The sequence below is a fragment of the Dermacentor variabilis genome, chromosome 6, assembly GCF_050947875.1.
Source record: "Dermacentor variabilis isolate Ectoservices chromosome 6, ASM5094787v1, whole genome shotgun sequence".
Lineage (NCBI taxonomy): Eukaryota > Metazoa > Arthropoda > Arachnida > Ixodida > Ixodidae > Dermacentor > Dermacentor variabilis.
In genome coordinates, this window is record NC_134573.1 from 191,328,167 (window position 1) to 191,472,345 (window position 144,179).

Here is a 144,179-nt window from a genome sequence, read left to right on the forward strand (position 1 = left end):
GGTCGGCCTGGAGAGCTTGTCTCTAGCCTGCTACTCCTCACTGGGGAAAGGGGAAGTGGGAAATACAGGGAAAGGTAGGTGGCGGGTGATTATGTTATGGTACAATGAGATACTATATACACGTTGTCCAATATGCGGATGCGCCCTGTAGACGCAATGCACGTAAGAGTAATCTTGTCCATACAAAAAGTAATCTTGTCACAAAAAGTTATTGCGCAAACACATTTCGCACTGACTGCAGGCCTCACAGCTTCCAGAGGCGATCGTCTAAGCCAGTCTCACTTAAAAAGTTCAAAAGTGATTTTATAGCACGATGGGCACAGTGAACACTCCTCCACGCGCCCAAAAGCTTTTCTTCTGAAAAGGGGCGGGAGTCCAAGCTGTCAACTGTAGATTTAAGTGTTCTTCGTTCAGCCGCATATTGGTTGCGGAGAACCCAGGAAACACTCGATGAATGAGTGTTTCCTGGCTTCTCCGCAACCGAAGTGGAAGCCAGAATTGTAATCGAGCGTCAAGTCTATGGAGGCGCTCTTGTCGATGTTCGGAGGTGTCCCAATGTCGCGTCGTAGAAGTTTTAAGGGAGGTATGGAGCAAGGCGTTAATGTCATACCGGGAAAAATGAATTTTTATAATAGTTCCGTCAGTGTGCGCCTGTTTTGCTTCTGCGGCAGCCTATTCGTTTCCAGCTATTCCACAATGGCCAGGAATCCACTGCAGCACGATGGTATGTCCGGAATGAGACGCCTCAGCAAGCAAAGACATGATGTCATAAACCAGAGAATTATATGCGGTTCTGTCACTCATATAATTGCTGATGAGTTGCAGTGCTAGTTTTGAGTCGCAGAACACTGTCCACTTCTCGAGACTTTGTTGCAGTATGCAGCGAACTGCTTATCGAACTCCGGTCACCTCAGCTGCTGTAGACGACGTCCTATGTCCTATCTTGAACCGTTGTGCGATCCCCATTCCTGGCACCGTGTAGGCCGCCGCGGAAGAGGTCTGTGTCACAGAACCATCTGTAAAAACATGTTCGTAATATCCATACATGTAAGCAATGTATGATAGCACGAAATGCTTGAGGCCAGCAAGCGGCATCTTCGACTTCTTCGTTGTTCCAGGGATTGAGAGCCTCACCGTTGGCTTTGCCATCGTCCAGAGTGGAACTTCGGGTATGTCATACGGTTCGAAGTCCGACGGCAATAAGTCTTGCTGCGACAACACGGCTTCTGAGTAGGCGGACACAGGCCGTACACTTGTGACGTTCGTGAGTGGATGGTTCCTGTGTCTAGTCAGCAGCCTTAGATGCACTCGCAATGGCTCATGTTGCAGACAAACTCGAGCTGGGAACGCACGTGCCTCTGCAATAGTGCCCCAAGTAGACGCACATCGTGGTAGTCCTAGGCAAATTCTCAGTGCGCGAGCCTGAGCACTTTCAAGTGTGCGTACAGCAGTTGTACTAACCCGAGAAAGTACAGGCGCACTGTAGCGGAAGTAGCCAACAAAAAGTGCCTGGTAGAAGAGATGCAGAAGAGCTGCCGAAGAGATGACTTGGATGGCCCCCATGATTTTCCAGACATATGTCGAATGATCTGAGTAAAGCTGTCTAGCTTTTTTCTTAATTCAGAGAGGTGCTTCGACCAAGATAAGTCACGGTCGATGATGACTCCGAGAAACTTGTAGTGGGTTACTGAAGGTATAATCTTCCCATCAATCATAACGGGTAGCAGGCCATTGACTTTCGTGTAAATGCCATGGTTGCACTTTTTTCCGGTGAGAGCTGCAGTCCGCGACTGTTTAGGTATGTCGACGTTATTGACACCGCGCGCTGCAGCTTCGTTTGCACTTGTAAGCGCGTTAAGCTCGTGGTCCATATACAGATGTCGTCTGCATACACAGAGACCGAGACTGTATTGTTGAGTAGCCTTTACGGAATCCTGCCTGGTGCTTTGGTTGACGGACATCTAAGGTGTTCCTGATTCTATTTGCAATTACCTTATTAGTAAATACTTTGTAGGCAACGGACAGTAAACTGATCGGTCTATAATTTTTCAAGTCTTTGGCGTCCCCTTTCTTATGGATTAGGATTATGTTAGCGTTTTTCCAAGATTCTGGTACGCTCGAAGTCATGAGGCATTGCGTATACAGGGTGGCCAGTTTCTCTAGAACAATCTGCCCACCATCCTTCAACAAATCTGCTGTTACCTTATCCTCCCCAGCTGCCTTCCCCCATTGCATAGCTCCCAAGGCTTTCTTTACTTCTTCCGGCGTTACCTGTGGGATTTCGAATTCCTCTAGACTATTATCTCTTCCATTATCGCCGTCGGTGCCACTGGTACTGTATAGATCTCTATAGAAGTCCTCAGCCACTTGAACTATCTCATCCATATTAGTAATGATATTGCCAGCTTTGTCTCTTAATGCATACATCTGATTCTTGCCAATTCCTAATTTCTTCTTCTCTGCTTTTAGGCTTCCTCCGTTCCTGAGAGCATGTTCAATTCTATCCATAATATACTTATGTCAGCTGTCTTACGCTTGTTGATTAACTTCGAAAGTTCTGCCAGTTCTGTTCTAGCTGTAGGGTTAGAGGCTTTCATACATTGGCGTTTCTTGATGAGATCTTTTGTCTCCTGCGATAGCTTACTGGTATCCTGCTGGTACTGGTCACTGGTATTCGCTGCTTGCCTTCTCCCAAATAGTTGGTACACCACTGAATCGACCGAAGGTGCCACGGCGAACGTGCAATCAACGTGTGCCTTCCTTATTCTGGCGCTGCTCAGGCCACTGTGGGGGAGAGCTTGCGTGCAAGGTGCGCGTATGCCGCGGAAGGGCGCAGGGACTGCGAAATGAACGGAGCTCTAGAGGCCCGTCATCCTTGCCTCGTGGGTGCAAAAGAGGGCCGAGCAACCGCACTCGGCACCCTGGCCTCGGGTGCGCGTGGACGCTGGGCGAGATTCGTTCAGCAATGCGCACGGTTGCAGCGGCGCGTGTACGGTCGCGCCTCCACGAGCATCGAGTGAAATCCCCGTCAAGGTTACGTCACAGAGGTTGCGTCTGCTGAAAGAGACCTGACGGTGCTTTGACATAAGAGGAGACGCGGCTCACCGCTCTTCTATATTCAAAGGGGAAAAGTTCGGTCGCTTGCGGACAGTACGTGTGCGTATGTATTCGCGTGTTCAAACCGTAAAGTGCAATCGGCTTTAGTGACGTAACGATGCGGTCGAGACACGCAGCCTTTCTGGCAGAGCTCAGCTACTTGAGTGTGACGTCCAGGAGAAAGAAGAAAAAGAAACGCAGTAGTGTCTTGATAAGGAGAGGTGCGCCGCCGTTCACATAGCGATAACTCGCGCGGTGAAAGTGACGGCAGGGAGCGCGCGTTATCTGACCGAAGAAAACTGCGCTACGATTCGGCGAGATGCGGGAAGCCTCGACGCGTGACAGTGCCGCCGGTGCGAGGCGAGCTTCGTGTGCGCATATAAACAACGGCCGCAGTCGAGCCTCGGCTCCTTCGTGTGCGTACGAAACGCCGACGTCAGCGGCTGGCGCGCCCTTGAGGCGGCGGAGGAGGAGAGATCCCGAGTGGAAAGGAGAGCACGTGCCGTATTCGCGCGAACAGACCTCTCTGCGAGACCAACGCTTGATCAAACGTTAAACATTCCGGTGACAGTTCATTGCGTAAATGCGCGCTGTATGCCAAGTCAGGTTAAGAACGTGACTCGATTCATCTCTCTTCAGCGAGCCTAACTCCCCTTTTAAAAATCTAAACGTTGTAAACAGCAAAAACAGCAGCACACACATACATAATGTAAGAATCGCCAGCAGATGCAGCATACGTACGTTCGAGGGCGTTTTCTACTCGCGATTGCCTTATACCACAAATTTAGGTTCGAGCTTAGTTGATGGGTCATACTTCTGGAAATAAAGGGAGCAAAAATAGACGCGGAGAGAGGACAAGAGGCTGTATGTGCGTCTTCTTTATTGTCCTCCTCTGCTGAGCGCCGTTGATTTTCCGAAGCCTTGTGCACGCGCAGGCACGGTAACCCGGCCTTGAAAACCACGGCTTGCGCGTGGCGCTGTGGCGTTCTTCCTGCTTCGTCCTGTCGCGGCCCGCATACGCGGTGTGCAATCTGCGCCCAACGAGGCTGTTCTTCCGGGACAGTGCCGGTCCGCCGCAGCCACAGCTGGCTCGTCGCCGCTTTGCCGGAGCTCCGCTCGCAGGTAAGTGCGCCGCCCTGCATGCACGCAGTCAGACGAGGCATCGCCGCAGCAGGTCGGCCCGTGGAGCACAGTCTAATATATTATACGAGACCACGTGATATTTTTTTTTTGTCCTGCTCCTTTAAAAAGGTGTATTTTGGCAACAACCATAAGGCGCGATGGATGGCCGTTCGCGTCCCGTGGAGCCGCTTTATTGTCGCCGGAAGTAAAACTACGCGCACGATGACGGCCATCGCTTGCGAAGGTGTTTGTCAATTTTTTTCAGCGAAGCTGTTTACCTCTACCCTCGTATACCCCCCCTCCCCCCCCCCCCCGCATGCGTTCCCACGGGGCCCGCTTAATTTGCTATCACGGCACGTGAACAGGAATGCGTGGACCGATCCCGAAGATCAAGCACTCCGCCAACTTCCCCAATTTGCTCTAATAGCTTGGTTCCAAATAGAGAGAGAGAGAGGGAGGGAACAACTTTATTGAAAAATGCCTGCAGAATCGGTTAGGCTCCCTCCACTCAGGGAGGACAAGCTTTTACCGCGACGCGGCCACTACGTCAGTCTCGTGCGTTGTGCTCCTCGAGGTCTTGGTCCCTCGCTACTTCCGCGGGTCCGAGAGGTCCAAATGAAAAGACTAAATTATGGGGTTCTACGTGCCAAAACACTTTCTCGTTGTGAGGCACGGCGTAGTGGAGGACTCCGGAAATTTTGACTACCTGGGGTTCATTAACGTGCACCTAAATCTAAGCACCACGGGTGTTTTCGCATTTCGCCCCCATCGAAATGCGGCCGCCGTGGCCGGGATTCGATCCCGTGACCTCGTGCTCAGCAGCCCAACACTATAGCCACTGAGCAACCACGGCGGGTATGGGTCCAAATAGAACCACATAATTTCGGCGTTGTAAGAGAAACACTATATACACATAAGAACGTGCACTCAGTGTAGCAGGGTGGCCTTCGTGCGCTTCATATAGTTTAAATGCTGTATGATGAGCCACGGTAAAGAGTGCGGCGACGGCGCGGCTGATGCGCACGGGAGCAGGTGCGGTGATCGCGGCGGCGGCTGTGTCGTCGTAGTGTGCTTCCGTATGAAAAAAGAGACTGTACGATTTCGTAATGTATGCAGCCCATTTATGCAGCCTAAACAGCTTCGCTTGTATGAATGTTGCTGCCCCACGAATTTTTCTTGTTGGTAACGTCAACAAGAGCGCAAATATTTTTTTCTCCCCTCATCTGTACTGGCGTTGTTCGGAAACCAGATAATTCAGTGGTTTTACACGCCGTCCCAACAGGAGCCCGAACCCTCCTCTCCTTCACACCAATATTTTGGAAAGAGCCCCCTGTCTTTCACAGACATAAGGACAGACAAAAAACATTAAAGACTGAGACGTAATTGACGTCTACGAAATGTCGAGCATTGAATAATGTAACTGTTGTGAAGCGAGTGGTTATGTTGAGATTATGTGCTGTAGTGCTTGTATTTATAAGTTATGGATATAATGTTTCTAGTAGAGAGATATTAGGTTGCTATGTAAAGAAATGAGACGGTCTGTTTAGTCCGCCATCTCAATGAACTTCCTTTTCTGTGCCTGCACCCCCAGTCTCGGTCGTCTTCTTCAGGCATTTCACACGCTCCGCGGCTTTGATTGTCTCCTCTCCTGGGGTAACACGGAATGACGTTGCCAATGGCGCTCGATTCAATCTGCTCCCCTGGTGCTTCGTAATAAAAGACCTTCATAACGCCTACTCGTTCCACTCTTATGGTCACTACGTAGGGGCCGATGAATGGCGACTCCAAGACGCGTCAAGTCCTTCGCGTACAAGAACCAAGTGTCCTGGTTCGATGTCTGGAATTTTAGACCGATGTTTGGTATAAAGTTTCTTCATTGATAGCTTGTACTAATGCTCCTGTACTTTTGTCTTGGCACGTTCTTCTAGATTTACCTTGCCTATGATTCCCAGGAGATAATCCGCCGGTAGCCATGCGCTGGTTCCACAGGCAGCAAAATGAGGCGTGCAGCAACCAAGGCCAGCCGTAAGGAGCGGTTGTGATGTCGGACAGCAGCAGCTTCCAGAGCACATTTCCAGCCGCCAGGAAAATTTGGATGTGATGTTATATATCGTTACGGAAAGGCAGAAGCGTGCCTCTATTCTCAGATGGCTTTTAATGGCGGAGCCAATAAGCATAGAGCAGCGATACTACTAAACTCTTCTTCGTCACTTCCAAGGCCACCATCAGCGTCCTCTTCTTCCCACATTACCGACTGTGACATCACCACTGTCGGAAAAAGCACCTTAATGGTGCGGTTCATCGGCCTGAGAAAGGTTCGGTTTGAGACGGCTGACGAGGATGACGTCAGAGAGAGGTGAATGTACGGTGGCATCCAGTGGAGACACTTCATATGTGACAGGGCTCACCTGGCGAAGGATGCGGTAAGGGCCGTAGTATCGCGAGAGGAATTTCTCCGAAGGACCAACACGCCGAGTTGGAGATAAAACTAGCACAAGAGCACTTGGTTCGTACTCGACGTCGTTATGATGCTGGTCGTAACGGCACTTCTGGCGTGTCTGTGAAGCAGAAAGACGAATGCGGGCAATCTGGCGTGCTTGGGTCGCTGTGGCTTTGACATACCGAATATACTCTGTCGGCGAGTCGAGTGTGGTCGAAAAGAGAGTCTCGAAAGGCAAAGTGGGCCCACGGCCGACGAGGATATAGAAGGGTGAGCAGCCAGCTGTGTCGTGGCGCGAGGAATTGTAAGCGAACGTGATAAATGGTAGAGCAGTGTCCCAGTCGCGATGATCGGAGGAAACATACCTTGCTAGCATGTCAGTTAATGTGCGGTTCAGGCGTTCGGTAAGACCGTTAGTTTGACGATGGTAAGCGGTAGTAAGTTTGTGTTTAGTAGCACATGATCGAAGTAAGTCGTCCATGACTTTGGCAAGAAAGTATCTTCCGCGATCGGTGAGAAGTTGACGAGGTGCACCGTAGTGCAAGATAACGTCGTGAAGCAAGAAGTCAGGGACGTCGGTAACGCAACTGGTCAGTAAGGCTCTAGTAACGGCATAGCGAGTTTTATAGTCCGTATCGACGGCAATCCGCCTGTTTCCGTCATTTGATATAGGGAATTGTCCGAGAAGATCAACGCCAACGCGAAAAAGGAAGGTTGGTCGGTATATCCAAAGGCAGCAGCAGACCAGCAGGATGCACAGCTGGTCTTTTCCGGCGTTGACGCGACTCACACACGCCAACATAGCACCGCGCGGAGCGATTGAGACGGGGCCAGAATAAGCGTCGCCGAATTCGGTCATAGATAGGTCCGAGTGACGCCAAGGTGTCCAGCGGTGGGAACGTCGAGCAGTTGCTGGAGTACAATCTGTCGCAGATGAGAGGGAATGACAGTGAGGAGCTCGGGCCCGTCAGGGTGCATGTTGCGGCGATACAGGATGCCATATTGTAGCACGAATATGTGAAGGGATGGGTCAGACGGATCATGGAGCCCATAGAGCATAGAGAATAGTTATGGCCCGTCGAGGGCCGTAACTATTCATCGCGTCGTTGTTCAGCGCCAATGTCTTGCAAGGCGGAGAGCGAAAGAACGCAGATCGGTGCGACATCTACTAAACCGTCCGGTGCATCGACGGGATGACGAGACAGGCAGACGGCGTCCTGATGTAGACGACCCGACTTGTAGATCACAGTGTATGTGTATTCCTGCAGCCGTAGGTCCCAGCGACCGAGGCGTCCCGTGGGATCCTTGAGGGAACAAAGCCAACAAAGGCCATGGTGATCGGTTGTAACTGTAAACGGTCGACCATATATGTAGGATCGGAACTTGCCCACCATCCAAATGAGGGCGAGACACTCGCGCTCGGTAATCGAGTAATTGCGCTCGGCTGTAGAGAGGAGGTGGCTGGCGTCGGCGATAACGTGGTTGCGCCCACATTGGCGTTGAGCTAAAATTGTGCCGATGCCGTAACCACTGGCGTCAGTGCGGATTTCTGTCGGAGCGGAGGCGTCAAAATGGGCGAGAACAGGAGGTGTGGTGAGCAGCGTCATGAGCGAGAAAGCAGACGCTTGTTCAGAGCCCCAGCAGGAAGGAACGTCTTTCTTTAGGAGGTAAGTCAGGGAACGGGCAACATGGGCGAAATTTTCCACAAACCTTTGGAAATAAGAGCAAAAGGCCAATAAAGCTGCGAACATCTTTGGCACAAGCTGGTACCCTAAAATTCTGCACAGCATGAACTTTAGTGGGGTCGGGGCGAACGCCTGACGAATCGACGAGATGTCCGAGCATAGTTATTTGGCGGTGACCGAAGTGGCACTTGGACGAGTTCAGCCGCAAGCCAGCGGTGCGAAAAGCAGAAAGAATAGATGAAAGTCTTTCAAGATGGGTCGCAGAAGTTGAAGAGAATACGATGACGCCGTTCAAGTAGCACAAACACATGGACCGTTTGAAGCCGCACAAGAGCATGTCCATCCTAAAGCCCCTTGATAATTTGAAAGTAGCGACACTCTCCTCCTCACGGCGCTTTCCTCCTCGATTCTCCTCGCCCGCCGGCTGCGCACGGCACGCTATTCCTCCTGGGCTCCCGCGGACGGGCCGCAGGATTCTATGGAGGCGTGTTATATTGGGCCAGTTGCGCGCCCCAGTGGGGTTGAAAATTTTGAGAAATGCTACTAACAGCATCGATAATGCTGGAGGCAACGTTTATGAGGAGGTTGGTTTTTTCTTAAAGCCGTATGAACGGGGTATACTGATTTAAAGGGAGCTTTGAGGCGAGTTCTATACTCCAGACAATTTTTCTGCCACATGATCAGATGCTTTACTTCGTGCGTCTGGTCTAGTATTGCTTGTGACACATCCCTTTGTGTGTGGCTTATTAAGCGAAAGCCTTAGACCTCTGTTTCAAGGTCCCGTTGTGAGCTACAGAAAATATCACGTGACCAAAGGAAGGCGGGAAGTGAACCAAAGCATGTGCAGCCGCGTATAAGAGATGATTAATGATTACCAAAGTAATGATTGATTAGTGATTGGATTGTCGTTCATGCACCCTAATCCACCCAATCGGTCTTAATAGTCTTTCATCAACACTTCACCTTAATGCACCATAATCCGCCTTAATTCTCCTCTACGCACCTAAATCTTTATTCATGCATCTTAATCCTTCGTAATGCACTCTAATCCACCTTAATCTTCTTTAATACACTCTAATCAACCTTAATCCTCCCTAATCCACTTTATGTCAACCACTAATGATTCATTAATTAACTTGGGTAATCATTCTCTCATACAGGGGTGGACATGCTTTGGGTCCCCTCTGGCCAACCTTGGGTCACGTGATATTTCCAGTTTACAACGCGACCTTGAAACAAAGATCTAAAGGCTTTTGCCTTAAAACTTAAAGAAAAGCTCAATTTTGACTTGTTAACGCTCATCACCTACAATACTACGGGTACACTTGCCACTAAATTTTTCAGGGTGCAAAACAAAATCAATAATACTGCACTTTCGACTGAATAACAACAGTTAGCGACGTGCGAAGTGATGGGGCCGCCCCAGAATATTAAGCATACTGAGGACAACCGCAACAAAAAACGCTGGTGAGCAGGCCGGAAGAATGAAAAAAAGAAATGCAGCATTACGGTAAGCTTTGCTACGAGCTATAAGAAAGACTCCTCAGCTCGCAAACAACGTTGTTCTTTGTCGGAACAAAGTTCTTTTGGCCAATGTCATGCAGCCACTGCTTCCTACGCAAGCCGTCACGCTTTCGTTGTGGCATCATTAAAACGGCATAACCATCTTCAATCTTCTTACTGCAGCTATATGCGCAACAGCCTGGCATAGCGCTAGCACATAGACCAGAAACACTGCGCACAACGTTCGCTACGCCGAGCTAAAGCACCGAGCCAGCAGTGCTCAGCAGGAAAATGGCGCGAACGAAAAAGAAAAACACAAGCAAAACTCAAGATACGCGCGTTTCCAAGGGCAACGGCAGGGAGACCAATCGTCGTGCAGAAAAACGGGGGCAAAACTGGTTGCCGCGGGGGGAACACGCAAGGGGCGAGGAGGTCGCGCGGCGGCGGCAGAGTTCAAAGAGTGGCGGTACTTTCAAATTATCAAGGGATTTTAGTCCATCCTCCCTTCAAATGTCGCCGGGGCATTGTACAAGACAAAAGGCATTGCCCGGAACTGATATAGACCGTCTGGTGGGACAAATGCGGTCTTTTCATGGTCCATTTAATTCAACGGCAATTTGTCAATATCCAGAGCGAAGGTCTATCGATGAAAAATAAGTGGCACCGTGGAGCATTGTCAATGCGGGGAAGTGGATATACATCTTTCTTGGTGATCGTGTTTAGATGACGATAGTCAACGCAGAATCGCAAACTGTTGTCCTTTTTGAACCAACTGTTATCCTTCTTTTTGACGAGAACAGGGGAAGTCCACGGGCTGGAAGAGTGTTCAATAATCCCTTTGGCAAGCATTTTGTCAACCTCACTCTAGATAACTTGTCGCTCAGAAGGCGATACCCGGTATGGGCATCGGCGAACAGGTGCTGCATCGCCGGTATTTATACGATGCTTCACGACCGTAGTTTGACCCAAAGGGCGATCGTTCAGGTCGAAGTACGACTCGAGAAGACCACGGAGCTCCGTGGCTTGTTGGGTTGAGAGGTCCGGTGCAATCATTTTTGTAATGTCGTCGGGCGGGGCAGATGCAGAAGGCGCAGAATGGGCACTGGTTGAAGACGGCGCAACAGATATGATGGAATCGCCAAAGCACTCTGTGAGGTCAGTAACGAAGCTGTTCTCGAACTACACTAGCGCAGTGTCTGTGAGGAACAGAACGACATTGTCGAGCTGAGCCGTGGAGTTCCAGCCGTTGTACTTGCTCACACGCTTGTAGTGGGTGAGCCATTCCGCCACGTCCTCGCCGAATTTTCCCGAGAAAGGGCGGGGCTCCATCTGATGCATTCTGGCGCCGGTCGTTCGCACTGGAGCAGCCAGAGAAGGCGCTGTGGGACATCACGTGGAGGCAGCCGAGCGAGGCGTCGGCTCCGGCGTGGCCGCAGCAGCTCCGTCGTCTTGGTCGAAGTGACCCGCCCCTCTACCACGAAACCGTTGCGGTTAATGTTGCACCGGCTTTGTTTAAAGGACGACGTCGTCTTCCTCTTCTCCTCGCCCGGATCATGCCGTAGCAATATGTTTTCCACTCTTCTAATAGGGGATTCGTACATATTTAAGAATGTTTGCATCGTCAGCAACCGGAATCTGCACAATATTGATGGCAAGCTGACTTCTTGACGTAAGACATTATTAGACACGAATTTCAGTAATCCGCAGCACAATCGCAGGGCTTCCCGCCCACTCAGAACAGGGGGGCGTAATTCATAAGCTGGCGCACCAGAGAAGAGCACACATCCAAATTCTGTAATGGGCCACACGTACATTTTATAAATGAACAGTAGTGGGTCTCTCCACATCCCCGACCGACTGTTGCATAGCTTACGTAGCATGCCAACTGCTCTCACTCGTTTTGGTCAATATGACCAAGCCAACTGAAGGAACCGTCACAGACGATACCTAAGTACTTCACCGACTGCACTTGAGGTATAGTCTCGAGACGGTAGGATAGCGATATGTTAACGACATTATTAAGAAGAAAAACCAATATCGAGCACTTTTTAACGTTAAGTGAAAGGCGAATCTTGTTTAACCAGGTTTATATGGCTTAGAGTTAGTTCTGTAGACGATAATCTAGGGATTGAATATCACTGCCTGGTGCAAGGAAAGCGAAATCGTCTGCGTATACATACGTCTGACCAACTTGATGCCCCGAGGAATGAAATTCATCAGATAGTTAAATAATGATGGAGAAATTACAGCTGCTTGAGGAACATGCACCTCGTGATTCACCATGTATGCTCGAAGAAAAGCCTCTTAGAGAGCAGCAGAATTTCCTTCCATTTAAAAATTTACATATCCAGTTTACAAGGTAATTTGTAAACTCTAGATTTCGTAATATATCGAATAAAATTACGTATTCTACAGTATCGTAGGCTTTGGAGATGTCTAGGGTCACAATAACCCCTATCTGTCCTCAACATCGTGCTAATTTTATTCTACTTTCTAGGTCCCCATTAGCATGCGTTAGATTGAAATGATAGTCGTAATCCAATTAGACAGGGACTAAGCAAGACTTTGTTCTTTACAAATTTAAGCATACGGGCATACAGGATTCTTCCAATTATTTCTCCAAATTTGAGGCTAGCGCGATTGGTCTAATGTTACTATTGTATATCCTTCCCATGAGTTTTAACAATTGGAATTATTTTAGGAATTTTCCATGCAGGCGAAATCCTCGAAAATCTAATTGAGTGATTTATAAGAGCTAAAATGTCATCAGAAGCTTCGTTAAAGAAAATTTTGATCATGGCAGAGGTTACCCCATCTGCCCCGGGAGCTTGATCTAGCAGTCGCTCCACGATTTCAGCCAATGTAACATGGTAATTTCTGCAAAACCATTTGATGCACTTCGTAAGCTATCACAATTTGGCAAAACTGAAGAAAATCTAATTTATAATCCCTTCGCGATTTCTACTAGTGATCGGTTCATTTCAATTCTACTTAAGACTATGGAGTCGATATTAATTGGACGCGGAAGAACTTTCCTACTGCGGAGGAAACTGAACAATGTACGCTAATTTTTTTGTTAGATAGTAAATCAAAATGCTTGCAGTCATATTTGTCTTTGGCTTTTGAAACAGTATGTTTAAAGAAGGCTCGAAAAAATGTATAATCGCTCCAATTTTTGGGACTCTGATTACGTATTAGCTTTTCTAAGCGGCTTTTCTTATTCTGTAATCACGAGCGCATTCGTCATTCTACCAAGGCCGTATGAATTTCTGTTATTCAGTCGAATCTCAAATTCAGAGTTTTTGCGAGAACCTTCCAAAGCGTGGTTTTTCGCTCAATGCACGCATCACATAGAGATGAAAGAACATTTACTAAGCATTTTTTAAATATTGTATTTAATGAAAGTTCGCACCTGACTACTCATAAATGGTAGAGGACGTGCTACTTCAAAAATTACTGGAAGGTGATCACGGCTTGTCGCACACTTAACAGTCGACCAAGAAGATACGCAGTCACTCGGGCCACAGAATGTAAGATCTATGGCAGAGTAAGATAAACCCCGCACAAACGTAATAGATCCGGAGTTTACACACGTTAGCCCATTGTCCAATGACCAGTTTCATAATCCGGTGCCCCACAAACGTGTTATTAATCTCCCTGATATACGGTGAGAGTCGAAGTCACCTGACAGTAGGATGTCCTGTCAAAATATGCACTTATAATGGTAAAGGGGCAACATCCAGGGAGATTCAGGTCTCTCGCTAGGATTTCACACTCAGGAGTAGAAAGATGAAATGAAATTTTGGCCTTATGGCAAATCTGAAACGAAATAAATGTACTTAATCCACCACCTCTAGTAAGACGGTCTAGACGAAATCATCTGTAAAATTTCATTGAAAATATATTGTGGAATTTAACCGCGTTTCTTGTAAAATAATTAAATCAGGGTTAAGTTGAATAGTTAGACAAGTTAACTAAATATACTGAAGCAGAATATAGAGAGCGGCAGTTCCACTGAAGCACTTTCAGCGACCCTATGGTTTAGGAAGTGCCGCAGCCGAAATTGCTTTCTGTAGAATGCTTTCTTTCGGTGCAGCACTGGGCTGAATTTTCTTAGCTTTTGAGTGAGGACTGGAGGAAGAATCATTGATTGGCGACATTGTTCTTTTATACGCTCGAGCGTTTTGTTCCACATCTGTCATTTCGAAATCCGTGTTAGCCGGATTACCATAAGCAGGCCTTATGAAACAGGAAGTCGAAGGTTCAACACCGTCATTAGAAGGATGGGTACCTGAACGCCTAACACAATTTTTTGGCTTGGGATCAACTGTTTGGGTCATTTTAGGACTAAGGCAGGTGGCTTGCATCAAATGAGATAAGTTACCAGAGACGGCCTGCGATGTTATACATTCCCCAAGGCTCATTGCCAGCCGTTTCATATCTTTTGTAACTGACTTTTCCACAGCGGCCTCTACAGTTGCTGTTAGTGATACGTCCGAGGTAAGAGTTTGCCTCCCAACACCCGCATAGTTAAGCGCCCTTTCTTTCACGATGCTTACCGCCTCCTTCCTGAAGCAACGTCGCCTGTCAATTATTTCTACCACCTGCAATTACTGAGCCCTAGCAGAGCAGTTAGAATAATTGGCTGCGTGACTTCCACCACAGAGGCAGCATCGCTCATCTTGGGCACTACAACCACTTTGATCGTGCTCTTCCCCGCATTTGTAACAACGCTGACTAGACTTGCATCCTACACTACTATGTCCGCATCACCAGCAATTACGGCATTGTAGCGGGTGCGATGCCAGAGGTTCTAATCTGAACACAAGGGCCCACACCTTTAGTTCTGATAGACAGGAAGTTCCTGCGAATGTTGCAATCACCGATTCTGTTGGGACCCTCTTATTGTCTACCACTCGATTGCAGCGATAAACAGCAATTACTACAGCCCCAGACAATATCTCTAATGTTTCTGATGGAGATAGATCAGCATCGACACCCATGATTATTCCCTTGGTGCATACCAGGTGAGCAGGGATGAATGCACTCGCTGGCAGTGACGCGAATGCTGAACAGTTAAGCGAATTTGCGACACAGGCCTGGTCTGGTGATCTGCACACGGTACTTCCGCGGCCGAACTGCTTCACTTCTGTGATGGTCTGGTATGCAGAGGTAGCAGCACGGAGAGATTTCTGGATAGCCTGGGGTTTGGTCAGCCGCATAGAGCTTCCATTGGAAGGAACCACAGCCACCGGGTCTGTAATCACGCCACTGCGGATAAACGAATTCAGGAGTAATTCGTCTGTCGGAATAGAGACCGTCCAAAGAGAAAAACTCCTACCGGGGGAGTGTTTGGGCATCAGCCTAGGAAGAAGCAGGCGCAAGGATAATCAGGAGATCAGTGAATAAGCCTACAAAAACCTAACACCAACAAAAACCTGGCCAAGCAACAGGAGCCGCAGACAGATCCGAGAAAAGCCGGACAGAGAAGAGCGGAAGGCCAAGTCTCGCTCGTCTTCTTCAGGCTGGTTCCGCGTCGGGCTACTGGAAGCAAATTAAAACTTGGCGCACACCCAGTGACATTGAAACGTGACGAAAGCAGCCAGTGGCCATCTGGGTATGCACTGTAAGCAGTGCGGTTGCCGGTCTGAATACAAAAAAGGTAATGTGCAGACAAAAACAGCAACCTAATGACCAGGGAAATAATCGAGGCCCACAGCCTGCTATCTTGGTTCAGCCCGGTGGGTATAACACACAACCTCTGAGCCTGGTGTCGAAGGTTCGAAACTCACTACTTACCAACGTTTTTCCTTTCGAATTGATTCTGTTTTCTTTATACATTAATTTGTTTACAGCGATTACCCATGAGAACTTAGAAGGCAGGTGTGAGCTCGCGCGGACAAGGAACCCGCGGACAACACAGCCATAATAGAGACTGTTAGTTTAGGGGACGCAAGCGGCTTGCGTGCGCATGAACTAGAGGCGACGGTACTGCGCATGCGCAGACCGCTTCAACGCAGGCTTCCGAGAGCGAGGGTGACATGGCGTCGCTGTGTATGCCCTCACGCGACACCTGGCGCGCGCCCGGTAGGTGTATCCTTTGGCCTGCTCTAGTGTCCCTAGATGCTTTTTTGCTTTTTTTTAAGCAGGGACAAGCCTCGAAGCACCGCCTACGAATCTTGTTGGGCGGCGCTCATTCCGGCGGCCACGTTCTTCTCGACGCAGTCACTGGCACGCTGCTGCGAGCGAACTTCGAGTGAGCTTCTGCGCGCGCTGATCGTTTTGTTTCGTGCGCAGGATCCTCTGCGGCCGGCGCGACCGCAGAGGCGCGGCAGGCGTCGCCGTAAAGCTGAGAACGGACACCATTGGTGATTACGGCGACAAATTTCGCGTTAGGCCTCAACAGTGCGGTGCGCTTCTGGGTTCGTATTTGTTTGTCTGGCCCCACGCCTGAGAGAGAGAGGAGGAAAGGCAGGGAGGTTAACCAGATATCAGTCTCCGGTTTGCTACCCTATACTGGGGTTGGGAGATAGGGGTCAGAAGAGAACAAAGAGAAAAGAGGTAAAAAAAAAAGCCACGCGCCCCATGCCTGAAACTTACGTTTGAACCATGCGGTGCAGCAGCACCCGTTGACGGCCGGATGCCATCTACGCGGATACGCGGCTTGAGGAGGCTAGGTAGAACATGGCGTCCGACGTAGGTAGTTTTCCCTACTGGCGAAAGAGCAGGAAATCTGGGTCTTTAGCCCGCTCTGTTCCGTCAAGGCGCGCAAGCGACGTGGCCACGCCGCAGCCAATGGGAATTTAGGTGCCGTTTTGTTGCTACAGACTCCAGCTTTTACAGCGACGCTGCATATAGCTACCCTCCGGCGGTGGTCGATGTCCGTCCATCTACGCGTCGCGATGACGTGAAAAAATATTGGTCTGCGATTTCTCGCGAATTCGCTGTAGCTCTCAATCTAATGCGGGTACCTTCGAAAAAGATCACACTGAAATTGGCCGCTAGGACGACTCTATCATTACGCCGAAGTTAATTTCCTTTCCCTTTATCATCTGGTAGCTTCAACACTAGTTAAGGAGGGAAGGTGTTTAAGGTCCGAAGTCAGTGCCCCTCGATGATTCGAGTGCACGGTGGCAACGCGAGCCGTTGTCCGATAAAGTGACGCTTTATTCAAACGCCGAGGCGTGTGTGCGAGTCCAAGCCCGAAACTCCGCTTTCTCCACACAACCAAACATGACTTTTTAAGGCCTCAGTTGCAAAAAGGAGTCGCAAACCAGCCAAGCACACATGTGAGTTCCCATCATTGTAACCAATAGCACAACCACCTTCGTGCCGCACAGAGCATTGGTGGAAACAGTGGCACTCTTTACAACATGCTAGGTGATAGGATTTTTGAAAGACACGTGTCATCTCCCCTACGTTAGGCTGCCAGTATCGGCCCTTGATGTCCTCCCCTCTTCACCTGCAAGCGGCCGCCACGCAAGCTGCGAGAATGTTTCCATGAAACCACGGCTTATTGATTGCATGTCTGCCGGACAGTGGGCTGCCCTGCCAGTACTGAGAAAGCACCCGTGCACCTGTGGGCCGGTTCGCTTGAAATCCATGCACCATAATTTGGACCCGATGGCGATCGCACACAAAAGCATCCATCGGTCGTAGCCGGTTACGTGGCGGTAAAGCTACCGTCGTCTTCACGGGCATTCTCAGAAGGCGCACGTGGATTCCAAGCATTCACACTCAATTGAACCGGCTGGGCAGTGTCGCGTCGCCCAATTTTCCGTGACCGAGACGGTCGACGGGACATGTGGGAAGCGCATGGGCACCTCAAGCACCCCCTACCTTTTCACGCCCGTCTCCCCGAACGCTCCCCTTCAGCTCGGACGGTCTACCCTTTTGTTCCGAGCGAGGGTGCAGATCTAGTGCCTCTTCTACGGCGCAGCCACTAATCGGATTTCTTTCCACCTGTGGGTGTTTCTGGTGTTTTCCGCGTCCCCTCGGCGTCCTTCGTTTCCAGTTATTGGCCGATAGAGCAGCGCGTGAACTCGTCCTGCGCTTTGTTGTAGTCGCCTAAACTGGGCCACAAAACAACAGCAAGGCCAACTCCCTAACCTCAAACTGACTGCCGAGTTTAATTTACTTGTCATAATTGGTTAGTTCACAGTGAAGTTGTAAACTTTACAGAATTCCTGTCTGCTGTCAATACACGGCCGTCTACGGAGGGAGTATGGTTACAGAAAACGGCGTAACTCTTCTTTTATTGAAAACAGCCAGGAACAAATTATATGCCAATTAGCTACTTATACCCGTGTCACACGGGCGTTTGGAAGGCCTTCCAACCGATAGTCAGTTGACTCAAAGGTCAAGTTCGAGCTGCTACACGGGCGGTTTCGAACGCCGCCGAGTCAATATAGAGTTTTAGTTAAGGGGAGCAGAAATGGTCTGAGAATTCTAGAGAAACTAGGATACAAAACCAGCAACAAAGTAAGAAACACGGGAGCCATCCCGTCACAAATCAGAGACAGGATATGCATACCACCACTCCCGAAGAATATGCATCCCATTCACCACCAGGACAGGAGGAAAGACAGGGTTAAAGCGTTACAAAAATCACTAGATGGAAAGCAAGGGGTGTTCTACACGGATGCAGCAAAATATGAAAGCAGACCAGGTTTTGTCTCAGTGACGACACAGGCTAACGGTGAGAACTCAAAGAGCTGCAGTACCCCGCAAAACAGAGTGGAGGTTGCAGAGGAGGTGGCCATAGCCCTAGCTTTGACTCAAAAAGGGGTCAAAATCATAGTGTCAGATTCCAAAACAGCTATCAGGAATTATACCGCAGGGAGAATCTCCAAAGAGGCGCTCAACATATTGGAGAAAGGACCAATTCCAGAAGAATTAGTAAACCTTATATGGATTCCTGCCCACGAAGGCTTGCCTGGCAACGAGAAAGCGCACGCATTGGCCCGAGAGCTTATTTACCGGTACACCAATGCAGCCTCTACAGCCAAGAAGCCCCTACAAAAAGAAGAAGGCACAAACACTTACAGCGAAATTCTCGATTATTATAGAATGGGAAGGAAAACACTGCCAGAGGCGCATAAGAAACTAAGTAAGCAAGAAGAGATAACATGGAGGCAACTCCAAGCGGGGGTGATCTGCAACCCCTACATTCTGAAGAGATGGCACGATAGCATTGAGAACATGAATTGCAAACACTGCGGGGCAAAGGCGGACATGATCCACATAATATGGACATGTCCTAGATACAATAAACCAGATAGGGATAGACAATCCTGGGAGACTTTAATCACCAGCTCGAAGGAAGATGACCAAAGAGAAGTCATTCGCATGGCCCTGGACACCGCTGAGCTCCAAGGAGCATCAGCCAGCTGAAAGGGGAGGAGCAAGCCGAAGAGATAGGAAGGCTCTTGATTCCTCGGGGCTCTTTTTGCGGGTGCAAATAAACGTTATTTCTCTCTCTCTCTCTTTAGTTAAGGGGACGCAATGCGTTGGGGCCCCTAACGCTTGGGTGCGTTTGCGTTTGCGTACGCAAGCAGACAGGTTAGCGGCCCCAAACGCAAGCCGCAGTGAGATCGCAAGCGCTCGCAGCGCCATCAACGTCTGATCTTTGCTGCGTTATCATATTTTAAAACATGAAATCAAGCATATGAAGTTAAGCACATAAAACTATTCTTATTAAAAGCAGTTAATAGAGAGGTTTAGCGTGTCCGGTGTTCGGGTAAACGCAGGCGGAGCAGGTTGGGGCGTTGGGGCGGAGCCATAAATGGGAGCGGCCTGCACGGTGCAGCCACCTGTGGCGCAAAGCTCAAATAGACAAAAACAGCTAATATTGCAGTAACCAAGTGTATTTTACTCTGCTGCGGGTGAAAATTTTTGGCAGCAACACGATTACGCCACTGCCGAAAATTTACACCAGTAGCTAAGTAGAATAGACTAGGTTACAGCAATATTTTCCGCCTGCGTTTACCCGAATACCGGACACGGTAAACCTCTCTGATATAATAAAAACGATGTCTGTCGACACTTGGCGAAAGAGTTATCAGATTATCTACCCGCTAGCTACTCTTAAGTTCTCGTACACCGCGAGGGTCACGTAGGGAACGTGACCGCTTAGGGGCAGCGATGTTTTCGTCTACCCCAACAAGCCAAGGACGCAAGCAGACGTATCGGTCTGCGCATGCGCAGTACCGTCGCCCCTAGTTCTTGCGTACGCAAGCCGCTTGCGTTCCCTAAGCTAAATCTGTCTAATAGTCTATCGAGTCGACGGAGCACCCTACAACTCTATCGAAATCTCGATAGCCTTTGAGCAACGGAAGCTGAAACAGCGCGAACATGCCCTCTCGTTCACAGTGCGCTCGTACTCACGGTTATAAAGAACAAATCAAACCAAAATGCTCTAAAATACTATATATGAGTGTTTTTAATTATTCAATGAAGTAGTTTTGCCACTTGATATGTGCGAATCGACAACAGCGACGTGCTTGTATTCATTCCTTCCTCCATGTTGTCCAGTACACTCTCTCTCTACTCCATGTGCTGCCGGCTGTCGTCATACCGCCGCCATAGAGCTTTTAAGTGGCTTTAATGTTGTTTTACTTTTCGTGGCATAAAAACGAAAATAAAGATCCGCAGCGCCACACAATTTTGCGAGAAACGTCTGAACCACTCAACGTCCTTTCAAAAGTGCCGTGTAGGAGCGCTACAACTCCTTAGAGTCGATAGAGTTGTGGCGTTTCGAAGGCCGTCGACTGGAAGGCCTTCCAAATGTACCCGTGTGACACAGGTATAAGACGACTCCAACATTACGCCCAACTTCATCTACTTTTCATTATTACGTAGTTTACAGTGAAGTTGTAAATATTGTGGAATTCCCGTCTACCATGAAGCGGTACTTGCACACGTTGCTATATACTTCATAAAAGAATAAGAATGAATTCCTCCACAGTCAACCGGTGTATTCATTGTCTGTGTCCTTCCATAATAATAATAATAATAATAATAATAATAATAATAATAATAATAATAATAATAATAATAATAATAATAATAATAATAATAATAATAATAATAATTATTATTATTATATCTATATTACACAGACGCGCCGATTGAGGTAAAACACCTCACAGCTTTGTTGCTCGTCCTTCTTCATAGAGTGGAAGGGGTGATGAATTATTTCGTTGAATGGACCATTTGATGCTGTCGGATCAAAAAGGGGTGCCATCGAGGACCCCGCAGTGGTTCAGTTCCTGCGGCCGTCAAAAGTACAAGGATGAGTGTTAAGGAATACTGAACGGTTACACTCCCGCGGTATCAACTGATCAATGAAGACACAAAAATGAAAGGCGAAGCACCAGTGGATCCCACGACGTCATAATTTTGGCAGTTGTTTATCGGTAAAACCCCCAACTGCAAAGCAAGCACCAAACCAGACAACTTTTCCGAACCTTTCTAAACATAAAAGGCCGGCCCATAGCGCTAGAAGAAAGTATGAACTTCCTAGCATAAAAGTGGCCGATAAACCAGGAACTAGTTGACGAAATGCGAGGCCGCACTGACGTCGCAGCAAGTCGTGGTTTGGACGCGAAATACAAGACGGGTCTTCGTTTCCTTCCATTATGTATAGTGAGGCCTCCGCGTGCTAGAGAAACGCGGATAGACTTTTAACAGAGCATAAACTGCCCCTCGAAAGCGATGTTCCCGATGTATCGAGCGAACAGTCCGCCGGCGACACCCCGACAAAGCGCCATTAGTGGTTGCATTTGTTCTGGTGGCGATGCCTACGCCCCCTTCTGGTAGCGAGCACGCGACCGGTCTAGTGGCCCCGGGCCTAATTTTAACGATCTGCCCGAAACGGCCGACCTAACTCGCGAACGTTGCCTAGGATACAGAAGAAGCAATGTCCGTCCCGACAGCAGTGCACGAACGCAGCCCTTTATATATGCGCGCTCATCGGCCTCAGATAAGTCGCGTGATCTCACTCTCAATTGCGCTAACCTGAATGGCAGGGAAGTGTAACATAAATATATATGTTGGGGGAAATAGTTTGCAGGATCCTGGAAAAGAAGAAGGCACGCGCGGCACACGCCCCCCTCCAAGGGGGCTCCATTTGCGGCACGGCAGTTCTTCGCACTCGGTCTCTTCGGGTCGTTTTTCCGAGAACGACCTGAACCGCCCTGTGTCAACGGCGTTGCTCTCGACAGAGCCCGACGCTGCCTGGCTGCAGCCGCGCGCGTAGCTCCACGAATAGCTCTTTCAGGTTCGCCCCTTGCGAGGAGGCGCCATAACGTGTCGCGAAAAGTGAGGGAGTAAAAACTTTATTGAATATAAATAAGGTAAGGCACGATGGTTCGGGCCCCTATTCCAGGGCCCCACTGGCACGAGCGGCTCGCTGGGCTTGGTCCGGAAGAGCTCCCGACCCTTGTCCGCAAGCCTCCCACTGCCTCATTAGTGGATGTCGGTGTAATATGGGGCTGTCTATGTGCGGAGGCCTTCTGGGGCAATCCCATGTGATGTGCTTTAGTGTGGGTGTGTCTGTGCACCACGGGCACTCGTCAGTGAACCTCGTGGGGTGTATTCTGCGTAAGTGGTGCAGGCTGGGGTATGTATTCGTCTGAATACGACGCCAGTCCCTCTCCTATTGGCTGTTTAAATCGGAGTGAGGATGTCCAAAACGTCTCCGTTCCTGTCTTTGCTGTAGGAGGATGTCACGAGAATTCGGTGGAAGGTCTTCGCTAGGCCATGCCGTTGCTCGGACGTTTATTCCCCGAGCAATACTGTCTGCCCTCGCGTTTCCTGACAGTCCCTCCTGTGTCAGACACCATATGATAGTGTGGTGCCCTTCTTGTTGATTGCTTGAAATTTCGAGTATTGATTGGGGTGTCGTTCCATTTAGAAACAGGTGGCAAGCCGCTTGTGAGTCTGATAATATGACAGCCGAATCGGTTTGGCGCTTGGCGTCCTGAATGGCCAAGGCGATGGCTGCAACCTCTGCCACGCATGCCCAGTTGGTTTTGAAGGATGCCGTTATTATGTTGTTCTCACATGTAGAGACTGTGGTGAAGGTGTCCGAGCTGTTTCGACTGGCATCCGTGTAATACTCTGCCGGTCCCATGCCAAAATGTTTGTGAAGAGTCTTTACCCTTGCTCTGGGTCGTCCGGGATAGTACTTGGGGTGCATGTGCAAACACAGGCATCCAGACTACGTGGCGTCACATCCCGTGGCACGGTACGTTCGCTGTTGATGATGATAGTGATGTCATCCCCTTCGAAACGGGATGGTGGCAAATTTTCACCTAGCCTACTACATCCAGGGTCAGCTACATGAAGCACGCAACTGCTATTGGCGGCGAGCTCGACCACTGGAACAGCTAGCGCCACCGCCGGCGTGACGTGGCATGAGGGATCACGTCGACACAGCGCGGCCGCGATGGCTGCTTCGGAAGCGCCGAAGCGAGCTGAAAACGAAAGATTAAAGTCAATGCCTCATGACGTCGAGCGTACCGGAATCTTGGAAAAACGCTAACATAATCCTAATCCATAAGAAGGGGGACGCCAAAGACTTGAAAAATTATAGACCGATCAGCTTACTGTCCGTTGCCTACAAACTATTTACTAAGGTAATCGCAAATAGAATCAGGAACACCTTAGACTTCTGTCAAGCAAAGGACCAGGGAGGATTCCGTAAAGGCTACTCAACAATAGATCATATTCACACTATCAATCAGGTGATAGAGAAATGTGCGGAATATAACCAACCCTTATATATAGCTTTCATTGACTACGAGAAAGCATTTGATTCTGTCGAAACCTCAGCAGTCATGGAGGAATTACGGAATCAGGGTATAGACGAGCCGTATGTAAAAATACTGAAAGATATCTATAGCGGCTCCACAGCCACCGTAGTCCTCCATAAAGAAAGCAACAAAATCCCAATAAAGAAAGGCGTCAGGCAGGGAGATACGATCTCTCCAATGCTATTCACAGCGTGTTTACAGGAGGTATTCAGAGACCTGGATTGGGAAGAAATGGGGATAAAAGTTAATGGAGAATACCTCAGTAACTTGCGATTCGCTGATGATATTGCCTTGCTTAGTAACTCAGGGGACCAATTGCAATGCATGCTCACTGACCTGGAGAGGCAAAGCAGAAGGGTGGGTCTGAAAATTAATCTGCAGAAAACTAAAGTAATGTTTAACAGTCTCGGAAGAGAACAGCAGTTTACGATAGGTAGCGAGGCATTGGAAGTGGTAAGGGTCTACTTAGGGCAGGTAGTGACGGCGGATCCGGATCATGAGACGGAAATAATCAGAAGAATAAGAATGGGCTGGGGTGCGTTTGGCAGGCATTCTCAGATCATGAACAGCAGGTTGCCATTATCCCTCAAGAGAAAAGTGTATAATAGCTGTGTCTTACCAGTACTCACCTACGGGGCAGAAACCTGAAGGCTTACGAGAAGGGTTCTACTCAAATTGAGGACAACGCAACGAGCTATGGAAAGAAGAATGATAGGTGTAACGTTAAGGGATAAGAAAAGAGCAGATTGGGTGAGGGAACAAACGCGAGTTAATGACATCTTAGTTGAAATCAAGAAAAAGAAATGGGCATGGGCAGGACATGTAATGAGGAGGGAAGATAACCGATGGTCATAAAGGGTTACGGACTGGATTCCAAGGGAAGGGAAGCGTAGCAGGGGGCGGCAGAAAGTTAGGTGGGCGGATGAGATTAAGAAGTTTGCAGGGACAGCATGGCCACAATTAGTACATGACCGAGGTTGTTTGAGAAATATGGGAGAGGCCTTTGCTCTGCAGTGGGCGTAACCAGGCTGATGATGAAAGTCCCACCTGCACCGCGGTTCTGATTAAGTGGTGAGGCTTTACCGCCTTGGGTGTCTGCTTGACAACATTTGAAAGTACTATAATAGGTAGTGGCTGCCTTTGGACGTGTGCAGCATGGTAGGCTACTGCTCGGTGCCGTACTGCCGGACGCACGCAACGGAGCCCGGTGTCAGCCTTATTCACATGTAGCCACAGGGCAAAGAGCTCCGTGAAGCTTAATTGGCTGGCGAAACTTAGAACTGGCAGATAGCCATCGGCTACAACTCGGGTATGCAGCAAGCACAAACGCGAGGAGGATTTCTGCTACGGCGCCGGCTCTGCGATGTTCGGAAAACGCGCACTGAGACGCTCGCCCGCGCCCACTGCCCGGCTAATATCATGACGGTTCTGTCTATGAACTTGTTGATGCTAGATACTGGCAAGTTCACTGGAACGGAAAGGGAGCGGCAATACGCACATAAAAAAAAGACACGGCATATGATCATATTTGTGTTATGAATTAATGCACTGGACTACGAAAATCAAGCAGAGGGCAATCGCACGCTGAGAACACCGATAAACACACAGTGCGACGCAACTTGAGAAATAATATTGAAACATCCAAGAATTTAGAAGACAAAAAAGCAAAGATTGAATCATCGCGACGGTACATCAGTCGCCGTAGCAGGCGTCGAAGTCTCTATAACGGAATTATTTTTGAACAGTTCTGATAGCGTCCACGCAACAATGGTTGCTAGTGTACTGTCAGATGCTCATATGCTGCGGCCTAAAGCTCACGGCATGGTGCGAAAACGCGCTCACAGCGAAAGCAAAGCATTGTGCGCGGACATGCATGCAGACGCGCAGTCGGTCGCTGCGAACCCGTGCGATCGCTGGATTGAGGCTCCATTCTGTCATGCCCCATTTGATTATACAGACAGCCCACTATAAGAACCTATTTCACATAGTTTACTCTCAGTGTTTGCCTACCTTTCATGCAAGAAGCCGGTTCGGGAGACTCCATCACGGCGACCGCGCGCAGTGGCGTTCGCGTACTGTGCGTATTCGGTAAAGAGATAGCGTCTGTAAACGATTCTGCGCTTTCAGTTTGCCCAAGATTATTATATTGACAGTGAAAGACTTCCCTCGTTTTGAGAGTACCTGCTTAAATTTCCAGGAGGGCTGCCGCGTGGTGTTTTTATTGAGCGCCGTAAGCGAAACCTATGAGGAGCGCGCCGAGTGATCCCTCATACTACGCAAGTGAGGCGCTTCCGATAGATGGCGACTCCGTAACTCTTCGCCGCCAATATGCAACTGCTACATGTCGGGACACCTTGTGAAATATGACATAACTGCAATGCAATGTTTGTACGTATCGACGCCATGCGGCGCGCATGCCAAGTGGCACAATACTACGGTAATGCACCTTGCGGGTTTCCGCAGAACTACTACGTCAAACTTTTGCCTTTGCTTCGTGTTGTCGACAAATTCGACTTCGCCCTGCCATCTGCTAGCCGCCTGGTTAGCTCAGATGGTAGAGCGGCTGCCCCGGAAAGGCGGTGGTCCCGGGTTCGAGTCCCGGACCAGGACGAATTTTTCTTCAACCTTAAGGCTTTTCTTTCGAGGAACCCGTAAGGGTTTCCTTTGTAGCAATTGCTACGAACGGGTGGATGTCCGATTTTCTCTTTATTCATTACTACGGTAATGACCATGATGCTGATTCAACTGCATTGCTTATGAAACTGGACGGTGAAAAACAGTCGCTTATAGCCTTTTTGAATTAATCAGGCATGTCATACATGTTCTTCGTTACATCAATATTTATACATCTTTGTAATCTTCCTTCCTCAAGACTTCTCTATGCACCTTGTACCGAAACCTATGCAGCTGCTACATGGCGTGCCACCTGGTGCAATAATATGCAACTGAAATCCAAAGGCGCACACATAGATGCTACAAGGCGTGAATCTCACATTGCAAGGGAAGTGGCTAATGATGATGATGATCTGTTGGTACCGTGGAAACGCGGCGGTGACATAGTCACCTAGCCAGCTTGATTTAATCAGGTACACAATGCATATTTTTGTAGCATTCTTGTACACATCTCCTTAAACTTCTTTTTCTTGCTCTAGCTGACTCCCACGCTGTGGGCCCGGATTCAACACCGGCGGGGACTGTGGGTACCCATTCCCAGTCTGCTACCATCGCCAACCGAAAAAACTGTTGGAATGAGCCCATAACGCCGTGAAAGCTCGGCAGCATGTTCACGTGTTACTCCTGTAACACGTGAACGCGAAAGCACACGTGGTGGTAATGCATTAAGTTATACGATCGGAGGTGTCAGACCTCTCTCTCTCTCTTATATATACGCTCTTGGGGCCCAGAGTGAACTTCAGTTGCCGGATTTTCGTTAAACTTTCAAAAATGCGTTTTTGGGGTGCGTAGCTGAAAACTGCTACGTAGTTTTGCTGTCTGATGCGTTGTTTGGACTTAGCACAATGTCCAATATATTGGACATTGCGCCTCTAGGGGGTTTTTTTCCGTCAACAGACAGAATGTTGTACTTGGGATTAATGGCTGAAAGAAAGGATTTTGCAACAAAAATCAAATTTTCTTTGCGGCTGCTACAAATATGCAAGTACAAATCAACAATGTCAAACAAGATCCAAGCTTATGAATCTTTTTGATTAGGAGGAGTGGGCTTTCTCAAAGCATCGTCGCTCCTTTCTGATGCAATATAAAATTGACACTTCGTGCAAAAAAAAAAAACTTGGTTTTTATGCTGCAACCTTCCATTCTGCTGGGGGCAGCATTTGGAGCTGCGGAAAGTCGTGGTAAATGACCGATTGTTGTTGATCGGACTTGAAGAAGAGGTGGTGGAGCCCGCTTTTTGGCTGGCTGCCAGTACGAATCACTGTCGTTGTCTGTGGGAATTTGCAGTGCTTTAGTGACCAGAGTCTCTCCCACAGAGACGCGAGATTCCAAAAACTGGAATGTGTCCCTGGGTCGTTCTTGCTGGTAGCGCATACCTCTTCTGTAGTGTAACCATGAGTGGCTTAAGGTCATGTCCGTCAAGTGCAAAATGAACCTTATGGTCCATTTCTCGGCCATAAGGTGTTGGCCATAAAGCCTTCATTAAGTAATAGCTGATCATGCGATCGGTCATGTTGACAACTCCCATATACTTGTCGTACAAACACACAATACTTGGTCTGGAAAGATTCACATTTTTTCTCCTGGCTAGGCCACGTGCGACACGTGTCATCAGGATGCTTTCCGAGAACATATGACATCAGTGTTACGGCTTTGTCGTTGTACCATCTAACAAGAACTTTTGCCCATCAACTCTCAACACCATCTTTGATGTTCCTCGTCCCTTAACTTTACGCTCACTTTCGCTAGACAGGTTCGCACCGTTTGGAATTCCATTGTTCTTCACTGGTCCGGTACCAGATGTGTCCTTCACTGATAATTTATCAAGTAACGGACCAGCCGTGAAGTATGTTAAAAGAGAGGTGTACTTTCCAGGAGCGAGATTGGTTGCAAGCCTGAGCACGGCCGACTCTCCAATTCCAGAAATTCCTTGGTTGTACTTCGTTCCTTTCGAAATCAAAAATAAGGCCACATGGCGTCGCAAGCACAAAGTATTTTAGGCCATCGGGGTTAGGTTTTTGAGGCACGCACTGTCTCAACACAGTTGAGACAGTTCGTAATTACAGCCGAAATATCTGTTATTTTCTAAGTAGCGCAAACAGACTACAAGTGCATACAATCGTATTTTAGTTGTCACTGAGACCCTATGTCCAATATATTGGACATCGTAAAATGCATCCTGCACTGGCGAAAACTACGGCATTCGTAGCTCAAATAGGCATTTCTCTGTGTTCCTTGAGTTCTTACGAACACAAACCAAGAACTAAATATGCTTTATCGAACGCTGAAATAAATTCACTTATTTCTGAGGCGGCAGCGCCAAAAGGCGCTCGCGCTCACTCAACTGTTCTGGTATTAATCATATCATAAAAAGCCAACAAACAAAGACGCCAAGGACAACATAGGGGAAATTACTGGAACTTACAAATTGAATTGAAAAATGATAAATTAATGGCAACGAAAGTGGGAAAGTGGACGTTCGTTGCCATTAATTTAAAAATTATTTAATTTAATTAGTAAGTACAATTCCCCTATATTGTCTTTGGTGTCTCTGTTTGTTGGCTTCTTCTAACTACATATATATATATATATATATATATATATATATATATATATATATATATATATATATATATATATATATATATATATATACGTTTGTTACAAACTTATATTGTTCCTTTTTTGTAATCATATGCAGCTTTATGTAGCTAATATGTTTCTCTGACTTTTAGGCTGTTCTTAATAGATTGTATGTACTTGATTGTATGCCCCCCTTACTCAATCCCCATGTAGGGGCCTTATAAGGTATCTTACAAATAAAAAAAAACACACACACACACACATATATAATAATAATTATGGGGTTTTACGTGCCAAAACCACTTTCTGATTATGAGGCACGCCGTAGTGGGGGACTCCGGAAATTTCGACCACCTGGGGTTCTTTAACGTGCACCTAAATCTAAGTACACGGGCGTTTTCGCATTTCGCCCCCATCGAAATGCGGCCGCCGTGGCCGGGATTCGATCCCGCGACCTCGTGCTCAGCAGCCTAACACCATAGCCACTGAGCAACCACGGCGGGTACACACACATTATATATATATATATATATATATATATATATATATGTGTGTGTGTGTGTGTGTGTGTGTGTGTGTGTGTGTGTGTGTGTGTGTGTGTGTGTGTGTGTGTGTGTGTGTGCGTGTGTGTGTGCGTGTGCGTGTGCGTGTGTTACGATACGGGAATAGAACACCCTACACAGAACAATAACTCTCTGCTTGAAATTGAAATTAGTTAGCCCGCATCTACCACCCAATTGAAACTATGTACTTAAGGTGGCGTTATGTCCTGTGTGACTCATAGTGGAAAGTTAAATTCATTATAGGAATGAGGAAAACACTTTACGCTTGCTTATTCGGGCATGTATGATGCACTTTTAGATACGCGTATTATGACACAAATGGGCGGCTATAGCTGATACAGATGGAGAAGTAAATCTGTGAAGGACATGGATTAAATAGTTATTTGCTGTTATACGCCTGTCCATTAATAGCTTCGGTTTTCGCGCACCAGACGAATGCGCAACAGGTTCGGGAAAGATGCAGCAGGACGCGACGACAGCTGAAGCTCGACTATACGCACGTGGTGCGTGTGTTTTCTTTCTTTCTTTTTTTTTTTTTCATTCAACGATGCGACAAGATGCATACGCTTGCTTGCAGGAGGCATTCACTGTGGCGACGATTCTGCGACGCCAAGCTATGTATGCTACCTGGCTGCTTTTAACAAAAGCAGGTCCGCAATAACGGCACTGGTCTTCAATATATTTTCGTTTTCTTTCGAAAGAAGCCGTTTTACCCCAGGTTCGAACATTTGCTTCACAACGCATTTTTCGTACGCCTGGGCTTCTCCAAGAGAACTGTGGCTGGTCCCTGGGAAATGAATCCAGCCGATTGCGACGCTGTTTGATCGCCACGTTCCTCAATTGCAGTCCCTTGCTCGTGCCCATCGCTGCCTCGAAGAGTGCGAGCGGCCCACGCGGGTTGTCGGTGGTTCGCAGAGCGGCGCTCGAGCGAGGCTCGCAGGCGTCGTCGAGACCCGAGGCGGCTCCTCTGCACGGCGGCCGATGTTGTGACGGAGCAGCTGCTGAAGCTGCGTGTATCGAGGCAAGAAAGCCGTGAAACTGAGAGACAAATTCTAGCTCCAGTAACGGCGACGACATTAGCGACAATGCTTACGCCTGTCAATGACAGTATGTCGGGGAAATTAATTTCTTTACACGCCAACAAGTGCGTATCAGTTACGGGGTAGAACTGCTTGCACTTGTATTACTTTTTCGCTCGCGAAAATAGGCCGAGAGTTTCATTTCAGGGACACGGTGCTGGCCTTCAAGTATAGCGTGTGTGGGTTGTTGTTGTTGTTGTGGCCTGTGATGCGTGTGGCTCCTACCCACGATGGGGGATTGGCCAAGAGATGGGTGGATTATTCGAAATTATTATGGAGCATAAATTTCCTAATAGTTATTGAAATAGCATTGAATAGCGCAGAATTGCCTGTTAAATAACATCAGGAAGGTAATATTGAATTGGTAATAATTAACTTAAAAGTAAAAACAAAAATAAAGGAATTTAGCAGGGCATTCGTTTAGATTCCATAAGGAATGTTCGGACAGCGAAGCATGCATCCGTGTGGCTGAATCCCAAAGTGGACGCTCCGAACGAAAGAATTTATCGACCAACTGCTTTCACAGTTCACTCGCCACGTGACGCCTGCGGCAGAAAAGGATGTTCCACGTGCACCGCTACACGTCCGTGATTGGTGGCGCCATGGCTAGCACGCTGCCACGGTTAGCACACTCCCTGGCGGGCACCCAGAAAAGGAAAACGGCGCCGCTCTCGGTGGTGTCAGAGCATCGCACACGTCATGCGAACACATGCGTTCCTGCCCCAACTGCGCCCAGTTCTTTTTTTTTTTTCGTCCGTGTTAATTTCGGTTTATTTATCGTTGCTTTAATTCAACTGGGAACTGCAATTAATTTCTCATATGCTGTCCTTGGTGTAATTGTTTGTTGTCCTCTTATCATTTGATTACATGCACAGCTTCGGTAGAGACGAGTTCCTAGTTCAGGCAACGCAGTTCACGCAATGACTGCGGCCAACGTACTAGCGAAATGCGCAGGCTTCGACAAAATCGAAAAGTGTAAGGGATTCAATAGAACGGCTTCAAGAAAGCCGTCACGTGTGGTTGAGTGAAAATGTCTACGTGCAGAAATAACACGGTCGGTGCAGCGCAACGCACGCGTCATTATCAGTTCCGCTCCCACCAATGTTTTTCGATCCGGCCCTTTAGCAATTATAAATCGTACACATTAAAACAACAAATACTTTCCCCTATAATTTCCGCGTCTTCCTTATCTGTTGGCTCCCCCATAATATCAATGCTGTAACAGTACAACTTTCAGTCCGAAACCATATCAAAGGCCTCTCTTTATATCCACGAATATTCTATCAGCCAAGGCACATTTATTTCCCCCTATATTCTAGAATATAATTCGTGACTTTAGTAAGTTATTTATTTATTTATACCTTCATTTATACCTTCATACCTTCTTATTACTTGATGATTACTTATTTAGGCATCTGGAAAATATGAAAGAATGTATCTTTCGACTATTCGGCACGACTTGAGGAACGTTTTGCAGTCTTTGTTTGCCCCTAATGCGATGGGTTTTTGTGTCCACTATAGCGCTCGCTCTCAACGTTTAACTACTTTGCGGGCGAACCATGGCTTACCTCTACTGTACGAGCCACATAATATGATCCACAAAGACCCATAAATGACCACGGAAATTGAAAAAAAAAAAAGTTTTAAAAATGAATCCACAGTTATCGCACGAGAAGAAGGTACAGCACTGGGCGAATGAAACGGGGACCGCACGGCGGCCGGTGCTCCATGAAAGCGTTACCGACGGCGCAGAGCCAGCCACATGCTTTGCGTACGTGCGTGCGCGCTCGCACATATTTCAGCGCTGCGACAAACTGCCGCACGCTATAGATATATTGAGCGGCGATCGCCTACACCAACTACACCGGCTGCTTTGTTTTCAGAAGGCCCAAACATTTTAATAATTGCCTGTGGCACATAACACAGTTGTAGTCCACGGGCTAATCTACTCGAAGAGGCGGACATTACTAAGTACCAAAAGATATAATAATTACGTTTCTAACTGATTACCTCAAATTACTAAATCAGCTTCCAGCTAAATGTTGCAATTTACAGATTCTAGCTGGGGAGTTCGCAAGCCGGATCCACTTGGAACGAGTTCTCATGATGACACCAGTTTCGAGATATTAACTCCCGAACTTTGCGGAGAAATCCATTGGCGTTCCAGTTACTTTTGTGCTGCAATGCATAAAACGAAGGTTTATTAATAAGGAAAGTGGAAGTTTGACGGCATATATCTCGTAAATGGTGTCATCCACATAATTTTTCAGGCGGAAGCATTTAATGGCTCATTGTCAAGGTCATCTGCCGTTAGCAGAAACTGTCACAGCTTTCCGGCATCCTGATTCGTCTCCTCTGTGTCGTGACGTCACTGTCGATAGGCACAGGTGTGCGCCTCCTGAGTGGCTCGCGTGCGTGACGTCACTGTCGTCAAGTACGGGTGTCCAGATGGTTCGGCGCCGCGCGGGATGACTCATCGCATCGGCACGCGAGGCAGCCGTGTGTTCGACGGTGCGCCCTGACCTCACTGTCGTCAGGCGCTTGAAGTGGCCTCCCGATTGGACGCTGTGTGGCCTGACGTCACTGTCGCAATGGCGCGCGTGGCGAACGTCTGCTTGGGTGTGGTGTGGCGGCGGCGGTGGCGCTAGTTTACTTTGCGGCATCGTGTGGGAAGAATGCCTCGTCTCGCCAAACCAGTGTGTCCCAACACTCGACGCGCGGCAGCCGCTGAACGCAAGCGGCGCTCAAGAGAGGCTGAGCGTAGACGTCGCATGCATCAGGGCGACGAGGCGCGTCCGACACCACAGAGTCCAGGGACGCGACGGGCCAACGCAAGATACGCAATGCGTTTGAAGCGACTCGCTGCATCTCCGGGTACCAAGGCGAATGAAGCTCGGAAGCGCCGTGACCGCCATCTTGCCGCGGCAAGCCGAGCAAGTACAAGTCAATCGAGCGAAGTGGATGATGAGGATGGCCAACTACACCCCGACACCGCCATGGAAGATGCGTCTCCTCCTGATCCACAAACGGTGCTGCAACAGTTCCAGGTGGCCACACACTACTTTAACAGACACTTCGTCCAGAACGACGTTGCAGGCATTTAATAAACAAACAAACGTTCACATAACAGTGTACGAGTTGTGTGCCTCCGTGGTGTTTCCGACGCAACAAATCGCCATTGGCAATGGTGTCAGGCGTCCGCCGTTTCACACTTTAGTCTCGACAAAGTGTTTTCCGTTTCTTTCAAGTGGGTACGCCTTGCAGTCTCAACCTCTATAATTTGTAAATTGCAACATGTGCCATAAGGTAATTAGTTAGAAAATTATTTAGTACATTTTTGTTAATTCGTCGATTACGCATTTCAATTTTTTTGGCAAGTAATGTTCGCCTCTTCGAGTAGACCAGCTCGTGGATAGAATTGGGCTATTTGCCACAAGCAATATTTAAAATGCTTGGTGCCTTCTAAAAAAGAACACCCACTATATAAGAAAAGCGCTAGACTGAAGAAATGTAGTTGAAGTGTAGTTGTAAATTATATCTAGTATGTTGTTTGTTGGCTTGGTAGTTATACTAGTTTATAAAATGACAAATAATGTATTACCTTTTGCGTATATCTTCTTCACGTATACTATGGAAAATACGGCGAAGGCGGGCGATGAAAATTCAAGATGATGAGCAAAACGAGAACAAGGTAACGTTTCGACGAGTGGACTTGTCTTTTTCAAGGCGACATATGCTTTCCTCGGCGCATAGGTTTCTGAAGAGGAGAGGGAGTAAGGCGGGCGGGAGAGGCAACTAGCGAAGGTGTGCTAGCGGCGAGGCTGTAGAACTGAGAGTTTTAAAGGAGTGCTGTGCACAAGGCCGGCCGTGTGCACAGCACCCCCGTATTACCTGCTTCGCTTGAGGTTAGTGGGCTATCGTCTATCTGAAAGAGATAATAAAAAGAGCGGCAGAAAATGGTGCCCGTGAAAAAAAGATTACTAAAATTCGATAAATATATAAACAAAAGAAAGGAAGAAGAGGTGGAAAGAGAAAGAAAGTCACTAAGCAACCAAGTGAAAATAATTCAGTGCTGTTGTGCATAGCTTGAAATTTAGCATAGCGAATAGATTCTAAAGCTCCCTTTGAAGCGTTTATGCCTATTGTTTGCAATGCCTTGAACTTATGGATGAGGTATGATTCTCTGCATTTTCTTTCTCGTTCAGAACGAAGATTTGAGTGTAAGATGTAGAGTAAGTTCATCAAAGTTGTGACCTGGTTGGTTTAAGTGCTCGGCAATGGATTTGGGAAGCTTTTTAGCTGCGTCCGCGCGGTGTCCGTTTAACCTGATGTTCAGTGATTGTCCAGTTTCAGCGCTATAGTGTTTCTTACAGAAGGAACATTCAAGCATGTAAATAACGTCCGAACTAGTACAAGTTAAGCTAGTTTTGACTTCGTGTGTATAACTATCTGTGGTGCTTTTAATTTTAATGTCACTTTGAAAGTGCCTGCAGGTTTTACACTTGGGGTGACAACGTACTTTTTATTACAGGGAAATGATGTCGGCTGACTTTTCCGTGCACTAACACCTCTTTAAAGTTTCTCTGTGGCGATAGGTAACCCTTGGTACATCCGGGAACGCTCTCAGACGCTCGTTACTTGATAATATTGGGTGGTAGTTTTGTAGGATGATTATTATGTTTGGGAGGGCATTAGAGTATATTGTTATAACGGCTGGTGGTCTGTCAGATTCTGGTGCAGGCTGTTTCTTAGCTGATTCCGACGGCCTCTCCAATCTTGACGCGACGTCATCAGCTCTGTCTAGGGGAACTTGCGGATAGTTTCTTTTTGCTAGCGTTGTTTTAAGGTAATTTAGGTGATGAATATAATCGTGGTCTTCGCTGCAGATTTTTCTTATTCGTTTCGCTTGTACGACAAAAATTCCTTGCCTGAAGTGTCGCAGGTGATGACTGTTGTAGCCTATATATTGCTGGCTATCCGTAGGCTTCCGGTAAAGTGTCGTTCTCAGTTTTCCGTTTTCAATGTAGACAGTCGTGTCGAGGAAGTTGATTTGACAAGGAGAGTGGTGAGCAGTAAATTTAATACTCTGGTGAAAGCGGTTGAAATGGCTAATTAAGTCGGTTAACGCGCTTCTGCTGTGTTCCTATATTATAAATATGTCGTCAATGTAACGAAGATAACTGTGGGGTTTTAAAGGGTAGGATTTCAACAGTTCTGCTTCAAGCTGTCCCATAAAGATGTTGGTATACGTGGGAGTGAATGGTGTTCCCATGCTAGTGCTGAAAGTTTGCGGGAAGTGAATATAATTGAATTCGAAATAGTTGATCGTGAGAACTAACCTAAGGAGTGACAGCTAACCTTCAGGAGCTTGGGTATTGACTGCGAGGGGTTTCGATACGGCTTCGATTTCTTCACTCATGGGTATGTTAGTGTGAAGGGCAGAAACATCCAAAGTGATTAGAATAGCACGGTCGGAGAGGATTTGGTTGGCGTTGATGCCGTCGTTAATTCAAAGGAAGTGCGGCGTGTCTTGAACAAAAAATGGGAGAGTGGTGGAGATGTTTGACAGGTGGGGATTTAAGAATTTAGATAGTGTCTCGGTAGGTGTGTTGTTGTTAGACACAACAGGCCGACCTGGTATTTCTGCTGTAAATGTTTCTTTGACAAGGACTTTATCTACTTTAGGAACAAGATAAAAGCAGCCTGCCTTTTTGTTCTTGGGCATCATATCCAGATTTCGTGATTAGTTCGCTGGACAGGAGCTCCGCTATTGTACTTTAAACAATATTGCTGTAGTCTGAAGTTGGGTTAGTCGAGTTTCCTGTAATGGGGGTGGTTGCTTAGTTGTTTGGCGGCCTCATTCTTGTACTTTTCTAATGGACAGATTACAATACTGCCCCCTTTGTCTGCTTGTTTTATTACAATATGATTTGCTTCCGCGAGTTCTTTAAGAATTTGGTGCTGAGCGGAGGTCAAATTCTGCGTTTCCGGCAATGCCGAGTTGACTCAATTTCCTTTGAGGTTCGCGATGTATAAATCAAGGTCTAGGCACTGTTCGGCTTCCGGTGTCTACGTGCTAGGTCGTCTAAGAGAGTCTCTATCCTGTTTTCTTATGCCTGGCCTATCGAAAAAGAACTAATTGATGCGCATGCGCCTTGAAACCTCTGTTTAGTCAAGTGTTCGACGGAAACTCGTCTGGCGAGGAAGCATATACTGGCGCCAAAAAAATAAAAACATGCACTCACCTAGAAAGAAAGAAAGAAAGAAAGAAAGAAAGACGGACGGACGGACGGACGGACGGACAGACATACAGACAGACGGACGGACGGACGGACAATTTTATTTACGAGGTCCTGAGAAACAGGAATAAAAGATTATGACTTCGTTATATCTTTTGTGGAGCTCATATTCGTTTACTGCGTTGTTCGTGGGACAAAACGTCAGACCACGTTTAAGGAGATCAACTTCATCGGGGCTTACACTCTGGGATATGTCTACTACATTGCTGCAGTGCTCTGGATGTTCGCTTGTAGCCTTATCGGTGGAGCTATGTGCTGTAGGGGTTATATTAGTTTTTCTTGGGTGGATCTGCAGCTCTAATACTTATTTACTGTAATTTATCTAGTAGGTTTTCCTCCCTAGTTTCGACGAATTGTTCAAGTTCGCTTTTTTTCCCGGTTCAGATAAATTTATGCTGTCAAGCTGATTAGTAATTATCGTAAGTTGTTCTTTGCAGTTTTCTTCGAGAATATCAGTTAAAGAGAGCGATGCATTTTCTAGGACAGCATTCCACGTCAATAATAGCCCGGAGGGTAAAGAGATACCTAACCTTATATCTCAGACCTTTTCCTCTGTTTAATGCAGCCAGTGAAAGTTTTTCGGTGAAATCTGTCATTTGTTTGTTTGGCGGCGAGTTTGCGGGATTGGAGGAAAGGGCTTTGTTGTTGCGTGTGCTGTCCGCAGTGCGTGGCAGTCATTTCTGCTTGGTTCGGGCAGACCTCGGGGGCGAAAGATCTTGAGGTGGTGTCTTTTTACGCTTTATTTTCTTGTCGAGGCCTACACTGATGTCTGTCGGTATATCTGTCTGCTTATTGGTATATGTAGCTGTTTGCGTGAAGGCTTCGCGGGTGGTTGTGGGCTTCCGTAGGAGGGGTGGTGTTGAGGTGGTGTTGGTGGAACGTGCGTACGAGCTGGTGTTGACGAGTTCAGGCGTGTGTTTCTGTGTTGTAGCTCACTTGGTCGGCGGCGTTGCTGGTGTTGTTTGCTGCGTAGATTTAAACGAGTTCCTGAGCCTGTACTTGATGTTGTTAGCTATGCTATAACATATGTCGAGTAATACACTTCGCGCAGGTTAAATTTCCGCTGTGCAATTGTGGACGTGACTTGTGCGGGCGAAAATAACCAAAATTACGCGGGGGTGAACTTCACAACGTAATAAACAGCAGCACTGCAAGAACTCGCGATCCAAGGCGTGGTCTCAATTAGTGACGCTAGAACTGAGATGTGTGCAGACAAACCTGTATATGTAGGTACATGAATGATAAAGGGAGGACGTGCTTCTCGAGATCGTGATTATTTAGTGCGAAGCGTCTCGTGTTACACTCTGGAACACCACTAAGAATGCACCGGTGCACTAAGAGTGCACCGGTGTCGTGGAGCCAGCGGAGCAGCTCGGTCTCGCGCCGCAGAATTTGCAGCAGAAACGCAAGAACTGCGTGGCGTAGCTTACTTATATTTGGGACACGTCAACGTCCGAGTGTAATCGTATTTTATGCCACAGACGTGTGACAATTGAACAAGGACGGCGAGGAAAGAAGCCGCCAGTGGTCGTGATGGCAGTCCATGCGAAGGAGCCGCCCGGCGGAGCGCACGCCCCGCCACGGAACAGCGCACTTTCCTGCACACGGGAAACAAAGAACCCTCTGCTGCCCCCTTTGTGTGGTGTGCAGCGACTCAAGCCTCGTCGCGGCCCACGCCGCTTGCGTATTCTCTCCGGAAATATTGATCACAGTCGGCTGACGCTGTAGCGACAGGGCATTCGTGCAACTGGCTTTTTCCCTTCGCCGCATAAAGACGACCGCGTCCAGCTCTTGAGAAGATGATGTGCTTTTTGGCTTCCCATCGGAAAGTCACGCGGCTTGACTAGACCAGGACTTTAATCGAGTCCTCTCCAATTTATCTGTACTGTAGACTTTCAGTAACTACACATAATTAAATGCTGAAAGTTGCGATATAGGTGCTGTCTGTTGGGTATGATGTTAGGCTGTTTAGCAAGAGGCCGCGAGATCGAATCCCGGCCACGGCGGCCGCATTTCGATGGGGGCGAAATGCGAAAACACCCGTGTGCTTAGATTCAGGTGCACGTGAAAGAACCCCAGGTGGTCGAAATTTCCGGAGTCCTCCACTATGGCGCGCCTCATAATCAGAAAGTGGTTTTGGCCCGTAAAGCCCCGTAATTTTTTTAAGGTGCCGTCTATGACCTGTTTCCGACTCCCAAATAGATTCCGGCGCAGACAGTCAGCAAAAGCATAGTTTATTTCCAGATGCGCTTCCGATTTTCACAAAGAGCCGCCGCTGGAGCGTGGATTTGAACACCACGTATAATCAGCTTGTTTCGGTTTCGTTCAAAGCCACGAACAACGTCATCGAACCGAGCGGCGCGTGGGGCGAGTTTGGATAGGTGGTGCGCCGTGAATTTTGTGTGTTTTTTTCTAGATTATCACCTGTAACTGTAATTTGAAACTGTATCGAGACCACCTGTTGACGGAAAGCAGACGGCCGTCTGCTTCGGGCCGGGGTGTGTCTCTCGGGAGAGGACAGCGATGACGGCATCCTGCCGAGGCGCCGTCGTGTTTCCTCGTCAGTTTCTGGCCCTTGAACAGTGTGGGACAGTGCAGAGCGGCTTCCGTGTATAGCTTGCACATTTAGTTGGCGACCTTGAAAAAAGAAACAATAAAAAGAAGAAGCAGTCACTGTTTCTTTCTTTATTCTTTTTACGACACTAACCGTAAGGAAGGCAAGGGCGCCTCTTTCAGTGCGCGCTTGGTAACCAAGCCGGACACCGATTCAAATTCGATGTCGCAGACAGAGTCCAACGGGCGCCCTTGCCACCGACCGCTGACGACGAGAATCGAGAGGCCGGTCTGCTTGTTGTACATCCTTGCGGATCATTTAGCTGCCGGCGCGCACCGAGCTGCGGCGCGTGCGAGCACGATCGATGCGCCGAGCAACGGCGGCGAACGCGGCAGTGCTGCCGCCGCCGCGCCACGTGTCGGACGCCACCGACGGGACGAAGAGGTACGTGGCGACGCGCGCTCGGGCATCGCCGTCCCGACGACGTTCTCGCGTGGCTTCGTGAATCCGCGAACCTTCGCAAAACTTTCTAGAGCACGCAGCCTCTTGTGTTACGGCGTAATAGATGGCCTCAACCGTAGGAAGGCGGAAAAGTCGGCCCGAGCAAGCTCGCGCTTTAGTCGGCAACTGAGCGAGGAGGAAAGCGCGATGAAGGACGTCGATGGTCCAAGGGCGCATATAATACGATATCAGCATGCGGTAGTCGTAAAGGCGCAAGTCGAAGCCAGAGTCGCGTTTGCTGGTGGGGATCTCCATTTCGGTTGATGTGAAAAACCCCAAATCAAGTCGTTCAGAGTGGCTGTGGTTGCGTGCAGGAGACGAGACCAACGTCTGCAGCTCACGGACGGGCGCAAAAAACGCGCCCACATTTCTCGGTTCAAGTGTCGCTACACGAGGCCAGGCGTAATCGCGCACGTTGAATCAAGCAGACAGTTTTCACGCCGTCGTTCTTTCTTGTCCAGCTGCACAAAGGGGATGTTGCCCACAGTTTGAGACTGCAGTGCATCCGCTTGGCTGCAGGCAGGCACGGTGATGTGGGACTGCAATTCATCCACCCATATTGACGGGTTACCCTGCGTTTTGCGCCTGTCTCGTGGCCAGTGTACGCGTACAGTCGCTGCGTCGTGAGAGAAATCTGCACCGGCGTGACCACAGTTTCAAGCACCTCGAGCTCACGTTCAATTCGTTTATAAGGGCTTATCGGTACCTTCATTCATTTATGTACTGGACTCGAGCACGGATACTTCGTGAGAGTTCAATAAATAAAAAAAAATCCCAATATGATGATGTAAGAACATATCCGAGGCCATGGTTCTTTTGGTCCACCTCTGAAACGACGCCACCCGATCTTCCTTTGCCGTGTACGATGGCGGGGGACCGAAAGTATGTTCGCCAATTTCACAATGACCTGTCTCCAAGATTGTCTGGACTTTCACTGCTATTAGTGGGCGTTGATACGGTTTCTTTTTTTTTCATCCTGTTGACCCAGCGCCACAAGTTCAAAATATTTTGATTCAGGATCGCCTGTTGTTTTGGTTGGCCCGGTCGTAAGCTATCGTGGATTGTTGTAATTCTTTTTTTCTCGCATTTTTGTTGGCAAATTAAATTGGCGATGCCGTACGTAGCTTTCTCTTGAAGGTGCGATTGGTGATGAGATTCCGTCGCTTCCACAGATGTGAGCGCATTGTTGCGAAGAGGCTCTTCTCCCGAGCCAGATAGAGGCTGCGCGAGCTGGTCGGTTTCCCCAACCTGAAGGACATCTTTAGTTCGGTCAGAATCAGAATCAGTTTTATTGTGATGATTAGAAAGATTACAGGAAGTCAATATACTAATATACACGATATTAATGCTAGTTGCAAACAAACGCTACCGGCATGGTAAAAAGCGAAAATAGACGTCAAATGTTGACGTTGAGTGTACAAAACATGTCGATGTTTTCACCAAGCCAATTTTTCCATCACATTAGCGTTTAGACTACCGTTGAAATTGGTACTGAAATTATCGTCACTAAAATTAGACCGTCCTGGCTCCATACCTTTTAAAACGAAGCTTTATTTGCCTCTTCCTTCGATTTTCCCACTGCTGCTGCCAATACTGCTGCTGCTATCTGGCACACCGCGCCGGGGGGTGGTTCGGGGCGCGGCATAGAGGAAAGGCGACGCGAGAAATTCGTTTGAGCCTTTGCACCACGTCGAACGTGCAAAACGCCCTCTGGAGCTCCCTGCGCGTCGCCATATTAGCCTCTTGACAGGTGTAATTATCCGTGACCCCCCGCAAAAGCATTGCAGAAATTGCAGAGCTTACCTTTCTACTAGCGTGCAAGTCCAGAGGGAAGCTAGATAGAATGTATAGAGGAGGGGGGTCAGGAGGCAGAGAAACGGCAGGACAGTCGCGAAACGAGTAAAAACAGCCTTGCGGCGTTGGCATTGCCCGAGGTCGTCGATTTAGTACCGACTGCGGCAGCCGCATTTCGACGAAATAAAGAAACAAAGAAAACAAGAACGCTCGTGCACTTAGATTTAGGGACACGTTAAGTAACACCATGGTGTCAAATTTAATCCGGAGTCCGACACTGCGGCGTGCCTCATCACCCAATTGTCGTTTTAGCACGGACAGCCACATGATTCAATTAAAGTTTAACACTTCTGCCACGATGTGATGTACCATGCTAGCAATGAATATGATCAAACCTCTCAGAGGTTATGAAGTATGACGCACAACAACGTCTCAAGCAACCCCCCCCCCCCCCCCACTGTGTGCTCTAGTACTACGCTGACAAACAGCAGTGGTGCACGCAAGGTAACGTCTAACGTCAACTCGCCACTCTCATGCTGAACTAAACGTTGATGAAATTAAACATTCGCTGTCAACATCACCACTAACTATCGTCAGTCAAAGCAAACAGCACAGAAAGCTTCGCTTACATCGAACCCCTCAGTGCGTGGGATCCGCAATTTTGTTTGTTTCTTTTACTAAGGAACAGCAATTAGAGGCAGTAAATAATTTGTATCTGGCCTTTAGCAATGTAACATAGGGTACCACAGGACAACGTTCTCGGACCCGTACTTTTTCCAATGATCATTAATGATTTTCCATGATTTACCGAATTGCATATCTTCCTGCAAGCGAATTTCGGCTTGCAATCGCATATACCGAGCAATTAATCGTTCATTCTATTCCCCAAAACGACCTTCATCCAATTAAGGCTAGCATAGCACATGATTGATGTCAATTGGTCGAAACAGAAAGTGTCGTGATGCACTTTGGGCAGTAGGCGTTCGCGACAGGACGATAGAGCAGCGAGAGGTAGTACAGCCGATCGAGCACCGAAACAAGGTTTGCCTCTCTCGTCGTCGTACTCTCTCTCCAAGCCACAGCCCCACTGCTCCTTAGTTTACAGTACAGTTATCTCCTTTGCGGAAAAGGAAGCCGTCCCGGCGACCTACGGGTAGTACAACACAGGCGGGTCATAGTATACGGCTTTAGACGCTGGACATGCACAATTTCACGTCGTCTACGGCGATGATCCAAAGATAGCTCGAGGGGTTCCACGATACAGTTGACTGGAGAAGTTCGGTTGATCACGCGATATGAGCCCTGGTATTTCGACGCGAGTTTCGGTGACAGTCCAGGGGTACGGACTTGAACCCAAAGCCACACTAGCGAGCCAGGAGCATAGGATACAGGGGCATGAGAAGTTTCTCGATGGAGCTTCTGGCGTTGCTGGTCTTCTGCCGTAAATATACGGGATAGCTTGCGACACTCTTCTGCTTGTGCAACAGCTTCGGATAAGGTCGTGGTTTCCGTGGTGTCAGGGTGGTACGGAAGGATAGTATCCATTGTGGAAAAAGGTTCGCGTCCGTACAGGAGAAAGAAGGGCAACAATCCCGTGGTAGTCTGCGTGGCGGTATTATAAGCGTAGGTCAGAAATGGTAGAACATGGTCCCATTTGCTGTGGTCGGATGCAACGTACATGGCCAGCATGTCACCAAGAGTGCTATCAAAGCGCTCGGTCATGCCATTAGTCTGCGGATTATATGCAGTAGTGGTGCGATGATTAATGCGGCATTCTTTGAGGAGAGCCTCGATGACGTCGAAGAGGAAGACGCGGCCTCTATCACTAAGTAATTCCCTGGGAGCTCCGTGACGAAGGATAATGTGGCATAGGAGAAACCAGGCGACATCACGTGCAGAAGCAGTGGACAAAGGGGAAGTTTCCGCATAGCGCGTAAGATGGTCAATGACCACGATTATCCAGCGATTGCCGTCTGATGTGGTTGGAAGAGGTCCATAATTGTCGATGCCTACTCGACCAAAAGCATGTGCTGGGTAAGGCAACGGCTGCAATGGGGCGGTTTAACGACGAGGGGGATCTTTGCGCCGTTGGAAAACGAGGCGGGAGCGGACATAATGACGGATGAATCCCCGCCCGTAGTAACGAAGGCGTAGACACGCGTATGTCTTTAGTACACCTACATGCGCGCACTGGGGGTCGTCGTGGAACGCCGCAAAAATATCAGAACGCAGATGCCGAGGGATGACAAGCAACCATTTGCGGCCGTCCGGGAGGTAATTACGCCGGTACAAGAGCCCGTCGCGAATGGAAAAGTGATGTGCTTGGCGACGTAATGCGCGATTGGTATTGGGTGTCGATGGGGTGGACAAGAAACTCAGCACGCACACGATCCATGGGTCTTTCTTCTGCTCCAGAAGAATGTACGTGGCAGCAAAGGAAGACTCGGACAATGAGGCCTTCGGGGAGCTAACCTCGTCTGTTAGTGGCGAACGAGACAAGGCATCCGCATCCGAGAGTTTTCGGCCAGAACGGTACAGCGCTCGGATGTCGTACTCCTGCAGTCGAAGGGCCCATCTAGCAAGACGACCGGATAGTTCTTTTAAGGATGACAGCCAGCACAGCGAGTGGTGATCAGTTATCACGTCAAATGGGCGTCCATAGAGATATACGGACGGAATTTGGTTATGGCCCAAATTATAGCCAGGCATTCTTTTTCTGTGACCTAATAGTTCAATTCGGGTTTAGTGAGTGCACGACAGGCGAAGGCGAAGATGTACTCATCGAAGCCAGCCTTTCTCTGAGCGAGAACAGCACCAAGGCCGACGCCACTGGCATCCGTGTATATTTCAGTTGGAGCGCTTGTGTCGAAATGGCGCAGGATTGGTGGTGATGTCAAGAGACGACGCAGCTTTGCGAATGCGGCATCGCAATCCGGTGGCCAGGTCGAAACATTGTGGCCACCACGAAGAAGCTGCGTTAAAGGTGCTATTATGGTGGCGAAATTGCGGATGAAACGGCGGAAGTATGACGCTAACCCAATGAAGCTGCGCAATTCTTTCAAGGTCGTTGGTCGCGGAAACTGAATAACAGCTTGTAGTTTCGCTGGATCAGGGAGTACACCTTCTTTCGACACGACATGGCCGAGGATGACCAGCTGCTACCTGTCGCCGCAGCGCCGACCATACACTGGCCCAGCCCGGGGCTGGTCAGCGAGCCCATATCCGGAAAACTAAAAGCAGCACCCGATGGAGGTGCGGTTGCTGTTGGTCGAACTGACGAAGATCCTCCGCCGCCGAAGAAGACGACAAAGAAACCATCTGGACGACCTAATGACGACACGCCGCCGTCCCGACGAAGTCAGGAAGCCAAGACTACACCGACGAAAGACGGCTTGACGACGCGACGTTCCAGCTTCAGTTCAACACGACGCAGCCGTGATCCGACGCCAAGACCCAACTGCGACGCCAGACAAAGAACCACCGACCTCGACGTACTTCTCGACGGCCACGCAGTCACTGCCTTAGCCGACACAGGGGCCGATTACTCCGTAATAAGTGAACACATCGCCGCCCAGTTGAAGAAGGTTAAGACTGCATGGGAGGGCCCCCAAATTCGGACCGCTGGAGGACACCTCATTACGCCGACTGGAATCTGCACGGCAAGAATAACCGTTCATGAGCGGACTTACCCTGCCACCTTCGTTATCCTCCAACAGTGTTCACCAGACGTCATTCTCGGCATGGACTTCCTGAACCATCACGGCGCAATCATAGACCTGAAGTCAAAATCGATAACGCTGTCGGAAGATCAAGCGATACCGCCGGAGAGCTTTCACAGTCACCACGCCTTGAGTGTTCTCGAAGATCAAGTGAGCATCCCGCCTCGTTCGAGCATTGTTATTTCGGTCGGCACCGAAACACCCGCTGACGTAGAAGCCGTCATCGAAGGCGACCAATGTCTACTGCTAGACCGTGAAATTTGCGTCGCAAGAGGGATCGCTCGACTGCATGGAGGGGAAACTGAAGTGTTGCTGACAAACTTCAGCCAGGAGTTCGAGCACATCAACAAGGGCACGACGATCGCGTACATCGAGGAAATTCTGGAAACCAGTAATGCGTTTGTCCTCTCGGATTCCACCGCATCTACCCGGACGACGATGGTTCCCGAACCAGACTACGACATTAATCCAAGTCTCCCCGTAATTAAGCAACAGCAGCTCAGAAGTCTGCTCCGACGATACAAAGGCTGCTTTTCGACGTCATCGAGGATTCGAGAAACACCAGTCGCCAAGCACCGCATAATCACCGAGGAGTGCGCTCGACCAATCCGCCAGAGCCCTTACCGAGTTTCGCCGCGAGAACGTGCAGCTATAAGAGAACAAGTCGACGAAATGCTGCGCAACGACATCATCCAGCCGTCGAAAAGCCCGTGGGCATCCCCTGTTGTCCTGGTAAAGAAAAAGGACGGAACGCTACGTTTCTGCATCGATTATCGTCGCCTGAACAAGATCACAAAGAAGGACGTATACCCCCTCCCACGAGTAGACGAGGCATTGGATCGGCTCTGCAACGCTAAATACTTCTCGTCGATGGACCTCAAGTCTGGCTATTGGCAAATAGAAGTCGACGAAAGAGATCGTGAAAAGACGGCCTTCATCACCCCAGACGGCCTCTACGAGTTCAAGGTTATGCCATTCGGACTGTGCTCGGCGCCTGCAACGTTCCAGCGCGTCATGGACACGGTGTTAGCAGGATTGAAGTGGCAGACCTGTCTTGTTGATTTGGATGACGTCATCGTCTTCGCCGGAAATTTCGATGATCACCTCAGGCGGCTTGCGACAGTACTAGAGGCCATCAAGTCGTCAGGCCTTACTCTGAAGCCGGAAAAATGCCGCTTCGCTTACGATGAGCTTCTGTTCCTAGACCACGTAATCAGCAAATCTGGTGTCCGTCCAGACCCGCAAAAGACAGCTGCCATCGCACAGTTCCCGCAACCCATCAACTAGAAGGCAGTGCGTAGATTCCTTGGCATGTGTGCCTACTACAGGCGCTTTGTCAAGAACTTTTCACGCATCGCCGAGCCTTTGACTCGTCTAACTAAATGTGATGTTGACTTCAAGTGGGAAACGCCGCAGGCCGACGCATTTGAAGAACTCAAACGACGCATGCAGTCGCCGCCGGTACTTGCGCACTTCGACGAGAACGCCGATACAGAAATCCACACTGACGCCAGTAGCCTAGGCCTCGGTGCCGTTCTAGTCCAGAGAAGAAACGGAGTCGGACAGGTGATAGCTTACGCTAGCCGGTCGCTGTCGAAAGCGGAAGGCAACTATTCTACGACCGAAAAGGAATGCCTCACCATCGTTTGGGCTGCAGCTAAATTTCGCCCTTATCTTTATGGCAGGCCATTCAAAGTCATCAGTGATCATCATGGGTTGTGTTGGCTAGCGAATATAAAGGATCCTTCAGGACGACTGGCGCGGTGGAGCCTCAGACTACAAGAATACGACATCACTGTAACCTACAAGTCCGGACGAAAACACTCCGATGCCGATTGCCTGTCACGCGCCCCCATTGACCCGCCGCCGCAAGATGACGAGAATGACGACGTCTTCCTTTTGAATTATAAGCGCCGAAGACTTCGCTGAACAGCAACGGGCAGACCCGAAGCTAAAAGGCCTCGTCGAATATTTGGAAGGGCACACCGACGTTGTCCCCAGGGCATTTAAGCGCGGATTATCTTCCTTCACGCTTCAAAACAATCTACTCGTGAAGAAGAACTTCTCACCAGTCCGCGCCAATTACCTTATTGTTGTCCCGTCAGGACTTCGTCCAGAAGTATTGCGTGCCCTACATGAGGATACGACTGCTGTACACCTCAGATTTTCCCGGACACTATCGAGGGTACAAGAAAAGTATTATTGTCCGCGCCTGACCGCCGACGTCGCCCGTTATGTCAGAACATGCCGAGACTGTCAGCGACGCAAGACACCGCCGACAAGGCCAGCCGGATTACTACAGCCAATCGAGCCTCCTTGCCGACCATTCCAGCAGATCGGGATGGACTTGCTGGGACCCTTTCCGACGTCAATAACCGGAAATAAGTGGATCGTCGTGGCGACGGACTACCTCACCCGCTTCGCTGAAACTAAAGCACTGCCGAAAGGTAGCGCCGTCGAAGTAGCGAAATTCTTTGTCGAAAACATCATGCTGCGACATGGCGCCCCAGAAATCCTCATCACCGACAGAGGAACGGCCTTTACAGCGGAGCTTACCCAAGCCATTCTGAAATACGGTCAGACAAGGCACAGGAGGACAACGGCCTACCACCCGCAGACGAATGGTCTTACGGAGCGACTGAATAAGACCCTCGCCGACATGCGAGCGATGTACGTCGACGTCGAACACAAGACCTGGGATGCCGTCCTGCCGTACGTATAACATTCGCTTACGACATGGCGGTGCAAGATACAGCACAGATCACGCCGTTCAAGCGGGTCTACGGCAGGAACCCGACGACGACGTTCGACGCCATGCTGCCGCACGTCACTGACGAGGAGAACCTTGACGTCCCTACCTACCTCCAGCGCGCCGAAGAAGCCCGACAGCTCGCCCGCCTGCGGATCAAGAACCAGCAGAGGACCGACAGCCGACACTACAACCTCCGACGACGCTTCGTCGAGTACCAGCCCGGCGACCGTGTTTGGGTGTGGACCCCGATACGCCGACGAGGACTCAGTGAAAAACTACTGCGACGATATTTCGGACCCTACAAGGTCATCCGACGTATTGGCGCACTGGACTATGAGGTCGTGCCAAACGGCATTTCGCATTCACAGCGACGCCGCGCACGATCTGAAGTGGTCCATGTGGTGCGTCTTAAACCATTTTACGGACGCTGACGAACTTCCTTATTTTGTTGTTTTCTTTGCTAGGAGTGCTTTTCTTTTATTACTTTCCTTTGTTTGCAGCATCGGGTCGATGCTTCTTAAGAGGGGAGTATTGACACGTGTACTTATATTTAACGGGCGACCACGTTTCGCCGCCTAACAAATGTTATCGCAAAGCGCGGGACGCGTCTGCATGTATCCGAAGTTTCTGGAAAGTTATCGATGCTTCTATCCGCTGTCTCTTGTCGCCGAACCTTGTGTTATCTGATTCCATCGTGTGACTCGAATGTTGTAGAACTTTGTGGAAGGCATGCGGGTCCCAACGATTAGTCTGGAACATTCGATGACTGCTGCATAAAAGCCGACGCACTTGACCCGCTGAGCAGATTTTCGACGATCGCCGACCATGTTCGCCGCTATCGTTGTGCTATAAGTGTAACCTGTTTTTGTGGGCACAGGTTTGCCCAATAAAAGTTAGTTTTGTCTTTCACCGTATTTGCTACTGTGTTCTTCAACGTCACCACCACGTGACAATATTAGGCTCCATCACCAACGCCTCATGCGCCAGTTCCTACCACCACCACATAGACAACTTACTGCGCAGGAAGCCCGCGACTGGAGACAACTCCAGACGGGCACTTTCCCCAACCTGCATAAATATCACATTCTGTTTCCAGAACGCTACAGACCTACCTGCCCATGGTGCGACGGTCACCCCGCCGGCTTCTATGTTACGTGGGGGTGCACGGGGGACAGACCCATACACTTACGAACACTTCAAACGAAGGAGCAGTGGGAGGCCTCTCTGTCCAGCTCGGACCTGACAACCCAGCGCAGCCTGGTACAGCAGGCAAGGGCAGCAGCACTAGGCCACAGGGGCTCTGAAATAAGTTCTCCATCCGCCACCCAAGTCTTCGACAACTACTTCTTTCCCTTCGAAATAGATGTTTCTACTACTACTACTCCTGCGACCTTCAATTACCCCTGTCCTGCGCCAACCGATTCCAACTAGCGCCCGCGAACTTCCAAATTTAATCCTACTGTTCTGCCGTCATCGACTGCGCTTCTATTCTCTAGGTACCCGTTCTGTAACTTTAATGATCCAACGGTTACCTAGCCTGCGCATTACATGACCTGCCCAGCTCCATTTCTCTTTATGTCAATTAGAATATCAGCTATACCCGTTTGCTCTCTGATCCAAACCACTCTCTTTCTGTCTGTTAACGTTATGCCTGGCATTCTTCGTTCCATCGCTCTTTGCGCAGTCCTTAACTTGTTCTCAAGCTTCTTTGTCAGTCTCCAAGTCTCTGCCCAATATGCCAGCACCGATTAAATGCACTGATTCTACACCTTCCTTTTCAATGATAATGGTAAGCTTCCAGTCAAGAGCTGACAATGTCGGCCGTATGTGATCCAACCCATTTTTACGCTGCTATGAATTTCCTTCTCATGAACAGGGTTCCCTGGGAATAATTCATCTAGGTAAAAGTAATCCTTCACAGATTCCAGAGGTTGGCTAGCGATCTTGAACTCTTGTTCCCCTGCCCGGCTATTCATCAATATCTTTGTCTTTTGCATATTAATGTGGAACCCCACTTTCACAGTCTCTGTGTTAAGGTCCTCATTAATTTGTTGTAATTCGTCTGCATTGTTGCTGAATAAACCAATGTCATCGGCAAACCAAAAGTTGCTGAGATATTCGCCGTCGATCCTTACTCCTAAGCCTTCCCCGTTTAATATCTTGAATACTTCTTCCAAGCACACAGTGAATAGCATTGAAGAGAATGTGTGTCCCTGTCTGATACCTTTCTTTATAGGTAGCTTCCAGCTTTTCTTGTGTAGAATTAAGGTAGCTGTGGCATCCCTGTAGATACTTTCAGAGATATTCACGTAAGCAGTCTGTAGTACTTGATTACGTAATGCCTCTAGACCGCTGGTATCTCTACTGAAACAAATGCCTTTTCGTAATTTATGAAAGCCATCTAGAGACGCTGATGGTACTCTGCGGATTTCTCGGTTACATGACTAATGACATGGATGTGATACATTGTACAGTATCCCTTCAGGAAGCCAGCCTATTCCCTTAGTCGGCCAAAGTCCAGTGTCGCCCTCATTTTATTGCAAAATATTCTGGTGAATATTTTATATAATACTGGGAATAAGCTAACAGGCCTATAATTTATCAATTCTTTAACGTCTCCCTTTTTGTGAATTAGTATAATGTTTGCATTCTTCCAGTTTTCTGGGACCCTTGCAGTCGATAGACACATCGTATCGAGAGCCGCTAATTTTCAAGCATTATGTCTCGTCCACCTTTGATTAAATCGACTATATATTATTCCTTCTTCTCCTGCCGCTGTTCCTCGTTTCACGTCTTGCAAGGCCATTCTGATCTCATCGCTAGCTATAGGAGGAGTTTCTATATCCTGTTCATTACTGTTTCTAATGGAGGTGTCCCGACCCCTCTGGGTACTGTACAGGTCCGTGCAGAATTCTTCTGCTGCTTTTACTATACCTTCGAGATTGCTGATGATATTACCCTGCTTATCTTTCAGTGCATACATCTTGGTTTGTCCTATGCCAAGTTTCCTTCTCACTGATTTCAGGCTGCGTCCATTTTTTACGGTTTCTTCACTCTTTCTCACGTTATAATTTCGTATATCCCCTATTTTCGCCTTGTTGATCAGTTTTGACAGTTCCGCGAATTTTATCTTATCTCTTGAGCTGGACACTTTCATTTTTTGTCGTTTCATTATTAGGTCCTTTGCTACTTGGGAGAGCTTGCCTACTGGATGCCTAGGTGCCTTGCCTCCTACTTCAATTGCTGCCTCCGAAACCAGCTTAGTTACCGTTTCATTCATTACCTCTATGTTATCTTCATCTCTCTGTTCTAAGGTTGCATATTTGTTTGCAAGTACCAGCCTGAATTTGTCTGCTTTTACCCTTGCTGCCTCTAGGTTGGTCTGTTTCTTCTTGACCAATGTTACTCTTTCTCTCTTCAAATTGAGGTGAATCCTAGCCCTAACTTACCTATGATCACTGCACTTTACCCTACCTATCACTTCTACACCATGCACTATGCTGGGATCGGCAGAAAGTATGAAATCAATTTCATTTCTCGTTTCACCATTAGGGCTTTTCCAGGTCCCCTTTCTGTTGCTACACTTCCTGAAAAAGGTGTTAATTACTCGCATATTATTCCTTTCTGCGAATTCTACCAGCATCTCTGCTCTAGCGTTGCTAGAATCGACGCCGTAGTTGCCGATTGCTTGTTCATTAGCCTGCCTTTCCCTCACTTTTGCATTGAAGTCGCCCAATACTACAGCATACTGAGTTTGCACATTTTTCATCGCTAATTCAACATCTTCATAAAATTGATTTACTTCATCATCATCGTGACTGGATGTTGAAGCGTAGGCTTGTACTACTTTTAATCTATACCTCTTGTTAAATTCGATTACGAGTACAGCTACCATCTCATTAATGCTGTAGAATTCGTCAATGTTGCCCGCTATGTCCTTATGGATTAGGAATGCTACTCCATATTGCTTCTTATCTGGGAGACCTCTATAGCAAAGGACATGGCCGTTAGTCAGCACTGTATAAGCCTCACCGGTTCTTCTAATCTCACTAAGGTCAATATGATATTCCAAAGAATGTCCGATAGCTCCTCAAAGAGTCCTGCTAAGCTAGTCACACTCAACAAAGATCGGCTAATAAAGGTTGCAAGGGTCAGTTTCCATTGGCGGCTTGTCCGGACCCAGAGATTCTTAGCACCCTCTGCTGCGTTACAAGTCTAAGCTCCGCCTTGGTCAGGTGCTCCGCAGCTGCTGGGGACTGAGGGCCATGGGTTAATTGTAGGAATCATGAGGGAGGGTCAAGCATAAACTCAAATCCAACTCTCCGGCCACGGCGGCCGCATTTTGATAGGGGCGAAATACGAAAACACCCGTGTACTTAGATTTAGGTGCACGTTAAAGAACCCCAGGTGGTCGAAATTACCGGAGTCCTCCACTACGGCGTGCCTCATAATCAGAAAGTGGTTTTGACACGTAAAACCCCATAATTTAATTTTTTTATATATGTAAGAGAAAGAGAGAGGAATTGTCAATTATAATAAAAAGTGTGCAATAGGAGGAAGCAGCAAGAGATTAACACCGAATATAAAAATCAGGAATCAATTTACAGGGTAATCGATTGGATTCAGTCAGGAAATTTTGAGCTGCCAATCTAACATTTCTGTCGCTGAGGGCTTCAAAAGACGGAATACCGGGTGCGGATAAATGTATGCCAACATTGGGTAGCGGTGTTTAATAATCTTTCTCTTATTATCGCGATACGTCTACAGGACAAAAAGAGCTGATCTATTCTCTCTAGCTCGCCACAGAATGGGCACACATCCAGACGTGTGCCACTGGAAATTTAGCCTCGGTTTGCGACAGCGCAGCCTCGTGACGGACACTTTCATTTTTCGCGTCTGGCAACACTCTCTGCGTCAATCGGTGGAGTTGGTGATTGCGGAGCCTGCTTGCACGATGACATGCCTAGGAAGCGGATCCGCTGTGACATAACCAGGCAAAGGGCCATAAGGAAGAACCGGGCCGCCTATGGAAGCGCTGGCTAAGGAATCTGCAATTTGACTTAAAAATAATCCTTTGTAATCAGGTACTCAAACTATACGGACGCTTCTCAAGCGTCTATATAGGTACCGATGAATGAAACGCCCTCATAACGTGAGATTCACCCGCGACAGCTAGTCAACACAAATATGGAGAGTCGGTGATTATCACCGCTGATGTAATTGGTCGATTTAATTTGCGTATAGCCAGCAGCACTGCTATGAATTCAACCAAGAAAATGGGCATCAAATCTGGCAGCCGCAGAGAGAAACTGCACGCAGTCTAGCGTTGGGTAAAAAAATACGAACACCTGAGTTTTCTTCATACTGTGAAGCATTGTTAGGAAAAATGCCACCAGATTGTGACGTCTAGATGCAGATGCAGAGCGTAGGTGCTACATCTGTTCGTGCTTCACAAATGCGACCGTCTTCTTCTTCGTGGCCTGCGCACAACACGCTCATATTTGAACATAACGATAGCCTGCTCTAATGTATAGCCCACCTTGGCATTTTTTCTCCGTCCAATATATACCAACAATAAAGAAAAACACATACAGGAGTCGCACACACATGGACAACCTGGGGCTTTGGCTCTCACTCGAGGGCAGCACGAGGTGCCATTGAGGCCGGGGCATCGCCATCGGCAGCGTCTCGCGGGGCCGCGTGGCGAAGCTCGGATCGAGGCGTCGTCCGCGCATGTCTTCCGACACGTCGCGTTCTTCCTCGGACGCTGCGACACCGACGGGCCAAGTGAGAGCGTGCGCCTCGTCGTCCGGCGTTGGCAGTGTGCGCGTGCAGCGAGTTAGCGCGAAAAGGTGACGGCGTTCATAAACACGGGGCGGCGTAAACATCCAAGTGTCGTCGGAAAATCGCGTGGGAAGCCGCCTTCACGACTGTTCGCTGCAGCGGCATCCCAGGCGTAGCGATGGTAAAAGGTCCTAGGTAATTGCAAACGAGAAGAAAAGAAAGAAGAAACGCAGACATCTTGCCCCTTCACTATACCCCTCCTTTTCGGCCCGTCGGACCAAGTCCTTTTCAAAGCGTCGTCCCGGTAAATCGTTCCACGACTCTTTAATTTACTCCATCTTTGCTCAAACTATTTAGCAATTGACCAACACTTGAATAATCGTTGAACGAATTATCGATAGATAAGTTTGTTGGCAAACTCCCTGATTATGCTGTTTGTTGTCACCTATGATGTTTTTAGTAACCGGCTTTTGTACAAATTTGTATCATCTCGTTATGAATTAAGGAAGACGAAAACGAAAGACGATAGAGCACCACACACCTTAAAAATCACCGTTTTCGGGAGCGTTCCGGCACGACGCGTAATATGCACCTCTTTTGCTGACGTCGTCTGAAGTGCAAGCATTAAAAGCAACGACGCCCAAAAAGCTGCGAAGAGAGCGCCTACAGCTGGCGGGACATTTTCGGGGAATGTCTTTGCGCAGTGACAGACGGGAACTCGCCTGTGTTCACTCGCGCGTGTGCCAGTGCGCGTTCAGACATTCTGCAGCATAAGAACGCGTTGTTGGCCGTTTCTTAGAACGACAGTGCCGCGTGACTTAGATCGAAAGCTTCCATACAGCCTCTCCTATAGACCAATCTCTGACAAGGAGTTCCTTCGACCCGTCCCTAATTGTTGCATATCTCCATTATTTACCTAACGAAAGGAACCCTAACGGCCGGAAGGTACAAACACTGCCTAGATTCTCACTGCAATGCATCCATCGAAGGGTCTCAAGAAATGCAGCTCAGGGATATGATCGCTCTTCAGTTCGGCTCTCATTAACAACTGCTATGTGATACGAACGAGAAAACCCCCATTCTCGTTTAGGTAACACGGACGGCTAAAACGCAGAAATCTGCATATTCATGTATGCGGAGAAAGTAGCCGTCTTTTCATCTTTGATACGCTGCATTTCTTTGCATAACCACATAGATGAAGGTGTAACATTACGTAGCGCTTTGGCATGTTGGTGTTACCTGCTTAACTTTCATGTCATCTCGCGCTATTCGAAAGGCACTTCACGAATGCTTTTCCTGGTTTGTGACGACATAGGCGTCTAGATGAAATAAGTGTCAGTTTTATCGAAAGCTGATAGACCACATTCATAGAGTTCCGCATTCACTTGACATCCTGGATGAATGTTTTACGTAAATGCTTCCGAGTTAATTTTGAGAAATGAATGTGCAACACAGCGTACAAGGGGTTTCACGCTTCCTTCCAGTCGAATAGCGTGTCGTGATTCCCCTTTCTCAAGATCACGAACTCAACTGCGTTTGCACGAACGCGCTCATCCGGTCGTCGTCGTCGCGCCACCGTCGTCGTCACGCTGCAGCCGTCCTTTACCGTCGTCGTCACACGAACGTCTCACTGTCCCGCTGCTGTCATCGTTATTGTCGTTCGATCGACATCGTTCCTTCTTCGCCATCGCTGTGTAGGCGTCACACAGTTGTCGTCAGGCGGCCACATTGGCGAGCGGGAGCAAAGTGGGGCCGACATATCGGAGCATGTGGCATACAGCCGAAGCGAAGCCTCGTAATTACCACTGCACCTGTTAAATAAACGTCACTTCAGGAATGTGATCTGTCGCTATACATTTCTCAATTGTTATTTGCATTACGATCGACAGTCGTCGTGACGAAAGTTCTGCCATATTTTTTTTTATTCTTCAGTTAGTTATTCCCCGAGGGTGGATACCTTCCCATCTGCTGCTGCAATCGGCTCGCCCGGTCGATCAGTTTCCTCTAGCGTCCAGCTGCGACGGTGCTCGAAAGAATGGCTTCGCACTGGGAGAGGGTATGGGCAGTTTGGCCGGTGGTTTGGGGCATTCCCACGTGGTATGGTAAAGGTTTGTGTGTCCCACACAGAAGGGACATCGGTCTGGGATCAGTGCTCAGCCTTCAGCACTTTTCGCAGGCTTCTTTCAGGTTCTGAGGAAACGTTTATGTAGCACGTATAGAGCAACAGAAGGGTGAATCGGGAATTTTCCACAATTGCCTACAATCTTCAGATTGACAATTTTGCTGATTATAATATTTGAGAAGCTAATTAATATTAACTAATATGTAAGTAGGCGAAATACAAAAAATATAGCCTGACTTGCTCCAAGCGACAGCAGCACTACCTTGGTGCTGTCCAGCGCTAACATATTTTAACATTTTGGCACAAGTTACGTGGGACACACTGAATACTGGCCTGGTTAAAAGGAGACGACAATGAAACTCATCATCATCATCTAACTGCGAATGCCAGCCAATGCTTTTCAAGACGCACTGCACTCATTCTTCAGGTGCCTGGGTTGTGACGTCGCACAGCTGTGACTGCCACTGACGTAGGCGATTTCAGAATATGGGGCCGAATGTCCAGTCTCTTTCGTAATAATCGTTTCACATGCACCTTTTCTAATAATATTTATGTGCACTATCAACATCGTGGAGCGGTGGCATTCTCATCGCACTAACTAGTGTACGAACCGTTTTCTTTGTACGGTCCATAGAACAACATCTTAAAGTGACCCTTCGAGTGATACCATTGAGCGCAGCGCACTGATACTACGGAGTGATTTGCGACGAATGAATGCGTAAGCTCCATTCTAAAAAAAAAGTGTCGGCTGTTACGATTTATCGCTTAATACGCTTAATCGGGCACCTTTTACTGGGATTTATTTCGCGAGGAAACAGAAATTGGCAATCCTCAAAAAATCTGCTAATAATTAGCAGTTACACATTGTAGAACAAGACTGCGTAGATGCATAAATGTCGTCGCAGTCCTTGAAGCGCTGTCTGGGACAAAGATTGCGCAAGTGTTGCTCAGAGAGAGACGCATCTGCAGACGAAAACCTCACCGACTGGTGTCCTCTCGTCAGTTCCACGCGCAGCATACTTTTCGGTCCTCTCGCTTCCACTAAGTGCAGCCAACCGCACAAAAGCCACGGCAGTGACGTCACCGACGCCGCTGTTATAATATATATATATACATACAGGAAGTCGGGGACGAGCACATTCCTTCCTCCGGCGCAGGCAACCTCGCCGCCGTCGGTCAGAGTGGCTCCGCTGCTGCCGTGCTGTCGCCGTGGTCGTGTGGGCGCCGCCGGCATGCCACCCCTCAAGCTGGTCGTGTTCGTCGGCAGCTGCCGCACGGGACGCCTCGCAGAGCGCCTCAAGCGCCACGTCACCTCGCAGCTCGAGAAGAGGGGCCACCAGGTCAGCGTCATCGGTGAGTTCAGCTGAGCCGCTGGAAGGCATGCGCGCTGCTTGTGAAAACTGCTGCCAGCTGCAAGGCTGTGAGCGCAGCCGTGTGAACCCTGACGCCGTGACGTAGCGAACGCGAGTTCTGCTGGTGTTTGGTAGGCTTCAACTCGGCACCTTAACAACGCCAGGGTGCAGCAAACCACCGCAGGAGGGTGCATCACTTCGTGCTTTGACAGTTTTAAGAATATTGGGGGCGAACTCCACCACTGGAAAAGCTGGCGCCTCCGTCGGCGTGACTTGGTATGAGGGATCACGCGGACACAGCGGCCGCGTCGGCTGCTTCGGAAGCGCCGAAGCGGGCTGAAAACGAAAGTTTTAAGTTCCACTTCCGCTGCGGTTATGTTTAAGTGGGCAGGTTTCTCCCGCTTCAGGTGTCTGCTAGAAAACATTTGAAATGACTGTAATTGGTAGTGGCTGCCTCTGAAGGCGTACAACATGGTAGGCTCGATGCCACAGTGCCGGACGTGCACAACTGAGTCCGGCGTCAGCCTTATTCACACGTACCCGCAGGACAAGAAGCTGCGTGAAGCTTGGATTACGAAACTAAGAACCGGCAAGCAGCCACCGGCTGCACCTCGGGTGCGCAGCAAGCACGTCCTCGAGGGAGATTTCTGATACTGCGTCGGGGATGCGATGTTCGGTGGGTAGCAGGAAAGTGCGCCCGGAGACGCTCGGCCACGCGCGCTGCCCGGCTGTCACGAAGATTTGGCCGACGAACTTGTTGGTGCTAGATTCTGGCAAGTTCACCGCAATGGAAAGGGAACGGTAAAGAAAAGCGCGACATATGCTCATGCTTGTGTAGCACCAAGCAATATAATGTACTGGATTAAGAAAAAAGAGCACCGGGTAATTGCTCGCCGAGACCGATAAATATGCAGTGCGACGCAACTTGAGAAATAATTATACAGAAACGTCGGAGCCTGTAGAAGAAATAAAAAATGTTAGGCGATCTTAATCTTTGACTTTGGTGTTTCTTAGTGGCACTCGCACCTCGGCGTTGGTGTTTTTTTTTTTGTTAACTTTAGGCGAACGCAACGCAAGGACCGAATCCGAAGACAACTGTTTTCCATTAATTAGGGGGTTAGATATCACGCCACCTTCTTGTGCGTGACGTCATTAGTGACGTCATTACTTCCGCTTTCTACTTTCTGGTTTCCAGGAATTTTGCCGAAGTTGTGCTCAATTGGCGGCTCTCTAAAGTCTATAATACTGTGCTTTGGTGTGCGGTAACCAGTGATTTCTGTATAATTCTAATAATTCCAGACACTTCAGTAACTCAGCTTGTGACCAAACTTATCCCCTGATATCATGTCTACAATGAAACCCATGAATTTTGTATTGTGCTACTTTCTTTCTTTTTTTTCCTGATTCATTTTGAATTTCCTCCCCGGTCTTCTCGGGAGGTGAACTGGAAGTGCTGCGCAAGAAATAAGAGCGTCACTCGATGTTCGTGCCACTATGGAGATTGAATCGTCGCGACGGCACATCAGAAGTCGGCGTCGTAGTTGTCGAAGTCCCTAGTTTTAACGAAATTATTTTCGAACAGCTCGGATGGCAACAATGGTTGCTTGCGTACTGTCAAATGCTCCCACGCTGCGGCCTAAAAGCTCCCGGCACGGTGCGAAAACGCGCTCGCAGCGAAACATTGTGCGCGGACATGCGTGCAGTCGGTCACCGCGAACCGGCGCGATCGCTGCCTTGAGGCTGGGCCCGTTCTCCGAGGAAAGCTTTGAAAAAACGATACCTTTATACCAAGTCAAAAGCACTCCAAGTATAGTAACATGTGGAATAGAATCGAAAGATTTTTTTATGTCTACTCCAATTATAACTCGAAACTGAGCCCAGCTGGGCTTTGTGAGAACATCGGCATGTATTCTTCCAATGATAAAATTCTTAAAAACACCGTTATATCATCTAGTAAAATTTTATCTCGCATCTCCAGGCAATCTTTAGAGACTGGCGTGCTGCCCTCAGACTGGAAGATAGTAAAAGTCATACCCATATTTAAGTCGGGTAATAAACACGCACCGGAAAACAACCGTCGAATATCATTAACATCTATATGCTGCAAAATGGTAGAACATGTAATTGCATCAGAAGTATACAGTCACCTGGAAGCCAACAAATTTTTCTTTTCGAATCAACACGGATTTCGGACAAACTACTCTTGTGAAACGCAATTATTAGAATTAACAACTGACTTGCGTACTAACATGGAAGAGGATCTACAAACTGACAGTGCTTTTCTAGACTTTTCAAAAGCGTTTGACCTCTTAGCACATTGCCGTTTGATTTTGAAATTATCTGCTCTTAAATTAGATTCTCTTACACTAACATGAATTCGCAATTTCCTTTCTAATCGCCAGCAATTCACAGCAGTTAATAATTTTTTCCCTCTTTCGAACGTTACTATTTCTAATATAAATTAATGACTTACCCAATAAAATTTCCTCACACGTGCGCATTTTTTCAGACGACTGCATTTTTTATCGTTCCATCAAGTGTGCCGATGATCATGCAATCCTCCAAAAAGATGTAGAACTTATTTCTCTTTGGTGCAACTCTTGGCTAAAGAAGCTTACCGTTTCTAAATGTAAAATTATCTCTTTTAAGCGCAAGCATGCTAAATCTGCGTTTCCTTATCACATAAATAACATCACTATTTTGAATGATACTCAGTAGAAATATCTTGGTGTTAACCTAACTTCGACTCTTTCGTGGTCAACGCACATTGCATACATATGCGCCAATGCAACGAGATCATTAGGGCACATAAGACGCAAGTTGCATAATTCTACTAAAGACGTTCGTAAACTAGCTTATCAAACATTTGTTCAACCTCAGCTTGAATACGCCGCATCCGTCTGGTCTCCCCATCAGAAATACTTGATCGAAAAACTCGAATCTATTCAGAATAGGGCTGCGCGTTTTATTTCAAGTGGTTATGACTTTAACAAACGCATAACACAAATTAAGCTCAACCTCTCACTACAGCCCTTGCATTGCCGTCGTGACAATGGCCCTGCTATCATTATTTCATAAATATGTCCATAATACAGCGCCATCAGTTCTGCCTCTTGAAACTCCTCATTACAGGTCATATACCGGTTGTACAATCGGTTCAGTTTCAAGCGCACCTACGCAAAGACCCCTGTCACACGGGCACCCGCGAAGCCCGTTGAAACTCCCCGACGGAGGTTGACGGCAATGGAGTTGCGGCCGTGCTGCACGGCACAGCGCGAGCTTTCGACGGGCGCCGCGCGGGGTAGAGGCGGCGCTGCGGCGCTTATTTCCGCGTGCAACTGTTCACGTATACGGTCGCCGTTAAAGTAATCTATGCGTATTTCTTTAACATAAAATCACAGCGAGAAACTTTGTGGTACGTTTTCCAAGCATAGCGAAGTTGCAAGCGATGCTGGCCACACTGCGTTTGCTTTCGTGCGTGGGCAGCGCGGGTCACGTTGTTTGGCCGGTGGGCTTCGAGTTGTGATGCCGCTGTGCAATCGTGCGTGTCTGTGCGTTCGCGACGATAATGCGCCGGGATCGCTCATGATGCGTGTCACCCGGAGAATTTACCCGTGCGGCTTGAACGAGACCACGTGCGGCTCGCGTGCTTATAAAAACAAACGAAATGGCGGAACGACGTTTCCCGATGCGGCGTGGCGAAGTATTGGTGTAGAGGGCACAGGCGCTGATGCCCTTAAAGACAAGTTAAACTTCCATTATGTGGCATATACCTCAAGGCAAAAAGAATAATAGTGCTAAAACTTATAAATTAACCAGTTACGACGATTTTACTAGCGTGGTTTCTCTGCGGAACTGTAGCTACCTGGGAACGAGAGTACTCCATCCAACCGTAATGGTCATTGTCGAACTCCCTTCGCCCAAAATCTCCATTTAACTTCCATTCCTTGGCGCAAGGGAGACTGTGTGACAGGGAGCGCAACTCCATTGGCTTAAAGACGAAGGAGTTCAATGGAGTTCGCGGGTGCCCGTGTGACAGGGGTATAATTCAGTTAAAATACTCCGCTCTTCCAAGAGCCATTCGCCTTTGGAACAATCTTCCTAACGCTGTCGCTTATGAGAGGGACCAGGAAAAATTCCGGCATCTTCTAACAACGCATGTTTCAAACTCAACATAACTTATAACGTGTTATTTTTTCTTGTCTTTCCCCTCATTATTGTGCTAATATCCCTCAAATACTGTGTTGTAATAGCCAAATATGTCCCGATCGCTCTGTAATTCTATTGATTATATTGTGACCTCTCGCGTTTAAAAGTATTCGGTTTGTCCATTGTACAATTTTAACACCACATGACTGTATGTTAGCGCATTTATTATGCTGTATTTTTTGTATATGTATTCACATATGTATTCTAATTATTGTATAATCTTTGAGTGTACTCTCCACCGTTACACAAGCCCGTCGACCTTGAGTCATCTGAAGTCGCAGAAATCCCAGACAGAACACGTTAGAATTGCACTAATTCGCAATTAAACCGTTACCTTTCCAAGCTGTCGCTGGGAGAAAACGGAATCCGCACATACCAGTGCGAGGAGGAGAGCGGCGAATGAGCTGAAGCGAATTGTCCAGCCGGTCACGGCTGAGGTGATCAAGCGCATCCTCTTTCTTCTGAGCGTGCGAACTCCTCCCATTAGGCAGGAGTCCAAGCGAGTGTCTGCACCATCTTCATACCCATCACCTAACACTTTACAGAAACCGTGATGGCAAATCCGTGTGCACAACCATGCGGCATTTCTTTTTTCGCCGCAGTTACCGGTTTGGTTTCGTCAGTGGAATTGCCGAGGAATCCGGCGTAAGCGTGCAGAGCTCATTGGGAGGCTATAAGTGACGGCAACGCCACCTCGAGTCGTTCTGCTACAAGAAACTGGCACAGGCACACCAGCATTGATCGGCTATACGTGACCTACTGCGCCCCTTCCTTATAAAACATAGGCGCCCCGGACAAGGATCGCAACGTGCGTATAAGGCTATAAAGGTCAAGCATGCGACCTTTTTGTCCACGATTTCCTCATGCTTAGTTTGGCCCTTCGGTATGGTGCTGGCAGGCACAAGAGGTAGCAGGGGTATACGCCTATTATTAGATACAAATGTACAAGCTCTGTCTTTTTTCGGTTTACGCGAGGACTGTTGGCACTACCAAACGTAGAGTGTCATGGGTTGCACACTTCAAAAGGATCTTCGGCCCAAGGTCGTGTCGGCGACTTTAACGCAAGGCACATGTGCACGACACAATGGCGGACGCACGTGGCCAGCGCTTGTGGGAACACAACAGGTAGACTCTTTCTCGCCAATGATTTCGGCCAACGAGACACTTCCCCAGACCTGACTCTTTTTGAGCCATCTCAACGGACTTACTCGGACCGAGTGTCTGACGGGCGGCGATCCATGAGTGTTGTCTCGGGCGTCTCGAGGGCGCAAACCACGCCATCGAAGAGAGGGGCACGTCAGATGGGACAAGTATCGCAAGACACTTAGCAGTACGACGTTCCCGCAGAAATGCTTGTTGGACAGCTTCACGCGGCCAAGCAGAATGCAGCAACCAAGCTTTCTGTCAAGTTTGATGCCCCCAAACCGGACTCTCACTTACGGACGTTGTGGAATCGTGGGCTTCCCGCCACTCTAATCGCGCTGCTCGTCGTAAACGCATTATTACTCGCACAACCAAAGAGATGGAGCTGTATACTGCCCTTCTAGCTGTCCGTTACTGGCAACTCCTCTGTCATACTTTCAATGACACACGTCATATGTCTAAGACATGGCATATCTTCAAGGCCATTCTGGGACGCAAACGGCCGCCAGCACTATAGTATGCCACTGAAGTTGTACGTTTCCCCCGACGAGTTGGCGCTACAAGCGGGACAAGTATTTTGTCCCTAGTCTATGGAAGCATCGGCACTGTCCGTAGACCCACTACTCGGTGTTTGCGAGTGCGATGTCCCTTTCAGTACAGACGAGCTAGAGGCGTCATTTAACTAGCGCAGCGTTCTCGGTCCGGATGGAGTACGCTACCCAACGCTTTGCAATCTTCTACATATGCGTAATCTTGCGCTTCTCGAAGAGATTAACAAGTACTGGGAAATGCGCCATCTCCACGCTACATGGAAGCGGTCCATGGTGAGACATACACCGAAGCCAGGTAAACCCAGTCGGAAGCTGCATGCAAGATTTGAGACCGATATCTCTAACGTAGAACATCTGCAAGGTAATGGAGAAAATGGCTCTGCGAACGCTGGAATGGTACTTGTAGAAGTTCTCTCTTACGCTAACGTATGGTTCCGCCCGGGATATTTATTTATTTATTTACTTATTCTTTCATTTAAAGTACCTTACCAGCCTCTGGAGGCATTCGGCTGCAAAAATAGCTTTCGGAAGCAAGCATGAAGTGCGTCTTCAGCCGCGGTGACTTCGTGGACACCGTCGCTGCAATAGCAGAGAAGTGCCCGCTTTTTATTGCCAGCACAAAAAGAAAGGACTTGATGTTGTCATCTCGTGTATGTTCGTTTCCAGTGAGCGCTCGGCGACGAACTCGGCACCCGCGGTCAAACTGGGGTATGTTCATAAATGTGCGTATTCGATTCGGTCAACCATTGCGCATGGACGAAGCTGTTACTTTTAAACTTATTCTGTTCAAACATGTTCTAAGATGCTTGGCGACCACCGTTCTGGCGGAAGTTGACCGAGGACCTACTGTGAAATCAGCCGGCGAAAAGAAATGAAGGCGTGTTCTTTTCCATTCTGTAACCAGAGTCGTGCCTACCGTGTGCCGGCCGGCCCTAGTTTACATGGACTCACCCGTGCTTCCGAATCTCGCCGACAAGCTGTCGACGCCGTTCATCGCGCGCTGTATTACTGCAGAAAATAATGTTGCTGTTTCAAAGAGTAGTTGTTCGTTTTTCAGCTCGCTCGAGTAGGCGAGGTGCCCTTGCACGCACAGGCACCATTCGAGACCTAAGAGTACGCATAATCTTTCAACGCGTCGCGTGTGTCGGGTTGATCGTGGCATATTCGCGGCCGCTATCATGAGCTGATTTTATTAATGTTAATAGCCCTTTCGATCTAGGTATTTTACAGTTCTTTATTTTGTAAAGCTTGATGCCCAGGTGCCAGATAAAGAATGTTTAGAAAATTGTACTGCGCAAATTTTAGGATGACGAAAGCTAGCAAAACGTGCTTCCTCGGAGCTTCGCGGTTACCTGGATTGGGATGCACGCTGGTGCAGAGAATGGAGACACCTCTGATTGTTGCCGCCTGACTGACACTTTAATAGAGGTCAAGGCTAGGCATAAAATAATAACAGGTTACATGTAAACGTTACGTATCGACAATGTTCCGAGTTGACTCGCCTCCTATTTTGATCGTAAGCAGAGCTGCGGGAGCGCCTCTAGGCCCGTCGCCGTTCGATATTGCGGTTATAGGGGGCGAGAACTAACGGAGTCGCCATCTGTCGGAACCGCCTCGCTTGCGTGGTAGTATGGGTGATAACGCTGCGCGCTCCTGATGGGTTTGGCTGTCGGCGCTCAATAAAAACACCACTCTGGAGCCCTGCTGCACATTTCTGTAAGTACTCTAGAAACGAAGGAAGTTATTTATTGCCGAAATAATAACCTTGGGCAAACAGGAAGCATAGAATCATGTACAGACGCTATCTCTTTACCGAACACGTACAATAAACGCCCACTGCGCGCGGTCGCCGCGATGGAGCTACCCTAACCGGTTTCTTGCGTGAAAGGTAGACAATCGCTGAGGGCGAAGTATGTGAAATACGTTCTTATAGTGGGATATCTGTATAAACAAATGGAGCATAACAGAATGAAGCTTCAATGCAGCGATCGCACGGCTTCGCGGTGACCGACTGCGCGTCTCCATGCGTGTACGCGCACAATGTTTCGCTTTCGCGCCGTGCCGGGAGCTTTAGGCCGCAGAATATGAGCACCAGGGCAGGATTGGCCACCCTGGTGCAGTACTTGGCCGCAAGCTCCTATATGAATACAACAATCAAACCGCGGCCTTCAGTCCCCAGCAGCCGCGAAGCAACTGACCACAGCGGCGGTCAGACCTGCGACGCAGCAGAGGGTGTTAAGAATCCCTGGCTCCGGACAGGCCTCCATTAGAATCTGAATGTGACAACGTTTAACGCTAGAACGTTATCTAGTGAGGAGAGTCTAGCAGTGGTATTGGACGAATTACAGGGCAGTAAATGTGATATAATAGCGCTCAGTAAAGTTAGGAGCACAAATGAAGCATATACAGTGCTAAAAAGCGCGAACGTCCAGTGCTACTGGGACTTAGCGGATAAACGAGAACTAGGAGTCGGATTCCTGATTAATAAGGATATAGCGGGTAACATACAGAAATTCTATAGCATTAACGAGAGGGTGGCCGGTCTTGTTGTGAAACTTAATAAAAGGTACAAATTGAAGGTCGTACAGGTCTACGCCCCTACATCCTGTCATGATGAGCAGGAAGTCGAAAGCGTCTATGAAGACGTGGCATCGGCGATGGATAAAGTCAGAACAAAATACACTATACTGATGGGCGACTTCAATGCTAGGGTAGGCAAGAAGCAGGCTGGAGACAAGTCACTGGGGGAATATGGCATAGGCTCTAGGAATAGCAGAGGAGAATTATTAGCAGAATTTGCAGAACAGAATAATATGCGGATAATGAATACCTTCTTCCGCAAGCGGGTTAGCTGAAAGTCGACGTGGAGTAGCCCAAATGGCGAGACTAGAAATGAAATAGACTTCATACTCTGCGCTAACCCTGGCATCATACAAGACGTGGACGTGCTCGGCAAGGTGCGCTGCAGTGACCATAGGATGGTAAAAACTCGAATTAGCCTAGACTTGAGGAGGGAACGGAGGAAACTGGTACATTAGAAGCCAATCGACGAGTTAGCAGTAAGAGGGAACTAAAGGAATTCCAGATCAAGCTACAGAACAGGTATTCGGCTTTAACTCAGGAAGAGGACCTTAATGTTGAAGCAATGAACGACAATCTTATGGGCATCATTAAGGAGTGTGCAATAGAAGTCGGTGGTAACTCCGTTAGACAGGATACCAGTAAGCTATCGCAGGAGACGAAAGATCTAATGAAGAAACGCTAATGTATGAAAGCCTCTAACCCCACAGTTAGAATAGAACTGGCAGGACTTTCTAAGTTAATCAACAAGCGTAAGACAGCTGACATAAGGAACTATAATATGGATAGAAGTGAATATGCTCTCAGGAACGGAGGAAGCCTAAAAGCAGTGAAGAAGAAACTAGGAATAGGCAAGAATCAGATGTATGCGTTAAGAGACAAAGCCAGCAAATATCATTACTAATATGGATGAGATAGTTCAAGTGGCTGAGGAGTTCTATAGAGATTTGTACAGTACCAGTGGCACCCACGACGATAATGGAAGAAATAATAGCCTAGATGAATTCGAAATCCCACAGGTAACGCCGGAAGAAGTAAAGAAAGCATTGGGAGCTATCTAAAGGGGGAAAGCAGCTGGGGTGGATCAGGTAACAGCAGATTTGTTGAAGGATGGTGGGCAGATTGTTCTAGAAAAACTGGCCACCTTGTATACGCAATGCCTCTTGACCTCAAACGTACCGGACTCTTGGGAGAACGCTAACATAATCCTAATTCATAACAAGGGGGACGCCAAAGACTTGAAAAATTATAGACCGATCAGCTTACTGTCCGTTGCCTACAAAGTATTTACTAACGTAATGGCAAATAGAACCAGGAACACCTTGGACTTCTGTCAACCAAAGGACCAGGCAGGATTCCCTAAAGGCTACTAAACAATAGACCATATTCACACTATCAATTAGGTGATAGAAAAATGTGCGGAATATAATCAACCCTTATATATAGCTTTCATTGATTACGAAAAAGCGTTTGATTCAGTCGAAACCTCAGCAGTCATGGAGGCATTACGGAATCAGGGTGTAGACGAGCCATGTCTAAAAATACTGAAAGATATCTATAGCGGCTCCACAGCCACCGTAGTCCTCCTTTAAAAGAAAGCAACAAAATCCCAATAAAGAAAGGCGTCATGCAGGGAGATACGATCTCTCCAATGCTATTCACAGCGGGTTTACAGGAGGTATTCAGAGACCTGGATTGGGAAGAATTGGGGATAAGAGTTAATTGAGAATACCTTAGTAACTTGCGATTCGCTGATGATATTGCCTTGCTTAGTAACTCAGCGGACCAATTGCAATGCATGCTCACTGACCTGGAGAGGCAAAGCAGAAGGGTGGGTCTAAAAATTAATCTGCAGAAAACTAAAGTAATGATTAACAGTCTCAGAAGAGAACAGCAGTTTACGATAGGTAGCGAGGCACTGGAAGTGGTAAGAGAATACATCTACTTATGGCAGGTAGTGACCACGGATCCGGATCATGATAGTGAAATAATCAGAAGAATAAGAATTGGCTGGGGTACGTTTGGCAGGCATTCTCAGATCATGATGGTTTCTGCCCCGTACTCACGTATTCCAATTCTGCTATCAGCCCTCTACGATTGGTCAAAAACTTTTTTCGACCACGCCCACTTCACCTGTCTGTCACGCTACGTCACGAAAACCGCGATACCTCCCCATGTGATATGACGTGTACACACTGATCATGCATGATTTGACAGAAAAAAGAAAAATAGTTATTTCTGATTCTACCCCTTTTTGCCATTAGCCCTCGGCTATTGGTGAAAAGTTTTCGGACTGCACCCACCTCACCTGCCTGTCACGCGACGTCACAAAACCGCACAAACTCACCGCGTCAAAGTGACGTGTACGCGATAAAGATGCATTAATATGCCGAACAAAACTGAATTTTCTTCGGAATAGCCGCAGGCTGCCCCGTTCCGAAAGGAATAAAAGATGGCTGCCGCCGATCGCTGAGACGCTGGCTACTCGAACCTGCCGGAGAGCATGGGTGTATTTGCGTATAATAAGACTTCTTGCGTGGCCGTGTAAAGTTTTCGAGCCCTTTCGCCACGTTTACCACCTCATTCTGCCAACTCTTCTTTGCTGAGGGTAAGTTTTAGCGTCATTCTTAAGCTTCCGTTGCATGCCGCCCTGATTTTCGACCAGCCACCACAAGCTAAGTAAGAGAAAGCCGACCAATCGCAGACGCCGGCACCACCCTCTTCATCCGGTTATCGATTTTCAGTGCACTGGCTCTTCCCCAGTCAATCTCTTTCCACTTGAGCGTTCTCCTCGCCTCTTGTCAGCCAATTAGATACGACAAGCCGCTCAGTGTAGGCAATGTTATTCGTTTTTCAAGCAAACAAAAGTGACCTCCTATGAACCAGGAGGGCGTTTGATTGGTCTGTTCAGACAACCCTGCGGGTGACCGCCCGGTGCTTGCGTCGGTGGTTATGCAAATTTGACGTCAGAAGATTGGAATAGAAACATATTGGAATAGGGCCCGGGTTCTACTTAAATTGAAGACGACGTAACGAGCTATGGAAAGAAGAATGATGGGTGTAACGTTAAGGGATAAGAAAAGAAGATTGGGTTAGGGAACAAACACGAGTTAATGACATCTTAGTTGAAATCAAGAAAAATAAATGGGCATGGGCAGGACATGTAATGAGGAGGGAAGATAACCGATGGTCATTAAGGTTTAGGGACTCTGTTCCAAGGGAAGGGAAGCGTAGCAGGGGGCGGCAGAAAGTTAGGTGGGCGGATGAGATCAAGAAGTTTGCAGGGACAACATGACCACAATTAGTACATGACCGGGGTAGTTGGAGAAGTTTGGGAGAGGCCTTCGCGCTGTAGTGGGCGTAACCAGACTGTTGATGATGACGACGATGATATGAGCACTTGACAGTACACTAGCAACCATTGTTGCGTGGACACTATCAGACCTTTTCAAAAATAATGTCGATATAACTGGAGACTTTGACGCCTACGACGGAGATATGTGACGTGCCGTCGCGACGATTCAATCTTCTTTTTTCTCGTATTCTAAAGTCTTGGACATTTCAAGATCATTATTTCTCAACTTGTGTTGTACTGCACGTTTATCGGTCTTCTCTGCAAGCGACAACTCGCTGCTTCTTTTTCTTAATGCAGTACATTACACAATTTGGTTCTACACAAGCATGAACATATGCCATGGCTTTTTTATTGCACATTTTACCGTTCCCTTTTTATTGCAATGAACGAATAAGTTCGTAGACTAAATCTTCATGACACTAGCCGGGCAGCGCGCGCGGGCAACCGTCTCGTGGCGCACTTTGCTGCTACTCGCCGAGCATCGCGGATCGAAAATCTCTACCGTCTGTGGCGTTGCCTTTACAAACTCATACGCTTTCCTCATAGGAATGGCCAACAGCCCCACGTGCGACACATGTAACATCGACGAGACGCTCGCACACATTATCTGTGTCTGCCCGCGATAGAGTGCTGAGAGACAAGTGATGTGCAGAGTACCGGACCAGTTGGACAATCGTCCACTTTCAGAACTAAAAGCTTTACGCCAATGCTCCGAAAGAACATCCGCGTTGAAGGCCTTACTCGCGCTATTAATGTTCTTGCGGTCCACGGGGCTTCACGACAGCCTCTAAAGCTGGAACCGCATGGCGCGTTTTTCGCGAGCGAAAAACGAGACGCGCAGCAGACGCCCGCGTTGCTGTCGGCGCGCGAGCACCCGTTACGTTGCCAGACAACATAACTCTCAACGACATGCATTTTTCTGTTATCGCATATATAATATGCCCTTAAACTTACAGAACACTACAATAAAAATAATCTTAGTGTAATTAGACAGCAACATTTTTTTCCGAAGTGTACTTATCAAGCTTAATTTCAAGCAGCAATATTGTGTGCGAAACTGCGACTATGTACCTTCCGCATGCTGAGAGGCCGCTGCTTGTTTACAACTTCACATATAAAAATGAGTGTCGGCCGCTTACTACCGCGCAGAAGAGGCGATTGCTACTATTAAGGGGGATGCTGATACTGAAGCAAGAAAAAATGCGGGTCAGAAGGTATATGTGGGTGCGGCCTGCATGGTTGAGAAGAGAGCGAGTACCATACACTGGTATTATTATTATTAATATTATTAGCAAATTAATATTAATATTATTAGCAAATTGTCTTGCCAGCATAAGCGATGAGACGCGACGCTTCTCCACTTCATTTATTAGGGTCACGTTGAAGATTGCTTTGCCCATTTTAGGTGAAAACGATTCGCGAACCAACACGATGCGCGAACGAAATCACGGTAGCACGCGCTTTCTTTGACGCGCGCGCCAGTTCTGCCGAGAGAAAAAAAAATTGCTCCTAGTAGGTTCCGTTGAGATGAGCAGAGAGCAGGGCCATCTGGTGGCAAAAAAACCCCCCAAAATGCCACGTGACCAAATGCCACGTGACTTACCTGAACTCTGATTGGTGGACGCGCCACGCGACGCGTTTTTTTATACACCGAGCAGCAGCACGCGGCGGCGAGATTTCGTGACGGATCCTGCTCGGCACGCGTCAAAATGACGCGCGCGTTCCACCATGCGCGCGTCAATCGCGCCTGAAATCGCGTCAAGCGGTTCCGCCTTAAGAATGCCGCCCCCTGCCGCTCTGTAGTGTACGCGCTTTGTTCGTGCTTGTCTCCCTTTCTTTCTATCTCCCCTTTCCACTCTGTTTCTCATTTTTATCCCCCTTAACCCTTCCCCCTGCGCAGGGTAGCCAACCGGAACTACCTCTGGTTAACCTCCCTGCCTTTCTCTGCATTATTTTCTCTCTCCTCCTCGCGAAGTGCTTGCTGCGCACCCGAGTTGTAGCCGATGGCTGCTTGCCGGTTCTTAGTTTCGTAATCCAAGCTTCACGCAGCTTCTTGTCTTTTAGGTACCTGTAAATGCTGACGCTGGGTTCAGTTGTATACGTCCGGCACTGTGGCATCGAGCAGCAGCCTACCATGTTGTACGCCTTCAGAGACAGCCACTACCTATTACAGCGATTTCAAATGTTTTCTAGCAGACACCTGAAGCGGGAAAAAGCTGCCCACTTATACATAACCGCAGCGCAGGTGGAACTTAAAACTTTCGTTTGCAGCCCGCGTCGGCGCTTCCGAAGCAGCCGATGCGGCCGGTGTGTCCGCGTGATCCCTCACACCACGTCACGCCGACGGCGGTGCCAGCTTTTCCAGTGGTGTAGCTTGCCCCCAATATCGAAGCTAAAAGCTTAGTGACGACACGCTAAGAAGTCTTCCAATCCAAACAACTTGTTGACACCTCTCGGGAAAGAGCGAAAACTTGCCACTCGTCGTCAAAAACACGTTCGCCGTTGCACCCTCCAGCGCGATCCCACATACCAGCATGGCGTCGCACGAAAGACGGCGCTGCGATCGCAAAATGGCGGCGCCCTCAATAAAACTATGGCGGGAACTATGGTATGTGCATCAGGTACAATGAGTGAAAAAAGTGAAAAAAAAAAACTTTGCTGGGCGTAACGTAATTGTGGACTGGAAATAATTGCACAGAATATAATCAAGAGTTAGTGGAATGCATAAGTGCTGATATTAAGGATTTCGGGAATGATGCTGAAATTATCCTATTAGGTGAGATGAATGCCCACATACAGGATATAGAAGCCTATAGCGACTACAACGGGAAGTCAATGCTAGATCTTTTTGAGCAACATAACCTCGTTATCATGAAAACTGGGCCTAAGTGTGAAGGGTAGATCACGTGGGAAGTGGGAAACCGGTAATCGACCATTGATTACTGTCCGATGACAAAAGGAATTCATGATGAGTTGAGAGAAATGGTCATTGACGAGGAAGGGTATAGCAGCATAGGGAGTCATCATGAACGCATTATTTTGAAAATGGGGTATGAAGTTGGGAAAGAGAGCAAGGAGTGCAAAATCGCCAGTCAGAATGGCCACCAAGCTCTTGATATTATATACTATGGGTAGTGTGTCGTCCGGCGGCGAAAACGTGCCTCTTTTTGCGATGATGGCCGGGAGTGCTGGAGCACGCCAGTCTACTGCAGCGCCCTGTCGCTGAAGCCTGGAGTCATTGCTGGCAAGAGGAAAAATAATGGTGCAACACAGGGCCTCCGGGATCGGCAGTTATGGTTGTCGCAGAGGTCATGCGTACGTTTTGGAGCTCGCCGATAGCTCGCTGTGGTCTTTCCTGACGCGTTCGCACATCCTTTATGTGCACGGCAAGCGCTGGGTTTGCAAATGTACTTTGTGGTGTGTGTGTGTGTGTGTGTGTGTGTGTGTGTGTGTGTGTGTGTGTGTGTTTGTGTGTGTGTGTGTGTGTGTGTGTGTGTGTGTGTGTGTGTGTGTGTGTGTGTGTGTGTGTGTGTGTGTGTGTGTGTGTGTGTGTGTGCGTGTGTGTGTGTGTGTGTGTTTGTGTGGGTGGGTGGGTGGGTGCGTGCGTGCGTGAGTTAAGGTTCCTGCATAACGATCACAACTCCGGGCAGCTTCAGATCGGGCACATTGAGACCATTCGCTGTATTCCTTCCCTTCGGCGCCCTTTTAGGGAGCGAAATATCTAGATGTTAGCGGCTGCATTCGTCACAGAGCAGGATTTTTTTTTCTCCAGTAAAACTTGGCGATCGCTTTTCTGGCTCATAGAAAATGAAAGGAATCCCTTCCAACTGACCAGGCACAGTGCAGGTGCTCTTTCCGGGCTCTTCATCCTCTTGTCTTTCGAAATTCGAAATACTCAAAACATATGCGTGGTTACCGAACGGAACGAGCAGACGAGTGTTTGTCTTCTGCAAACGAAACGCTGAGCCACTGGCTGAGCAGACGATCAGGAATACTGCATGATTTGTGGTCGGAAACGTGCAAGCATAGACGGCATTATTAATGTATCTTAACAGTTCGTATTATTTATTTTTTTGCGAATTATAAGAATTTCAGTTGTGTTTTGAGAGCGTTTTAGTTTATAAATGCAGAAAGTTTTGCACGTGTTTAAATTTCGCGCGACAGGCGCGCCGGTCGATCGCAGCGCCCTGCTGGTGGTGCCATCGCAGAAACATCCCCAGTTCTCCCATTGTTTTTCTGTTGTAAGATTTGTCGGACGATCCCACCGCTGGCATACAGTTGTAGGAGTTGTCGGACGATCTCGCCGCTGCCACCATTTGTAAGGGTTGAAGGTCGTAGAGAGGAACTTGGGAGGAACTAGGTGAACAGTATTTATTTACAGTATTTACATTTTAAACAAGTGAGACATTTACACAGTCTAGCGTACTCCCAAATGGAGCCCGCAAAACAAAGCATACAGCATACGAGCACACAGCTCACAAGTACATTGACGAGCGCAGCGCACGACGACGAGCACACTGTAGCTGCGACAAACAGCTGTTTATAAACACTCCGTTCGACGTCATCGTTCGACATCATCGTAGACTACCCGCCTTTTTGGAGGAGGAGGAGGGCTCACACACACACGTACGCACTTTCACTGCCCCCTCCGAGGGCAGACGACCTTCGCAGCACTCGGAGCTGACCTTCGCAACGCGGCCGTCGTGGTGTCCATTGTCTTGCGTCCCCGTAGCCAGATGGTGACGTCCGACCCAAGCCGGCGCCTCTAAATTCCAGAGCTGCCTTTCTCCTGTAGTCGCTACGTGTGTCAGCAGACTGTGACGAATCCTGGGGCCCCCGCACCGCGAAGCACCCTATGGGGGGGGGGACTCTTCTTGCTACCGTAGTCCGCAGTTCTCTGAAGTAGGTTCATGGTTGGTTAGCCCTGTCCTCGCTGGTTTTCTGAAGGGCGCCCCCACCGCGGGTCGATCGAAACACGTGCAGCGGGCTGAAATAGCTTTGCAGAGCAGTACCCCTGCAGGCCGATCCTAACACTGTACAGACGACACACTGCCCCATTCCATACACCATACTTATACAGCCTAATGTCGTACCTAGGTTCAAAAAAGAAAGAGAGACAAAAACCCTATGAACTGCACAACCAAATTTTCTGATCCCCTATTGCGAACATTGCTTTTGTACGTCTCCGTTTTCTGTCGTTTCGCTACTTTCTTTCCAGCAATCTTCTAGTCGCCTCTTACTAATCTTTATTGCACACATGTTTACTTTTCCACTGCTCTCGCTGAACCGGAGGGCTTCAAGGAGGCCAGTGGTGCCTAAATCGACTACTGGGCAGACGTCTTCACATTCTAATAAAACGTGCTCCATCGTTTCCCTAGCTTTACCGCAGCAAGCACGTGCTTCTTCCTTCTTACATCTCGCTTTGTAGGCGCGTGTTTTAAGGAATCCTGACCTCGCTTCGAAAAGTAATGAGCTTCCCTTTGAGTTATCATAAATTGTTTCTTTCATGATTTCGTTTTTTTTTCCTTTTAAGCAGTTACTCATGGTAGTTTTCTTTTCCGCTGCCGCCACCCATGAGGTTAGTTGAGCCTTTCTGACTTTCCGCTTGACGTTCTTTGTTGCTGTGTTGCAAACCCCTACAGGCTGCATACTTGTTGGTAAGCTTCCTAGTCCTTTTCCTCCACTGTGAATCAAGCATGTATGCATGCATGCATGCTTCCATCCATCCATCCATCCATCCATCCATCCATCCATCCATGGATGGACGGACGGACGGATGGATGGTTGCATGGGTGGGTGGGTGGATGGGTGGATGGACGGATGGATGTTATGAGCGTCCCCTTTGGAACGGGGCGGTGGGTTGCGCCACGAAGCTCTTGTTATTATACTGCCTTATGTCGTACCTAAGTTAAACAATAAAAAAGAGAAATAAAAACACTATAAACTACCCCACCCAAATTTTCTGATCCCCTATTTCGAACTGTGCTTTTGTACCTCTCCGTTTTTTGTCGTTTTCCTACTTTTCTTCCACCAATCCTCTAATCGCCTCTTACTAATGCCTATTGCGGACGTGTTTACTTTTCCACTGCTCTCGCTGAAACCAAGTGCTTCAAGGAGGCCAGTGGTGCCTAAATCGACCGCTGGGTAGACGTCTTCACATTCTAATAAAACATGCTCCATAGTCTCCCTAGCTTTACCGCAGCAAGCACATGCTTCTTCTTCCGTCTTATATTTCGCTTTAAGCATGGATGGATGGATGGACGGATGATTCAGGCTCAACCTGAGGCTTGCCTGCACGCCTCAACTTCCGGAGGGCGAGCCTCGGGTGCCCAACAGAGCTTTTCGGGCGCGGAGGACGCCCGCGCCCACGTGACCTGCCTTCTCCCCCTGTGCGAGACGCTTCTCCGCCTCGTTTCGTGCGCCGTCTCGACAGGGGCGCGACCTCTCCGACCTATTATTCCTTATTTCCAGACCTACCGGGACTGCTCGGAGACCATTGTGCGGGCGGGTGCGTGATCACGTGGTGCTTCTTTATTTTCAGTTATGGATACTCTAATTGTATCTTGCTTACAGCTTCTCAATTGACTGCTTAATCAGTTAGGGCCGTAATTACGTAATTATTTGTATTGATCGAATAGAGTGTAAGTTAAAAAACACGATTGGCGGCTTCTCAACCCGGCAGCGAACGATGCGTACTTCGCACAAAACGTCCCACCTTTCGCCGCAGACCCGGAGGAGGAGCCGAACCTGCTGGCGGTGCGCAAGCCGCTGCACTTCCACGGCCCGGACGAGGCGCCGCCGGCGTGGCTCGCCCAGCTGGACGAGACGGTGAAGGCGGCGCACGGCTACCTGGTGCTGTGCCCCGAGTACAACCGGTGCATCGCGCCGGCGCTGGGCAGCGCCATGGACCACTTCCCGCCGGACTCGTACCGGCACAAGCCGTGCGCCATCGTCGCCTACACCATCGGTGAGGCTCTCCTCGAGCGGCCGTCTGCTCGCCGACCGTCTCGCCACGCGTGTCGAGGATTCGATGAGCTGCGCAGCTGCGATGGAACACAGCAGGCTAACTTCGATTTTCCGCAGACGACGGGGCGATTCTTCGCTTAGCTGGATGACCACCCTTATGTGGGCTTCTTCTTACTAGCGAAAAGTTTCGCCGATAATGCGAAGCAGCGACGTGGTGGCTGGCGCAATACTGTGCGTAGTAAGCCTGGCATTGTTTTGTGCGGTGTAAATATTCGTGCACGAAGGAATACCGTATACTCGATTGTGTATAGGTGGCGCTTCCCGGTGGGTTAAACTAGAGTTACTGTATGTGCTACAAAAGGTACCTTTGGTAGCACATGCAGTAACTCTAGGTTAAACTCGTACAACGACATCCGTGCCCGCGCGCAGGAAAACAGCCGCGCAGCGCTGTTGAGAAAAGTCTTCACTCGTTTAAGGCCCGATGGCTTTGCAGGAAGGCAAATAGCAAATGTATTCGCAGTAAAGGAAAAAAAGACACTTATGGCAAGTAATGAAAAACATGTTAGCAAAAGGCTTCACAAATGGCAGTCTCGAAGCTGTCGATGTCGGTGATGACGGCGATGGTAGTGGGAAGGTGGTTCCATTCTATGCTAGTCTTCGGAATGAAAGATTCGCTGTACGTATTAGCTCGACAAGATGGCACACCAACTTTGTAATTGTGGTCTGAACGCGATGACACCTAGACGGGAGCGGAAAGAACGTCTCTTACCCCCGCATTCAGAAATGCAACTTAAGTCGAAGCCCATGCTTGGCTTGATTAGGATGAAGCCTGGCGTTGACGTGCCCAAAAACACTCACTGCGTTCCCGTCGGCGGGTTCACTATTGGCGTCACTTAGATAAAGCTAAGCATGAGCTTCAACTTAAGTTGCATTTCTGAATGCGGGGGTAGAATCGGATCATAAGAACAGATTTTGTGCAACAATGAAAGGCGGAAGCATTTACGGCGCGAACCTAGTTCAGGTGAAACAAGCGTTCTTTCATTGACGATACGCTGGCACGCCGAGAGTAATCTGATGGAATGAAACGAGCTGCGCGATTCCGATCTTATCAGTTTACAAAATATTTTTTAGAAACTCTTTTGAATTTGTTCTATACAACTCTATTGTGTTTATTTTGATTGTCTATAGAATTTTCCTCTAGAGTTCCAAAGTTATTTGGCCACCGCGTTCTTATAGGGACGCTAAAGACACATTTCTATAGAATCGCTGAATAGACTTGCTTTGAACATTCTAAAGGCAAATTTCTGTAGAACATTTCTACGTAGTTGCCTTTAAGATCCTAAACACACATTTCTATGATACTAAAGACAAATTTCTATAGAAGATTTTTATGGTATTGCTTCGAAGATGCTAACGGTAAATTTCTTCAGGATATTTTTATGCAGTTGCTATCGAGATCCTACAGGCAAATGCCTATAGAACCTACGCCAATATGTGTAAAGTGCTTGCAATTTACCAAGGCTCTAGAGAACTGTACTGTCTTGGCATTAAGGACTGCAGTAAATGCAGTGGCAAAAAAAATTGGCACTACAACCAAAGTATTGAGTTTTAAATGTTTATTGCACTTCAGACTAGATAGATGCTTCATATATGTTACATACACGTTTCAGACTAGAACTTGCAACACACAATCTGTAGCTGCCAACATGCTTCTTATGTCAAGCTGGTGGTGCTAACGCACAAAACATGAGGTAAAAAAAATCAGTGGCCGACTTGGCTAGAGTTGACACTTGGCAATAACAAGCTTGACTAGAACAAGAAACCTTGCCATTAAAACTGCGCAAGAACCTGCTGTTCCAGCCGTGCGCATTAAATGGTAGGATATTAAAGCCTGAAAATTGATTGATATGAATGTGCACTGCAATGTTATGTGTCAGCCTGACGAAATCACACAGCATTTTAGTCTATGTTTATGTGTAAAAATAACACTTGCAGTGCTTGCAAAAATGTGGCCAATAGTTGTCTTCATAGAGAAATACACCATATATCTTGCAAAGTTTAAAAGCATGGAATTTCGTTGCACGTGAAAAAATTTTGAGATCAGAGCCAATATCCCAAAATTATGGCGGGAAATACAAACCATACTGACGGCACACAATACCTAAGAAAAAGATTTGGCTTGGGAGCTCATAAACAGTAAAATCGTTTTTCTCTGCAACTAGGGAGCGAAATTTGACGAGGATTGTTACATTACAAAATGCTAAAAGCATAGTTTTTCCGTTTAGGCTATGAATTTTTATTAAAATTTGTTGAAAATTGCAAAGCTTGAAGGAAAAAAATTTACTCAGTTTGCAACTGTAACTTGCCAAAAAAGAGAAAGAACTAGCACAATTCTGTTAATTCTGCAAATTGGAGTTGGCCTCGAGCATCAGCTCAGGGCTAACCCCCATTTCCCTACTCAAGTACATCTAAAATACAAAACTACATTTGAGACAACCACAGGACTAATTTGAATTAAGTTTGTAGCACTTGAGAAAGTTTATTTCCACTGGTTGCAGGAAGAACTACTTTGATTTAGAGCCTAGAAGTAAAAATTATTGAATATTGGCAGGTTTACGAAAAATAACGTCACGAAGCTTAATAATTTAAAACTCTGTGCCAAAAACAGATATCACAGTTCTGCAGACTGCATCTCTTATGTCTAAAGTCAAGAAATTTGATATATAAATTTACAGCTTACATGAAATTGTTACAATGTTTGGGAGTCTTGCGCATCTACTCACAAATTAGTGATTGTACTTTAAAGCAGCGTATGATATGTCAAATTTGCCAGATTGAATTATGATATTAGGTACAACAGAAATGTGATATCGTTTTTTCATTTATGAGTAAGATTTGTTAACCTTACAGATTTGCTCAAATTTTGCAGTGTTCATGAATTTGTATCAGAAGCCGACTAGTTGCCTAAATAAAAAGCGTTTCATCGTTCTACCGTGCTATGTGAATTAGGCTTTTTCAAATAACATGTTTACTTTGATGGAACAATACTTGTCTTTTACCTAACTCCTTGCTGGAAGCCTGTAAACATTCATGATATATAAATAAATAAATATTATTAAATGAATAAGCAGACAAACAAATATTGCGGTTTGCCTTAGCCTTCCAGTTTCCACCACCAACATGACCTGTATGGAGCTTTGGCTACTGCTCACATGTTGCAAGTTCGTTCTTACATGATCGCCAACTATTTCACTTCCATGGAAAGCAGCGAAGAACGACTAGTTTTTAGCCTTATTTAGTCCGTCTAGTAATCGGCGACGGTGGAGCCTGCAAAATACAATTGAAATTAACTTTCAAAAGGTGTAATGAGCATTCAGCCATAATGTATTAGCAGGCACAAACATGCCACAAATATGTTTATAGTTGTAGCACTCTGCTAAGTTTCATTTCAGTATTTCAGAAAAAAATTATTACAAGAAAGTGGCAGAACGGCCTGCCTCCCCGACCACTCTGAGCAAAGAGGGGCAGTTCTTTTGAGAAACACTTTTGAGAATATTTTCAGTTTCGCAAGCTTTTTTGACACCAGCACTGGGTCAATGCGCCTGACACTAGAATATCATTGCTAATGACAAAAAAGCATCTCCAAACGACAACAGCCCTGTCGCACATTAATCTCATCTTGCAATGACAACACCTTTCCATATATAACGTAAGCAAGTAGGAGCACCCATGAACTAAGAGTCCTATACAAATGTCACATTATGCATTGCAAATAATATTTTTGAAAAAAAGTGGGGATGACCTACTGGCTTCTATTGTTGAGTGGGTGACAAAATTAATATTCCATCAGCTGTTAGCCATAGTTGGTATGTACTATGCTTAATACATCAGTATTAAACTTCTCGTGTGGAGCTTGTGATTGAGCAATCATGATAATACATGTAAGTATCCATCGCATGGGGACTAATAACGTTTTATGGTTGTTCTAACGAACACATTCGCAGTGTCACTGTCAGATACAATGGGCACAATATATTAGTGCTTTTTGAGTTATCGAACCAATTATTGCTAATCTAGTATGCGTATGTACACTGATCTGTATGCTGAGCTCAAATTCCCAATTGCAATTGAAAAATACAGTTAATTCAGTTTTAATTAAAAAGGGTCCTTCTTGCAACATAGCATGTGAAAAACAGAAACAAAAAATTATACTCATAAAGCACGTAAATTTGAAAATTGATTACATAACTGCTCTATAGGCCAAGCGGAAGATTTGGCAAGAAATAAGGTGCCTGAAACCAGTTGCAAGAAACAAATTTTTTATTACTCGAGGTTGCGGGGAATTCAGTAAACAGATTGTGACCCATTCTTTTTATGTGGTATTCTTCAGCGATTTTGTTTGTCACAAAACATGAACAAAACATATGAACAGTCTAAATCTGGTGCGCAGCCCTAGTCGCATCGGTGCATGGTCAAGTGGGACGAACATACTGGTCCCTTGAGTGAATTATGGTGCTGTCCTAGGCACATGTTGAGGCACCAGCCAGTCTGCTGCATGTACATTTGACCAAATATACACATGATCCAAGGAATATACTACCGCTGACACGCACAACGCAAATTTAGTGGTATCTTTAAGCAAGCCTTCCTTGTCAGGGTGCTTACATATCCAGTGAAAAATAAAGCAGCCATGATATGCACGGCAGTGCACAAGTAAATTGAGAAAGGCTAGGGAGGCTTGCTCTGTGCAAGATACCGCTAAATTTGTCCAGTTTGTGTCACAGGCAGTGTACTGTATCTTATTCACATGTGGTCAAGTATACATAGGGCAAACTGGCCGGTGCCTTATCATGCGCCTAAGAAATCATGATATTTCATTCAAAAGACCAGTATGGTTATCGAACTTGGCCGTGCATTTCCACGACGGGGCTTCCTGTTGGACTACAGTCGTTCATGTTTTCATCCACCGTAAAAAATTGACCAGTGAAATTAGTGAGGCATGCCACTTAAATAGCAAGACATGGGAATGAGCTCTCATCTTTAATGCATGAAAAAGGGCATCCTGTGTAAGCCACAAGGGCAGCATAGTGAATACTGACCTTCATATTAATTTTCAAAAAAATTCAAGCTCATCAAACGCGTATTTGCCAGTGGTTTTTAATCTGGGAACAGAACAGAAATAGCAGTAAAGATAGCAATGATAAACAATTGTGTGCACACTGCGTGCTTAGACCTGTGACATATTTAGCCCACTACACTTCGAATTCTTACATGCACAGAAAACTGCACGAGATTGTAGCATAAGCAGCAAAGAAATACATAAACAAAATATACAGCACATGAAATAGTTTTAAAAGAATATAATCACAATAGGAAGTGATAAATGTGCTATGTACAACGTAAAAAAATTAACTTGTAGCCAAGCAACTTATGCAAGAAAAAATACTAAACATCAGGACAGATTAGGTATAGTTTTATACAGAACGCGATAATGTGGGCGTAATGGCTATGCACACAAATAAGCAGCAAGTGCAATAAAGTTGCATAAATATTTATCCTCTTTAGTAAGATGCGTTAAGTAATGTGTTGATAAACTTCACCATGAATGATACCAAGCCCACTTTTTAAAACACGTACACGTCATACGCACCTGACATCACCATCCAGATCACACGCCATGCTGCTGCAGTCATATATCCATGGGGTCTGCATTTCTGGGGGATCCTTCATCTTGTCATTACTGTTGTGGGTCATGGCCTCACCACTACCAAATAAATTCTGTGTTAGCTTATAGCAGTGGTGCAATGAAGCTCTCATATCGTGAACACATGCAAGCACCATCTAAAAAGAGTCACGAAAACAACGTCTGCATTAATGCGGGAAGAGAGCAAAAGGTTGAAATCATGGAATGTCTCATTTTCCCTCATCGAATGTCATCATAATAGGGGCCGCTTAATAAAAGTAAAATTTGGACACGCCGCAACAGAACATTAAAATGTAATGTTCTTGTTTTTTCCATTAGCTTGAGCAACTTTCCTCGGTAACGTTTAGTTCAGTCAAACTTATGTCAACACACCTTGTCTTGAAAATAAAACTGTACTAGTATCAAGCTGTGGCTGGCTTAAATTTTCTCCCTTGAACTGTTCGTTAACCGAAAACCTCGTAAGCAGAGATTGTGCCCAACGTCGAAGCACTCAAAAGCGAGGAAACATCATTGAAGAAGGAATCGTTGAAGAGCTAGACGGGTTGTTACTACACAACTTTCGCAGACAAGCGGGAGCTCACGCACAACTGCACAAGCTGAGCATAGTTTCCGAAAGTAACCTTTCTCAGCGGAAGGGAAAGCTTATCAGGATCATGAATTCCGCATTGTGGCAATAGATCTTGCGTAACGAAATTCTGACAAACAGCGCGCAGCAAGCATGAGCACAGGTTTCACTGTTGTCGTGGTTGTTCCACTTCCTACGTTCGCAAGGCACTCTATACACACACGGAAAGCACACACAACACGCATGAACGCACGTGTAGTTGGCGAGCACGATTGCTTACTGTTTGAACAGTACGACGAGGTCGAAAGGCGCCCTCCAAGTGCTGCGTCCGCGATGATACCTGCAGCATACACGCCGCCGCGTACTGGACGAGCCGAGGCACGCTAATCATGACGCGCGTCGCTTCTTTTGCGACGTCCGCCAAACTTTCCACGACAACCAGCGGAGACAAAGGGAACGCACTCCATGGCACGAAATCGTTGGTCTACATTTAGCTGGCGCCACGCATACGGCGTGTTACAGCGAGACGCAAGCCATCTTCTGGCACTTTCGTGCTCGCGAACTACGTCTCATTTCATTACAGCAAACCTAATAACACGCGATCACACAAACACATCGACGCAGCTCACATAGCCGATTGGAGATGGAGCAATAATAACACGCCGTATTTTACCAGTCGCGTGGATAGATGGATGGATGGATGTTATGAGCGACTCGTTAAGAATGGGGCGGTGGTTTGCTCCACCAAGCTCTTGCTATTAGACTGTCTAATGTCCTACCTAGGTAAAAAAAGGAAAAAAAAAGACACACGATGAATTTTCATAACCAAATTTTCTGAAGCCCTATCGTGAACTTTGTTTTTGTACGTCTCCATTTTTTGTCGTTTCCCTACTTCCACCAATCTTCCAATCGTTTCTTACTAATCTCTATTGCGGGCATGTTTACTTTCCTCCTGCTCTCGCTGAACCCAAGGGCGTCAAGGAGACCAGTGGTGCCTAAATCTACCACTGGGCAGATATCTTAGCATTCTAATAAAACATGCTCAATCGTTTCCCTAGCTTTGCCGCAGCAAGCACATGCTTCTTCTTCCTTCTTATATTTCGCTTTGTAGGTACGTGTTCTAAGGCATCATGATCTCGCTTCCAAAAGTAATCAGCTTCCCTTTGAGTTATCATAAATTGTTTCTTTCATGATTTCGCTTTTTTAAGTAGTTACTCATGGCAGGTTTCTTTTCCATTGCCGCCACCCATGAGATTCGTTCAGCTTCTCTGACTTTCCGCTTGACGTTCTTTGTTGCTGTGTTGCTCACCCTACAGGCCGCGTACTTGCTGGCAAGTTTCCTAGTTCTTTTCCTCCACTGTGAATCAATGTCTTTACTGTACAGATACCTCAACACCCTCCCAACCCATTTACTTTCATCCATACTCCTCATTCGTTCTTCACAATCAATTTCACTGCGAGCTTCCCTCACTTCAAAACTAGTCCAGCCCATATCGCCCTGCACAGCTTCATTTGTAGTCTTCCCGTGAGCGCCCAATGCGAGGCGTCCCACTGACCTTTGGTTGCCATCGAGTCCTGATTGTAGCCCTGATTTAAAGCAAACAACCGCATTTCCAAAAGAAAGTCCTGGAACCATTACCGCTTTCCACATACCCCGGAGCATATCGTACCTATTGTATCCCGAGGGCCCTCTGTGCTTCATTATGGCTGCATTTCGCTTCCCCTTTACTGCTATTGGTTTCTCCTGTGCTTCCATATATATATTGCCTTCGTTTATTCATATACCAAGATATTTATCCTCTTTTACCCGAAGTATTTCCTGACCCTGTATTGACACTGTCTGCTCACTGTTGTCATTGAATACCACAACACCTGATCTTCTAACGCTGAATTTCAAACCTAAATTCTCGTCTTCCTGTACACAGATATCAGCCAGACGTTGCAAATAACTCTGCTTGTTAGCTAGCAACACAATGTCGTCCGCATAATATAAAGCTGGAAGCTGCTGCTGCACTACTGTACCCGTCTGTTTGTACGAGAGATTAAACTCGATATTACTTCCTTCTAGCGCCCTCTCCATTCTCACCATGTACATCATAAACAGCAGTGGAGATTAAGGGCACCCCTTTCTCAGTCCCTTGTTGATATGAACTTTCTCCTCGCTCCTCGTCTCTTCCCATTGGACGCAAACGGTATCTTCTAGTTAAGTCTCTCTCAAAAGCTGTAAACAATCGTCGCCTAAGCATTCCCCTTCCAGAATATCCCACAAAATGTTGCCGTCTACGTTGTCATACGCTCCTGTAATTTCTAAAAAGGCCACATAAACGGCCTGCTTTCTACTCTTGGTATTTCATTACACTGAGTAAGAACAAATAAGTTGTCATCCAAACAACTGCCTATTCTGAAGCCATTCTGAAGTTCTCCCAAAATGCCATTATCCTCTGCCCATGCCTGCACTACTTACCTGTATATTACCGATGTAATTGTCAACGGTCTATACGAGTGAATTATATCTTTCTCCCCCTCACCTTTATAAATTAAATGCATTCTACTTTGTCGCCAACTGTCTGGTATTCGTCTATCTTTTAAAGTTTTTTCCACTGCTTTCACCAGAGCTTCCTTACTTTTTGGTCCTAGTTCATTAATAAACCTAACGGGAACCTCGTCTAGTCCTGTGGCTGTGCGCTTAGGAATTTTCTCTTCCGCTTTCTTCCAGTCTAACTTTGTCAGCACCGGCTCCTTTTCCACTTGAGTCTCTTTCATGCTCTTTTTTTCTTCAAATACAACCTCGACATTGCCTTGGAAAGATTCGGCTGTTACTTTTCGGATGTAATTTATTGCCGCTTCTCCTTCCAGTCTGTTTCCATTTTCGTCTAGGATATGTTGTTGTATTGTTGTTGACTTCGTGCCTAATAATTTTACGTGGTTCCGAAATATTCTAGGTTCGGCCTTCTTTTGCTCACGTACTTCTGACAACCAACTTGACTTTCTCCTTTTAATTTTGCTTGCAGCAGATTTTGAACCATAGATTTTTTCTACCGGCGCCGCCAGCGCCGTCTTTATACTTGTGCGGTCGTTGTGGCGTCCGTGATGCCTGCAATAATAAGCACTACAGCAGGTTTTGTGCCATTTTGTGCCCAGCTACGTACACATGTTGCGAGACAAAAAGAAGCATTCACATGCTTATATTGTACGTTATAATTTAGCGCAGAAATAAAGTACACGATGTATTCTTGCTTTTGAACCGCTTATGCTGCATGCAGCCAGCAAAAGCATGACCTTCAACATCTGAACAAGTTACCTTGAAAAAAAGCTGTCGCTGCGGCGTGATTTGAACGATTACAACTTCGGTCACTGGCCTTAAAGCCCTAAATAACGTTTTGAGCAGCCGTTACCTGCGCTACCATGCGCCGTCGCTTCGTTTCCCTTTGAAGTAACTTCCTGCTGTCGTTTGAACGCAGCCCAGAAATTGACACAATCTCGGAAGTACACATGTGCAGTGTGTGATGTTTCCGTGCGCCTTGTAACTGTGTCCGTCGCATAGCAACAAATATACGATGGTTTTTAACCTTGCTCGTGCGGCGCAGGTTACGCTTATGGTCCGTGTCTCGCTTTCGTGGCGGCGTGCTTATCGTGCGCGGATCGCGCTCGTGTCGCCCGTGCCTTCTGCGTGCGACCCACGAAGGCTCCTCGAAAAAAAATATAGTGCGCGTCTCTGCAGCGAGCATTTGTCACATTTAAGTGGTGTGTGCCATAAATGTGTGGCGGCGTTCGATGCGTTTCGACCCCAAGTGCTGCAGTCATTACATTCCAGCAAGTAAGACGCGGCTGCTTACGCGCAGTTTTGTTTAGTGTTTGTATTTCTTGGTCATCTTTGTGATTTACCTACATGTGCGACAGGCACGTACCCAGGATGTTTTTTTTTCGGAGGGGGGGGGGGAAGCAACCCAAGGTAACTTTTCTGTGCAAATGAGGGGGGAAGGGTGTCCTTACTAGTGTGAATGTGAATAATGCCATTTCTCCATAAAAACGCGGAAACCCGCAAAGGAGAAATGAAGTAAGGTGTATCTCACAGGCGTATACCTGTGGAGATAGACCAAAGGAGATAGACCTCTCCTTTGCTTGACAAACAAGGAACCACATCAAATGGACTCGCGCAGGAAAAACACTGCCAAAAACAAGTAAACAAGCAAAGGTGTTACATGAAGATTTCTAGTGTCATTTTTTTAAAATTAGATCTGGAAGAAATACAGAGAACTATATATTTGCAGACCAATCACAGTTCTTTTGGATCTCTCGCTTACTGCTCTACCAAGTGCCAAAACCGACTCGTATTGTTACTTGGGAAGCTGCCTAACGATGCGTGGCCGCCATGTCCCGTACAACCACGTAGCTAGAGCGCAGGACTCTGCCGTTCGAGACGTACTGCGCCCACCGCGGAAGGTTAGAAAAACACCCACATAAGCATAACATAAAAGTGGCTACGTCAGGCGGTTAGACTGATAACGGTGGAAGCGTCATTCAAAACACACGGAATCCTTCTCCACTTGTGGCGGCAATTTCTCTACTTCCTTTTTAAATAAAATATGTTGATCCATAAATAGTTTCACGAGCAACGGTTAAATTTGTTAATTTTCGTTTTTCCTTCCTGTTTGGCTGTTGCCTCGGCTCTAGTAGATCGCTTAATTTCTCAACTCCTTGCGACTCTTGTTTCCAGTTGCCAATTTTGCATGAAAAGTGTCGTTTAATGCCGCTTAGTTAGGGGAGGGCGCCCTCCCCCCCCCCCCGCCCTCTGGGTACGTGCCTGATATGCGATAGAAACCACAATGCGCGCTTCCATGACATTACTTTGGTTTGTCTAATTTCGATTATCTTGTTCGCCTTCTTCAATGAGTGTCTTTTTAAAGATGCTCTTGCTTGATAGTAAAAACATCTGAAAAGGGGTTGAAATAATCAGCTAGGATTTTTATTCCTCGGAAAGTGGCGTGAGTGGTAATTTTACAAGAACTTAGCGATACAACTCTCTACATCGAACTAAAAAGCAAAATATCTAAACGTGTTGCAGTGCGTGATGTGTCAATATCTCAGTACGCTCTCAGTGCTGAGGGCACCACGTTAACGACGCATGCAATTGTCCAATTCGCTCTGAAGTAATGTATATCACTTTTTCATATCATTTGTTCCATGTACAACATTTTCAATGGGTGCCTTTACGAGTTAGAAAGACACTTTGAGATATTATTCAACAGTATTCAACACCTTCTATTGAACGTTTATAGAGTACAAATATAGAGACGTTCTTAGACAGGCCGCGCTTTAGCTTTTTTATATGTCCTATAAACGTTCCTCTATAGAATTCAGTACATATGTCTATGATGGCACATTTTTGGGAGGGATTAGAGAGCCAGTCTACAGACAGGCCGCGTTAGAAGTGCTAAAAACGTTCTACAAGCATTCTTCTATAGAATTTAGTTGATATGATTCCTATACACCCTCTATAGAACGCTTATAGAGGGCGAATGTGCGTTTGGCAGGCATTCTCAGATCATGAACAGCAGGTTGGCATTATCCCTCAAGAGAAAAGTGTATAATAGCTGTGTCTTACCAGTACTCACCTACGGGCAGAAACCTGGATGCTTACGAAAAGGGTTCTACTCAAATTGAGGACGACGCAACGAGCTATGGAAAGAAGAATGATAGGTGCAACGTTAAGGGATAAGAAAAGAGCAGATTGGGTGAGGGAACAAACGCGAGTTAATGACATCTTAGTTGAAATCAAGAAAAAGAAATGGGCATGGGCAGGACATGTAATGAGGAGGGAAGATAACCGATGGTCATTAAGGGTTACGGACTGGATCGCAAGGGAAGGGAAGCGTAGCAGGGGCGGCAGAAAGTTAGGTGGGCGGATGAGATTAAGAAGTTTGCAGGGACGGCATGGCCACAATTAGTACATGACCGGGGTTGTTGGAGAAGTATGGGAGAGGCCTTTGCCCTGCAGTGGGCGTAACCAGGAAGATGAAGATGATGATGATGATGATGGAGAGCCATTCTACGAACAGGTCACGTTAGAAGTTCTAAAGATGTATTAGAAAAATTAATTTATAAAGGTCAGTACATATGACGTCTATACAACCTCTAATGCAAATCTATTGCGTGTTAAATGACATTTTTCTATAGGCAGGCTGCTTTAGACTTCGTACAGAGATTCTGTGCTGACGACTCTATAGCGCGCGAGTTTCTATAGAGTCCCGTTAGACTCCATAGGAACTCATTACGAGTTCTAAAGGAACTCTAAATCCATTTTCATAAGGGAGGGCTCATATACACACACGTGAGCACAGACGTTATATGCATTCTCGCAAAGACTGGTGCCACATATGTGCCTGCAGTGCGTTGCGTCTATTTTTTTCTTTATAATTAGGTTCTTCCAAAACCCTCCGGCATTCCAGCGATGGGCATCGAGTGACATCGAGACGATTAGTAGCGAGAGCCCATTAACAGCCATCGTTGTACAAAAATATGTCGCTCTTTCTCCCACGAAGCCGTAATTCGACTATCGCGTGCGCTCGCTTCCACCGGTATCGGTAAGGCCACATAGAAACGGCGATTGCAGTGCCGTTTCGCCCTAGGCTGCGCCCGGCGGTTCGCATCCTGCTCGGAGGCAACGCTTGCGGGCGCGCGCACCAGCAGCGGCGCGCCACGGGAACTGAGCCGCGGGAGGGCGCGCGTTGTTCTGCCGCGCTTGTTCAGCTGGGCCACGCTTTGGGACCGGTCAGCTCCAAGACTAGAATGAAATCTAATTCAGCCAAAAACGTCGCACTTGGTCAAGTGCAAGACCTAACCCGTGTCTGTCTGGCGCAGGTGTCGGAGCAGGCCTGGCTGCAGCCATGCAGCTTCGCAGCTTCCTGGGCGAGCTGGGCATGATAACGGTGCCGTTCGTCAGCCTCAACGCCAAAGTCCAGACGCTGGTCGCCGAAGACGGCAGTGCCTCGGACGACGGCTTCTCCGAGCGCCTGGCCAAGCTCTTCGGCGAGCTCGAGTGGTACGGGGCAGCACTCAGGAACCACAAGGAGGCCTGCGGCCCGCCTGTGTAGTCCACCCTTCGGCACGATATTCCAAGCGAGCGACGGAGCCCGCTGTAGGATTTACGCACGAGAGTGCGAACATTTTGCACGCTGTCTTTGCTGACACAGGCGTCTGAACGTGGACGTCTTCAGAGCGAGGAGCAAAACTACTTTTCACTTCGTACGTGAGAGGAAAGTATTGGGAATAATAAAAACGGTTACAAAGGCTATATTCAACTAAATTTTTGCAGCGTGTGGTGCTTCGTATTTTCACCGGCACATGCGCGGCGCGCAAGACACAAGACTTGTCTTTCCGTAGTGCTTTTATTTCTCCGTCTCACCTGCGGATATTGCTGCTATGACGTACGACGGTAGCGCGTTCTCGTTACCGCGAACAATTCAAAAAGTGCCACAAAACGGCACAATTTAACAAGAAGACACAGTCGAGCACTGACGTAAAAGCACGCGTATATTGCATTCACTGACTGCTTGCAGTGTTGTCGATCTCTCATGTCACATCCGTCATAAAATTTGTACTCATTGGCCAGCTGCACATCGTGTATAAACAAGCAAAGTTCGCCTTTCTTCTGCTGCTGCCACGCACAATTCCTGGCGGCTTGCAAGTCTCCTACACGTGTTGCTTGCTCGTTCAATGCTCGCTATGCAGCGCAACTGCGTCCTGCTGCACAATAAGTTTTGCCAATTTTGCTCGATCGTCGTCCACAGCGCCCCGCCAAGTGCAGCCTCCTTTAGCGGCCGTCGCATCATTTGCTGCACATAACGGTTGTGCACGCAGCGTTGCCCTCACGCCGGTCGTATTCACGAGGTTGTATTTCGTGACAATCGAGGATTGGCCGACACCTCCGTCACTTCTTCTTCTTCTTCTTCTTCTTCTTCTTCCTTTTCTTCTTTTTCCGTTTTTTGCTCTTGCTGGAGCGAGACTTGCTCTTGCGTTTCCTTCTCTTTTTCTTGCTGGACTTCTTGGAGCGCTTCTTCCTCTTTTTCTTCTTGGAACTGCCCTTGGATTTCTTCTTTTTCTTCTTCCTCTTCGAGCTCCCCTTCCCGCTACGTGCGGAGCTGGACGCGCTGCCCGACGTGGAAGCCGCGGCTCCAGACGCCGCGCTCGTGGGCGTCGCAGTCGGTGACGCCGAACCTGACGTCGAAGGCGTCGTGGTAGTGGGCCCCGAAGTCGTGGCGCTGGGCGACGACGACAACGAGCTGTAGGAGCGCGTGCCCGAAGAACGGCCCAGCACGGACGGCACTGATGGTATCCGCGACAGCGCCGTGTAGATAGTCGTCTTCGATGGCGACGGGAGCTTCTTGCCGGATGACTTGCGCCAGTTGCCTATTTCGCGTGCTAGCTGCGTCTCGACGCCGATCAGACGCCGGATCTTATCCTCGGCGTTGGCTAGGCCCTGGAAGTACTGGTCGTCCGTCGCAAGGTCGGACTGTCGGTACAGCGCCAACTCGTTGGCCAGCTGCGCCTCCAGGTCGATCAGTTCCCACAGTTTACTTTCGGCCGCAAATATGTTCTTCGTGTAGTCCTCACCCCTGAGGCCGCTTTGCTGAATGGCCCTGCGTGCTTCTATCACTTCTCTAGATACCCGTATCACGTTCTGAATTAGGTTGCGGATACGGTTTCCCATCTGCAGCACGCGCATGTCCCGGGCTTCAGCACGCATCCGTTCGTCGTAGCCCTCTGTGAGATTGCAAAGGCTCCGGCAGAGCCAGCCCCACAGTGATGGCAGCTCGTCCTGGTCAGCCCTGCTGCGACGCCTTCTCGTGCGGAAAGTTGTCTCGTCCATTCCCTCGTCGTCGTCGTCGTCATCGTCGTCGTCATCGTCGTCTCGCCATTGGTCCAGGAATCCCCTCGACCTCCTGCGCTTCGAGTAGCGCCGCCTGCGACGCAGTCGTGGACTTGTCCTCGACATGTAGCCGGCGGAATCGTCGTCGTCGTCATCGATGGACCGCGACCTGGAACGCGATCTGGACCGCCGTCTTGCCCTACTTCGCGTTGGCGAGCTAAGCGTGTTGTACATATCATCGATGGATTTCGCTAGGCGTTCCATGCTGTCGTGCAGAGCTCTCTTGCACCTGCGCCCGGAAGACGAGCGGGAAAGACAGGCGATGACCGGCGTCACTGCCGCGGGTGCTGCCACTGGACTGGCGTGGACGACTGGAGAGGAGGCAGGAACCGGTGGGCCGGCCTCGTCGGCTGCCCGGTTGACGACGATCGTGGTCTTCGATATGACGGGCGGGCACGGCCGCTGCACTGAGGGCGCAGGCGCGTACTCGACGTCGTCTTCCATCGGCACAGCCGAAATTCCAATTTCATGCTGCGGCCTGACACGAGTGTCCAAGTAGTTTAGGCCTTGTTCGAGCATAGCCAGGGGCACTACGGGCACGTAATTTGTTTTCAGCAGCTGGTACCCGGGAGGCGGAGAAGCACCGCGAGCGTTCTCGTAGACGGGTTCTTCGCACGTGTAGTGCTTGTACTCCTCCTTCACGACTGTCTGGTCATCCGACATAACGGCAGCGTCCATATATTTTAGCGCTTCCGGTGGATCCATCAAGGTCGACTTGTCGGCGTACGTTTTCGTTTCTGTCCTTTCCCAGATAACTTCAGGCTTAATGTCCAGCGGAGCGCAAGGATAGTTCAACTGTGGATGAGAGTACGTGTACTGTGCGTTCGCACACGCGGTCTGCGACATGGAGCCAGCGGGCGCCGACGCCAAGCAGCCGTAGGCCAGACACTGCTGGTACGCCGGACAAGCGTGGACTGGGCAAGCCGTGGCGTTCGTCAAAGACGGTGACTGTAACGCACCAGCGAATTCCTGTTCCAGCACAATTGTTTGTTTCTTGTCGCCGTCTTTCTTGCCAACGTCAAGGTCGGAAATCTTACCACCAGGGCCGACAAACTCTAAAATGATCTTGCGGTCCTTTTTCGATTTCTCGCCGTCACGCTTCCGCACGTGTTCAAAGGTGCGAACTTCGCCAAAGCCACCAGCAGGCGCAGCCCCTTCTCCAAGGATCTCGTCGATGAGCCTCATCTTGAGGTGGTTGAGCTTCCGCAAGTTGGCTTTAATCTCGTCTGCCATACTCGAACGTGATCCCACAGGTTGGCTCTGAAGTGCTCTTCGCGTTGTTTCCAGCTGAGAAAGTAGGCGCATTTTATTGTCCAAGTCCATTGCAACAGCACCCAATGCACTTCTTGGAGTTTGGCTACCGGGGATATCTGGCGGAAACGGCCCGTAGAAGGCGGCCGGCATCATGGGTGGCATGGGTGATACGGGCGGTGTCATCATCGGTGGCAAGGGTGACATCATTGGTGACAGCGGAGACGCCATCATGGCAGGCACCTGAGCCGCGGCTGCTAGCAGGTGCTGCTGTTGCGCAATGACGTCGTGCGGCGACATGCCGTACGCAACCTGCGCCACGTTTTCGGTGGCGGCCTTCTCGATATCGGCGAGATGCATGAGTTGCTGCTTGGCCAGCATCTGCGACGTCATGTTCGGGTCGGTGATGCTGACGCTCACATTGGGCAGGCGCTGCTCCATCTCCTCGCGCTGCCTCCTGACCTTGTCGAGGAGCTCCTTCTTCTTCTTCTCCTCGGCCTTCTTGGCCTGCTCCTTTTTGTCGAGCTCATCACGCATCTTGACCATGTCCTCGAGGCTGTCGCCGGGCCCAAGCATCTTAGCCAGGTGGAACTCGTCATCTCCCACCTTCTTGAAACGCCTGAGGCCCTCGACGCGCTTGTCGTGGTTCCTCGCGTTGGCAAGCTGGTCGAAGTAGTGTATCTTGAGGTCGATGAACTCTTTGAGCTTGTCCTTGGACATGTTTTTGGTGGCAAGCGCGACCTCATCCTCGCTGAGCCTCTTGAATGTCTCGAGTCCGAGCCTGCGGTCTTCCTCCTTATCGGTGCCCATCATGCGATCCCACACGAGCACCTTGCGGTCCATAATGTCTCGCAGCTTCTTGCGCTCAATGTCCTTCTCTGTGGGCGGCGACAGTTCGGTCAGCGGCGTCGCGTGAGGACTACCGCGGCCCCTCCCCGGAGAAGCGGCCCCTCCGCGGCCGGGCGAGCCGCGGCCGGGAGACCCGCGGCCGGGGCCGGCCCGGCCCCGCGGCAGCGCCGGCGCCGAGCGGCCGGCGCCCTTCTTCGACATGGCCGCTCACGGGGGCGCGCTCGGCCGCGCGCAGCGCCCCCGTGTGGCCAGGCGCTCTTTCAAGTATCGAGAGGCACGCTAACCGACGAAGGCGGCTCAAAGTACGCGGCACTCCATTCGATTTGTGGCTAGCTTTCTCAACGAACAGGGGTCATTTCCCGTCACCTCTGCGCTGACACCGGTAGGCTGATCCGGTTGTCTGATCGGGCACATATCGCGTGTCCAAACTCATAATAAGTGTCATCATCAAAGAAACGGCTGCAGACACCGCTGTCAAGCCACCGTTGCGCATTTAGGCATCACGAAAGTACTGCTAGCTGCACGAGCATGCAGATGTGTTCAGAGGGTGCGGGCCACAAAAAGCGCGAACGAACCACTCGGCGTGTCTCTCTCAGCTGTTGCGGCCTTATTTCCAGTGCGGTTACCAGGTAACTAGCAAGTTTAGCTTGATCTAATCCGATGAGCACGTTACGGCGGTCTAAAGAGGCATTCAAACCGTCCTGAGGAGCGGGAAGTTCGCCAAGAATTCTACAATGCCGACAGCCAGAAAGAAACTTTCGTAGCGTTTGTCACAGGTATCATCATCGTCGTCGTCTTCATCATGTTTTCTGGACAAGGAACAAGTTACCAATTATTACTCACTTTATACCTGTGAGAGCTCTTTTAATTTTGAAATTTCCAGTTAATAATTTCCTTTCAACTTACTTTTCACACAATTATTTTTACTTTCTTGAAGCCTCCTATCGCCCGATTCCCGGCCAGTCCCCCACAGAGGGTTGTTCCATTTTACGAAGGAACAACCAACAAATCAACTTGTACCCGCACGGTATTTGATCCCGTGTCCGCGAAATGCGTTCATGCTGGGTCCTTGACACGTGACACCATGAAGGGAACTTTGACCCCACAAAAATGAAATATGACTACAAGGATCCCAAATATGCCAAGAAAAATGTCGAAAAGGAATTTGGTATGAAATGCCAGGAAATGTAGAAAAAACCCTTGAGCGTCGCCTTTAAGAGTGGAACGCGATAGCATTCAAAAATCTCTGACTGCTTCTCACTCATGTAAGCGTAATGTTTACCGGGAAACGCTGGCCGCAAGCGCTATGCACGAAGGCCGGCTTTGTGGTAGATCTCGCGTGGGCCGCGATGCGACGGAGGCGAGCGCCAGCTGGAGGCATCGTAAAGGACCGGGCGCACCGCTCCGTGGCCCCCAAGACGCGCGTCGCGCCGGCGCTTGCAAATGGCGGACGCCGCGGCCGGTCTGTGCGTGAAGGGGTTTCTTTGAGTTTTCGAGTAACAGAACTATATTTTCTCGTACAGTCAAATTACAATCCGAGAGCTATCATGTCTGTAGGTTGTATGTCAGCCGTAGGTTGCAATTTTCGTGCGTATTTTAGCTTGAGAAATTCAATTAGTTCAGCAAATTTCTTCCCTCACATGGAGGGCATGGGTGGTTCGAAAATATTTTTTGCACTAACGACGTCCGACGCCGGATTTATTATTATTTTTTTGCGACACGGGCTCCATAACGCTATCGTGTTCAAAGAAGTAATAATTGAAGAGAACACGTGGGAAAAAAAATCGCAGCAGAAGTGGCGCCCCTAGCAATGTTACCCAGGTGCTCTAGCCCGCTCGCGCACAACGCATTTGCGTAAATGTACAACTCATAGTGAAATATTTAGCGCGCACAATCGAACAGGACACACAAGCCAACCATCAGTTGCAATCACTGACAATGAATTTCCATTTTTAAATACTGGTTGAACCTTTTTAATCTGTTTTAATCTGTTTCTGTTTATCTGACAATTCTTGTTGCACAAGCTCAGTGATGATAGCTGGGGTATTTATGTTCTGTATCTTTCCGAAAATAAAATAGTTGTGAGTAAGCGCTCGTGTGTCCCCCTTCGCTGTGTCCTTGTCGATTGTGCGCGCCAAATATTTCACTATGAATTCGTACCAACTCGCCCAACTATCAGTTCTGCTAAATGGACAAGTTGGCCCGACCAAATTGATGTAAACAGGTTGGTCAAAAGTTCAATAAGTAATTAACGAAAACCAACTGGGACAGCGTCTACCTTGCGCCCAACTCGTCAAAGCACTGTCACACCACTGCAGTATCTTAATTACTGACAAGGTGCTCGCAAGCACTTTGCCAGTAGAAGCTCTTCAATTTGCTGCCTTATACCAAAGATTACTACGGGGACCATTTCCCGCGCAAAAGCTGTTTCCTATCATTTTGCGACTTGCGAGTGAGCTTATCGTATCTGATCGCACACGCTAGCGCAGACTACGCGCGCAGAGAGAGAGATAGATAGAAAAACAAGCTCTTGATTCGTGATATCAGTGAAGGGTTTGCAGCTGCCCTTTACCCTACCCCCAGTGTAAGGTAGCAAACCGGACGCTCACCTGGTTGACCTCGTTGCCTTTGCTCTTCTTGCTTTTTCTTTTCAACTGCAACAAGCGTGACGATGAGGGCTTGTCGGTTTATCACCTCTGCATGGCACGAAGCGTCGCATAGCAAGAACAGAAGGACAAGCCGCATGCGCAGTTGGCGCAGTTTATCGGATTCCCCGTGGTAGACAGGTCAGGCCAGCAGGCATTAATGTGTGAGAGAAACGAAGTGGAAAATCGATCAGATGACGGTTCTCCAGCATTTCACGGCAAAATGTGTGGATGCCGCCCCTTTCTTGAAGATACTGCTAATATAGCAAAAAGAAATCAGACTGCAAGGTTAATAATCACAGAAACCGAGCGGGTCTTATCTGCCGCTTACCAATGCATCAGTCAACATTCCTTGTCTACTAATGAGCTGCATTACTTGCGCATGCCTCGAGAGGGTGCAACGGGCACCCGCGAACACCGCTGAGCGCGATTAGTGGACGGCAACGCAGCGGTGGCCGTGCTACGCGGCACAGCTCGAACTTCCCACGGGCGCCGCGTGGGGCGCAAAGCGGCGCTGCTGCGCTGAGAAAGAAGAGCGCACACTCCCGCGCATAGGGGCCGAATTAACTGCAGCGCCACCGAACATTCCGGCGCGCGCGTTTTGAACACTAGCTGGTACGCGTTACGCTGCGTTGATCGGCGCGGCATTTGTTTTTTGCTTCTACTACTCCACCGCGCGCGACATTGGTGCGGAATCGTTTTATTATGAAGTAAAAATGGTTGCGAACTATCTTTACAAGCCCCCATCGAATCTGTGCCACGTGCCATAAAGTAGACGCAAAACGCCTTGTCAAATTAAGAAATGTTTGTTTTCCTTTAAATAAATGCGCGTTCGGGGATTTTTGTGCATTCATTCAACGTTGTGGCACTCGATAAGCAGCCGTAGCTCCCCTACGAAGCTCCACCGGACGGCGTGAGCTGAAAAAAGAAAATTACAAGCATACGTGTCATTTTGGTATTAGCACCTTATAGGAATACTGCCTGCGTACGCGAAACGGACGAAAGTGGTGAATGGGCGGCATTACGAACAAAACCAATTCGCTTTTACATACACGGCGTAGAAAATACCCGACTCATCCCGAACAATACCATAAAATAAGAAGAAAACGTCTGATTTCCAAGCAGTCCCCCATTCCCGGGCATTACTTCCTGCACTTTAAGGGCACAAATACACGGGCGACTGCACCGTTTCCAAAATAACTTGGCCTCAGTCGACGCGATGGTACGCTACGTACACACAGGCAGCCACAACACAGGCTCTCAGCCAGACCATGCTAGACGCTCGAATGCCTTCTACTCGCACTCAAGACAAATGCGTGGGTGTAAAGCTTGTTTTTCAATGGTTAAGAAGGCAGAATCTTCGAGTTACGAGTTCCTCATTTTTAAACTCCTCGGCGTTATCTTTTGTGCGTTCTGACGGCGCAACACACTCCGGTGTTATCGCTCTAGGCAATCGCTTGTCGCGTTTCCGACAAGCATGAGTACCGAAAAAAGGTATATGTTGCAGCAGCGCCATAAAAAGCGTCACAAACATGTCCCACTAAGATTCACTACACGCCAAGCTAACTTTGTCACCACGGCCGAGCTGCTCTTGGTTATAACTGAGTCACAACGCCAGGCGCCGCGAGCGCGCCTCGAAAGTATCCCAAAAGGAATCAAGATCAATTACAATTATGTTCAGGGTCAGACAAAGCCTCATGAACTCGTCCCAGTAAGATTCAGTACACGCGAAACTAACTGCGTCACACGACCGAGCTGCTTTTCGTTAACTGCGTCACAACGCCAGGCGCGGCGAGCGTCCCTCGAAAGTATCCCAAAAGGAATCAAGATCAATTACAATTATGTTCAGGGTCAGACAAAGCCTCATGAACTCGTCCCAGTAAGATTCAGTACACGCGAAACTAACTGCGTCACAAGACCGAGCTGCTTTTCGTTAACTGCGTCACAACGCCAGGCGCAGCGAGCGTGCCTCGAAAGTATCCCAAAAGGAATCAAGATCAATTACAATTATGTTCAGGGTCAGACAAAGCCTCATGAACTCGTCCCAGTAAGATTCAGCACACGCGAAACTAAATGCGTCACAAGACCGAGCTGCTTTTCGTTAACTGCGTCACAACGCCAGGCGTGGCGAGCGTGCCTCGAAAGTATTCCAAAAGGTATCAAAATCAATTACAATTATGTTCAGGGTCAGACAAAGCCTCATGAACTCGTCCCAGTAAGATTCTGCGGTACACGCGAAACTAACTGCGTCACACGACCGAGCTGCTTTTCGTTAACTGCGTCACAACGCCAGGCGCGGCGAGCGTGCCTCGAAAGTATTCCAAAAGGTATCAAAATCAATTACAATTATGTTCAAGGTCAGACAAAGCCTCATGAACTCGTCCCATTAAGATTCAGCACACGCGAAACTAAATGCGTCACAAGACCGAGCTGCTTTTCGTTAACTGCGTCACAACGCCAGGCGTGGCGAGCGTGCCTCGAAAGTATCCCAAAAGGAATCAAGATCAATTACAATTATGTTCAGGGTCAGACAAAGCCTCATGAACTCGTCCCAGTAAGATTCAGCACACGCGAAACTAACTGCGTCACACGACCGAGCTGCTTTTCGTTAACTGCGTCACAACGCCAGGCGCGGCGAGCGTGCCTCGAAAGTATCCCAAAAGGAATCAAGATCAATTACAATTATGTTCAGGGTCAGACAAAGCCTCATGAACTCGTCCCAGTAAGATTCAGTACACGCGAAACTAACTGCGTCACACGACCGAGCTGCTTTTCGTTAACTGCGTCACAACGCCAGGCGCGGCGAGCGTGCCTCGAAAGTATCCCAAAAGGAATCAAGATCAATTACAATTATGTTCAGGGTCAGACAAAGCCTCATGAACTCGTCCCAGTAAGATTCAGTACACGCGAAACTAACTGCGTCTCACGACCGAGCTGCTTTTCGTTAACTGCGTCACAACGCCTGGCGCGGCGAGCGTGCCTCGAAAGTATTCCAAAAGGTATCAAAATCAATTACAATTATGTTCAAGGTCAGACAAAGCCTCATGAACTCGTCCCACTAAGATTCAGCACACGCGAAACTAACTGCGTCACAAGACCGAGCTGCTTTTCGTTAACTGCGTCACAACGCCAGGCGCGGCGAGCGTGCCTCGAAAGTATCCCAAAAGGAATCAAGATCAATTACAATTATGTTCAGGGTCAGACAAAGCCTCATGAACTCGTCCCAGTAAGATTCAGCACACGCGAAACTAACTTCGTCACAAGACCGAGCTGCTTTTCGTTAACTGCGTCACAACGCCAGGCGCGGCGAGCGTGCCTCGAAAGTATCCCAAAAGGAATCAAGATCAATTACAATTATGTTCAGGGTCAGACAAAGCCTCATGAACTCGTCCCAGTAAGATTCAGCACACGCGAAACTAACTGCGTCACAAGACCGAGCTGCTTTTCGTTAACTGCGTCACAACGCCAGGCGCGGCGAGCGTGCCTCGAAAGTATCCCAAAAGGAATCAAGATCAATTACAATTATGTTCAGGGTCAGACAAAGCCTCATGAACTCGTCCCAGTAAGATTCAGCACACGCGAAACTAACTGCGTCACAAGACCGAGCTGCTTTTCGTTAACGCGTCACAACGCCAGGCGCGGTGAGCGCGCCTCGAAAGTATCCCAAAAGGAATCAAGATCAATTACAATTATGTTCAGGGTCAGACAAAGCCTCATGAACTCGTCCCAGTAAGATTCAGCACACGCGAAACTAACTGCGTCACAAGACCGAGCTGCTTTTCGTTAACTGCGTCACCACGCCAGGGCGGCGAGCGTGCCTCGAAAGTATCCCAAAAGGAATCAAGATCAATTACAATTATGTTCAGGGTCAGACAAAGCCTCATGAACTCGTCCAAGTAAGATTCAGCACACGCGAAACTAACTGCGTCACAAGACCGAGCTGCTTTTCGTTAACTGCGTCACAACGCCAGGCGCGGCGAGCGTGCCTCGAAAGTATCCCAAAAGGAATCAAGATCAATTACAATTATGTTCAGGGTCAGACAAAGCCTCATGAACTCGTCCCAGTAAGATTCAGCACACGCGAAACTAACTGCGTCACAAGACCGAGCTGCTTTTCGTTAACGCGTCACAACGCCAGGCGCGGTGAGCGCGCCTCGAAAGTATCCCAAAAGGAATCAAGATCAATTACAATTATGTTCAGGGTCAGACAAAGCCTCATGAACTCGTCCCAGTAAGATTCAGCACACGCGAAACTAACTGCGTCACAAGACCGAGCTGCTTTTCGTTAACTGCGTCACCACGCCAGGGCGGCGAGCGTGCCTCGAAAGTATCCCAAAAGGAATCAAGATCAATTACAATTATGTTCAGGGTCAGACAAAGCCTCATGAACTCGTCCAAGTAAGATTCAGCACACGCGAAACTAACTGCGTCACAAGACCGAGCTGCTTTTCGTTAACTGCGTCACAACGCCAGGCGCGGTGAGCGCGCCTCGAAAGTATCCCAAAAGGTATCAAAATTAATTACAATTATGTTTAGGGTCAGACAAAGCCTCGTGAACTCGTCCCAGTAAGATTCTGCGGTACACGCGAAACTAACTGCGTCACAAGACCGAGCTGCTTTTCGTTAACTGCGTCACAACGCCAGGCGCGGTGAGCGCGCCTCGAAAGTATCCCAAAAGGAATCAAGATCAATAACAATTATGTTCAGGGTCAGACAAAGCCTCATGAACTCGTCCCAGTAAGATTCAGCACACGCGAAACTAACTGCGTCACAAGACCGAGCTGCTTTTCGTTAACTGCGTCACAACGCCAGGGCGGCGAGCAGGCCTCGAAAGTATCGCAAAAGGAATCAAGATCAATTACAATTATGTTCAGGGTCAGACAAAGCCTCATGAACTCGTCCCAGTAAGATTCAGCACACGCGAAACTAACTGCGTCACAAGACCGAGCTGCTTTTCGTTAACTGCGTCACCACGCCAGGGCGGCGAGCGTGCCTCGAAAGTATCCCAAAAGGAATCAAGATCAATTACAATTATGTTCAGGGTCAGACAAAGCCTCATGAACTCGTCCCAGTAAGATTCAGCACACGCGAAACTAACTGCGTCACACGACCGAGCTGCTTTTCGTTAACTGCGTCACAACGCCAGGCGCGGCGAGCGTACCCAAAAACTACCTACCGAAATCATCATCACCATCATCAGCCTGTTCTATGTGCACTGCAGGACGGAGGCCACTCTTTGCGATCTCCAATTACCCCTGTCCTGCGCCAACCGATTCCAACTAGCAATTTCCTAATTTCATCGCTCCAGCTAGTTTTCGGTAGTCCTCGACTGCGTTTCCCTTCTCTTAGTACCCATTCTGTAGCCCTAATGGTCCAACGGTTATCTAACCTGCGCATTACATGACCTGCCCAGCTCCATTTTTTTTCTCTTGATGTCAATTAGAATATTGTCTATACCCGTTTGCTCCCTGATCCTAACCGCTCTCTTTCTGTCTCTTAACGTTATGCCTAGCAATCTTCGTTGCATCGCTCTGTGCGCTGTCCTTAACTTGGTCTCAAGCTTCTTTGTCACTTTCCAAGTCTCTGCTTTCTATGCATTAGTATCAGTTCCACCTCGTTGGGAGTGACTTCTCCGATGCGTGCGACAAGCAGCCGAGACCGTGAGTTGCTTGGTGTGCCGGCGTCTAGTAAATTTCCCGTAAGCACTGAAATATTATTTTTCTCCTTTTCTCTCTTTTTTTTTCTACACTACATTTAATTATTGTTGAAGTTCGCCGGAAATGTATCGTATATCTAGCCGTGTTCATGGCCGCATGCATACAGGTGACTCTGAAACCACGATGTTAGAACCATTGAGAAATACTATGCCGTGTCACCTCCTGCGATCAGCAAAGCCCCTATCACGCGGAAAATTTCAAGCAAGCTTTCAAGCATTTGAGATATACGAAATTGACTTTCACTTACTCGAAGTGAGCGCATCGTGCACGATATTAATATTTTTTAACGGGAGTCGGCGGTAAAGCTTTTGCCGAGCCGAGTTCACGGCCGTTCGCGCACGTGCGATTCCGGAACGACGAGGCCAGAACCGTTTTGAAATCGTTCTATATTACGTTATATTGAGATGATAAATCAAAGAAATTTTTAGACATGCAGGAACCTCGGGGCTTTACTTGTCGGCGATAAGGTAGCGTCGCCGCCTGTGGGATTATCTGACTGAGCTTTGTCGAATGCTCGGTTTCCATAGTCTGAAGTTCACATCCCGCTATAAGACTTCTTTTTTTTTAAACGATGGTGAGCTTGAAATTCACCTCCTCCAGTGCGCAACATCTGCACGCTTGGAGTGACGCCTTTCGCAGGCAAAAGATGCCGAGAGCGAGTGCGGCTATATATACTAATCGAGTTACTCAACACTGGCTTGGCGCTCTTTGGCCATACCTGGCCCTTGCGCCAATAAACACCATACATTCATGCATTCATAATCCAGGTACAACCAAATTAAGAAGGCCCACTAAACTTCAACAAGACACTCCCTCACCAGAACAGGAATTGGCCTACCTGGTGCAGTATTCGGCCACCACCTCCTGAATGGCTCACTCAATTACCCAACGGCCCTCAGTCCCCAGCAGCTGCGGAGCATCTGAGCTACCGAAATAAGTTACAGTAATGTTGGGGCCTATAGAAAGTGTCGCAGACATCTCCCAGTACGAGCCATCAAATCAAATTAACTGCGAGAAGCTGTTTATCACTAACTGCGTCACAAATCCCGGTATAGTACGTGCTGCAAGCTTAAATTTTTTGAAATATCGCAGACTGCCAAACAAAATTTCTCACCTTGCCGTAGTCCAATAATGCAGTGGTGCCGTGTCGAAGTGCAGAATGAACGCAAGAATACGTGGGGAGCCCAACAAAGCCGGGCTACTACAAATAAAAAAGAAAGTCTTCGAACAGGCGAGCTTGACATGCGACGTCGTTCGCTTCGGTTGCGGCCTGTGATGCGCGCTTCTGGCGCCTCGGGCGTGCAGGTTGTTGCTACGTAATTCAAAAAAAATAAGTCGCAAAGTACAAGTTCATTTATACGCAAGACTGTTCCGTTTTAGCGGGAAAGTTAAAAAAAAGAAACAATGATTATATTCATTTCCCATTCCTTTTTCCCGTTGCTCACGGCAGTCAACGGAAACGATGGGCATAACGCAATGATGGACTTTTTTAAGCGTTCAGCGAAACCCTCACGAGGATAACCTGCTTCTAGTGTATAAGCCTGCGCATTCAAGCTGGCGCTCATTTCGTGCGCACACGATTTGGTGGGAGAGAACTTGAAGCACGGCATGGCGATTTCTTTTTGTACAACTTTAGAATGCTCGGAAAAGGAGTTCAGCCCCGGTCTTGAAGATCTCGGGGAGCGCAGGTTGCGCGTCTACCTTGAAGTGGTCGTATGTGATATGCTCGCGTTGCCACTGTCGATGAATGCTTAATAAAGTCCATCATTTCGTCAAGTTTAAACATGGTTAAAGAAAGCAATAATAGCAAGAAAAAAAACGGAAGACACTTTGTTCGAGACCAAAGTGTGAAACGGCGGAAGCCTGACACCATTGCCAATGGCAATTTGTTGCGTCGGAAACACCACGGAGGCACACTACTCGTACACTGTTATGTAAATGTTTGTTTGTTTATTAAATGCCTGCAACATTGTTTACGCCTATGTCTATCGTTTCGATGTCTTCTGAGTCCATCATTTCAAAGCTGTCATCTGGGAGGATGTCGGCTTGCAACTCATGGCCGGTGAACTCCTTGTGCTTTAGTGGGTCCACATCCAGGATGGCTGCTTTGCAGCGCCGTTTGTGGATCAGGACGAGACGCGTCTTCCATGGCAGTGTCGGGTGTAGTTGGCCACCGTCATCATCCGCTTCGCTCGATTGACTTGTACTTGCTCGGCTTGCCGCGGCAAGATGGCGGTCACGGCGCTTCCGAGCTTCATTCGCCTTGGTACCCGGAGATGCAGCGAGTCGCTTCAAACACATTGCGTATCTTGCGTTGGCCCGTCGCGTCCCTGGACTCAGTGGTGTCGGACGCGCCTCGCCGCCCTGATGCATGCGACGTCTACGCTCAGCCTCTCTTGAGCGCCGCTTGCGTTCAGCGGCTGCCGCACGTTGCGTGTTGGGAGACACTGGTTTGGCGAGACGAGGCATCCTTCCCACACGATACCGCAAAGGAAACTGCCGCCACCGCCGCCGCCACACCACACCCAAGCAGACGGTCCCCACACGCGCCTCGCGACAGTGACATCAGGCCACACAGCGCCCAATCGGGAAGCCACTTCAAGCGCCTGACGACAGTGAGGTCAGGGCGCACTGTCGAACACAAGGCCGCCTCGCGTGCCGATGTGTTCAGTCATCTCGCGCGGCGCCGAACCACCCCAACACCCGCACTTGACGACAGTGACGTCACGCACGCGAGCCAATCAGGAGGCGCACACCTGCGCCTAGCGACAGTGACGTCACGACACAGAGGAGACCGATCAGGAGGCCGGAAAGCTGTGACAGTTTCTGCTAACGGCAGATGACCCTGAAAATGAGCCATTAAAAGCTTCCGCCTTAATAGTCGCCAGCATTCTATACATCCACTCCTTATCGCACAGGCTAAAGAAAGTGTGGAGTAGCTACGGTGTTAACGTTGTTTTAATGGCTACCAATAAGCTACGTAAAATTTGTGCCCGGTGCAAAGAAAAACTAAACAAGTAAAAGACAAGATTAAAGTATGAGGTTTTACATGCCAAAACCACTTTCTGATTATGAGGCACGCCACAGTGGAGGACTCCGGAAATTTTGACCACCTGGGGTTCTTTAACGTGCACCTAGATGTGTGTACACGGGTGTTTTCGCCCCTATCGAAATGCGCCGCCGCGGGATTCGATCCCGCGACCTCGTGCTCAGCAGCCCAACACCATAGCCACTGAGCAACCACGGCGGGTGGTAAAAGACAAGATGCGGTCAGACATTTGCTTCGTGAAACACACGCACAAATTCACGAAGTGTGCTACTGATGTGTGGTATATAGTGTTCCTTCAGCTGCGGCCGCTTCTACGTGGGGCAGACATAACGTTGGGGCAGACAGGCCTTTGTGTTAATCAGAGATTAATGGAACATGTAAGATCGTTAACCGGAGGATCGCCATCTATTCTTTGTTTGCACTGTCGAGACTGTAAATGCACGCTAGATTTCGGCGAATGCGCTGTTTTATATAGGCACAAGAACGAATAAAGGTGTTTAATGGTCGAGGCCTGGCATATCGATAGTAGTGGAAGCGCACGCGTGAGCCAGCCTTCGATTACCTTCCATAAGGAAGAAATGAAATGCCTAAACAGTTATCCCTCGCATACGCCCGCATGTGTGCCTGATTGACAAGTGGCGCCACCCCACCCGAGCATTCGCAGATTAGCCTTTTGTCTGCTTTTTTTTCTGCCACAACAGCGCTGCCTTCAGTTGATAGACGGCGTTTGTGCTGAGCGCATCGTGCCACGCGTTACACACGGACAGATTAGCCCTAGACAAGTAGCCCTAGAATGCATACGCAGTGTTACGTCCAAATACCACCAAAGGTGTTAATTGAACGTTTGCCACGTTTCAAACCACCGCACCTCCTAACCAGACGTCAGCGCGGCGTGGACAACGACTAAAAGCGCTCACCCCACCATCACATAGAAACCGGAGAAAAGGATGAACTGGAGGGAACCGCGAAAACAAATGAATAAGCGCCGTTAATTAGACAAGTCAAATCGCGACCCATCCCTCGGCACTTACCCAGCCGTCAAGACAGGGTGTAAACCGGCGGTTGCAGAGTTCCACGAAAGGCCCTCCGCCCGCCCTTCACCTAGCAGGCTGAGCGAAGAACAGGGTGGGCAACGAACGAGGTGTCGCCGGATGATTTCTTTCTTCCACAAATTCCAAACCAGTTTCTTCTAGACGGAGTTACTGCGGGTTATGGATAGCATGGGCGTGGTATTGCAACGGAGTCGACGATGGTGATTTGCCTCTGGATAGTCTTCAGATTCCCTAGTCGGCTCGCCTATAGGAAAGACGAGGGGATTAAAAGCACATACTTTTCAGGAGTGAGGACAGAGGGTCCTGATGTGAACTGAGACGTTAACTTGCTCCTGAATGGAGGGGGCTTCCGCCCTGCAGCCATGTAACTAAGCCCTTTTTCTACAACTTGACGTCGTAGTCGATGGGCTTGGTGGATTCCGTGCCCTGAACGCCCAGTAGTCTCCTCGCGGATGCACGACTCCTCCACATCGTGTCCAGCGGCTCTGTTCCCGGCGATAATCGGTCACAGTGCTCGTGCGGTGAACGTGGTGCGGCGTCCTCAAAATTCGGTTGCTATTCCAGTGCTATAGGTGCGCGCAGCGCCGCAGAGAATTCCACGGAATCCTGCAGTCTGACAAATCCGTCGGTGACTGAGATTTTTGTTATCAGAATATATATTTCGAGGCACCTGCAAACAAAAATTTCCTTCTCTACAACCGATGCCGAATTCTTTATAGACCAGAATTTTCAGTGCATGTCGGACGCCATGTTCTTGCAATGATGATGGTAGTGACGGCAGGGACCGCGGGAACGGTGCGGGTGGCAGTGGGCCACAGCGCGTTTGCGGTTATCATTGACTGAAAACCGAAAGCGCTGCAGCCAACTTGTCCTCTCTGAATGCCGGTACGTCTTCTTTAATGCGATCACATTCGAGATTAGAAAATTGTACCACGGAGATAAATCAGCGAGAGCACCCTACAGCATCATCTGGTTCAACGGACCTGCAGTGTCGTCTGCTTCACTGCATATATAGTTGCAACGCCGTGCAGTTGGCCAAGCTTTCTTTCAGCAGCGAAGCTGCCTAAATATACGCGCTTCTTAGGGGCTTGAGTCACTGTATCAGAGGCACTAGACGACACAGAGTACGCTATATCTATTTTTTTTAATACGAGTACCACATTTGAGCCGCGCTCTAGCGTCATACATTGTGCTGCATTTTTACCCTGCTATACCATCTCGGTTGCCGTGTGATTTTAGCGGATACCACGATCGATATGTGTACAACAAGATTATCTCCTATGTTTGGCAAGCTGCACGCAGTCGCTGGGAAAGCTCTGACGTGTTTACGTAAGACTAATTGGACACGAAGCAAGTATGAGCTACACTTCACATCTGACACACTATGCAACATAACCGATTAGTGTGCATAGTGTGCCCGAGATAAATGCACTGCATTTTATATCGCGTGAGCTGCCAGTTACAGGAGCTTTATTGTGTTCTCCCCCGCACTCCATAGAGAACACAAGAATTTGCGTATCCACGTACGACATCACTGAAGGGTGCTGTTAGAAACGACTGAACATGATTCTCGTGTGGCAGAGTGTGAGCATCGCACAATTCTACAATGCAGTTCAAACACAATGCACGAAAAGCGACGAGTTCCGTGCAGTCTAGTTTGTTCGCCGTTCCTCTCTGCGCAAGTCGACACGTGAACGATTTCTGCTTCTCTTTCTTTCGTATTCATACTTTGGTATGCAGGATCTCCCTCGGCTTTCCGTTCGGAAAGAAAACCGAGCAGACTCAAAGTAAAAGCGCCGAAAGGTCTTAAATGGCCCTGTGATGTTCTTATCGCAGGCCCGCAGCGCCGAAAGGCAAGACGCACAGTATCGCTTAGCTCGCGATCAACAAATCGAATACCCACCACAGCAAGCTTGCTGGACACCAAGTCTTTTCTATTTAAAGCCACTGTCCTACATAGTGTCGTTTCTCAGGCTCCACAGCAACCTTGTGCGCACAGCCGAATGTGCTTCACACAAGCTCCTTGCGTCTCCGTGAACGTTGATCGCAGGGCTCTTGCAGCAGAAGCTTCCTCGTTCACTGGTTGACGGCACAGAGCCGCTCGCACGAACAACCTTTGTACGTCGCACGCAGCAGATGCGGTAAGAACACGCCTAAAGTGTTCATCGACGATTGCGATACTTCCCATGATCTGAGCGCAGCTCTACGTGAAATAAGTATGCGTGTCAGTATACTTTGTATTATGATTACATATAGGCACACGGTTCATATTACGAAGAGAACGCTGTAAGTAGCGCAGCGGGCGCGGACAATCTGTCTCGTGCGGCACATAGCAAACGGAGTGAAGTGTGGCGCGAATGCCTCGCTAATCGGGAGATCGCAAGAGGCAACGCGTGGGTGACGCGCGGGTGCGATTCACAGCAGCCGCCGCAGACAAACCTCCGCTCATGCAGCGCTTTGTTTCCATATATGGTATCGGTGGATGCGCTCGCCGCATGCCTTGTCGATGGCGTCATCGGTGAACAGACGATGACGAGCTACTCTGGCGCCATCCCGTAGCGGTCGTCGTCGCAGAGCCCGTCTTGCGCGGTACTATGCTGCAAAATAATTTACACCCTTAAAGTGAAAAAGGGTGCAAATTATTTTAGTGTACGCTTTTCTTTTCACGGTTCCCCCATACCCTCCTGCTCTGCTTTCCGCCTCATGGTTCCACTGCACCCTCATCCTCCGCTTTCCTCCTCGCGCTCTCTTCGCTTTTCATTCACCGCTGCACTCCGCGTTCGCTGTTTCATCATTTGCTCTGCTCGCTCGCTTGGTTACACCGACGACGCCGACGCTCAACGCAAAAACGGACGCCTAAAGCCTTAACCACTGGCACGCGTCGGCAAGCTTCGGCACGCGCCGAAGCGTCAAAACCGTCGGTCGGGAACAGGGCGAAGCGTGACGACGCGCAGCGATTATATCGACTGCCGATGCCTGAAGTTCGCTGATGCATGGTGACGCTTCGCCGGCGTGCACCAATGAGAGGCTGTGACGCGTCGCCGGCGTCAACCAATCGGAGGCTGCGAAACCTCCGGCTGCTATGCCTATGATGGCCGCCCATGCGAAGACACTGACACCAACGATCGTCCGAGTTCTTTGGACGCACAACACGTGCGATGGTGTTCCTGAAAGATAGTGTTGTAATAGTAGGCCCACAACAACACGACCGACAACCGTGGGTTACGGCAGTGCGACCTGGATACGAACGGATTTCGAACGACGCCGACAAATCCAACCTGCCCACTAGGTTCGATCCGCCGGTCTCAGTGCGATCGTCTGCTAAAAGAAGCAACCGAACCATGATTACCGCAACCTCTGTGCTTGGTGTATGTGTATTTTGTTGCGCTCGAAACGAATGGAAACAGGCTTCCGAACTCCGAAGTCTGGATATTCGGCACTCGCCTACCGCCGATGTTGTTTACGTTACGCGCAGGCCTAGCGCGTCCATCGAGTTCGTAACTGGCGAGTGAACGAGCCCAGCTGAAAAACTTTGTCGAAGGAAATGAATTTTCAATTCCGTTTGACGCTGCAGTGATTTATAACATGGCACTCCTGACTTCGTGCGGTGTGTGATGTGGTGAATGAACCGCGTGGAACTTGGGGTGGTTAGCCGCGGCGTGTTTCGTGTAGTGTCGGGTGACTCAAGTTTAACGGGCAAGCTCTGTGCTGTTTACAGTGGTAAACATAACTTTCTAAAGCGAAAGACACTAGCAGCCGAACTATGGGAAGTACTTACATAATCAAACAGGCCGCCCGTTTCAGCTGAAAGTGCGCTCTTCTATTCGGCATATGAATCCAGTTCAGTACAAGTTCACTGTACTCTTCACTCACTTCTTTCAAGTGCATGCGTCTTTTCGGTTAGTTAGGGATAAATCGCTCGTGCAGCACTCAAGAACACTGACGCACTGAAGGATACGCGACACAGTGCAGTCATGTTTGAGTCAATGTGTCTCCTTATACTTGAGCACTGCAAAAAGAAGTCTATTTGCAGTGTGTGCACCGTGTGCGGTGCGCAGCAGGACCTGCATCATGCAAGACTTATGCACGTAGCAGCGTATACCAATAAGATTGCTTCGATGCCTACTTCAGAAGCAGCAAGTACTGAGTCAATGAAACTGTAATTGATGTTTATCTCACTTTTTGATTATGAAAAGTCCAGATGGTGTGAGTGCAGTGTGGGTAAGGTCAAAAGGTACCATCAGTGCTTTGCGCAGTCCATATGCTTAAACTGCCCGAATCTGTTGAGCTTCTGCTAAAATGTTTCTTGCTGCGATACTATAAACCGTAGTCAGGAAAATGATCAACTCAAAACCAAGTTCCTAATGCATCTTCGCAGAATGTATTTGATGCTCATCCTTGAGATGAAAATAAACTGATTTGATTAACAAGTTAACACTTCCACTGAAACATTATGCCGATGTACATCATATCTGCTTGAAATAAATACATTCCGTAAAAGTGAGCGACTGGGCCTACAATAACAAACTTTGTAGTAGCACTGCAATATGTGCTGCCATGCGTATAAGCTACAACAGAAATGCTGCGTGTCCAACCTACTTTCTCAGAGGCAGCTCTATAAAGACTGTTCCGGCCCTTCGCCCCATTCTGGGTGTAACATTCAGCTCTTCGCTCAACTTTTCCGCATATGTCACCAGCACTGTATCTAAGCATCGGCCCATGCTTGTGTTTGTGTCCCGTGTCTCCCTTCCCTGATGACGCAAGGTTTTCCGAGCACTTTACACTTGTATTATTCTGTCATGACTTGAGTACTGCTCATCAGTATAGTCACCATACAAAACTCGCGCCGCTAACAAACTTGAGCTTGTTCAGCGCCGGACAACACGCACCCTCTACTCCCGTCTTTTCGGTTGTCACAAGCTCATGCCAGACTACGAGGACTGCCTCAAAGCCCTCAAGTGGCACGTCCTACATTACCAGCGCCACACTGTACTAGTCTGTCTATTCTGCAGGGTGCTTGACGGCTCTCTGGACAGCACTCACCTTTCTTCTTCAGTTCGTCTGAAGAAGTTGTCAGCACAGCCTGAGCCCCATTACGCCGCCCGACATCACAACTCCATGGTTATATCTGGCATACACAGCTTTCTCTCCACTCCCCTGGCCATTTGGATTCCCTTTCCTTGCGACCGGACTGAATTGGCACTCCTCTGTGTTGTGCACCCGTCGACTTTGCGCGTGTGTGCCGTGCTGTGTGATTGAGCAAGCGTGTGCGTGTGCGCGCGCACGCGGAGGGGAAGGGGGTGTCTTCTGCATCCTGCTGCTTCCTGCTCTAGACGGCTGGCTATCAGACGCTCTGGCGTACAGGCGCCAGCCTTCTTTTTTAGTCTAGAGTGCCATGCTACCTCAAGGATTATTATTATTATTATTATTATTATTATTATTATTATTATTATTATTATTATTATTATTAGAATCATCACTACGACCATATTGATTGTGTTGAAGCTGCGTGACACATAATTCAAAATATTTCTGGAGCTTCGTGCGCTCTCACTCTTCTAAAAAGAGCGCCAAAGATGTATGTCTTCTTGATGAAAATGGTGATGTTGTCTCACACTGCTGGTGCCTTTACAGAACATTTCTGTTGGCTATATGGTGTGAAATATGCTTCGTGTAACCTTCCTTCTCAGTGTGGCAGGGTGTGTACGTTATCAGTCAATGAAAACATTGTTTTCAAGTGTATGAAGCGCCTCAAACTTTCCTTTTCTTGTGGTGCTGATGGTATTTCTTCCGCAGTGCTTAACCGATTGAGACAGTATACACAATTTCGCACAGCAGGATAGTGCATCAATATCAAGAGCACTCATTAAAGTAACGATATTTAAAATCTGTTTCATACACCTTGAAACACTTATTATTGGAACTGTGCTGCAATTTTGAATAACGTGCAGAATGTTTTAGCAAAATGAGTGGGAAGGTAGGCGGCTGGGTGCTTTTACTCTTTGTCAGGCTGTTGTACGTAGCGGGTTCACTTATTTCATTGTTTTTTACAATATCATGCACCAGGCATAATTTTCAAGTGGCTGGATAAGTGCTTTTCAAGCTTTTCAAAACACGAAATAATATATGTTCTCATATTTGATGTTCCTGCAATGAACTTTCGCGAGGAGTCGAAATTTAGCAAACTTGACAAAACTCACTAAACAATTGAAAATTCCTTATTTTTTCTGCAGCTGTACACTTTCTATGAGTCTGAAGATGCAAGAGATGTGGTGAAAGTAAGTTTCCAATCAACGACATAAAATGGAATCTGGAAGGGTTAAGACGTATGGAAGCATAATTGTTCCCCGTTCTTACAAGCACCTTCAATAGTTCCCTAAAGTCTAGTACGTTTTCTAGCACTCGGAAGGTAGCATGGGCATTGTCCGTGCACAAATCGGGTGGTTACTGACTGCTAGCCTAGATCTATCCTCTGCATTGCGTCAAAAGTGTTTGAATCGGTATTGCATTCCTTTCTTTCTGTTAGTGCTAAAAGCATTTGAATAAATGAAGAGCATGGCTTTGTGTGCCGACGAGTTAAAACTATTTCAGACTGTCACCAGTGCTCACCACGGCGTCGACCTCCAAAAAGACATTTTTTCACTCTCAGATAATGCAGAAACAATAAGCTATTCTTAAATACTTCCGATACTATGACATTACGTTATATGCGGAAAACACACCATGTGCAATTTTCATACGCCCTACGGGATGCTCCACTGCCCAGGGTCGGTGAAATGAAAGATCCTAGTTTGTACTTCAACAAAATGTTAAGGTTCTCTTCACACAGATAATTACACAACATGCCCTTGACGCTCTTGGAATCGCATGCCGTATATTGCATGATTTCCACTCACCTGTTGTGTTTCTGAAATTGTATTCTGCTGTGTGCATTCCACTACTAGAGCATGTCTCTGTAGGAGGGGGCGCAACGTGTAAATCTAATTCTGACCTCATTGAACACGTCCAGAATAAATTGATATCTATCTTCTTGCAAGCACCAATTTTGCCATTCTGGCAACCACAGTTAAGCCTTCTCAAATATAACTCAACTCGACCCTCTAGATTCAAGACTTTATTAATCAGACCTTTTGTTCCTGTATAAGGTGGTTCATGACGTTATACCTTCCCCAAAGCTTCTTGATCATAAGTATTTGTTCGTGCCGCAACAGTATACCAGGCAGCATTCCGCATTCTTTTCCTGACCTTGCTGCAAGACTGTGCCATATACGACTCGGCTCCAAAACACATAATGAGAACTGTGCCTGTATTGACATACTTCAGAGTTCATTTCCTCTGTTTTGTGTATATGTAGATAATAATGTATGATTAACTCTCTCTTACTCTTCCTCGTTTTCGTTTCCCCTATTTGTCTCTCTATCTCACATTTCTTTTTGTCTAACACATTCATGTTTTCTGTACATTCTGTCTCACATATTGCTCTTTAAGTGCACCAGTACGAAGGCTCTCTAGTTATGCATGGGCTCTGTAATAAACATTTGATTGATCCATTATTATTGTAGCATAAAATCGTACTAGTATATTATTTCAGTACAGTAGCTTTCGTGCAATAAAATGGTATGTGCCTGATCATATGCATTGTGCTATTAATTTCTTCTGAGCTTTAATAATTGTTGGCTACTTGTGCAATAAAATAACATGCCACATCAATTATTGCGCGCCTCACAGAGCAAATTAAATGTCTTTCTCAGTCAAAACATCATAGCAGACTGAACACAATAAACAGCTTTTTTTTTGTCGTGACGAAGTGTACAAATGGGGAAGTTTACCTGTGTGTGTATATATATATATATATATATATATATATATATATATATATATATATATATATATATATATATATATATATATATATATTATGCAAATGAGCTGCCCCCATACATTCGAATAAGTACTTCAATAGTACGACTTGTCAAAGGGCGACGAAAGACACCTATTAAAACCCTCCGATTCTCAAGCTTGTATTATGTGACGGTGTGTCATTTCATTAATGTCCAGAAAGACAAACTTGACATGTTGAAACCAGTTACAATAGAACATGGCCCTTACATTGTGAACATTTTTTCTACCAATACCTCAATGTGAATGCCTCCCGATGAGGAGTTGATGCATCAAAACAACCTAGAATAACAAATGAGGTGCCCCATGGGCAAGATTTGACAGAATCAAGAATCGTGAGAAGGCAAGTTACGTATTACGGACGTTTTATCTATTCTACATGGGTTTTTATTGTGTGTATGAGTGCTACAGGTGTCTCAATTCTTTTTTGCCGATTTTTTCCGAACCCACTTTTTCACGTTTCTTTTATGCACCAACAAACATAACTATATTCACACGGATATTTTACCTGTATCCGGTGACCATATTTAACCGGCTAAAAATGCTCAACGTTATCGCTCGGTGCAGGATGCGCCTGCACGTATCGGAAGTTTCGCGAATGTTATCGATGGTTCTGTCGGTTGCCTGTTGTCGACGAACCTTGTAAAATCTGACTGCATACGCGACACGAATTGTGTAATAGTTTCTGGAAGGCGCGCGGGCACGAGCGAATAGGCTGTAACTTTCGACGACTGACGTATGCAAACCGACGCGCTTGACCCGCAGATGAGATCTTCGACGATCGCCGACATTGCTCGCCGCTATCGTTGCGATTGAGTCCGCATTTTTTACCGTCACTACACTACGGACAATCTTTCTAACAGATTTTTTCAATTAAACTTTGCACGCCTAATTCATACATAGTTGGCTATGCCATGAGCTACCAAAAATGAAATGGTACAACAGCTTTGGATATATGGCATCGTCATGCAGCTGTTTGCACAGCGATTTTGTAGACAGACGACGCGGGAGCGCTGATGACGACATTTTTTACACTATTGTTACTTCAAATATAAAGATAAACTGTTGTGGCAGGCGTACATTCATTAATCAAACGTATTCCTATATATAAAAGCGTATCATCATCATCATCGTCGTCATCATCATCATCATCACCCTGTTTACGCCCACTGCAGGGCCAAGGCCTCTCCCACACTTCTCCAACTACCCCGGCCCTGTGCTAATTGTGGCCATGTTGTCCCTGCAAACTTCTTAATCTCATCCGCACACCTAACTTTCTGCCGCCCCCTGCTACGCTTCGCTTCCCTTGCGATCCAGTCCGTAACCCTTAATGACCATCGGTTATCTTCCCTCCTCATTACATGTCCTGCCCATGCCCCCCCCCCCTTTTCTTTTTCTTGATTTCAACTAAGATGTCATTAACTCGCGCTTGTTCCCTCACCCAATCTGCTCTTTTCTTATCCCTTAACGTTACATCCATCATTCTTCTTTCCATAGCTTGTTACGTCGTCCTCAATTTAAATAGTACCCTTTTCGTAAGCCTCCAGGTTTCTGCCCTATACGTGAGTACTGGTAACACACAGCTGTTATACACTTTCCTCTTTAGGGATAGTGGCAACCTGCTGTTCATGATTTGAGAATGCCTGCCAAACGCACCCCAGCCCATTCTTATTCTTCTCGTTATTTCAGTCTCACGATCCGGATCCGTGGTCACTACCTGCCCTAAGTAGATGTATTCCCTTACCACTTCCAGTGCCTCGCTGCCTATCGTAAACTGCTGTTCTCTTCCGAGACTGTTAAACATTACTTTAGTTTTCTGTAGATTAATTTTCAGACCCACCCTTCTGCTTTGCCTCTCCAGGTCAGTGAGCATGCATTGCAATTGGTCTCCTGAGTTACTAAGCAAGGCAATATCATCAGCGAATCGCAAGTTGCTGAGGTATTCTCCATCAACTTTTATCCCCAATTCTTCCCACACCAGGTCTCTGAATACCTCCTGTGAACATGCTGTGAATAGCATTGGAGAGATCGTATCTCCCTGTCTGACCCCTTTCTTTATTGGGATTTTGTTGCTTCCTTTGTGGAGGACTACGGTGGCTGTGGAACCGCTATAGCTATCTTCCAGTATTTTTACATACGGCTCATCTACACCCTGATTCCGTAGTGCCTTCATGACTGCTGAGGTTTCGACTGAATCAAATGCTTTTTCGTAATCAATGAAGGCTATATATAAGGGTTCGTTATATTCCGCACATTTCTCTATCACCTGATTGATAGTGTGAATATGGTCTATTGTTGAGTAGCTGTTAAGGAATCCTGCCTGGTCCTTTGGTTGACAGTAGTCTAAGGTATTCCTGATTCTATTTGCGATTACTTTAGTAAATACTTTGTAGGCAACGGACAGTAATCTGATCGGTCTATAATTTTTCAAGTCTTTGGCGTCCCCTTTCTTATGGATTAGGATTATGTTAGCGTTCTTCCAAGATTCCGGTACGTTCGAGGTCATGAGGCATTGTGTATATAGGGCGGCCAATCTTTCTAGGACAGTGTTCACACCATCATTCAACAAATCTGCTGTTACCTGATCCTCCCCAGCTGCCTTCCCCCTTTGCATAGCTCTCAAGGCGTTCTTTACTTCTTGCGGCGTTACTTGTGGGATTTCAAGTTCCTCTAGACTATTCTCTCTCTCCTTATCGTCGTGGGTGTTACTGGTACTGTATAAATCTTTATAAAACTGTTCAGCCACTTGAACTATCTCATCCATATTAGTAACGATATTGCCGGTTTTGTCTCTTAACGCACACATCTGACTTTTGCCTATTCCTAGTTTCTTCTTCACTGCTTTTAGGCTTCCTCCGTTCCAGAGAGCCTGTTCAATTCTATCCATATTATAGTTCCTTATGTCCGCTGTCTTACGTTTGTTGATTAACTTAGAGAGTTCTGCCAGTTCTATTCTAGCTGTAGGGTTAGAGGCTTTCATACATTGGCGTTTCTTGATCAGATCTTTCGTCTCCTGCGATAGCTTACTGGTTTCCTGTTTAACGGCGTTACCACCGACTTCTATTGCGCACTCCTTAATGATGCCCATAAGATTGTCGTTCATTGTTTCAACACTATAGTCCTCTTCCTGGGTTAAAGCCGAATACCTGTTCTGTAGCTTGATCCGGAATTCCTCTATTTTCCCTCTTACCGCTAACTCATTGATTGGCTTCTTATGTACCAGTTTCTTCCGTTCCCTCCTCAAGTCAAGGCTAATTCGAGTTCTTACCATCCTATGGTCACTGCAGCGCACCTTGCCGAGCATGTCTACATCTTGTATGATGCCAGGGTTCGCGCAGAGTATGAAGTCGATTTCATTTCTAGTCTCACCATTCGGGCTCCTCCACGTCCACTTTCGGCTAACCCGCTTGCGGAAAAAGGTATTCATTATCCGCATATTATTCTGTTCTGCAAACTCTACTAATAACTCTCCTCTGCTATTCCTAGAGCCTATGCCATATTCCCCCACTGACTTGTTTCCAGCCTGCTTCTTGCCTACCCTGGCGTTGAAGTCGCCCATCAGTATAGTGTATTTTGTTTTGACTTTACCCATCGCCGATTCCACGTCTTCATAAAAGCTTTCGACTTCCTGGTCATCATGACTGGATGTAGGGGCGTAGACTTGTACTAGCTACCTTCAATTTGTACCTCTTATTAAGTTTCACAACCAGACCTGCCACCCTCTGGTTAATGCTATACAATTCCTGTATGTTACCAGCTATTTCCTTATTAATCAGGAATCCGACTTTTAGTTCTCGTCTCTCCGGTAAGCCCCGGTAGCACAGCACGTGCCCGCTTTTTAGCACTGTGTATGCTTCTTTTGTCCTCCTAACCTCACTGAGCCCTATTATATCCCATTTACTAGCCTCTATTTCCTCCAATAACACTGCTAGACTCGCCTCACTAGATAACGTTCTAACGTTAAACGTTGCCAGGTTCAGATTCCAATGGCGGCCTGTCCTTGATTACGTCGCTCCTAAATGAAAAAAAAACCCCCCAAATTTTACCTACATGGTTCATAAGGTTCCCGCATCCGTATGTGAGCGTCTCATTGAATTCGACAGTCTCTTCAGCTTCCCTTTAATGAAAAAAATGACGGCGGGCATTTCTGACATGGCAGGAGCAGAAATACTTTGAATGGGCGTATCGGATTCCATGGTTAAAACTGAAGAAAATGTTGTGTTAAAAATGTTAGTGCAGTCAGCGTCTGATAAAGGATCACCCATTTCGTTTGGGATACTGATAGTGTGGGGGTTAATGATGTGCCAAAATTTTTTCGGGTTATCAGTTATGACTCGGTCAAGGTCGTTATGATAAAACGATTGTTTATGCCTGCGGATAGCGTCCAAGTAGACACGCTCAGACTCGTAGTATCTTTCCCAGGCGCCGGGGCTTGATTTCATTCTTGCGGATCGAAAAAGGGTTTTCTTTTTGTTCTCGAGAGTTTTAAGTGTTTTGTTAAACGATAGCTGATGTCGGTTAGCGCGAACGGTTATAGTTGGAATGTACTTCTCTGCTAGGGCGTTAAGTTTATTCTGAAAGCGAGACCAGTTACTTTCCGCAGAGCGCAAATAAAAACTTGATTCGAAATTTTCATAAAAGTTGTGTAGTTCTTGATTTATTGCAGCGTAGTTGCCTTTGCCATAAATGCGGATGACCTTTTTATAAGAACGGCGTAAGCTGGTAATAAAGGTAAAGGTGGCATGGATTACATTATGATCATTAATTTTGCGGAGGTAGTTAAAGGGACACTAAAGCGAAACAATAAATTAGTTTAGACTAATGAAACCTTGTTTGAGAATCCTGCAGGCAGTCATTAAAAAAAATAGTTTGATTATTAGATCAGAAAATGAAGGTCCAAGTATCAGTATTTGAATTTCGCGCCTAAACCCCAGCGCCTGTACGTCAGAGTGACGTCAGGGATTCCAAGGTATGTTTCCGCATTTGGGCCGCGTAGGCTGAATAAAGGTTCCCGAAACTTGGCATGTTTAATATTTGGTTCCATTAGAACACAATGTAGTCAATCTGTACCGCTATATATAATTAGAAGGCCCTAGAAGATGCCATCAAAATCCAAGACGTCCCAGGCCCTAGGTGCGGGAACGTAAGTAGGCGTCGCCACCCGTATTTCGTTCTTGTGCTTTTTCTGGCTTACCAAACGTCTTATCGTTGTAAGAGTGGTGTTTTTGGTGTTGCAGAACGGTAATTTACTGACGCATAAGAAATCATTTTTCGCTTTAGTGTCCCTTTAATGGTTGACAGACTTTCGGGATGAGTGGTTAGTATAAGATCTAAAATGTTCTCAGTAGCCCGTGTTACGCATGTTGGTTTAGTTACTGATTGCGTTAAGTTAAAATTAAGGCAAACGTCAAGGAAGTCCTTAGCACCTGCTTCGTTTGAACGTAGTTGCGCAGAAGACCAGTCAATGTTTGGATAGTTGAAATCTCCGAGGAGAAAGATAGAGGAATTCGGGTACTTTTTCGCTAAGTGGACCCGGATATTGTTAAGTTTGAGAAGGAAATCAGCAGGACTGTTAGGGTGGCGATAACACACACCGAGAAGTAGCAGCTCTAGATTAACATTAAATTTGAGCCATAGGATTCCTAGTTCAGATATTCCGTCAGTCACGCAGCAGGATAGCTGCTTATTCGCAGCATTATGAACACCTCCCCCTCTAGACCCCTGCCTATCTTTGCGGAACACAGCAAAATTAGGAATGTCGGCGAGGATTTCTGCTTCAGAAACGTCATCAAAGAGCCGCGTTTCGGTGAGTACGAGAAGATTACTTTCAGATGATGGCAGAAGGTTTGACATGATATTACGTTTAGGAAGAAAACTTCGTATGTTAGAAAAAATGACTGATAACGGAAAGGGTGGTTCAGGAATAGGTGTAGAAAGTTGAACTGTCTGTAGGTTGTTGCGTGGTAGCTATAATTCCTTGTCTTATTAGGACGATTCGTCCAAAAAAAAAAACGCTTGGGTCCGATGTGCAAGGTTTTATACAGAAGAGAAAAAAGGTGCAGCTTTGCTTTTCGCATATGCGATAAGGTGCTTGCGCGCGGTTTGAGTTTGTTTGGAAAAAATCTTCGCCAATGCTGAATGCTGTACCCTTCAACTTTCGGCCGTCTGCCAAAAATTGCGTCTTTTGTTTTAAAATTACAAAATTTAATGATAATGGGACGGTTCCGGCCGGGAATATGACCTCCAAGGCGATGCTCGATTTCATCAGGTTTTACACTTAAGTACTCGGAGCAGTGGCGGATTATTATTTCCTCTGAGCGCGCGAAGGATTCGTTGGAAGAAGTGTCAGATATGCCATAAAATTTCAAATTATTTCGTCTAGGGCGGTTTTCGGCAACCTCTAGTCGGCTTTCCAGAATACAGACATGACGAACAGTTTGCACGTTGTCGATTTGTACGCACAGCAGCTGCTGTCGCATGGGCTCTATATGCTGACAGCTGGTTTCCACAGTGGCCAGTCTCTTACTCAGGTCCAATGGAGCGTTGGTTGTTTCTTTCAATTATTTTTTTATGTCTTGCACATCAACCAGCAATTTAGACTGTCCTGCAGATAGCTTTCCCATAGATTTTTTCCGCTTTCATAGCGTGTTTATAAAATAATCATCCGAGACAGAAATACCGGTCCCTTTTAACTTTCTGCAGTTCTTGAACACCGCAGCCTTTTCATGGCATGGCAAGGGGCACCTATTGTGAACAACTAAAAAAATCATTAACGTATCTAAAAAACAAAAAGAACATTAGGATGAGATGAAGTAAAAACACAGTGTAGCGCGTGGTCAAAGTAGGATAAAAAAGATGGCGCATAAAATGGGTGCTACACATGAACCAATGCAAATGCTCTCTTTCTGCAAAAAATATGCCATGTTCAAAAGTTACAAAGGTGCGGTTGACATAAGCTTCCAAGAGGGAAACAAAATTCGAAGCCGACATCTCCATTTTAGAGACAAAATTAACTTCGCCACTTTTATCAATGCACTGTGTAACGGCTTTTAAAAGCTCAGGATGCGGAACCGAGTAAAAAAAGGTAAAAGTACGGCAAACGTAGAAACGAAACTGCAAGGGAGTTGTTGGAAACGTTTTATATTAAAAAGAAAGGGTCTGGTTGTGTCAGTGATACATCTATCGTATTATATTCCGCAGAAATGTGCTTTATCCAAAGTATGTTATGACCATGTTGTTCTGGTACACCTTGGCTCCCTGCGCATGAGCGGAAGTTGTAGTTTCTTCTATGCGTTTTTTTAGGCTGTCATTAAACAGTTGGTACTTTGGCGCTTCACTATCTTCCTTTCTTCTGTCCCTTTTCAAGAAATATATTTTGCGTAACAAAGTATACCTAGGAAATCTAAGCACCAACTTGCGCAAGAAGAAGTCGTTTGGGGGAAGCTCATTACTTTTCGAAGCGAGATCAGGATGCCTTAGAACACGCACCTATAAAGCGAGATATAAGAAAGAAGAAGCATGTGCTTGCTGCGGTAAAGCTAGGGAAACGGTGGATCATGTTTTATTAGAATGTGTAGACATCTGCCCAGCGGTCGATTTAGGCACCACCGGCCTCCTTGAAGCCCTTGAGTTCAGCGAGAGCAGGATAAGTAAACATGTCCGCAATAGAGATTAGCAAGAGGCGATTGGAAGGTTGGGAACGGAGACGCACAAAAAGCAAAGTTCGCAATATGGGGTCAGAAAATTTGGTTGTGAGAGTTCATGGTTATTCTTCTTTTTTTTTTCTTTTTTAACCTAGGTAGACATTAGGCAGTATAATAGGAAGAGCTTGGTGGCGCAGCCCACCACCCCGTTTCAAAGGCGACGCTCATAACATCCATCCATCCATCCAGTAGCGGCGCGGCTGACACTCACGGCCTCGCACCAGCGCGCCGCCCTCCTCCTCGCACTGGTATGTGGGAATCGCCGTTTCTCCCAGCCACAGCTTGGAATGGCATCGATGTCATCGCAAAATAGTGCAATTCTAACGTGCTCCGTCGGGGATTGCTACATGTTACATGACTCAAAATTAATGGTCTACCACTGTGCTGTATTCGCCAATAAAAATAACTCCCGGAAGCAAATGTGAAGTGCATCTCCAGCAGCGGCGACAGCGTGGGCTCCGCCCCTGCGGTTGCAGACGAGCCTCAGCTTTGGATTGCCAGCACAAGACGGAGAGGCTCAACGCCTTCAGCTTCGCCGCGCGCAAATTCAAAACATTTTGTTTCCAGTGAGCGCCTGGCGACGAACTCGGCACTCATGATGAAACTGGAATATGAACGGAAGGATTCGAGTCGGTCAACTAGTGCCAATGAACGAAGTCAACTATTTTTTCGTGCACGCACATTAAAGCTATACTGTTCGAATGTGTTCTAAGTTTATCATGCTTGGCAACCAACGCTCTGGTGGAATTTGACCGGAGACGTATTATGAAAACAGTACGTGCCGACTATAAGAAAATGAAGGTGCGTCCTTTGGACAGAGCCGTGCCTATACCGTGTGCCGGTTGCCCCACGTTCACGTGGGCGCTCCCATGCCTCCGAATCTCGCCGACAAGCGCTGTATTACTTGAGAAAATAAGTTAGATGCGGCAAATAGTTAATTGTTCTTTTTTTTCAGCTCACATGGTGTCGCGAGGGGCACCGCTCGAGACTGCGCATATTCTTTCAACGCGTCACGTGCGTCCGGTTGTACGCGGCATATTCGCGGCCGCTGTAACAAGGTAGTTTTACACATGTTGACGGCTGTTCAGGTTTAGTTATATTATAGTTCTTTACTTTGTAAAACTTGATGCCTGAATGCCACATAAGCAATGCTTAGAAAATCGTAACACAAAAATTTTAGGAGCACGAAAGCTAGCGCAATAAGATTCCTCGGAGCTTCACATTTACCGCTATTGGGATGTGCGCTGGTGCAGCACAAATCATGGCACCCGGAGACCCCTCTGAGACCGGAAGAGAGTGGTTTGGATCAGAGAGCAAACGGGGATATTCGATATTCTAGTTGACGCTAAAAGAAAGAAATGTCGCAGTTTCGCCCAAAAGGCGGAGCATCGATTACGATAGCAAATCAGTAGACAGCTATACGAAGTAAGGACAGTAGCTTTATAGGCCGTATAAACTTGAAAACGTTCGCTTACTAACTGAATTAACAAATGGGGTGCCACGCGCGCACAGGTAAACATGAACATATCTCGCTCGATGAGCGCGGAAACTCGCTGTCAAAACGCTTGTGACCTTCGTGCATATCTTATTTCAACGCGAGCGAAAAGCGGAAAGCATCGCGCCATACGAAGCTACCGGCACTCTCTGCAAACATCGCAGACCGATGAGGCCCGCGCGTTCGAGGCGTCCGCAGCCAAGCCGCCAGAAGAGACCGCCGTGCCTTGTGCGCGATTCCACGCCGCCTTCCTCGCCCGCGTGCGCAAGATTGAGCCGCGCTCGCCAGCTCGCCCTCGCACATTTTCACCCGCAACAGCATACAGCGCGCGGCGACGCTTTCATCACGTTTGTACTTTATACGGAACCTCACGGCGACTCCGACGGCAGAAATGCGCCTGGAGTGCCCATATAATTGCCATCGCAACAAAATGGAGCTGGGCATGCAATGGGTAGGGCGCAGATAACCGGTGGACCTTTAGAGCTACAGAATGGGTGCCAAGGGAAAGGAAGCGTTGTCGAGGGCAGCCGAAAACTAGGTGCACGGGTGATGCAATTAGGAAATTTGCAGGCGCAAGTTGGAATCAGCAAGCGCAAGACAAGGGTAACCGGAGATCGCGGGGAGAGCTCTTCGTCCTGCAGTGGTCATCAAAGAATAGGTTGATGATGATGATGTACCCGAAAAGCAGGACCCGAATAGCAGGACAAAAGCATTCAGTGGCACTTGCTATGTGCCCCATTAGACAACTTGGGTCCCGGAGTAAGTGTCACCGGGCCCATTCCTGGCCAATGCCACAAATTGCATACAGCATTGCTCAGCAATTGAAACGCCATCATCGGCCTGCATGTGGTAAACACAGTCACAACGCGTCACAAAGGCCCTCGCTTTCATCGCATGCCATCAGCTTGGTGGCCCCAGCGCCCACCAGTGGCGCGCGCCGACTACGGCGTTTCAATCGCCGAGGGCTGTGACGAGCAGGGCAATAGGCAAGAAGCGAAGCAGTCGACTAGAAAGCAGTGCGTACATTCCATGTTCGTCATTTTGAACAAACAATTTCGTCAATAGCGCTTAGTTTTGCAAAACACTTCAATGTAAAATATGCGCAAACATTAAAGCTTTGCTTAACGCCTATTCCCTCATAAGCGTGGATCCGTGCAATCAGTAACGAAACCGAAGCAGTGGAAATCTGGGAATGACCACTATAGGTTTTAATTAAATATATCTTCAGCAATATGGTGTCTCGCTACATTGTTTGAATGCTAATTGCATTAACGTCGACAGCCATCGTGAGAAGGGTAGTGCCCGATTTTTTTCTTCCTGTATATTGCTTAGCAGACGCACTGGTGAGAATGTCTGTTCGCGAGCGTACGGATCGAGTGTTATGACACAACTCAGAATGCAAGTAATAGTGGCCATGCTATTGTATTCACCAATAGGTAAGTGCATACCGCTATTTCGGCTGTCCTACATTGACGATGACTACTGAGGCGCCACTTGAGCTTTTTAAAGGAAATAGCGCGATAGTGCGGACTAAAATGTACGAACATGGCGAGTCCTTTGGTTACATTACTGGCAACGGTAATTTACAAGCACTCGCAAAATTGCTTAGTAATTTTCACCCCACGCTGCTCAGGAATTCTATAGGGAAAGAGCGCAGTAAGCAAAGGTTGACGCATGATTTTTTAGGGAGGCAATAAAGAAAACCATACATCGTGCTCTTTGTTGCCTCGCCTCATCTAAGTGGTGCTGGGCAAGAAGCTATGGATGAACGCTGAAAGCCATCGATGTAAGAAGAGTGGTTGACACCCCCCCCCCCCCCCCCCCCATCGCTTCTAGCACAAATTGAAACCCTGTAGCTCGAGAAAAGGCGCGTTGCGGAAGCCGAATACGACCCAATAACCGCGTGCATTGCCCTGGCATGATGGTTAAGAACAAGTTAAGAATAACTGCAAGTAATTTATGACGTGTAGCCTGTTGAACTCGAGGAGGGAGACAGAAGGCCGGTTGGCGTAGCAGACGTTGAAGTGCTGCAAACGTTTCCCGGAACCTTGTACATAGTTGTGCGTGTATAGGATGTCGCCTGAGGCATCTGCTGCGACATCTGGCGCCAAGCTCCAATCTCATTCGCCAGCTGCGTTTCAACCTGTATCAAGCGCCTGATCTTGTCTTCCGCCTGGATGAGGCTGTCGAAGTACGCCTTGTCCGAAGTGGTGTCAAGCGTTCTGTACTGGGCCAGCTCGTTGGCCAGCTGGCCCTCGAGGTTGATCAATTGCCACAGTTTGTTTTCGGCTTCGAACACGTTCTGCATGGCGATCTGCCCTTGAAGCCCACCCTGTTGGATCGCCTTGCGAGCCACGATGACCTCGTTGGAGGCCTGGATGACCCTCTGCACCAGCTCACGGATGCGGTTCGCCACTTGGACGATCTGCGAATCGTTCTGGTTCGCACTAGACGGTGAGCCCTCTCTGATGGTACGGACGCTACGGCAGAGCCACCCCCAAAGTGAAGGACTCTCTTTATTGACGGCACTGGCGCGACGCCTACCCGAAGACTTGGATCGTCGACTCTGGCGGCGAGGAGGTGGATCGTCGGACTCTGAGTAGTCGTCGTACTCGTCGTAAGACGGGTCGTCATCATAGTAGTCGTCATCGTAGCAGCCCTGACGCCGCCCTGCGCCCTGGGCGTAGTCGGACGACAGAGAACTCAGTGAGTTGAGGATGTCATCGACCGAGTTGGCAATTCTCTGCAGACTCTCCTCACAGCTTTTGGCGAAGCGTGTGTCACTCGACGAGCTCTGCTTCGGCTCGACAGTTTGCACGTGAATTTGTGGAGCCGGCCGCTGCTCCGATGCAGCTGCCGTCTGTATTGCAGCCATCTGCAAAGGCTGTGCCGACTGCACAGAAACTTGCTGCATTTGCAACTGCTCCGCCGGCTGGACTATTTCGGTTTGCACGCCTTGCTCGGGCCTGTTAACGATGATGGTTGTCTTGGAGAGCATCTGGGGCTTGCTAGACGGAGGCGGGAGCTGAGGTTCCTCGTCGTCGTCGTCGTACAGGTCTTCTGGGAATAGATCCTCTGCTTCGACGCCCACGTCGATGGCCCCGCGAGCGAAACTGAAATTTCCTTGTGCGATTATGTCGAATTCCAAAGGCAAGCTAGGAGGCGGCGTGAAGCACTGCGACTGCAGCACGGAGTAGGTAGGGGTGGAGAACGCTGGCTGCGGATAGTACACGTCTTCAGGCGGCGGCGGCGGCATCTGTTCGTGGTAGTGAGGCGCATTGTCTGGGAAGAAGTCGATATGCTGTTCGTAATGAATACAGTGTTGGCCTGTGTCCGGCGGTGGACCGTAGTCGTCACAGGGAGGACCAGCCATGCTCCTCCTGTCAGGGGGCCTCTCCCAAAGGACTTCGGGACGGGACTCTTCTGGCATGGGGCAGAGGTCTGTAGTCCCTGTGCATATGCCCTGAGCATCAAACCGAGATATCGAGGCGGTCACAACATGTGTATTGGCTTCACTGTAGTCAGGTAGCTCCACGATTATTTTTTTCGACTCCTTATGAAGCTTCCCCTTCTTCCCTTTCATAGCACCTTTTCTCGGGTCATCAAACTTTTCCCGTTCCTGTTTTTCTGGCCGAAGGTCGGACACAATTTCTGACGTCAGGTCCGCTTTGCTTCCAAGTATTTCGTCTATCACCTTCATCTGCAGCCGGTTTATCTTGCGCAGTCGGTTCCTCACTTCGTCGGCCATGCTCGTGCTTGAATCAGGCGGGTAATGGTTCTGCAAAACACCCCTGGCTGATTCCAGCTGAGTAAGTAGCTTCAGCTTTTGGTCAATATCGGCGACCTTGAAATCTTTTTCTTTGTCGGTGGCTCTTAGATCCGCCGTGGAGGACTTGGAAGGAAGCCTGGACGGATACTGGCCCGGTGCCTTGATGAACTGCATGGTGCCGTCAGCGTCATAAAGAGCTGCCAATTCCTCCGCTGTGAGAGGTTTGTGTTCACTTGCAATGTGAGACCCTTGAGTCATAGGGCCCATAACGTCGTGCATTCCCTGCATGCCTGAGGGCGAGGACATGCGACTCGTGGACGCCGCTTGGCCGCCCGAAGTCATCATCCGCGCTCGCGTTTGCTCTGGAGTCATGGCGAACGGCATATTGCGGGGACGCATGCCAGGCATAATCCGAGGCATCATGGCTTGCATTCCGTACATGGCTTGCGCTTGGACGTGATGCTGATACTGGGATTCTCTCGCCGCTTTGTCTTCTTCCTCTTTCTTCTTCTTCTTCTCTTCTTCTTCTTCTTTCGCCTTCTTCTCTTCTTCTTCTTTCTTCTTCTTCTTCTTTTCTTCCTCCTTTTTTTCGTCTTCCTCCGCTTGCTTCTTTGCCAGCGCGGCTTGCGCCTCGGCCTCTTCGAGAAGCACGTGTTTTGGTCCGACCGCTTTGGCTAACTCCAGTTCGCTCTCGCACACCTGCTTGAACTTCCGAAGCCCCTCGCCCCTGTGCTGCGGGGTGGACTCGCCGGCCAGCTGGTCGAAGTACTGGATTTTGAGGTCGATGAACTCCTTCAGTCTGTTCTTCGAGACGGTTCTCCTGGCCAGGTCGACTTCTTCGTCGCTCAGCTTGCGGAACTGGTCGAAGCTCAGGCCACGTTCCTCGTCCTTGGTGGTGTCCATCATGCGATCCCACTCGGCCACCTTCTTGGCCATCAGGTCCTGGAACATCTTCTTCTGCTCGCTCACCGGGGGCGGCGGCGGCGGGGGCGGCGGCGGCGCATCGGGCGGGGTGGCCGCGCCGCGTCCCGGCGTTCCGCGGCCCGGGCTGCCCCGGCCTCCACGGCCGGGGCTGGCGCCACGCGGTGGCGGGCCCCGCAGCGGAAAGCCCCTCGGAGACGGGCCCCGGCCAGGCGGCGGTCTCGGCGGCATCCTGTCTCACGCGGGCACGCTCATGCTTGCCTCCGTGGTCCGGCCCCTCGGCTGCCGCTCGTCTGGGGACGGCAGCGAACGGCTGTCGCTGCCGCCTTGTTCCTCGCCAGCCAAGGCTGCTGTCGATGACGGCCGCGCTTTGTGGAAAGAAACGCATGTGGAGGAAGAAGTTGTTGTTGTTGGCCTGTATGGCCGTGCCACATACCCACAGTGGGGGATTGGCCATGAATCGGGTGGTTAAATCAGGTGCAAAAAATAATAATAACCGAGTTAACAATTCGAACATTGGAGTTTAAAGTAGACGTTTCGTGCTCGGAAAGAAAAAAATAAACACAAGAAAACCGGGTATAATAATAATAATAATAATAATAATAATAATAATAATAATAATAATAATAATAATAATATATAAGAAACAAAAGAAAGCTATAGTGGGGAGAAAGAACGATCAGTCTAACATGGAAATAGATTGGTTTCAATTAGGTAATTTTGGATTGCCAAGCAAACATTTCTGTGACAGAACCAATAATGAAGGCTCCGAAAGATAGGATCACAGACACTGATAAATGTAGACCAATAGTGCGAAGCGGGATTTCGAGTAGTCCTTTTCTTATAAAAGAAAAACGCCTGTAAGACAACAAGAAATGGTCTATTGTCTCCGCTTCGCCACAAAATGAGCATAATGGTGAGGACACCAGACCAGACCTGTGGAGAAAGAAGTTTAACGCAGGTACACGGCAGCGCAGTCTCGTGATGGACACTTCAATTTTCCGTGTTCGGCAAAAATCTCTGTGCCAAGGGCATAAGAGATGTCCATAATCTACAGAGTTCGTAATTGCGGAGCCTGGTACTGCCTGCATTATGACACTCCTGCGAAATCTAGCAGCAGTAACATGATTAGTCAATGGGCAGTAAGGAAGAATCGGGCTACTTATCGATGCCTTCGCCAGAGAGTCTGCAATTTCATTTATATTCAGTCCTTTGTGGCTAGGCACACAAATCAAACGCACGCTTTTCGAGTACCCAGGTACCAATGATTGAAATGTCCTCATCATGCGAGAATCACCAGAAGCAGTAAGGGATGAGCACAATGATAACGAATCAGTGGCTATCACGGCTGACGTAATTGATGGTCCTTATTTGCATAATGCCAGCACTACGGCCATGAGTTCGGCTAAAAAGATCGGTATGAAATCTGGCAGCTGAAGAAAAAATGTCCAATGAATAATCGGGGAAATATTCCTACACCTGACATTTCTTCACATTGTGAAGCATCTGTCGCAATTACAATGTTTGTTTGAAGGTTTTTCAGATGATCTTGTAATATACCGTCTAGAATACGGTGTGGAAGTAATTTTGCATTATTAGGAAAAATGTCATCAAATTGAATATCCGTTGCAAAAGCTCTGTCGGGAATAGGAAGTACATCGCATATCATCATCATCATCATCATCATCATCATCATCATCATCATCATCATCATCATCATCATCATCATCATCATCATCATCATCAGCCTGGTTACGCCCACTGCAGGGCAAAGGCCTCTCCCATACTTCTCCAACAACCCCGGTCATGTACTAATTGTGGCCATGTCGTCCCTGCAAACTTCTTAATCTCATCCGCCCACCTAACTTTCTGCCGTCCCCTGCTATGCTTCCCTTCCCTTGGAATCCAGTCTGTAACCCTTAATGACCATCGGTTATCTTCCCTCCTCATTACATGTCCTGCCCATGCCCCCATTTCTTTTTCTTGGTTTCAACTAAGATGTCCTTAACTCGCGTTTGTTCCCTCACCCAATCTGCTCTTTTCTTATGCCTTAACGTTACACCTATCATTCTTCTTTCCATAGCTCGTTGCGTCTTCCTCAATTTAAGTAGAACCCTTTTCGTAAGCCTCCAGGTTCTGCCCCGTAGGTGAGTACTGGTAAGACACAGCTATTATACACTTTTCTCTTGAGGGATAATGGCAACCTGCTGTTCATGATCTGAGAATGCCTGCCAAACGCACCCCAGCCCATTCTTATTATTCTGATTATTTCCGTCTCATGATCCGGATCCACCGTCACAACCTGCCCTAAGTAGATGTATTCCCTTACCACTTCCAGTGCCTCACTACCTATTGTAAATTGCTGTTCTCTTCCGAGACTGTTAAACATTAGTTTAGTTTTCTGCAGATTCATTTTTAGACCCACTCTTCTGCTTTGCCTCTCCAGGTCAGTGAGCATGCATTGCAATTGGTCCCCCGGCGGGCAAGGCAATATCATCGCGAATCGCAAGTTAATAAGGTGTTCTCCATTAACTTTTATCCCCAATTCTTCCCAATCCATGTCTCTGAATACCTCCTGTAACCACGCTGTGAATAGCATTGGAGAGATCGTATCTCCCTGCCTGACGCCTTTCTTTATTGGGATTTTGTTGCTTTCTTTATGGAGGACTACGGTGGCTGTGGAGCCGCTATAGATATCTTTCAGTATTCTACATACGGCTCGTCTACACCATGATTCCGTAATGCCTCCATGACTGCTGAGGTTTCGAAAGAATCAAACGCTTTCTCGTAATCAATGAAAGCTATATATAAGGGTTGGTTATATTCCGCACATTTTTCTATCACCTGATTGATAGTGTGAATATGGTCTATTGTTTAGTAGCCTTTACGGAATCCTGCCTGGTCCTTTGCTTGACAGAAGTCTAAGGTGTTCCTGATTGTAGTTGCGATTACCTTAGCAAATAGTTTGCAGACAACTGACAGTAAGCTGATCGGTCTATAATTTTTCAAGTCTTTGGCGTCCCCTTTCTTATGGATTAGGAGTATGGTAGCGTTCTTCCAAGATTCCGGTACGCTCGAGGTCATGAGGCATTGCGTATACAGGGTGGCCAGTTTCTCTAGAACAATCTGCCCACCATACTTCAACAAATCTGCTGTCACCTGAGCCTCCCCAGCTGCTTTCCCCCTTTGCATAGCTCCCAAGGCTTTCTTTACTTCTTCCGGCGTTACCTGTGGGATTTCGAATTCCTCTAGACTATTCTCTCTTCCATTATCGTCGTGGGTGCCACTGGTACTGTATAAATCTCTATAAAACTCCTCAGCCACTCAGCCACTTGAACTATCTCATCCATATCCGCATATGCACACGCCCAAAGAGTCAAGTAATTTTTGCACGAATATAATTTGCGGAGTAAGTAGTCGCGGCCAGTCGATACCGAAAAACAACGCAGGTTGTGAAATAAAGATTGTTTGGGGATGTCGCAGCGGTGATTCATAAAGCCTTCAGAACGTCTGCACTGTCAAAAGCCGGAACCTGCACGAAAGAGGAGGAACACGGGATTCTAGATAAAGAATAGGATTTGCAACAAATTTAGGAATACCTAAACACAGACGTAATGCTTCCCTTTCTAAGAGGATTAGAGGATGGGACATGTAGGCTGGAGCTCCAGAGAAGAGCACGCAACCAAATTCTAATACAGGGCGAACGTACTTACGATATATCATTAGGAGTGTATCTCTTCTCAATCCTATTCGACGACTGCTCAGCCTACGCAATATGCCAATTGCACGGTTATCTTCTCCAGTCACATGATCTATGTGTGGGCGCCAGTTGAGAGAGGCGTTATAAATAATTCCGAGGTGTTTAACAGATTCCACCTGTGGTATGTCTTGCAGGTGGTGAGACGAGAGAAAAAGAAAACGTTTCGAAGCTCAGCGCTAAATTAAACCCCCACTGTGGGTACGTGCCTCGAAGGCTCGTCGTCATGCGCCATTCCCCCCGCCACGTTGCCGGTATACAACTTGCCGGCTATGTGCGAGGAATGCTGGAAATTCCCACAGTCGGTATGTGCCACTGGCCTCGAGTCTGCAGAAAAGCTAACAAGTGCGGAGAGAGAAATGCAGTAAACGACACTGGACCATTGCGTGCAAGGAGCGTTGACCTACAGAGCCGCTCCGCGAATCTCCAACCTCAAGACGCAACAGTGGGCAGCCCAGCAGGCCCGAGAGGCGGCGAAAAGGCAAGGCCTCCAAGTCCCCTCGTGGGAGACCTGAGCCCGGATCGTTAAACTTTGCCGGATTTAAAATAGCGTTGTTTTATCCATACACCTTGTGGGGATGCGCGACTCTCGCGCGTCCCCTGATATGTTTTTCCCGCATAGCTCGTCTCCTGCAGTGCGGCTTCGCCGCGTGTCCTGGCGCCCGCGGCGGTCGGAGTGGTTGAAGCGCCGTACGAGGGATGGCGCGAGTGTTGCGCTGCTGACGCCGCCTACAGGCAGGGTTAGTTGGGCGCGGCAAAGGAAGGGGCTCTCTTGGGCGGCGGACCGGAGAACGCGGCGGACGTCCCGCGCGTGCGCCGATCCATGCTTCTGCGAGATCGGCTCGCGTGGCCGCCTTCGAACGCGCCACCGTTCGCGTGACCGTACGCGCGAACGACCAGGCGTTGGGATCCAGCATGGGGCGAACATATTCGCTCGCTATCCGGTCGCGGTGAGTCGAACTTCTAGATTTGTCGCGAGCCCATCGGCATGTTTTGTGGATAGCAACTCGGCTAGCAGGCATTGATGTATGAAAGGTGCAATAAATGCCCTTGTGATTGTTTGCACTACTGTGTTGTCGTTCCTTTGTCCCAAGAGCACGGTTGTGAGCACCCCACAACCTACAGAGAAGTCGGTAGCAAAAGCAGCGGAGCGTGGAGAAAGAAGTAAAGTGAGCAAGCTTTTAGATGTGATCGCCTTAAATAAATTGATTTTGAATTCATATTAAACTTCTAATAAATTCAGCTGTGCTAAACTGTTGTGGCGATTTCGCGACATAACGACTTAGAAGGGCTTGGGTTTGGACTAGTTGGCACGGGTCATTCATCTTAAACAGCGTTAAAAAAACACACGGACAAGGAAGAGCACAGGACCAGCGCTCTTTGCGACAAGGAACTTAAGTTCTTTAGAAGTTGATCAGTTTCGATTTTGTACATATTGTCTATCTTATATTTCTATAGTTTTACGTTTGACGCATGCAAAGCGGAAATTCATTGACGATGACTCGCCTTGCCTTTTTCTCTTTCAGCCCGTTGCGAATAGTATGTATTTGTGCGGGCTTCAATAAAGATGTTGACAGCGTTGGTGCGCTGCTCTTCCTTGTCCGTTTGTTTTAGTGCTGTTTAATATGAGCGACATATAATGAGCCTGAGCAGACGAATCAAAAGGGGCCGTAATTAAGCGAGATAATTAATACTCCTTTTCACGTCACGTGTAGTCATACAGCCAAAACGCACCGGGGCGTCGCCATCTCTGACTGAGAAAACAACGCTTTGCGCATAGAAGCGCACGCGGGTGTGTCCATACATGAATTGAATTTGCCATCTCTGCAATATTTGCATAAGACGCGATACGGTTCCCCTGACCAGTCCGAATTTGTTCTGTGCGAAAACATGCGAATATGAATTCTTTGTTATGTGCCTATCTCAGTTGTTTTTAAATCAAGTTTAGATATCACACTCGGCGTAGCTAAGCTAATGGTGTGATAGTACTGATGTTCCTACCTCGCACAGAAGTATTTTAACTGCGATTCGAATGTTTTTCTTCAGGCAAGAAATTCAGGCTATAAGACGTTTTAATACGATGTGAAAATTAATTCTGCTGAGTTTCAGTTTCTATAGAGTGCCGTCAATAGGATGTCGAATACCTTGTGTTGAGTAGACTCAATAAATTCCGAATTATTTCAGTACAGTTCGTATTCAGAACCTTTTACCTCCGGAAAAACAGAAAAGCTCTGTTTTATTAGGAAATTTTATTTCATTGGGGACTACAGGAAATATATCGTCTAAATCTTTTTCTATTGGTGGTCAGTTTTTCTTCATTTTAATAGGATTGATCTCAATAAGGTAATGATTTTGTCCTCACTTCCCTATCTCTACACTCTAAAAACAGTTGCACCATGTGGGGTGCATATTTGCCACACAACAATAATCGTCATCTGTCTTGCCCACGTATCCTTTCTTTAACGCTGCGAGCCCGGTACTTCCAAGTCACGAACCGCATGCGCGTTAACAGCATGACAAAGCATTCCCGGCACGCGGGTCCGAACGATTAGTCTCGAACATTCGACGACTAATCGTTCGGACCCGCGTGCTTTCCACAATGTTCTGCACCATTCGCGTTACGCGATGGAATCAGATAACGCAAGGTTCGGCGACAACAGACAGCCGGGTAGAAGCATCGATAACTTTCCAGAAACGTCGGATACATGCAGGCGCGTTCCTCGCTGTTCGATTACATTTGTTAAGCGGCGAAACGTGGTCGCCCGATAAAGATAAGTACACGTGTCAATACCCCCCTCTTAAAAAGCGTCGACCCGATGCTGCAAACAAACGAAGGCAATAAACAAAAGCACTCGTAGCAAAGAAAAGTACAAAAATGGTGAAGTTTGTCAGCGTCCGTAAAAGGGTTTAAGGCGCACCACGTGGACCACTTCAGATCGCGCGCGGCGCCGCTGTGAATGCGAAATGCCGTCTCGCACGACCTCATAGTCCAAAGCGCCAATACGTCGGATGATCTTGTACGGTCCGAAATAGCGTCTGAGTAGTTTCTCACTGAGTCCTCGTCGGCGTATCGGGGTCCAGACCCAAACACGGTCGCCGGGCTGGTACTCGACGAAGCGTCGTCGGAGGTTGTAGTGTCGGCTGTCGGTCCTCTGCTGGCTCTTGATTCGCAGGCGGGCGAGCTGTCGGGCTTCTTCGGCGCGCTGGAGATAGGTAGCGACGTCAACATTCTCTTCGTCAGTTATGTGCGGCAGCATGGCGTCAAGCGTCGTCGTCGGGTTCCTGCCGTAAACCAGCTTGAACGGCGTGATCTGTGTTGTTTCTTGCACCGCCGTGTTGTACGCAAAGGTTACGTACGGCAGGACCGCGTCCCACGTCTTGTGTTCGACGTCGACGTACATTGCTAGCATGTCGGCGAGGTTCTTGTTCAGGCGCTCCGTGAGACCATTCGTCTGCTGATGGTAGGCAGTTGTCCTCCTGTGGCTTGTCTGGCTGTACTGCAGAATGGCTTGGGTGAGCTCTGCTGTAAAAGCCGTTCCTCTGTCGGTGATGAGGACTTCTGGGGCACCATGTCGCAGCAGGATGTTCTCCACGAAAAATTTCGCCACTTCGGCTGCGCTGCCTTTTGGTAGAGCTTTAGTTTCAGCAAAACGGGTGAGATAGTCCGTCGCCACGACGATCTACTTATTCCCGGATGTTGATATCGGAAACGGCCCTAACAAATCCATCCCAATCTGCTGGAATGGTCGGCGAGGAGGTTCGATCGGCTGTAGTAGTCCTGCTGGCCTTGTCGGTGGTGTCTTGCGTCGTTGACAGTCTCGGCATGTCTTGACGTAACGGGCGACGCCGGCGGTCAGACGCGGCCAGTAATACCTTTCCTGTATTCTCGACAGCGTCCGGGAGAATCCGAGGTGCCCAGCGGTTGGATCGTCGTGTAGGGCGTGCAGTATTTCTGGACGCATCGCTGACGGTACAACAAGAAGGTAGCTGGCGCGGACTGGTGAGAAGTTCTTTTTCACGAGCAGGTTGTTTTGTAGCGTGAACGAAGACAATCAGCGCTTAAATGCCCTAGGGACAACGTCGGTGTTCCCTTCCAAATACTCGACTAGGGCGTTTAGCTCCGGGTCCCCTCGTTGTTGTTCGGCGAAGTCTTCCGCGCTTATTATACCAAGGAAGGCGTCGTCATCCTCGTCATCTTGCGGCGGTGAGTCAATGGGGGCGCGTGAGAGGCAATTGGCATCTGAGTGTTTTGTTCCGGACTTGTATATTACCGTGACGTCATATTCTTGTAGTCTGAGGCTCCACCGCGCCAGCCGGCCGGAAGGGTCCTTTAAGTTAGCTAGCCAACACAGTGCGTGATGGTCACTGACGACTTTGAATGGCCTGCCATAGAGGTAAGGGCGGAATTTAGCTGTAGACCAAATGATGGCGAGGCATTCCTTTTCAGTCGTAGAATAGTTGCTTTCCGCTTTTGACAGCGACCGGCTAGCATACGATATCACCCGTTCAAGTCCTTCTTTCCTCTGAACTAGGAGGCCTAGGCTACTGGCGTCAGTGTGGATTTCGGTATCGGCGTCCTCGTCGAAGTGTGCAAGTACCGGCGGCGACTGCATGCGTCGTTTGAGTTCTTGAAATGCCTTGGGCTGCGGCGTTTCACACTTGAACTCGACATCAAATTTGGTTAGATGTGTTAGCGGCTCCGCGATGCGTGAAAAGTCCTTGACAAAGCGCCTATAGAAGGCACACATGCCAAGGAATCTGCGCACTGCCTTCTTGTCGGTTGGCTGCCGGAACTTTGCGATGGCAGCTGTCTTCTGTGGGTCGGGGCGTACTCCTGATTTGCTGATGACGTGGCCTAGAAACAAAAGCTCATCGTAAGCGAATCGGCACTTTTCCGCCTTCAGAGTGAGCCCTGATGACTTGATGGCCTCTAGTACTGTCGCAAGCCGCCTCAGGTGATCGTCGAAATTTCCGGCGAAGACGACGACGTCATCCAAGTAAACGAGACAGGTCTGCCACTTCAATCCTGCTAACACCGTCTCCATGACGCGCTGAAACGTTGCAGGCGCCGAGCACAGTCCGAATGGCATGACCTTGAACTCGTAGAGGCCGTCTGGCGTGATGAAGGCAGTCTTTTCGCGATCTCTCTCGTCGACTTCTATTTGCCAGTAGCCAGACTTGAGGTCCATCGACGAGAAGTATTTAGCGTTGCAGAGCCGATCCAATGCGTCGTCTATCCGTGGAAGGGGGTACACATCCTTCTTCGTGATCTTGTTCAGTCGACGATAATCGACGCAGAAGCGTAGGGTTCCGTCCTTTTTCTTTACCAGGACTACAGGAGAGGCCCACGGGCTTTTCGACGGCTGGATGATGTCGTCGCGCAGCATTTCGTCGACTTGTTGCCTAATAGCTTCACGTTCTCGCGTCGAAACTCGGTAAGGGCTCTGGCGGAGTGGTCGAGCGCTCTCTTCGGTTATTATGCGATGCTTTGCAACTGGTGTTTGTCGAATCCTCGATGACGTCGAAAAGCAGTCTTCGCATCGTCTGAGAAGACTTCTGATCTGTTGCTGCTTACTCATAGGAAGACTTGGATTCACGTCGAAGTCTGGTTCGGGGATAATGCTCATCGGGGTAGATGCGGCTGAATCCGAGAGGACAAAGGCATTGCTGGTTTCCAGAATTTCCTCGATGTATGCGATTGTCGTGCCCTTGTTGATGTGCTTGAACTCTTGGCTGAAGTTGGTTAGCATAACTTCCACTTGCCCTTCGTGGAGTCGAGCGATCCCTCTTGCGACGCAAATTTCACGGTCGAGCAGTAGATGTTGGTCGCCCTCGATGACGCCTTCTACGTCAGCGGGTGTTTCAGTGCCGACGGAAATAATAATGCTGGAACGCGGCGGGATGCTCACTTGATCTTCGAGCACACTCAAGGCGTGGTGATTACGACAGCTCTCCGGCGGTATCGCTTGATCTTGTGACAGCGTTATCGATTTCGACTTCAGGTCGATGACTGCGCCATGTTGATTCAGGAAGTCCATGCCGAGAATGACGTCTCGTGAACACTGTTGGAGGATAACGAAGGTGGCAGGGTAAGTCCGGTCATGAATGGTAATTCTTGCCGTGCAGATTCCAGTCGGCGTAATGAGGTGTCCTCCAGCGGTCCGAATTTGGGGGCCCTCCCATGCAGTCTTAACCTTCTTCAACTGGGCGGCGATGTGTCCACTCATTACGGAGTAATCGGCCCCTGTGTCGACTAAGGCAGTGACTGCGTGGCCGTCGAGAAGCACGTCGAGGTCGGTGGTTCTTTGTCTGGCGTTGCAGTTAGGTCGTGGCGTCGGATCACGGCTACGTCGTGTTGAACTGAAGTTGGAACGGCGCGTCGTCAAGTCGTCGTTCGTCGGCGTAGTCTTGCCTTCCTGACTTCGTCGGGACGGCGGCGTGTCGTTGTTATGTCGTCGAGATCGTTTCTTCGTCGTCTTCGTCGGCGGCGGAGGATCTTCGTCAGTTCGACGAACAGCAACCGCACCTCCATCGGTTGCTGCTTTTAGTTTTCCGGATATGGGCTCGCTGACCGGCCCCGGGCTGGGCCAGTGTATGGTCGGCGCTGCGGCGACAGGTAGCGGCCTGGTGACGGCGAACGAGACGGTCGTCGAGGGCTCCACTGAGTAGCGGCGAGGTAGTCGGCGATGTCACGAGGTCGTTCACCTTCCCTCGGGCGCTGTGCGTTGACGGCGAAGCCTCGTAATCCCAGGTCGCGGTATGGGCATCGGCGGTACACATGGCCGGCTTCGCCGCAGTGGTAGCAGAGCGGGCGGTGGTCGGGGGCGCGCCAAATGTCCGTCTTCCTCGCGTAGGTGCGCTGGGCGACGGGTGGGTGTGCTGGCGGCGGCGGCGGTGGACGACGGAATTGCGTCGTTGCAGGGCCCTGGCATGGTCGCGGAGGGGGACCTGGACGGCGTGCGACGGCGGCGTATGTCATCGCTTCTGGCTGGGGCTGCGGCAATTGTGGTTGCAGTTCAGGAACTCCTAGCGATCGGTGCACCTCTTCTTTCACGATGTCGGCGATCGAGGCCACTTGAGGCTGCGACGATGGCAAGACCTTGCGCAGTTCTTCGCGCACAATGGCCCTGATGGTCTCGCATAGATCGTCCGTGGCCAGTGATTGAATTCCGGAGTAGCTTGTTGGCTTGGTGCGTCGGTCGAATTGCCGGTTCCGCAATTCCAGTGTCTTCTCGATGCTCGTCGCCTCACGAAGAAACTCGTCGACGGTCTTCGGTGGGCTTCTTACCATACCGGCGAAAAGTTCCTCTTTTACACCACGCATCAGTAGACGTACTTTCTTCTCCTCGGACATTTCGGGGTCGGCGTGGCGGAACAGACGGCTCATTTCCTCAGTGAAGATCGCGATCGTCTCATTCGGCAGCTGCGCTCTTGTCTCCAGTAGAGCTTGGGCTCGCTCTTTTCGCACGACGCTTTGAAATGTTTGCAGGAAGCCGCTTCGGAAGAGGTCCCACGTCGTCAAGGTGGCTTCTCGATTCTCGAACCACGTCTTGGCGGCGTCCTCCAATGCGAAATAGACATGTCGTAGCTTGTCGTCGCTTGCCCAGTTGTTAAACGTAGCGACCCTCTCATACGTTTCAAGCCAGGTTTCCGGGTCCTCAAATGTGGAACCGCGGAACGTCGGTGGTTCCCTGGGCTGCTGCAGCACGATTGGGGACGCTGGGGCTGCCATTGGGGTTGCCTTGGCCACAATCTTCTTGGTCTTCTCAGGTAGAAGTCCGTGCTCCGGGGGCAGCTGTTGAAGACGGCGGCTTGCTCGGTGGTCCGGGACTACGTTGGTGTTCTGTTTGCGGTCTGGGCTGGGATCACGGCTTGTCGGGGGCGTCCCGTACATGAACGAAAAGCACCTCCACCAGATGTCACGTGGTAGTGACGGTGAAGAAAGAAGCAGTACGGTGGAATACAAAACTAGCTTTTATTGGGCGAACCTGTGCCCACAAAACAGGCTACACTTATAGCACAACGATAGCGGCGAACACGGTCGGCGATCGTCGGAAATGCGCCGTATCCGCCCTGCGCTTTAATCTCTCTTTTCGTCTCTAAATTTCACGGACTCAATTTCATGCTGCCTCCTCACGCGCGTATTTTCTGCCTGCCACTCCTTGTCTTCTTTCCCGTGTTCCTTCTCTTCATCCCTTTCTTTCCTCGCGTGTTGGTGTTCCTACTTATCCGCCCTGCACGTAAGGGTCGCTATTTCTTCGCTTAATTTCGCGAACTTATTTTCATGCTGCCTCTTCCAGCGGGTCAAGCGCGTCGGCTTTCGTCGAATGTTCGAGACTAATCGTTCGGACCCGCGTGCCTTCCACAATGTTCTGCACCATTCGCGTTACGCGATGGAATCAGATAACACAAGGTTCGGCGACAACAGACAGCCGGGTAGAAGAATCGATAACTTTCCAGAAACGTCGGATACATGCAGGCGCGTCCCTCGCTGTGCGATTACATTTGTTAAGCGGCGAAACGTGGTCGCCCGATAAAGATAAGTACACGAGTCAATAGCGTCGCTTTCTGTGATCTTCGTTGCGCTGATTGATACTGCTGGAACTGGTAGCGGCGAGACACCAGACCCACCGAGCAGTCACCGCAGATTGACGAGAGCAAAGCCTGTACGAGAAGTAGACGCGTGGCATAAACGGTGCGCTCGTGGCGCTTGCGCCGTGCCCACTGGTGCAGTCCATGAAGGACGGTTCTTTTATAGGGCTCATTAATGACGTGGTGAAGCCGCTTAGTGACGAGAGCTAGTACCATCGGTTTGTCTAGGTCAATAGCACCGCTTTCTGTGATCTTGGTTCCACTGATTGATACTGCTGGAACTGGTAGCGGCGAGACACCAGAGCCACCGAGCAGTCTCCGCTGATTGCCGAGAGCAAAGCGTGTACGAGAAGTAGCCGCGTGGTATAAACGGTGCGCTCGTGGCGCTTGCGCCGTGCCCACTGGTGCAGTCGATGAAGGGCGGTTCTTTTATAGGGCTCGTTGATGACGTAGTGAAGCCCCTTAGTGACGAGAGCTAGTACCATTTGTTTGTCCAGGTCAATAGCACCGCTTTCTGTGATCTTGGTTCCACTGATTGATACTGCTGGAACTGGTAGCGGCGAGACACCAGAGCCACCGAGCAGCCTCCGCTGATTGACGAGAGCAAAGCCTGTACGAGAAGTAGACGCGTGGTATAAACGGTGCGCTCGTGGCGCTTGCGCCGTGCCCACTGGTGCAGTCGATGAAGGGCGGTTCTTTTATAGGGCTCGTTGATGACGTAGTGAAGCCCCTTAGTGACGAGAGCTAGTACCATTTGTTTGTCCAGGTCAATAGCACCGCTTTCTGTGATCTTGGTTCCACTGATTGATACTGCTGGAACTGGTAGCGGCGAGACACCAGAGCCACCGAGCAGCCTCCGCTGATTGACGAGAGCAAAGCCTGTACGAGAAGTAGCCGCGTGGTATAAACGGTGCGCTCGTGGCGCTTGCGCCGTGCCCACTGGTGCAGTCGATGAAGGGCGGTTCTTTTATAGGGCTCGTTGATGACGTAGTGAAGCCCCTTAGTGACGAGAGCTAGTACCATTTGTTTGTCCAGGTCAATAGCACCGCTTTCTGTGATCTTGGTTCCACTGATTGATACTGCTGGAACTGGTAGCGGCGAGACACCAGAGCCACCGAGCAGCCTCCGCTGATTGACGAGAGCAAAGCCTGTACGAGAAGTAGACGCGTGGTATAAACGGTGCGCTCGTGGCGCTTGCGCCGTGCCCACTGGTGCAGTCGATGAAGGGCGGTTCTTTTATAGGGCTCGTTGATGACGTAGTGAAGCCCCTTAGTGACGAGAGCTAGTACCATTTGTTTGTCCAGGTCAATAGCACCGCTTTCTGTGATCTTGGTTCCACTGATTGATACTGCTGGAACTGGTAGCGGCGAGACACCAGAGCCACCGAGCAGCCTCCGCTGATTGACGAGAGCAAAGCCTGTACGAGAAGTAGACGCGTGGTATAAACGGTGCGCTCGTGGCGCTTGCGCCGTGCCCACTGGTGCAGTCGATGAAGGGCGGTTCTTTTATAGGGCTCGTTGATGACGTAGTGAAGCCCCTTAGTGACGAGAGCTAGTACCATTTGTTTGTCCAGGTCAATAGCACCGCTTTCTGTGATCTTGGTTCCACTGATTGATACTGCTGGAACTGGTAGCGGCGAGACACCAGAGCCACCGAGCAGTCTCCGCTGATTGACGAGAGCAAAGATTGTACGAGAAGTAGCCGCGTGGTATAAACGGTGCGCTCGTGGCGCTTGCGCCGTGCCCACTGGTGCAGTCGATGAAGGGCGGTTCTTTTATAGGGCTCGTTGATGACGTAGTGAAGCCCCTTAGTGACGAGAGCTAGTACCATTTGTTTGTCCAGGTCAATAGCACCGCTTTCTGTGATCTTGGTTCCACTGATTGATACTGCTGGAACTGGTAGCGGCGAGACACCAGAGCCACCGAGCAGCCTCCGCTGATTGACGAGAGCAAAGCCTGTACGAGAAGTAGACGCGTGGTATAAACGGTGCGCTCGTGGCGCTTGCGCCGTGCCCACTGGTGCAGTCGATGAAGGGCGGTTCTTTTATAGGGCTCGTTGATGACGTAGTGAAGCCCCTTAGTGACGAGAGCTAGTACCATTTGTTTGTCCAGGTCAATAGCACCGCTTTCTGTGATCTTGGTTCCACTGATTGATACTGCTGGAACTGGTAGCGGCGAGACACCAGAGCCACCGAGCAGTCTCCGCTGATTGACGAGAGCAAAGATTGTACGAGAAGTAGCCGCGTGGTATAAACGGTGCGCTCGTGGCGCTTGCGCCGTGCCCACTGGTGCAATCGATGAAGGGCGGTTCTTTTATAGGGCTCATTGATGACGTAGTGAAGCCCCTTAGTGACGAGAGCTAGTACCATTGGTTTGTCTAGGTCAATAGCACCGCCTTCTGTGATCTTGGTTCCACTGAATGATACTGCTGGAACTGGTAGCGGCGAGACACCAGAGCCACCGAGCAGCCTCCGCTGATTGACGAGAGCAAAGCCTGTACGAGAAGTAGCCGCGTGGTATAAACGGTGCGCTCGTGGCGCTTGCGCCGTGCCCACTGGTGCAGTCGATGAAGGGCGGTTCTTTTATAGGGCTCGTTGATGACGTAGTGAAGCCCCTTAGTGACGAGAGCTAGTACCATTTGTTTGTCCAGGTCAATAGCACCGCTTTCTGTGATCTTGGTTCCACTGATTGATACTGCTGGAACTGGTAGCGGCGAGACACCAGAGCCACCGAGCAGTCTCCGCTGTTACGTTTCGCCTACGACGCGCGGTATAGCCGGCGCGGATGCAACGGACGCCGGGGCTTCATTCAAAGCGACGGACATTTTGGCCCGTTCGGCGCCGCCGCTACGCCTCCCCGCCAAGCGCGTCCAGGCATGTTCCAATGTCACGTGTCTTCGTGTGCGTGTGTGTGTGTGTGTGCATGTTGGTGCCCACGCTTGTCAAAGCGCGGCAGCCGGGGAGAGGAGCTCCCCCAACTGTGAAGCGAGGAGGTCTGAGCGGCGCCGGCCCGGCGGATGCGTCACCTACTCGTCTCAACGTGCCCGAGCGGCGCCGTCACGTGCGCGTCTATCGAGGCGTTCCTTCTTCCCTTCGACTCCGAGAGTATGGACGTTAGACTCTGGAGTTTTGCAAGACGCGTAGCGCCACCTGCCGTTGCGAAGAGGCAGTAAATGGGTAGTGCGAAGTCCGACTCCCTTGCTAAGGTGCCTATGCAGCTAGCGACTGCGGAACAACGATTTAACTCGATTTTGGTCCATATTGCGAGTGTTCTGCGCATATAACACCCAGACAGAGAGCTATGAATTTCTACGCTAGTCGGGCGCGCCGCCGAATTGCCATAAAACGGTTGCTGGCTCACTCTTCAGACTGATGGCGGAAACGACGGCAACCGCGATAGCTCCGCGCGCTACGAATAAACGCCGCAATCGACGCTACTGTTGTGTTGTAAATTGCCATGAACGTGAAGGACGGAATAACAACGTTCAGTTTTACCGATTTCCATCGCGATCGTATGAAGGGGAAAGGCGAGAGCGCTGGATACGCGCCGTTCAACCTGTTGTGTAAGCGGATTACTTGCATTCCTCGCAACACAGCGGCTTGCACGAGAAAGTGCGACAATTTTGTTCTGTAATTGTGTTGCGTAGCCCTGACGGAGGACCGTGGTAAACAAAACTCAAGAATCTGCAGCCGCCACTTTGTTCGTAACAGAAAAAGCAACGTTGCGAACCATCCTGCTTGTGCCATCGATATCTCCACCTTTTAACCACAGAACAGTTTTAACAGATGTCCGCCTCCGCTTGACTCAACAAGTGGAACGGAGAGATTTGGCAGGTCAGCTTAACCAAACATTTTGGTTCGTTTATGAATTCGAGATCCTGCTCTAGAGCATCGTTGTAATCGCGAGCTCATTTCTACTTTCGGTATTTTGTATGTTCTGCGCCGATACAACAAGCACGCTTCGCCACGTGCTGAGCCTGCTCGACTGCGTTTTTCAAATGTGAGCAATAAAGTTGCTGTAGGAGCACTGGATGAGTAATTG

At 48.4% G+C, this 144,179-nt stretch overlaps 1 protein-coding gene and 1 long non-coding RNA gene across 2 annotated transcripts; one reads left to right on the forward strand and one right to left on the reverse strand.

Moving 5' to 3' along the window:
- Positions 1-4,065: 4,065 nt before the first annotated feature.
- On the forward strand, positions 4,066-89,817 carry LOC142586009 (NADPH azoreductase-like). The gene is made up of 4 exons (XM_075697222.1): positions 4,066-4,218; positions 57,244-57,439; positions 76,004-76,243; positions 89,373-89,817. The coding sequence occupies exons 2-4, from the start codon at positions 57,319-57,321 to the stop codon at positions 89,603-89,605; spliced, it is 594 nt and encodes a 197-aa protein (XP_075553337.1). The 5' UTR covers positions 4,066-4,218; positions 57,244-57,318; the 3' UTR covers positions 89,606-89,817.
- LOC142586010 (uncharacterized) lies at positions 77,856-83,124 on the reverse strand. Its single transcript, XR_012829174.1, has 3 exons — positions 82,792-83,124; positions 81,893-82,006; positions 77,856-79,569 (listed from the first exon to the last, which is right to left on the reverse strand). It is a non-coding gene; the product is annotated as an uncharacterized LOC142586010 (long non-coding RNA).
- Positions 89,818-144,179: the final 54,362 nt, after the last annotated feature.

Coding starts and splice junctions, on each gene's coding strand:
- LOC142586009 (XM_075697222.1), top strand. CDS start 57,319: ATGCCACCCCTCAAGCTGGTCGTGTTCGTCGGCAGCTGCCGCACGGGA. Junction 57,440..76,003: donor CCACCAGGTCAGCGTCATCG/GTGAGTTCAGCT, acceptor CTTTCGCCGCAG/ACCCGGAGGAGGAGCCGAAC. Junction 76,244..89,372: donor CATCGTCGCCTACACCATCG/GTGAGGCTCTCC, acceptor TGTCTGGCGCAG/GTGTCGGAGCAGGCCTGGCT.